Source organism: Leishmania major, chromosome 34 (genome assembly GCF_000002725.2).
Source record: "Leishmania major strain Friedlin complete genome, chromosome 34".
Taxonomy (NCBI): Eukaryota; Euglenozoa; class Kinetoplastea; order Trypanosomatida; family Trypanosomatidae; genus Leishmania; species Leishmania major.
The window spans coordinates 118,643-254,444 of NC_007286.2; the positions used below are offsets into that span (position 1 = coordinate 118,643).

Genomic DNA, 135,802 nt, shown 5'->3' on the forward strand with positions numbered 1-135,802 from the left:
GCAGCTCATGCGCCATGGCAGCGAAATGCGCGCGTTGCCGAAGACGTTTCACGAGAGCTGCTAAAGCGGCACTTTTTCGTCCCCAGCGCCTCTTCCCTTCCAATGGAACGCAGAGCGCAAGCAGAAGGCACGAACAAAACGATATAAAAAAAAATTGGAAACCGCACATAGACGGACTGCAGCTGAGCAGACAGAGCGAGGCCTGCCCGTCGTCTATCTTACCACGCTTCAGTTGCCCTCCGCGGGTGCGTCGTGTCACGACGGTGCTTAAGAGTTGGGGAGGGGTGGTGGTTGCTAGTGCTAGTGCCTCACCTCCGTCTGCTATACTTCCAGCCTCTCCCTCGTCGACGTTGCCAGGGAGCCACCAGAGTACACTGGATAGGCTGAGAGAAGGAGCGTTGTCGTTGCCTCATCGACTGGCCACCTTTTTCGTTTGTTTCTTTCGTTTCAGTGGCACCTCCGTTTTCGGGTCGTGATGCGCGACGTCATGGGTGACGTGTAGTGGGAGGGGGGCGGCGCGCATGCGATACAGGCAGCAGCGACGGTGGTCGCCTCGGTGTCTCTGCTTGCCTAACCCCACCTTGCATCTTCCACATTCATTTTGTGCTCCGCCGCCTTCCTCTTCTGCTGCTTCGTCTGATGTCCGATCCGTCGCCCCTCCCTCCCTCCCTCCCTCCCTCTTCAGCGCGCAGACACGCCCCACCGCGGCAGCGTCATACCCGTGCCTCTCGCAAGCAGAGGCGCACTCGACACGCTCACACGCACGCAGCGAGGAGGCGAGGCAGAGACAAGCAGCCGTAAAGCAAAAAGGGAAAATACTTAGATGTGACGCATGGCGAATATTGCGGAGTCTGCCGTGCTTGTGTCCTCGGCCTCCTCGGCGCAGGCGGTCGCGAAGCTGACACAAGTTCAGGGCCCCACGTCGGGCTTCGACAAGGCCCAACACATCATCGGTTCCTACTCAACAATGGGATTCCAGGCGACAAACTACGGTCTCGCCCGCTCCATCGCCCAGCGCATGATTCGAAAGCAGCCCCCTTCGAAGGTCTATCAAATAAAGGATGGCAAGTACGTACTGGTGCCGCCCGATGTCGGCGAGGACGGGAGGACGTTGCAACAAGAGCATGTCTACCCGAACCTGTTCATGGGTGTGTCTGCCAACCTCATGGGCACTGGTTGTCGCGAGGCGGTTCGGTTTCTTGTGCAGGAGGGTGTTGCCCATCGCTCGCCCGAAGCGTCTGCTGCCGCGTCAGCAGACGGAACAGACGACCAGCTAATGTTTGCGCGACTCAAGAGGGAGTACGTCGAGACGTACGGTGGCCCTCCACACCCGGACGAGGAGGTACCTCGTGCTCACAGCTTCCTGTGCGCCATCGTCGTGAGCGGCGGTGGTGTGGAGCACGACCTGCGCCGCGCCTGCACGGCTTACACACTGCACTACTACGCCAGCGAAGCACAAGGACATGTAAGCAGCACCATCTCCTCCGAGGCCACAGCGCCGTTGGAAGGCCTACAGCAGCGGGCGGAAACGCCTCTCGGCACTGGCGCGGCGGCCGGCGCAGCGAAGCCAGCGCGCTTCGGCAACGTCGAGTACCCACCGCAGGGCAGCCCCGGCTCTGCGCTATTCGACCGCCTCATGCGCACATTTGCTCAGCGCCTCTGCGCCCGCCAGGCACGGTTGCGTGCGGCTGCTATGGCGAAGCCGATTCCTGACAAGTACGACGACGTTTGTAGCTGGTCCGTCACTCCCAGCGAGGTGTGGGCGCTGTGCGGGTTGTGGCTGGTCGACATGCTCGCGGAGGCGCTGAGGGCTGTGCAGAGCTGTCCGTCTCACTTGACGAGCGGTTCTGGGGTGGGCACTGCAGAATCCGTCACCGCGAACGGGAAGGGGCAGGAAGCAGATCGAGATGCACACATTGCTACATCGGCGTTGTATCGTGCGGAAGCACTCGCCAGGGCACGCACAACTGTCGTCTACTGGGCAGCCGTGCAGCAGGTCTCTCTGTTCAGCCCTTCCTTCGTCGACGGCGACATCACGAGCTACCTGTTGCCCACGCCCGTCCCTGCAGCCCGTCCTGCGCACCGAAAAGGCGGTTCAGTTGCGGACGAGAGCGCTGCCAATTCGAAGGAGTTGAAGAGACGTCGAAAAGCCTCCTCGTCTTCGCCCACGGCGGCCACCGCGGTGGAGGACGAACCTCCGGTGGTGGAGCGCCTGCAGATCGATCTCGTCCGTGACGTGTACTCGATCAACAAGCTCGCCATGCTCAGCAAGAAGACCGGCATGCTCATCTGTGGTGGTGGTGTCGTGAAGCATCACGTATGTAACGCCAACCTCATGCGCAACGGCGCGGACTTCACCATCATCCTGAACAACGGGCAGGAGTTCGACGGCTCTGACGCCGGTGCCAAACCCGAGGAGGCACTTTCGTGGGGGAAGGTACGGATGGAAGGGGCGTTCGTGAAGGTGTATGGAGAGGTCAGCACGTACCTCCCGCTCCTGGTGGCGGACGTTTTCGTGCCGGCGGTGCGGCAGCGTAGGGCTACGGACGACGCGCAGCCGCGCAGGAGGCAATCCTCGCGAGGCGCGCGTCTGCCGCAAGACGTCTCCGGGCACTCTCACCTGTGTCGTGGAGAATGATGTCGAGACGCGAAAGGGCGGAGTGGGCTGGTGGCGCACGCGTGTGATGTCTGGTCTCGCGTACGTGCGCGTTCAGAGAAAAGAAGGGGGAAGTGTGTTGAATGGGGTGCATGCGGCGCGGGGCCATGTTGCGCTCCATCACTCCACGCCTTCCCGCCTTCCTACGTGCCTCCGTTGGTCCGCCGTTGCCACCGCCATCTCCGTCCTTTGGCGCTCTAGCGCAGAGCCATTCCTCCATCACTGGTGCACACAAGGGCACACGCAGGGCAGCAGCACCCATACCCGGAAGCATGGAGGGGAATCGGCAGTGCATCAAGCCAGTGCGCGCGTGCTCAGTAGCGCGCATCACGAGAAGGCTTGCGGCACTCTTTCTCTTCGTGTGCAACAAGAGGGCTCATCCGCCTTGTTGGTCTTTTCCTTGTCTCGAATCTAAGCCTGCCATCGATGCGGGCCGTCATGCAAGTCGCACCGGTGGGAGGGGCGAATCGCATCGCGCGAGCATAAACAGCGACAGCAGGTAAAGCGAAGGAAAGGCACACAGGAAGGGCACGGTTGATCCGATAGCAGATGCAAGGCGCACCATTTTTTTACGATGTTGCGGCGCACGCATAGTTGCCCCTCGCACACACACACACACACACCCTCTCCTGTGCGCGCCAGCGGAATTCGTAAGGAGATGGCTCGGTGGGGAGTGGCTCTTGGGCTGTGAAAAACGTAGGGCAGGGGGTGGGGGGGGGCGGAATATGGGCGAAAGAGTATTATTGTCCACTGGAAGGGTATCGGTGCGTGCAGAGCGCTGAAAGAGCAGCCGCCTACACACACACACATACATACATACACCTCCTTGCTCTCTTCGCCCTCCCCCTCCCCCCATCCCTACCCCCTGTTCTTGGTTATTGCTCTGAGGTGCTCCTCGAAGCTCGAGTCTCGCACTCGCCACGCCCGCTGCGGCGTACCATGCGCTCCCCCCCCCTCACCCTCCTTCTTTCCCCTCGTTGTTTTCCGTCTCACCATCACTGTCGTTCTCTGCCGCCAGGAAGTGGTCTGCGAAGTTCTCGTCGCTGCCCTTCTCCCTCTCTAATCGAATACACATGCCCCCGCATCCGCGGCGAGCACCAACACACACTCGCAAGCGCAAAAATCTATCCACAAGCACATGCGTTGCACGCTGAGCGGACCTCCTCGATCAAATGGATGTCCCTTTCTCCCCGGGGAGCGGCAACTCTCTCATGAGCCTGCTCCTCGCCGCCGTTGTGCCGTTCCTGTGCCTGCGGGCCTTCACCTTCCTTTTCCACGCCTGGCCCAACTTTTTTTATCGGTGGCTCACCTCGTACTTTGATAGGCAAGTTGCCATGGTCATGGCGCGAGTGAACCCCAATCGCGTTATCCAGGACGATGTGATGATTCGCAGCATTATGGGATACGTCTCCTACTGCTACGCGCGCGGCGTGCAGCGCGGCGCCGACGCGTGCGATGCCGTCGCCACGGCGGACTACGAGTACAGCTTTCTCTTTGACAAGTCGGACATGTTCGAAGAGGACTGGGTGCCCTACTCGCCACGCTTCCGCTCGCTCTTCGGACGCGTGATTGCCTCTTGCATGCAACTTTCCGTTGTCCCCAGCCACGGGCATTCCATCCAAGTGGAGCCCGGGCTCTTCGTGCGCTTTCTTCCGAACAGGTACGCCCGAGGTGGCGGCAGAGACGAAGATGGGCGGTGGTCGGAGGAGAGCCAGCAGAGCTCGGAGTGCCCTAACCGTGGTAAACGGCCTGGTGCCGCGGCAGGCGAGCTGAACCAGGTTGACAAGCTGAACATGTACATGTTCTACAGCATGCGCAGGTACGCGCAAAACATGGATGATCATCCGGAGCCGTGCGTGGATGGCAGAGCAGATGCGCTCATCTCCGAGGAGCGCCCCTTTGACCCCGGGGCGCAGAGCAATGCAGACCAAGGCAGGGGCGGCGGTGGCGGCAGCAGCAACAGCAGCACGCAGTCGGAGTCGACCTTTTTTGAGGACCCCAAACAGCCACCTGAAGAGCACATCGTCGTGCTCGAGTATCGTCGACCGCTCCCACACGAGCATTCACAGGCTCTATGCAACAGCAGCGACACCCATGGCGGCGCTAGCAAGTACGACGCATCGCAGTCGGCGGAAGACATGATTGAAGGCTTTCTGGGGCGTGTCCACAGGTGGTACCTGGGGCACGTGGCGCAGAGGAAGCGAGCAGCGCCCTTGGTGATCTATCCGTCGCTGTTGATGGCACAACTCAAGAAGATGGGCACCGTGGCACCAAAAATGCACTATATAGATCCACATGCCGAGTTCTCCGGAAAGTACTATGTGCTAGAAAGTGCGGCACTGGGGAGCGAGGAAAGCATGGGCGCGGCGGCTGCCAGCTCCGCATCATTTTCTGTGAAGGCGGGAACGAAAGCAGGCGACAGCACCATCGTCACCGCCGCGCGGAAACTGGCAACGACGCCGACGGGAGGTCACGTGGGCCTTCGCGGCGCCGAACTGTCAAGCGAGTCGCGAGGCAAAACATTCAACTCGCTCTTCTTTCCTGGAAAGACACGCGTCCTGTCGATGATTGACGACTTTGTGGAGGAGCGTGGCCGCTTCGGTGTGCCGGGAGTCGTACCTCGGCTTACCTTCTTCCTGTACGGAGCACCTGGCACGGGCAAGACGTCGTTTGTGAAGGCTCTGGCGCGGCATCTGCGGCGCAACCTCGTGGTGGTCTCCATGAGCGAGATCATCACGGTGAACGAGTTGCAGAGAGTTCTGCAGCCCTTCGACATGGAGCTGAGAGAGGGTGGGGAAAGCCGCAGCAGGGATGCAGGGTCTCTAAGCGTCTGCCCGCATCAGTCCGTGTACGTCTTCGAAGACTTCGATGCGATCGGTGACGCCTGGGAGGCGTTGATAAAGATGCAAGCGCGGCAGAGGAAACTGGCGGAGGAGCGACAGCTGGGGAAGTCGACGAAGTCCTCTGGCGGCAAGGTGAGAGGCAGCGATGACGGTGATGGTGGCAAGTCGCAGGCAGCTTCACCTTCCTCGTCTGCGGGCTCAAGATCTGGCGAGTCTTTCGACAGTCACGAGGACGACGGCAGCGACAGCGACGACGGCGACTCGGAGTGCAGGGACACGTTTCTATTGAGAGATAGCTTGCCAGAGGAGCTCACCCGCGACCATCTCACGGTAGAGCGCTTCATTGACCTCTTCAACGGCTTGAACCTGCCCGACTCCTTCATCGCCGTCTTCACCACGAATCATCCAGAGAGGATCAACCCGCTCATCGCGTCCTCGTCCGTGATGGATGTGACGTTGAACATGGGGATGCTCGACGAGGAATGTGCGACGCAGATGGTCGAGCACTACTATGCTGCCGAGCTCGACGATCAAACGGTGGACGGCGGCGGCCGACGGCACCTCTCCATCTCACAGCTTGAGGCTCTGCGTGCGGCACTGCGGGTGTTTAATGTCGGCTCCACTGGACTAAGTGGGGCGCTGTTGGAGAAGATGTGCGTCGAGTGCGACACAGTCGCGGCCTTGACGGCACGGCTGCGCTCAGTGGACTCTTCTGACTCGGTGGACGTGTTTTAGGGGGCACCTCTCTAAAGTTACACGTCTGCGCAATCTGGCGCAATGGGCGGGCGCGGCAGCTCGCCAATGCTGCTGTAGTCGCCTCTTTAAACTGTTACCCGCGCCGGCATGTCGGCGTCTCCCTCTCCCTCTTCCTCTATGTGCCTGTGCGCGTGCGTGTGTTGGGTGCATCCTCTGCTCCGCTGCGGCCTTTCGCCCCCCCCCCTGATCGGCTCGGTGCGACGTGGCCATTTTCGTCTTCGCTCGGCCGTTGTGGACTTTGCGTAAAACTCCCGCCCTGCCCCCTTTGGCCGCGTGTGAGCGCGGAACGCGTCCCCGTGCTGCAGGGGCCTTCTCGGTGCGTGTTGGGTGAAGAAAAACCCGGCGTGCTCCGTGGGCGGGCGTGTGGTGCGGCTGTATCGCCTTCGACGCTTCTGTGACTTGCATGGTTTCGTGTTACATCGTCTCTGGCTTATGTTGCGCGCACAGCCCCGCGCCAGCCCCGCTGGTCCGCTCCTTCTCGTCGTCTTCCACCATCACCTTCACCACCACCACCAGAACCCACTGACACCCCCTTCTCCTCCAGTGTTGTTGCTGCCGCTGCGGATGCTGGTGCCGGGGCCGAGGACAGAGACATGTGTGGAGGCAGGGCGAGAGAAGCGCAAGCAATCACATGCACACGTCTGCTAGCACGCGTAACCCACCCCCTTCACCCAGCCAACCATACACCGGCCCGCCCAACATGGACGAAAGAAGGCACGCGACCTGATCAACGCACATGCCGACCTTCAGGCGAGCACGCCATAAGCGACCCTACTTCCGCAAGTCTGCGAGCGCTCACTTCTCGTGTGCACCCGTGATGAGCGCACGTCTGCGTCGCGCGAAACATGCCGGACAGCCGCAACGACAAGTTCTCTCTCTCTCTTACCTCTTTACGCGACTGGTGCGCCATCTTTGCTGCCCCCCCCCGCCCCTGCCCATCTCCCTCCTTGTGTCATCGACGTCTTGGCATCCCACCCCACCCATCCTCTCCTCCCCTGTGCACTGATATCTGCATGCACACACACACACGCATATGTATATCGATAACTATACACGAATGTGCAACGCAGCATAACGTCATCGCTACGCCTGCCATCCCCTGTAAGCTAACTCGCAAAGGTCTTGCTCCGAGCCCTACCGCCCCGCCCCCACCCCCAGCACCATCACCACTACCACCACCTTATTTTCTTTTCTTGCATCGTGTGCTGCTGCTTGCGTGCTCTTCCGGGTCTTAGGAGGAGCAAGCGCACGTCTTGTCATCTGCCCAGCCTGCACGCGCACACATACACCATTGTCGAGCTCGCGTGGTACTTGTCAGGGTACCTTCGATCGCTGCTATTCGTATTGCACTCCTCGCACGCTTCCCGAAGCGTCCGCTCCTCGCAGCCAAGATGGCGGCTCAGATGGTGCCGATCGACCCGGACAAGAAGGATGATGTCTACTACCGTTACAAGATGCCCGCCGTGCAGACCAAGGTGGAGGGTAGCGGCAACGGTATCAAGACGGTGCTGCCGAACATTCACGACATCTGTCTGGTGATCAACCGCCCGGAGGAAGTACTCATGAAGTACTTTCAGTTCGAACTCGGGGCGCAGCGTACGGTGTCGACGAAGGACGACAAGTTCCTGCTGATGGGTGCCCACCCCACGGAGCGCATGCAGGACAAGCTGTACGACTTCATTCGAAAGTTCGTGTTGTGCAAGTACTGCCGCAACCCGGAGACGGCCATTCACCTCGACGCTGGCAAGAAGGGCTCCGCCTCCATCAGTATGGTGTGCGGTGCGTGCGGTAAGCGGTCCAGCTTCGATGAGCACCGTACCAAGACCTTCATGGCGCAGTACTACGAGAAGCATCCGGTGGAGGCGAAGGCGGCCAAGGGTGCTGCAGAGGCGCGCAAGAAGGACGACGCCCCGGCGGCCGACGAAGTGGCTGCGCCGACCAAGCCGGAGAAGGAGTCGGGCAAGTCAGTCGGCAAGTCGGATCTCACGGACGACCGCGAGGACCCCAAGGTCGTTTTCGCGCGTGTGCTGAAGGAGTCCTGGGGCAAGAACGACGAGCTTGTTGGGCGCACCGTGCGTCTGCTGAGCCAGTACAACCTGCCGGAGCACTACGGACCGCCGATGGCGCTGTCTGCGATGCTGCTGGAGCACCGTGATGACCTGCTGTCAACCATGAAGACGCACGCGCGTCTGCTGAAGCGGCTCTGCACGGTGCCGGAGCTGTTCTCCCGCTCGGAGGGCTACGACGAGAAGGAGTTGACGGAGTTCTACAAGCGCGAGAAGAAGATCCAGAAGACATTCCTGCGCGAGTGCGCCAAGGAGTTCGCCACCAACTTCACCCCCGACAAGTTCGCCGTTCTCATCTTTATGTTGTTTGTGGAAGGTGTCCTTCGTGACCGCAGCATCGCCGATTGGGCGAAGGACACGAAGCCCTTCAGCGACGCTGACCCGAAGGTGCAGGAAGAGATGCGACAGAAGGTAGCACCGGTCGTCTCCTGGCTCGGCATGGACGCCAATGCAGACCCGTAGCAAGTGCACAAGTGTCAGGATAAAAGCAGAAGAAAGGCGTATGTATGTGCCTCTATGTGAGGATGTGTGCCCGTAAGCATGTGTCTGTGTGTGTGTGTGTGTGTGTGTGTGTGTGTGTGTGCCCCCGTGGGCCCGTCTGTGTGTTGTGAAGACCTAATGCTGCACGTAAGGTGTTGGTAACAACAAGGCAAACGAAAAAAAAAGTGAAGAAAGGAAAAACAAGTCGGTGGTGTGTGGTGTGCGCCAGAGGTGCGGGGGGCTTGTGCGCGTACAAAACCAATGCGCGCGCGCATGTGGGCGAGGCGAGCGGGTAAAGCGCACGACTTTTGTGCTGTTTTCGCGCGATCAGCGCTGGCGATTGCGGGCATCCCCACGCGCTGCTCCTGCCGTCCTCTTGCGCAGCTCTCCACCTCCAACACGCACACACGCGCCTCCCATGCAGCAGTATGCCGAATGTCACCCACATGCATACACGCGCGCGCACACCTTTGCGAACGGCGAACGGTGTGTCTGTGTGTGTGTGTGTGTGTGTGTGGCACCATCACCTCGTCTCTGCTACCGCGCACTTCGCATGTTTGGTCTCGCGCACTCCTCTCGCTGTCTCCGTCTCCTTCTCTTTTCTCGCCGCTAACCGTCCCTGCGGACGCTCATGCTCGCTCTTTCTTTCCTTAGGCCCTGTCGCCGTCTCCACTCCTCACTGGCCGCGTTACTGTCGTTACAGCCTTGCCGCTCTCCCGTAAGGTACCGTTGTGCACATGTGCGGGTCTGTGCGCAGGTTTACGCGTCGCTGAAAGTAAACAACGAATCATTAAAACGAGAAGAGACGTCAGCTCGGCGACTTGCGAAGGTCTTCGGGAGACCAGATCAGCAGGCGTTAAGGCAATCGGAAAAGGGAGGGCGGCACCCCCCAGCCACTTTCCTGCTCTCTTCGGTCTGTGTGTGTGTGTGCGTGCGTGTGTGTGTGTCTGTCTGTCTGTCTGTCTGTCTGCTCCCCCTCTACGCGTTAGACGGCCGTGCTGACAGTGCGCCGTCGTGTGTAGCCCGCCTCGTTGCTCGCTCCTCACCTCCTGCGGCCTTGTCTCCTTGCGGGCGCGTACCGCTCCGTTTCACGTGCATCTCCTCGTGACCACCCTCCCCCTCCTTCCCAGCTCAGCGGCCCTCACGCAAAAGATAACGCGCGTACGCATACGCACACGACGGCACACGCAATGTCTCAGACGGCCACCACGGCTGCGCAGTTTGTGCAGCCGCTGCTTGATAAGCCGGTGGAGGTGACCTCGATCAAGTACAGTCTCCTCTCTGAAGACACGATCCACCGCCTCTCGGTCCTGCCCTGCCACCGCGTGATTGGGACCGAAAAGAACTTCGGCGTCAACGATGGCCGCCTTGGCCCGAGTGACCGCTTGTCGGTGTGCAACACCTGTGGTCAGCGCAGCATCGAGTGCACTGGCCACGCCGGCCACATCGACCTCGAGGTGCCCGTCTTCCACCTCGGCTACTTCTCTGCAGTCATTCGAGTGTGCCGCACAATCTGCAAGCGCTGCTCCAACGTACTCCTCACACGAGAGGAGATGGAGTACTACCTGCACCGGTTGAGGTCCACGACACATGAGCCGCAGCAGCGCGCCGCCATCATCAAGGGTATCCAGGAGGACGCCTACAAGACGCGCGTGTGCCTCATGTGCGGTGGGCTGAACGGCACGGTGCGGCGGGTGCGGCCAATGCGTATCGTCCACGAAAAGTACCTCGTCGATTTGCGCCGCGGTGAGCAGGCGAACGAGGACCCGACGGCGTTTTTCCAGGAGGAGCTGCGGTCCGCTGTGATGCACAACTCGGAGGTGGGCGCGCACAAGGAGTTCGTACACGAGTTCCTGCATCCGCAGCGTGTGAAGAAGCTTTTCGAAGCGATTCCGCAGGAGCAGGTGCCGTTGCTAGGCCTGCAACCTGGCACCAGTCCATGCAGCCTCCTCATCAGCACCTTGCTCGTCCCACCCGTGTGCGTGCGGCCGCGCGGCATGTCGACGACGAGCCACATCCGCGAGGATGACTTGACGACGCAGTACAACGAGATTCTTATCTGCTCTGACATGATGAGCGACGGCACAAACGACGCCGCGCGCAGCGTAGAGACGTGGGAGCTGCTGCAGACGCGTGTGGCGCGGCTGCTGGATGCGGCGCTGCCAGGGTTTCCTTCGCACTTGCGCACCGTCGAGTGCAAGTCCTACGCGCAGCGCATGAAAGGCAAGCAGGGCCGTTTCCGGGGCAACCTCAGCGGCAAACGCGTCGACTTCTCTGGACGGTCTGTCATTTCACCCGACCCAAACCTTCGCATCGACGAGCTCGCCGTGCCGCTGCGCGTCGCGCGTGTGCTGACGTACCCGCAGCGCGTCTTTGCTGGCAACATCCAGCTCATGCGTCGACTCGTGCGTAACGGCCCGCACGTGCACCCGGGCGCCCTCACCGTTTACCTTTCGAAGGAGTGCTCGCGCAAGTCGCTGCGCAACGCCCGCGACCGTGAGGCCATCGCGGCGCGCCTCAGCATAGGCGACGTCGTGGAGCGGCACGTGATGAACGGTGACTACATCCTCTTCAACCGCCAGCCGTCGCTCCACCGCATATCGCTCATGGCGCACCGCGCACGCGTGCTGCCCTTCCGTACATTTCGGTTCAATGAGTGCTGCTGCGCACCGTACAACGCCGACTTCGACGGAGACGAGATGAACATCCACGTTGTGCAGACGGAGGAAGCCCGCGCAGAGGCGAAGGAGCTGATGCTGACGTCGCACAACATCATCACTGCCAAGAACGGTGAGCCCATCATCGCATGCACGCAGGACTTTCTGACCGCCGCCTACCTGGTGACCTCCCGCGACGCCCTTTTCGACCGTGCCTCCTTCACGCAGATGGTGTCCCACTGGCTTGGCAACGAGACACAGTACGCGCTACCAATTCCAGCCATCCTGAAGCCAGCGGAGCTGTGGACCGGCAAGCAGCTCTTCGAGCTCATCCTTCGGCCAACACCAGAGACGCAGCTGCTGCTCAACTTGGAGGCGAAGGCTCGCTTCTACTCTGGTGCTGGCCGGCACGACGACCCGGCGGAAGGGTATGTGGCGTTCCTCGACTCCGTCTTTCTCTCCGGCCGCCTCGACAAGAAGCTGCTGGGTGGCGGCGCCAAGGACGGACTCTTTGCCCGCCTCTACGCCCTGGGCGGAGGGGAGCAGACGGCGACGTGCATGTCGCGCATCGCGCAGTTCACCGCCCGCTACCTTCAGAACTATGGCTTCTCCCTTGGTCTCGGTGATGTGTCGCCAACGCCGTCGCTCAACGAGAAGAAGGCGGCCGTGCTGGCCGTGTCCTTCGATAAGTGCGATCGTCTCATCTCTCTCGCCAAGACGGGCCGGCTCATCCCCAAGCCTGGGATGAGCGTGAAGCAGAGCCTGGAGGCGATGCTGAACGCGGAGCTGTCGCAGGTGCGTGACGCGTGTGGTTCGGCCGCCGTGCAAGCGTTGGATGCCAAGTCGAACGCACCCCTTATCATGGTGAACTCGGGGAGCAAAGGCAGCGCCCTCAACACTGCACAGATGATGGCGTGCGTGGGGCAGCAGACGGTCAGCGGCAAACGCATCATGAACGCCTTCCAGGACCGCGCCCTGCCGCACTTCCCGCGCTTCGCCGAAGACCCCGCGTCGCGCGGCTTCGTGGCCAGCTCCTTCTACTCTGGCCTGTCGCCGACGGAGTTCTTTTTCCATGGCATGGCCGGCCGCGAGGGTATTGTCGATACAGCCGTCAAAACCGCAGAGACGGGCTACATCTACCGCCGCCTCAGCAAGGCCATGGAGAACCTGAGCGTTGGCTACGACGCCTCGGTGCGTAGCGTGCAGGGAAACATTGTGCAGCTGCGGTACGGCGAGGATGGCATGGACCCGTGGCTGATGGAGGGGGCGCACGGCACGCCACTTAACCTCGATCAGGAGTGGCTCAGCAACCGTGCCGCCTACGCCCGCTTTCGAAAGCACATCGACAGTGTCATCAGTGAGGGATGGGGCAGTGGTGGGCTGGCCGCATCAGCGGATCCGCTCCTCCAAACGTACCGCAGGCTCTACGATGAATGGCACGCCGTGTCCATGCTCCCTGGTGAGCTGGACACCTTCGTGCATCATCTGCTGCACGCGGATGAGGCGACGCTCGCCTCCTGCGCACGCCTGATGGAAGTGGAGGCGGCGATACGCGGTGCGACACCGTCGTCTGCGGCCGCCAGTCAGCAGTTGTTACAGCAGCTCGCGCAGCAGCACGGCAGCGACCGCCTGCGCAGCGACATTCAGGCGTTCTTCCGCAAGAAGCGCGACGAGCTGGTGCAGCTGCGGCAGAAGCTGAAGCTGCCCTTGGACGCCCATGCGCCTGCAGCGGCGAGCGCCAAGGCAGTTCGCGGCGGAGAAAAACGGAAGCCAGGTCCACACGGTGACGTGCCGCCATCCGTCACAGCCGATGCGTCAACCAGCGCAGCTGCAGTGCAGGCGTTTGCAGAGTCGCTGCAGGCCGAGCTGCTGCCACTTACCAAAGGCATGCTGCTTCACTTCCTCGAGGCGTCAGCGCGCAAGGTGCACCGCAAGCTGTGCGAGCCCGGCACGCCGTGCGGCGCCATCGCCGCTCAGTCTGTGGGCGAGCCGAGCACACAGATGACGCTCCGCACGTTCCACTTTGCAGGTGTGGCCAGCATGAGCATTACGCAGGGTGTGCCACGCCTCGTGGAGATCATCAACGCCAACAAGAGCATCGCCACTCCGGTTATCACGGCTCCCATTGTGTTAGAGGACGAATTCACGTCGATAGACCTCGCGTCGGCGAGCCGTACGCAGTACCAAGCCGCGCGCGCGGTGAAGGGCCTGATGGAACGGGTGCTGCTGAAGGAGATCACACGCGAAATGGTGGAGGTCGTGACGCCGCGGGCGTATTACATTCACATCTTCCTCAACATGGAGCTCATCGAGCGCCTCCTGCTGCCAATCGATGCGGCGGTGGTGTGCCAGCGACTCTACGCGGCGGCCGCGCGGCCCATGTCGCCGCTGCGCCATCTCTCCGAGGCGTGTGCCGACGTGGTGAGCCGTGACTCCCTCGTCATCAAGTCCTACGAGAAGGACCCGGCGCGGGTGCACTTTAACGTTCAGCACCTGCTCACCCTCCTGCCCGATCTCGTGGTCGGTGGCGTCCCAGGCGTCAACCGAGTCATGATTGCCGACCGCTCGGAGAAGCTGCTGGCGGAGGGAGCGGAGCTGTTGTCGGTGATGTCGCTGCCGTACGTTGATGGTGTGCGTACCACGTGCAACCACGTCGCCGTCATAGAGCGCGCGCTCGGCATCGAGGCCGCCCGCGAGACCATCGTGAAGGAAATTACAAGCATCTTGCAAGCCTATTCGCTCAACATCGACATCCGGCACATCTACCTCCTGGCCGACGTGATGACGAGTCGCGGCGTGGTCCTTGGCATCACTCGATACGGCATCCAAAAGATGAACAACAACGTCCTCACCATGGCGTCCTTCGAGCGCACCACGGAGCACTTGTACAATGCGGCGATGACGGAGAGGGAGGACGTCAACCTCAGCGTCTCCGAAAGCATTATCATTGGCAAGCCGATCCCCCTCGGCACCAGCAGCTTCAACATCCTGCTCAACAAGGGCAGCGTTGCGCCACCCGGCTCCAACACGGGTCGAATGCCGTCGCCCCAGCGCAGCGCCCACGCAGCAGCCGCGGCCTTGAAGTCGTCTGGCAAGGCTGCGGCGGTCGGCAAGCACAGCAAGAAGGTGGAGCCGACGCCGAAGGAGGTGTTCCTGCGCAGCTCTTTCATGGCATACGCCGCCGCGCACGGGGCGGCGACGCATCGAGGCCTGCGTGGCTGCTTTTCAAGTCGGTCGCTCTCCGCCGAGGGGGTCTTCCGGTTGGACCTCTTCGCGTCGTGACATCTCCAGAAAGCTTCGCTACTGCTCCATCACCGCCGCCGTGCCTTCAAGTCACTGACCTCTCCCCTCCCCTCCCCCTATACACACACACACACGCTCACACACCCATGAGCGCCTGGTGTCGTTGTCGTTGTCTAAATTTTTGAATCGAGCAAAAAGGTGAAGGGCGTTGCTTTCCCTGGCGCCTGCGTGCACTCCTCTGCGACGGCACGTGTTTACGTCGACTCGCGCCCTGCCCCCACCCCGGCGCCCAGCTTCGCATGCGTGGATGCGGCGTGATTTCACTCTTTTGCGGTGCTGGCCAACGGCTCGCCCCCTCCCCCTACCCACCCCATCAACCGGCACCGGCGTGAGTGTAGGCGTGCTCACCAAGTGCAAGCACCTGCACTGGATGCCACCACACACCCTCTCCTTGTCATTGTCCAGGTAGTGGCGGCGGCAGCGGTAAGAAGAGTATGTATGCGGCGGAGGACATCCGCCAATGCGCGCTCTCACCCCGTCCCCCCTCCCTTCGCAGACGAAGCTCCCAACGCCTTCTTCGCCGCTCTTCTTCTTCGTGTGCACCGCATCTCCCACTGTCCAGCTGGGTGCGTCTTTACGTCCGTCACGCACCGCAGGTCTCCCACCCACCACTTCCCCTTTCCCTCTCCCGTGCCTCCTCTCGGGCTGAGTGCGTCAGCCGCACCTTTTTAAAAAATCCAAGCCAATGAGTGCGCATAGGGGGGGTGCGGGTGCAGCGATGCCGCTCTCGGTGCCGTCGTCCTGGGGCGGCTCATTCCCTTCGCCGCAGGAAGCCGCCAATGTACGACCCTCGCTTGCTGCACCAGAGAAGCAGCCCGCGGCGGCAGGAGTCACGGATGGCGTTGCGCCAGCGGCAGCGGCAAGGACCTCGCACGCCCCTCCGTCACTCCCTACACCCTCCGCGCTTGCCCAGCCACAACCACCCTCTGCAGCAGCCCGTCCCACAGACGCAGAGCCGCCATCGTCCGCTGCACCCGCGTCAGCCTTTTCGACGTCGGCGAAGAGCAACGCAACGCAACGGAAGGTGGCAAGGCTGCTGGACATCACGACGAGCAGCGAAATCAAGGATCTGGCGAGCTACGTGGACAACATCCTGCCGGGCTACTTCTACTCCCTGGGCGACAGTGCAAAGGATGAGTCCAGCAGCGCCGACGTCGCGGCCGCCAGCGGCCACAGATCTACACCGGCCCCGTCGAGTGCGGCATCCAGTCACAGCAATAACAACAAGACCATCACATCAACCGCACTTCGCAGCGCCCTCGACCATCGTACCATCGACGTGCACAAGAGTTTCCTGCAAGAGTTCAAGGCCGTCTACCAGAGCTACCAGCGCGTGGCCGCACAGGTCAACGAGCTGCAGTCCAAGTGCTCCAGCTTGGAAGACACGCTGAACACCACCGCGGGCTGCCCCAGCAGAGAAGTGGAAGACTTCTTTTACCAGATTCAGGCCTACCAAGCGGAGCTGCAACTGGTGCAAAGCCACGACAAGGAGGTGGACGAGTTCCGCAAGCAGCACCACTTCGGCGCCGCTGAGCAGAAGGTGCTAGAGGAGGGGGCAGTGGATATGAACTTCCTCAACGCGCTGGAGCGGGCGCGGCAGGTGCACCAGCGCAGCAGCGAACTCATGCAGTCGCAGGAATACCACCAAGGTGCACTGGCAGTGATGGAGTCCACCTACGGGGCCATCACACGCGCAACGGAGAAGATCGCGCGCCATCTTCTCTCCACCGCCGGAAGCGGCGAGGGCCGCAGGGCTGGCGTCGTCGCGTCCGCTGCAGCAGGCAGTGCGAGGTCGATTGCGGCCGATGTGCCGGAGGTCACGGGCTTCCAGCTGCGGTGTGTGCGCCTCCTCTACGAGGAGAGTCCGTCGCTGCACGACAAGTTTCTTGATGAGGTGGCGCGGCTGCGTCGGGCGTCGGTGCTGCGGCGCTACTTCCACCTCCTCACCACCGGCTCGGCGAACACGTCCACTGGCCTCTACCAGTCCGGAGTTCAGCCCTCCGCGCATGACGGCGGCGTTGGCAGAAGGCACGATAGCAGCGAGGCAGGGATGGGGGCCCGCCCCCTCGAGGTGGAACTGAACAACCCCACTTATTTCTTCAGTTCTCTTTGCGCGTGGCTACACCAGACCATCGCCGAGGAGCAGGACTTTATTCACAACTTCTTTGGAAGCGATGAACCGGAGGTGGGGCGACGAGGGCGGCGCAGCCACGCGGCCACCGCGGCGCCGTCGCCGTCTTGTCTGCAATCAGGAAGCGACGCTGCACGAACTGCGCACGACAAGACACGGCAGCAGGCGTTGCTCGACGGCGTGTTTGGAGGAGTGTGCAAGCACATCCGGGCGGCGCTCGACAGCGTTCTGGAGCGGCTGGAGCGAACAGCGGCCGTGCTCGGTGCGGCCACAGGTGGCTTGGAGGGTGAAGGCAGAGCTGGCGGGTGCGGCAGCATCGCCATTGCGGGCAGCGCAGATGCCCTCGCTCCGCGCAAGGGCCCACGTGGCCTGACTGGCGGCTTGACACGCTTGTTCATGGCCGCCACTGGTCGCTCGCCCATCGCGGCCTTCCGTGGCGCTGGGCAAGACGAGTCCAACGCGCTCCTTCAGCGATACGCCGGCGTCACGACGCGCGCGCAGCAAGAAGCCGTAGCCTCATCGATGCTGCGCCCCCTGTTGCAGGGTATTCAGACCTGCGTGACGCTAGTGCAGCTGTTCGAGTACTACACTGCCACAACGTTTGCGCCACTGTTGGGGGAAGCCTCCGCGCTCACCCAGCTGATTCACAAAGCCGCTCCTGAGAAAACGCGAGAGCTCTTCCAGCGCTTGCTGCACGTCTTAGCCGTGCATCTGCTGGACAGCACGGCGGGCATCATTGGCCGCACCGCGACACTGAGGAGGTTGGCGTCGTCTCACGCGCTGAAGCAGGCTGCTGATGGTGACGACGCACAAGGTGTCTCGCCGCTTGCAACAGAGCACCGCGCCGTCACCAAGACTGGCCCCTCGACGTTTGTGCTCGACTTCCTCGTCGCCTTCACGTACGGCATCGACGCGAACGGCCTCGGTGGCGCGCCCAATGGGTCGGAGAGCGCACTGCTGAACGACACCGAGAGCGGCGTTCACATGTCCTTCCCCTCCCACTCCGCTGCTGCCACCACGACTCGATTTCGACAGGCAAACGATGGCCAGCTGCTGCACCACAGCGCGCACGACCTCCGGCGCGTTCTATCGCAGCTCATCCTGCCCCCGTCCCCAGAGGTGGCGGCGTACTGCGCCGTCGTGCATTCGGTGCTTCAGGACACCGCGCGTCAAGTCGAGCTGCTGGGTGCGATCGCCGAGCAGCAGCGCGCTGCAGTGGCGCAGGGGCACCGCTCGAGTGGCCCGACCGCAGCCTCAGACCCCGGTGCGGCGGCGCTCGCTACACACACTGAGGTAACGTTTTTTGTGCAGGAGATGCTACAGTCGCTGCTGAAGGCCGCGCGCTCGGTGGAGACAGACGGGCCGTTGCGGACGAACCTCGACGACCCGTGTCGCGCGATCGTGGAGTACAATGTGCTTTACAAACTGCGCGACGTGCTCGAACAGCACGCGGCAGTGCTTAGTGTACTCTTCAAGGGTTCAGACGCACAGGGCCCAGAGGCGGAGCAAACTTTGGACTCTATTCGGATGGAGTGTGCCGCTACCATGACCACTCTGCGTCGGCGCCTTGTGTCCGCGTGGACGACCGCCGTCAAACTCTTCTACTTTCCTGTGTCGGCGGAGGCCGTTGTCGCGGCGATGTCGAGCGCCGCGGCCGCGGAAGCCAATGAAAAACAGCTCATCACCGTCAAGAAGGATGTGCGGCGGGTGCTGAAGCAGTTCGTAAACGTGTACAACACCATCGCCTCCTTGGGCCACTTGCCGGAGCCCGTGCCCCTTCTTTCGGCCCTCGCCGGCAGCGACGACGTGTGCGAAGAAGTGCGCCGGAAAGTCACGCTGAGCATCGTGGAAGATGTGTACACGGCGGAGTTCAAGATGTTATCCGCTGTGCCGCCCACCGAGGAGCTCGTAGCGGTGCAAACCGAAATGGCGCCGCAGAATTTGCTCAAGCTGGTCGACTTCAGCTCCCCCGCACCCGCCGCAACGTTGCAGCCCCTTTCCTCGTGAAGCAGCAATTTTCAGCGACGCAGAGGTCAGTGCGGCGGCGGCGGACGGGAGAGTTGTGTGTGTATGTGGGTATGTGTGTGTGTGTGGGGGGGGGGGGGGGGGGGCATCCGTCTGTCATAGTGGCAGCGGGAAACAGCGGGCAACCACGCAAGCATCGATATCGCTTGTTGTTGACAGCTGGATGTTGTGGTGATGTGCATCCTGTGCCTGCTTGCAGTCCTCTCGGGTGCTGCCTCAAGAACGCTGTGCGTATGTGGCTCTCTGCAGCAGACATCCGTCCCGCTGCCTCTCTTGGCGTCTCCAATCCCTCACATCTTTCGTCCTCTACCACGTCTCATCCTCGGGTCGGCGGGCCCCCCGTCTCGACTTCGTCCTCGCACCACTCGCGTCCGTGTCTGTGTGTGTATGTGTGTATGTGTGTGTGTGTGCGCTTTGGTCATGTGCTCCGTCTGAGAAACCGTCAGCACATGCGAACAACATCAGAACGACAGAAGACTGCGGCACGCGCTCCGGCGCGCGAAGTGGACTTCAGGCACGGGCTCATTGCCCCCGCCCATGTGTGTGTGTGTGTCGCCACACACTTGCGACTGTGAAAGAGGGAAAGCGTGTGCGCTCAGATCTGTTGTGCGTTCTGCCGCTCCTCAAAGGACCGTTGCGCATCACACGCACGGTGGATCAATGCTGGTCAACGGTCTGCCGCCAGTAGCGACCGGTGCGCGCGTCACTCGCTCTTCCGTTTCTCTCTCCCGACCTCCGTCAACTTCACTCCACCACGGCCCTCGCCATCGCCGCCTTCCTTCTGCCCCCGCCCCCTTTACCGCCGTGGCGGTGTCACGGCGGTTGTTTGCGCATCGAATCACGAAACACCTCACCATTTGAGGAGGGGGTCTTGTTCGACGTCTAGCAGCGCTCACCGCCCCTACACCACCAACGGTCGACTCGACTGCATGAGCAGGTAAGATACACAGGACAACAATCACGCCAAGGCGCACACGCATCGAACCCGGCCAGACTTCCTGCCCACGTCCATCTGCTCAGCTTCCAATCACCAGCTCCTTTTTGCGGTGTTGCCCTCCCCCCTCCCTCCCTCCCCGTGTGCTCTCGCGCCCACTCGCTTCGCCATCCACCTTTTACCCCTTCTCTCACCCACGCTGCCCCACTGCACGAGTCACGATGTGCCGGTCCCCGTCGCGGCCGGTGCGGCTCGCACCGCTTTCGTTGATGATGCTGATCCTGCTCGCGTGTGCGTCGGTGCTGCCGCGCGCGATTGCCCAGTCCGTCGTCGACCCCGACGCGGGCGCCGATGCTAACGGCAGGAACAATCCGGCTTCGGCAAGCGCGGTGGCAGGAGAGCACGTGACAGTGTTCATGTGCGCCGACAGCGGCGACTTCTCCGGCGCGCACGAGCTCGGCAGTCTCATGAGGGCCATGGAGGAGACACAGGTGCTGTCGCTCAAGTACTGCCAGACGGCTCACCTGGGCTACATCCGCCGTGCCGACGGGCACGCAGTTCGCAGCCTCGTTGTCACAACGGGCATCAACTACATCAGCTCCACGCTCTGCACGCGAAGCGTTTTGAAGCTGCGCCGCCAACGCGGCTACGCCTACGACGCCATGGTATTCATCGGCACCTCCAGCTTCTCACCGATGGTGGGCGGCTGGGACCCGACCAACACGTCGTCGTACGCTGCCTCCAAAGCGAGCGAACAGGAGGCCATGATGAAGGGCGAGGCCGCCACCGCCGGTGTGAACGCGGCGCCGCCCGCACTGCTGTTCAAGACGCTGCAACAGGTGCGCGAGGAGCAGGCGGAGGAGGCGCGACTTCGGCAGGCGGCTGTGGACGGCGGCCAGCTCTTCGCGCTCTCCACTGCGTCGCAGCTCAACTTTGAGAACGCGCGCACCGGTGAGCAGGTGGACTGGGACGGTTGCTCGCCACGCGTGCCCACCGCGATCACTCCACTCTCTCTGGGCAGCGTCTGCGTGACATCGACGGCGTACCTGATGGAAACGGGAAGCTGCACGGAGCGCGTGCGTCACTCGCAGTGCAGCCGGCCGCACTGCACCAGCTTCCGTAGTGAGCTCGGCAGTGTGACGAAGGTGTTCTTCGCCAGTGATGCGCTCGCCAGGAAGATCGAGGCGGCATCGCATCACAAGGCATGGCCGGAGATGCCGGAGATCGTCAAGAAGGGCCAAATGCGCTTCTGGGCCGCCAACGAGGCGGTAGAGCCAGTCGGCGAAGGAGCGGAGCGCCACCGCGCCGCCCCGTCTGGTCCGTCGTTCGTCACCTGCGCCGAGGCCACCGGTAACACGATCAACACCGGCGCCGAACGTGACTACCTTTGCCGGGAGCACACTACGCAAGCCCTCGACATGGCGCAGCACCGTCTTGCAGAGCGCCAAGACGGCAAGGAAGCCCCGCAGGAGCCGCCTCTCACCACGCAGAATGTGACGTGTGTGCGGGCCATGGAGTCGATGGGCTTCTTGCATTCCGTGGCGGAAGACAGCACCGCCCGTGACATCCCTGTGGCTGTGGTGCGCGGTGCCTCCGACTACAACATGTACCCCATGAAAAAGGTGTACGTGCCGCCGGCGGTGTGGCGGTCGGCGCTCGCCGCGGGCCAACTGAAAGTGAGCCCGCGCGTGGTCGCCGCGCTGAAGGCGGAGGAGGCCGCCGCAGCGGACGGTGAAGACGCGCTACGCAAGAGCGCCATCGCCGCGTACACGTGGCACCAGGACGCGCACTTCATGTCCGAGGCCGAGCACCAGGCCTTCGTCAACGCATCCTTCCACTACGCCGTGGAGACGGCAACTTTTGTGCTCTCCAACTACTTCTTTGGCGGCCGCAGCTTTGCCTCCGCGAGCGGGGCACGTCATGCCAGATCAACAGAGTGAATGGAGCGAGGGGCCGCGCATGAGGTGACCGCCAGCCCAGCAGTTGATGCTCGGGGGGGGGGGGCGGTCGATAGCAGCTGCGCATGGGCTCTCACCTCACCCTTTCTACGTTCCTTATGGCAGCTCCGTGCTGCCCTAACGCACACGCCCACAGACGCTCGGTCCTGTGACGCTAACCTCCCTAAGCAACAGCACAAATCAACAAAGCCATCACGGCACGCGGCTGTCGCAGCTGCCCGGTAGCAACAGCCGGTCCACCTCGTGGGTGAGGTGGACAGCCCGCCCCCTTCCTCCTCCCCTCCCCCCGCCCACTTCCCCACTGCTGCCCATCTGTGCGGCCACCACCATCACCCTCCGCCTGTGCCGCCGTCTCTCCTGCCCGTCCCTTCACTCGTCACCGTCCATGAAGGCCACCCCGCGTACGTCGGCCCCACGAGCGCAGGCAAACAAGTAGAGCTAACTCAAATTCGGTTAGCGCGCGCAACCCCCTAGTCTCTCTTCCCCCACCCACCACTCCACCCCACCATGCCCGCGCAGAGCCTGTTGAAAGCGGTGGGCGCTCTCCTCGTTGCCTACCTTCTCTTTGTGTACACCAACCGTGACGGCATCGAGCCGCCGCGCCGCGCGAAGGGCTACTACTATGTGACCAATGAGACACAGCAGCTGCTGGACGAGGCACGAAAAGAGGCGGCGCGCGTGATGGCGGCGCAGCGGACGGGCGGGCAGGCGGCCGCCGGCGCGCTCCTGCGGTACGGCGTGGCCCTGAAGGACGGCGACGAGGGTCTTGCGTCCACCATCGAGTATGTGCATCAGTACCAGCACCTGGCTGCTGCGAGCCAGCTGCAGGGCGACGCGCATGCGGCACCGGCGCAGCCCGAGGCCACGGAGCACCCGCCAGTGCGCGTGCACGTCTTCCTGGCCGCGGACAACGGCACCTATTCGGGCATGCACGAGCTGTTCTACATCACGGCGGCCATGCGCTACAGCACCCGCCTGCACATCGAGGGGTGCCGTTCCGCCCTTTTCGGATTTCTGGAGAAACCTGTACGCGACCCACTGACGCATGGCGTGCGCGACCAGCAGCGCACGGCGAATGAGAGCGTAGCGCGTGAAGTGCACATGGTGCCGGTGCTGGCCGTCACCACCGGCATCTACGTGACGAGATCCGCCACGTGCACGGCCGCCGTGATGGAGCTGCCCATGTTCAGCATACAGAGCGTGACACTGATCGGCACGGCGGGCGTGTCGCCGGTGGTGGGCGGCGGCGGCTGGAACCCGCACGTGCCGCCGGCAGAGCTCGCGGGCGAGTCTGTCGAAGCGACCGAGGCGGTCGCCAACCCCGCGTGCCAGCGTCACTGGGCGCCGGAGTCGGAGAAGGTGGCTATCGGCTCCGTGTGTGTCACGTACGCGTCGCTGGTGCAGGAGTGCGGGTTTTGCGTCGAGGACAACGACCTCCCTTCGCTTTGCTCGCGGCCACGCTGCCGGATGCAGAACGCCACCGCCTTCTTCGGACCCTGCGCCTTCCGTCACCCCGTGTCGTCCTTCGCGGAGCAGATGAAGAGCGCCATGCGTGGCAAGCCCTTCCCCAGCCCCTCGGCTACGGTGCGCGAGGCAATGCAGGTGTTCTGGGAAGCCAACGAGGCGGCCACCGACTACGTCGCGGTCGCCGAGGACACAAAGACGCACCAGGGCAAACATGCGCACGCGAGCCCCCCCCGCAGCGACTCGCCAACGACCGCCTCGGAGGTAGTGCTGTCGTACAACCGCCTGGCGCCCACCACACCCATCCTGCTGAACTGCGCAGAGGTGACGACAAGCCAGATTCTCGCCGGGCCGCGCTCTGACGTTCTGTGCCGGCAGTACACCGAGGAAGTGTTCCAGGGTTTGTACGCTGCCAAGGACCTGTCGTGCGTGCAAGCGATGGAGGGGATGGGGGTGCTGCACGTGCTCACGAGCGAGTACCCCACCATGCCGGTCGCCATCGTGCGCGGCAGCTCCAACTACGACATGTTCCCCCTCTCGCGTCATGTCTACCGCCTCAACAGCACGGACACCCGCAGGCGGCGGGAGGAGGGCGACTGGTACGTTGCCTGGGACCAGAAGGAGCACTACGTCAGCGAGGACGAGTTCCACCGCTACACGAAGGCGTCGTACCGGTACTCCATTGAGACGGCGAGCGCGGTAGTGCTCAACTACTTCCTCAGCGCGGAGACCGTGCTGCCTGGCATGTGATGACAAGCTCGTTATGCACGTGGCATCGAAGCGCATCAGCACAGGCACGGCTCGCCGCACGTTGGCCGCGGTGACTCGCCTCGTTTGCGTGCCCCTGTGCACTGGCACGCGCGTGTATGCGTGCGTGTGCGTGTGAGGGTGGCGGCGCGTCTTCTTCCTTACCTCTTTACTTCCTTAATTGTCAGCTAACGTTTTGATCGCGTTCGTCACTGTATGGCCTACGCGCGCCTCGCAGGCACGCTGGGCTGACCTCTAACAGCGACTGCCTCCGCAGGAGCGTCTATGACTCCCACCCACCCACCCATTCACGAAGTCGCTTGCAGGAGACGCAGCAATGAACCGGGCGGCATGCGTCGCACTCGGCATCCGCCACTGACGCCTCCCACACCTCCCTCTGTGCTGAGGTGCACCCGAACCCCCTTCACCATCCCCGGATCTCTCTCTCTCTCTCTCCAAAATCCCTTTCACGCCTTCCCTGTCTCGCCACCTCCCTCCCGCCATGAACCTCGCGCGTGGGTAGTCCGCGTAAAGCAAGCCGTCCGCGGCATCCACCTCTCCTTGCTTCGCTGTTCGCCGGCGGTTGGGCCAAGGTACCAGGCGCACAAGAACCGATTCGCGTTTTGCAAGGGAGCAGCGCCGCGGGCGAGCACAATGGTCTTCTACTCCCTCGTGCTGGTAATGAAGCCGCGGCCGCGGAAGTACACGTCGCAGGCGCTGCGCGAGATCGCCGTGAACATCTACAACCATGGCGGGCTAATTCGCAAGCTCTCCAACGAGGGCATCCTGCGCCCCTACAGCCGCTTCCGCGACGCCGACAACACCGCCATCACGTACGCGCGCTACGTCACGCTGCAGTTGGACATGGGCGAGGAGCAGATGAACAAAGTGGAGAAGATCATCCGCGAGCATGCCGACGTGAACATCACGCTGCGGCTTAACAACCTGGAGCGGCCGACTGGCGTGAAGCACAACCAGCAGAGTGCCGCGGCCTACTTCCCACTGGATACCTTCACGAGGCTGGAGGAGGAAATCAACTGGCCGCCGCAGGTGTCCGGCGACGTGTACGAGCAACTGGACATGAACTGGAAGGAGTTCTCTCGCACGCGCTGGTCCAACTACCTGCGCAACTAGCGGCCGCTGTCCCTCTGACAGCACTATGGTGCCGCTCGCGTTTCTTGTGCCGTGCCGTAAGTGTGCGTTGTGCGAGTACCTCTACGCTGATTTGCTGATTGACGCGTTGAAGGCATCACCGGTGTCTCCCGTTTTTCTGTTGTCCGCGTCACACTCAAAGATCAATGCAGTCGCTGGAACTGCGGCGGCTAAGTGCCGAATCCCATGCCACAGAGGCTCTTCCCACCGACAGCCCCTCTGGTCATCGGGGCGAATGAGCATGGCAGCCCCCCCCCCCCTACACACACACACACACAGAGTGTGGACACACTGGGCCCTGTGATACCATGCACTGAGAAGTGTCCCCCCCCCCTCCCCCTCTCCCTCCTCTGTGATGAAGGTCATGGTGTCGGACTCTACGCCGCGCATGCCACTCCCCTTCCGCTCTCTCTCTCTCTCTCTGCATCACCGCTTCATCGTTGTTCCTTTCGGGCCTTGCCTGGGACACTGGGGAGGGCACATCGCTGCCGCACACACGCGCACAGCCGTTCCTTCTCTTTGGCCTCTCTCTCGGCTCTGCTAGCCCGACTCCGCGAAGGGGCCAGAGGCACACACACACACACACACAGGCACAGGCGCGCGGCGCAAGAAGGCTTTGCACGAGCCACGTCAAACATGTCGGCTCGGCCATCCGATGAGCTTGCACGCCTCCACGAAGAGCTGGAGCAAGAAGAGAAGGATCTAGCCGAGCTGGAGGACAACGTCGAGGCCCACGCGGCCCAGCTTGGGTACCTGCACACAGAGTACACGCTCAACAAGACACGTGTCTGCCAGCACTACGAGCCGCGCCTCGAGCCGCTGCGCGTCATCACGTACGCGGCTGCTCAGAAGGAGTCGCTCATCGCTTTCCAGATCGAATGGCTAGAGCGCAAGATAGTGGAACAGGAGCGCCGCTCTCAAGGTGGGCAGTTTATCGAGACCCGCGACATGAAGCCGGCAGCGGTGGAGTACCAGAAGAAGGCGCACCAGTCGCTTCTACACTGCTACGAGCACATCTCCAACTGCCCAGACGAAGCGCTGCACATCATCAGCCAGTACGTGTGTCCCCCGGAGGAGGCGATCGCAACGATGGAGCTGGTGATGAAGGTGCGCGGCGAGCCCCCCGAGGCCTGCACGTGGGAGGCATCGCAAGTTCTCTTCAGCCACACATACTTCCACGAATTCTTCGCTACGCGTAGCGAGGCTTTGTTGAAGACGTGCGACCTCCTCAGTGATGCGCTCATGACCGAAGTGGAGCGCTTCTGCGCCGATCCCCACCACAGCGTATCCGCGCTGTATCGCATCAGCATCCCGATCGGGTGCATGGGAGAGTGGCTACACTCCGTTCGGAACTACTACCGTGTAAAGCTAGTGACGGCGCCGGTATTGCTGTCACAGAGCGCTGACACGGCTCGCATGGCGAAGCAGGCGCAGGCATGGCTGGCTGTGGTAACGCTCGGTGAGGTAAGCAATGAAACGCCGCCGCAGCAGCAGACCACTGCCGCCAAGCATGCCGTCACGGGGGATGCTGAGCTTGGTGCCCTCGTTGCAGCGTACGAGGCAAGCAAAGAAAACCTGCAGCTCTCGACGGAGCCGGTCTCGGTAACGGCAGCCACGGTGCAGAAGTTGCTCCACCGTCTCCACAAACTCCGCGAGAGCGTGCGCGCTGCAGAGGAGGAGCGCATCGCCATAGAGGGCGAGCTGCAGGAGAAGCTCGCGGAGGTTCGAGGCAACTACGATGAGACAATGGTGCCGCTGGAGGACCAGCTCGAAGAGATGACGGAGTGTTTTGTGCAGCGCGCTACACGAAAAGTGGACGTTGCCGCCGCTCCTCCGTCCCCCGTTACCACGGCGGCAAACATCGCTGATAACGCTGCCGCGGTGGCAGCAGCTGGGTAGTCGTGTGTGCTGCACGGTATCCTCTGCTGTGTGCAGGTGTGGCTGTGGTGGTGAGATCGTGTTAACTATATGTTTCGTGAACCTCGGGTGTCGCACCCATCGTCGAATCGCCATGGATGCCTTGCGGCGCGCGCCGACGCCACTGCGCGTGTATGCGGAAGGCTCAGCTGGGGTGCTGTGAAAACCCCAAGCGAAAGTCCAGAATCAGCGAAGGTGTGAGCACCTTGAGTAGACACGGTCGGTCTCTCCGTAAGTACGGGGTGGGGCATCGTCTCTCCCAGCGCATCCTTGCTTCTCCTGCGTTACCGTGTCGCGTTCACGTGGATCTTCACATCGTCCAGCAGCGCCAACGAAGAACACGAGAGGCGGCAAAGACAAAAGGCGGAGGCGCACGAGGCGTTTCTATGTATCCTGTATGTGTGTGCGGGGAGAGAGACGTGCAGGAGGGGTCGGGGTGTGCGGTACACATGAAAGGAAGGCCAGATCGAGCGAGCGCCATCCCTCTCTGCTGCCGTTCCTCCGACACTCTCGTGCCCACGTCGAGTCGCGCGTGCTGGAGAAGACGCGGACAGGGGCACTCAACGATGTACAGCAGCTGTTTTCCGTTTTTCTCTTACTTTTCAGTGGTGGTGTTGGTGATGCTGGGAGTGGGAGCGTTGAGTGTGTGCGCGCGTATACAGCGCCTCTTCAACCATGTTTATTAACTGACCTCTTCCGTCGCTTGCACGTGCCGACTGTGTGCGCGTCGTGCGCCCGCAGCCGAGTTCCATGCTTTTTCTTATTGGAAAAAATCAAACTTGGCATTCCGTCTGTGCTGTAAGAAAGAGCGAATTGCGAGAAAAGGAAGTGTCGGCACCTTCGAACACGACCAGCGGTGGTGGCCATGCTTGCGAGTGTGTTTGATGAGGTGAAGAGGGGGAGGTGCGGTCTTCGGCACCGCAGCCCGCTTCTCCTGCGTCGCCGTCACCGACGAGCTCCCTCTCTCTCACACACACGCACATCGCCGGTGATGTGCCCCGCGGCCCACACGCGTGCGCCTGGAGCGAGAGAGAGAGAGAGAGAGAATGTGGGGGAGGGGGTGCAGGCGTGTCGATCTGCCCGCCCCCTGCAGCCCCGCATGACCATTCACGTTTGCTGCCTCTCGTTGGTCCTTCTTTTTGAGCAAGGGGTCGGCATTCCACGATGCAGCCTGCCGTGCGGCATGCGCACACACGCACAGACAAGCGCCAACGACCGAGCCAGACCTCTCCCTTCTCCACCCCCTTTGCATGAGCATCTCACTTACGCCGATGCGCCCCCGGGCTCACCATCCCTTCGCCCCATAGACGCACGCACGCAACCCTACTCACACACGATAGAGGACAGCGCGGGCAGCGGATGCGACGGCTCGCTGCTGTTCTGCTCTGCCTTTCGTTTTTCTGGTCCTCCTTTTCCGGCCGGCAGTCAACATGCGGGCAGCGCCGCCACCACCACCACCCCAGCGCCCCCCCTTCCACACCATTGTCCTGGTCTGTAGTGTCATCTCTGGCGCTTGCGAATCTCTGCTGCCATCCTTCCTGTTTCTTCAGCGGCCTGCCTACTCCTCAAGATGCACACAGGTGTGTGCACGTACGCTGAGTTCTCGTGTCACCTCTCCGCCATCTTGGGTCGTCACCCACACGTGACTGACCTGCGGCTGCAGCTTCTACCACCCGCGAGAGGTCCTCGTCCGCCACGAGAGTGCCGCGATGTGCAGGGCAGTGGAGCAGCTGTGGAGTGGCGCCCACCTGTGGAAGACAGCGGGTTGGATTTCATAACCCTCTACGCTGTTCTTCTTGCTCGGCGAGACGACGGCGGCGGCACCGGCGAAACCGTTGCCGTCTACACGGTGGTGGGGCACGTATCCCACATCTCGCTCAACTGGTGTGCGCAGCTTCAGCGCTCGTTGAGCGTCACCGCTCTTCTCGCAGCGCCGACGCGAAGCCTCGTATGGCACGCCAACGGCTTTCATGAGAGCGAGGTCGGCACCACCCCGGGTCGGGAATGCATGGCGGGAGTCTCGTCGTTCGAGGTGCGGCTCTCCCCGTACGTGCCGCCACTGCAGTGGTGCCGCGCAGTGGACGGCGTCTTCGGCTCGCATCACTTCGTTTGTAGCTCCTATACCTGTGGCATCGGTGAACCGCGCGATAACGACGACGACAGTACCGATGCAGCGCACACACGCGAGGCGTGGGAAGAGAGGGATACCCTCCGTACACCACCCGAGGCGGCGGCCGATGCTGCCGCCACCAACGTGGCGCCACACACGCCCAGTGCCGGTCCGCCGGTGCGGATGCCGCGTCGAGAAGGCGCGCTCACAGCCGTGTGGGCCGGCACTCCAGCAGCAGAGGAGACGCCATGCTGCTCTTTCCCTCTCAGCAGCGGACACCTTCCCCTTCGTGTGGCAGGCGTGCTGAACGGCAATGTGCCTTTAGACAGCGCCACCAGCTCGGTACCGGGCACGCGTGTGCTGTGCTTGGTTGCGCTTGATGGCTCGCTTCTCACGGGACGCACGTGTCCCGATTCGCCGTCGCCGTCATGGTCACGAGATCTCTTTGATACTGTCTGTGACTTTATCTCTCGCGACGTCATGCCACGTGTCTCGCTCCGACTCATCGACGGCACATGGGCCCGCGCAGAGGCGTCAGAGCACCTGCTCGATGATGTCTGCCAGGTGCGGCAAGTGCTAGGAACGAGCTACGTTGTGCAGTACCCCTCGGACGCCGCAGCCCCTTCCGCGGCACGTGCGCGCAGCATCGTCATGGTGCTGGATCTTTCTGTTCCTCTCCAAAAACTCCTATCCACCCTTCGCTCGATACGCACATCCTCGCCATCGCCAGCAACGGATGCCAAGTCGGAGCGGCGGCGCCGCTTGGCGGCCCAATTGGCGGAAGCGGTGCAGGACACTATCGGTCAGCTTGTCTCGCAGCACCCCGACGTGTTTGCCTTCACGCGCGAGGCCGCACGGGCGACGGAGAGCGCGCTGGCGGCGCAGCTGTCGCGCGGACCCACGCACTTCACCCGCGAAATGCTTTGCCGTAGCATCGCGGCGAGCGTTTCTCAGATCGTATCCCTCTCCTCGAACACCGCCTTTGTAGAGGAAGTGGTGCGGTTGCTGTGGGGATGTGAGACAGACGTCGAGGTCACCGACGTCACCACTACCGCAGAGCGCAGTCGTGAGAGTCTGCGTATCTCACAGCAGCAGCCAGTGCAGATCCAGCGCCGCATTGAAGAGCGGTTGATGAGTGCCATACCTCCTTGACAGGGCTTGCTGTCGAGTCAAGTACGCGCGCGTGGACGGTTGCCTGTCCCGATTCTGCTCCGCATCCCTCACCTATGCTGGTTGGAGGTGAAGCGAGCGCTGCTTTCGTTGCGTGCCCTCGTACGTTTTGTTTAGCTGTGATGCACACTGCGCCGCCTACCCCCTTTCCTCCCCCTCCCCCCCCCACCACCACCACACTTTTCTCTGCTCCGTGCGCTTCGCTTGCTGCCCATGACGTCAGGCTGTTGTCGTGGTGGGTGCCAACACGGACGCAGTGCTGCTGGTCATGTTGCTCGCTTCTTTTGCTTTTTCGTCCTTCTGCTGCTGCCGCCCTACCCCCCCCCCCTCCTCCTCCCACCTTCCTCCCCGTTACTCTCGAACCCGATTCATATGGGCAGCGTTGCCATGGATTAGCAGCAGCCGTCGAGCGGCAATGAGCGGTGGGCAGCAGAGGGGAACCCATGCACTCGCCGCCGCGCCCCGTCAGGCATGAGCAGCCCCCCCCCCTTTCCCAGCTCCACAACACGTTGTTTCGAGTGCAGAATGCTACTGGTCGCCATGCACGTCCTTCCCTCTCCCCACACCCCTCCCCCTCCACTTGCTTCTCACCCATTTTCACCCCGCAGAGTCTTCAGCGCCATCGCAGACACGCACGCAAAACTGAGCAAGAGAGGGCCCAATACATGGATGCATGGTGCGCCTCTACGTGGAGGTCCCTCTCCCTACAGTCCCTCTCGCCTCCCGTATCATAACCACGCAGCGCCGATCCCATTTCTAGCCAGGAGGTGTGCCAGTGGGCGGGCGTGCAATGCAGTCACGCGTGCGCTTGCTGTACCTGGAGTTCATGTATCTCCTCCCTCAGCTCAAGGGCTTCTACAGCCCACAGGGCGCTGCGGTGGCTCCAAAGGCGCCCGCATCTGGTATGGCGACCTCGAAGCCCTTCTACCTCCGTTTACCGGCTGACCACCCCGCGTGTGAGTCACTGCGCAGTGGGCACGTTACGGAACTGAGCAGTCATCGCCAGGGCAAGCGGCCCGCTGGTGCATCGCCAGCGCACACCACTGCCACAGACGCCGAGGCACCGCCGCCTCTGGTTGATGTGAGTACGGCTGTAAACTCTGAATCGTGCGTCGTCTTCAAGCTGCAGGGAGACAGCGAGCGGGCCCTCGTGGCACCCTTCATGCCCGCAAACTGGGACAACAGCATTGCAAGGAAGCCATCCCCATCACCGGCAGGGCAACGCGCGCCTGCGGCGGAGCGCGCTGCCGAGGCCGAATACCGTGCGCGTGTGCAGCGTCTGTTCTATGCAAATGCGCTCGTGCCTGCGGGCAGCCCGGAGTGGAAGCGCTGTCTCGCTCGTGGCCGCTATGAGGTGCGCAGCGTCCACAACGTACTGCACGTGCGCAAGTACCGTGCGCTGCACAAGCGGTACAGCTGGGCGTCGCAGCTCTCGCGCACGGAGTTGGAGGCGGCGTGGGGCGGCAATGTGGAGGACGTGGAACAGGCGCTACTGGGGTTGTCCAATAGGGATGTGTACGGCTATTCAGGCAGCGAGGCCGAAGCATCAGAGGAGGCAAAGGACAACGAGAAACAAGAAGAACATGCGGGACGGCCGTAGATGGCACGTGGAAGATGCTGCGCATCGAACGTTGTCTGCGGCTTCGCGCTGTTTCGCAAGTTGTTGTTGCGTCTTCCTCTCTTCTTGGTCCCTGCATGGTTTCTCGCTTACAGACGGCCGTGCGAACGGCACCGTGGCCACGCTGCTCCCGTGCATTTAGGCGATTGTCTGTTGGAGTGCTTGTGCACGTGCCGCATCTTTTAGAACAGTTACCTTTCTCCGCTCAGCTCTGGCGCCGCCAATATGCTTCGTTTTTTTTTTAGGCAGCGTGTGTGTGGGTGTGGGTGGGTGGGTGTGTGTGTGTGTGTGTGGGTGTGGGTGTGGGTGTGTGCGGAGGTGGGGAGAGGGGTCGCCATTGTCTGTGTTCTCTCTGTGTATTTGTCTTCCGCTCTCTCTCTCCCCCCCCCACTCCCACGCCATCCTCTACCCACGCTCGCGCCTGCATGCAACACTGTGCAGTGCTTCCTTTTTCGTTTTCTCGATCGCTGACTGGCGGTGGCGGCATCAGCTGGTCGGCGCCCTCACTTGCGTCTGCACGGCAGCGTCCGCCTCGCGCGCCTGGCGCTGCTCAACTCACTTATGACCTTTGAACGCATGTCTCCTCGCTGTCCGCGCGCATTGTGGCCGCCGCCTTGCAATGCGCCCCTTTTTCACACACACGCACACGTGCACAGAGGCACTTGCGCGCGTGCTTGTGACCTCTCGAACCTCCCCCCCCCCCCACACACACACACCACCACCACCACCCCATCCACCCACCCTTCTTCTTCTCCCTGCTTCCTTTCAAGGGTGTGCTGGCCACGACGCACCGGAAAAGACACAGCCTGTGAATGTTGTGCATGTGGCCCACTCGCACCTTGAGCGTCGCTGCGTACCCAATACTATCGATCTCTCTTCGCTCTTCCAACGAAGCTCCTCAGCTGCCGCCACCGCGCAAGGTCCGCGGACACTTCCTTATCCTCCCAGTCCTTGCGCGCTTCTTTCGTGGCACGTTTCATGGCATCGTCATCTTTCTCCCCTGCACCGCGACACACCACCTGCTGGACACGGATCACCTCCCCCCTACTGACTGCACTCTGCACTCAAGTCACTTCTTCTCCCTGCACCTTCTTCTCTGCCCCTCTGCCATCGCGCCTGTACAACGCCGCGCACCTCAACCCGTCATTTTGCCCACACCCAATTAACCATCCGCACAGAGAGTTCACGCGAACCTCCCTCTCCTTCAAGTCCATCTCCCACCCACCCACCCACCGCAATCATGCCGCCGAAGGCTGGTCAGACGAAGAAGGCCAAGATGGAGGCCGCCAACAAGGGCGCGAAGAAGACCACAAAGAAGTGGAGCAAGGGCCAGTCCCGCGAGGCTCTGCAGAACGCCGTGATGTTCGACAAGGAGACGTACGACAAGCTCCGCAGCGAGGTGCCCAAGTACAAGCTCATCACCCCGTCGATCATCTCCGACCGCCTCAAGATCGCCGTCTCCATCGCCGCCGCTGGCCTCAAGCAGTTGTGCCGCGAAAAGCTCATCCGCCTGGTGTCGTGCTCCAGCAAGACCCGCGTGTACACGCGCATCGTGCAGGCCGCCCCGACTGAGGCGGCTGCTGCTGCTGCTCCGGCTGCCGAGTAGGCAAACAAGAAAGCGAGCGAGTCAGCGAGCGCGATCGGGCATGAGTAGTGGAGGTGCATAGGTGTGGAACGAAGGCGTAGGATGGGCAGAGGTGGAGAAGGAGGGAGGTGCGTGATGGGGTAGACCGCCGCCACGGCGCCAGTCCGCCTCAGCACCAACACCAACACGTCTCCATCCTCCCTCACATTTTCCCTCTGCCACGGACCGCCGCCATGCATGAGGACGTGCGCGTCTGAGGTTCTTCTCTCGCTCTCCGTGAGCGCCCTCTCTCCCCCCCTCCATTCCCGCGCTTCTCTCGAGCTGCGGACAGCGCGCGTGCAACGCGCGCACATGTAGCGAGTCGGTTCGGGGATGGGGGGAGGGCAAAGCAAGCGTGTCCTTTCCTCAATGTGATTTTTTCGTTTTTTAATGTTTTTTAATGATCATCTGCGTCTTGTCGAGGTGCACCGCCGTGCCCTGGTCGTTGTCCTCTCCATCCCTCTCTCTCTCTCTCTCTCGCCCACTGCGATCGTCGGAGTGGGGAGGAGGGGAGTGCGTGAGGGGCGTCGAAGGCATGTGCAAGACTCACGCCCACGTCAGGAGATGAGCCACACAAACTCCAGAATAACATGATATACGCACTCGCAGGCATGTCGACTGCCGAGTATGGCATTATCCCTCCAGCCCTACCTCTGTCTGCAGCTCGCGCCACCGCGATCCAGGCGTGCATGCAGGGCAAAGGCGCGCACGTTGGATGGCCGTCGTCCGCATCGCAAGCGTGGCCCTGATGACATCACCTGCGCATGCCCCAAACGAGAGAGGACGCATTGCTGACCGTCTTCCACGCTGCTCAGCCGCATGCGTCTCGTGCGCACGGCGAACAGCATCGCTGATGGCCCATCTATGGTTGCCCATTTGCCTTCTCCTCTTCCCATCTCCACCCCCTCCTTCTCCGTCTCGACCCCTCACTTTTCTCACGAGTTCAGGAGAGCTGTAGCGCACAAGCCCCGGGGGCGGACAGCGACGAGTCGAACACTGTGGCGCTCGGCAGCACAGAAACATCGGTGTGTTTCGCTTTGTCTCCGCTGCCTGCTGCGTCGCACACGCATGCGTCAGCAAGCAAGGTGAGCAGTCATTCTTTCATGTAGACTAGGTGTCGTTTGGCGGCCGCCACCACAGCCCACGTCTCCTTTCTCCTTTCTCCTCCTCCTCCTGCACACCACAGAAGGCGAACAGCGGAACGCACAGCGCACACGTGGACATCGGCGTGAATACAAGGGACTGAAAAGAAAGATAGCAGCGTGAGGAAGTCGTGCGCACACGTCCTTTCTCTGCACGTGCCGTTGCTCTTCTCTGCGTGCTTGCGTTTTCTTTCCTCTCGCTCGCTCGCCGACGCTCTCTCTCTCTCGGTGTGTGTGTGTGTGTGTGCACAGCGCATTGTGCACATTAGTTTGCCTGCTCCTCTTCTCCTTTCTTTATATTGTCCTTTATAGCTTTCTTCCGGCAGCGGTGGCGGAGTTGTGTGGTTCTGTGATGTCCGGTGTGTGCCTGACGAGCACAGCAAGTGTTGTTTGACGCATTGATTTCTTGACACGCCGTGTCTCTCTGTCTATCTATCTCTCTGTTTGTTTTCCGTTCTTCTCACCTCAGTGCGCTCTGCCAACTCTGCAGTGGCAAGCAGCGTCGGCATTGGTCCCCTGCTCCTTCTTTTCCTTGACCTTTTTACTCCGTCCCTCGCGCGTGTGCAGTGGAGTGTGTGGGTGTGTATGGGGGGAGGAGCGTGACTTGACGGACACACCGACGCCAGACACACAGCACTTCACGCCACCATCGTATATATATATATATATATATATTTGTTTATTTATTTATTTTATAGGTGCATCTGCCCATTGTCTTCCTCCGACGTGCAACGTAGTGTAGACCAATCTTTTCCTTCTCCTCGCGTTGGCTGCCGCTGCCGTTGTCCTCATCCGCTTGCTGACTCTGTCTTCCTCCCATTCGATGTGCACTCGATTTTGTTGTTTGGGCTTCCCTACTTGAGTGGTCCTTCCGCGTGTGTCTCCGGGTCGGCACGTTCTTTGGGAAGCACCTTCCTTGAGCTTCTCTGTGCCCTCTGCTCTCGCATCGCCCTCCCCACCCTTCCCTCCTTCCTTCCTGCTAACCTCTGGGCAATCTGTGGAAGGCGGCGAGACGGCCATCACTCTATCTATATCTCGGTGATCACCTCTCAGAGGGAGGAGGGGCAGGGCTACCGCCGTCGTCCTCACGCGCAGCGTCCGTCTGCCCCGCTTGTGCGTGCATGTGTATACTTGATCCCCTTTACAGAACGGGTCTTTCGCATCATCTGCTGAGGGTACTTCGTTGTTGTTCTTAATGAGCGCCGCCACGGATGTGCTGACGATACCGTCGTCACCGTCGCACACAGAGTCACTTGCGCGCGCTGCAGCCACCATGGCAGGCGACTCTTGCTCCTCCCCCGTGGTGACAGCGACCGCCGTCACCACCACGGCATCCTTTGTTTCCCCACGCACCCCGACGAGTACGCCGCCGCCCACGACAAGCCGCTGTTTTGTTCGACCGCTCTTAGTGCAGCGGCTCCATAGCAGATCCGACGGGCCGCAGCAGCAGCAACAGCAGTCCAACTGTGCCTCGAACCTGTCCTTGGCGAATCTGTGCGAGAGTGAGCGAGAAGGGGCCGGCGGCGTAGAGATACTCCTCGCGAAACAGCACCGGCCCATGCGCGCCATCGCGTCCAGTCGATACCCCGGCACCGCTGCAGGTCAGCAAGAGCGGCGGCAACGGCAAGAGGACGCGGCGGAGACAGCCATGGACGGCGACGCCGCCGTGGAGAAGCTCGCGAGCGTTGCGGCAAAGGAGAATGACGGAGCGGGTCACAGCAGCAGCAGCACCACCGCCACCATCACTGGTGGCACCGCCGGGGGGGCTCGATGTATAACCATACAACCCCGCTCAGACCACCACACCGCGGCAGCCCCCAACGGCGCTTCACGTGGCCAAGAAGACAAGAGGCAGGTCGCCACCTGCTCCATACCAATCAACTCCGCGTGCCCCTGCGGCAACGCCTTGGTGGCGCCGTCGCCCGCTTCCTACCCCTCTAACCTGTCTGCGAGCACGGCGCGCAGCAGCAGCGCATCGAGCAGCTTCTACAACGCACCAGCAAGCGGCCCTCGAGCAGCCGGCGCTGGTAAAGGGCACGCAGCGGTTGCATCACTTTCCCCGCCTGCACTCCCCGATGGCGCTCCCACATGCAATGGTGACGGAAACCCCAGCGGCAGCAGCACCGAGGCCAAGGTTGTCCCCCTGCTGCTGCGCACGTGGCTTTCCGCCCACACTATCGGCGAGGAGCTCGGCTCCCCGGCCACCTCGCGCTCCACCCCGCAAAACCTCGTGAGCGGGCCGTCCCTCACGATGCCGCAGGCTCCTCTCGCGACGCTGCCTCCCAGCGGTGCCACAAGCATGGGCAGCGTCACCCCACTCAGCAGCAACCGGAGCAGTACCCATCCTTCGTTCATGCGGCCGCCAAGCGTAGCCTACGCCGGCGGCGAGCAAGGCAGCATCAAAGTCCCTGGAGGGCTGCGGCAGATAAGCGGCGGCGGCAAAAGCAAAGGCAGCCCAACGGACGGCATCGCGCATGCCGTCAACGGCCGAGTTTTATGCTCGCCGCACGGCGCGCGGCGGCCAGATCGTGGTGCCCGCCGCACCACCTTTCAGCGCAGCACCTCCAACCTCTCACTGCCTGAGACCTGCTCAAGCGGCGGCGCGCCGCCGCCGAGTGATCTCGGTGAGTGGCCCAGCGGTGCGGCGGTGAGAAAGAGCACCGCCTCGGCGCGGCCGCCGCCTTCGTCAATGCCGAAAGAGATGCACAGCTTCATCCTCAGTCAGTATCGCACCTTTCAGCGCGACGTCCTCTCTCTCCCCCCTCCACCGCAGTCCGTCGACGCTGACGCGACGTTGGTGGACTTCCAGCACGTCAAGAGGGCGACCTGTTCGAAGCACTCCAAGGCGGCCAAGAAGGTGCTCAAGGCACAGGAGGAGGTGCGGCTGCGTGCCCTTCAGCAGCAGCACCACGACATGGAGGTGATTCGAAACGGCGGCCGCGAGCATGTTGGGCAGAACATGAAGAGCAGCGTGGTGCTGGCCGGCTCTCTGTCGAAGCTTCGAGCGCGCACCCGCTCTAGCCTCGGCATAAGCGGCGCCACGGCGCTCGGTGCGAGCCCGGCGACGTCCCTCATTATAGGCTCACCAGAGGAGTGCAGCGTCACCGCCCTGTACCCCGGAGACGGCTCCGGTAGCGCAACCCCGGAAAAGCATGACGCGGCGCAGTCGCAGACACCAGAGCCGGAGCGGGAAGCCTGGCACGCGTCCAAGGCCTTCATGGCATCGAACGCCCCTGCTGACGCACAGCGGCACGGGCGCCAGTCGCGCAGCGTCAACAAGAATCGCATGAAAGGCGAGGAGATTGTGGTGGCAATCGCCCTCGACAGCGAAGACGAGGAGGATGTCGATGCAAGCACCACGTCGAACGCGGAAACATGGAGGCGATCGCGCGTCGACCAGCCGCACCGGAGCGCACACGTCAGTCCCACGGGCCTGCGCACGTTGTCCAGCGACACGGCGGCAAAGTGCGCTGGCGAGCGGCTTGTCTCTCAGCCGCAGCGCCGCAGAGGTGCAGCAGCCTCTAAGGGATGTGCAGAGCGCCGCGCGCACAGCAGCAGCAGCAGCAGCAATAATGAAGAGGGCGGCTTCCCATGTAATCAGCAACGCGGCAGCCGCGTGCGTGGCGCGTCGTCCCCGTCCTCCGCGCTGCCGCCGGGGCTCTGCTCACCGTCGGTCGCCTCGAGGTCGGGGTCGCAGGCATCCTTGTCCACACACGCACTTGATAGCTCGCACCACCACTCCAATGCCACCATGGCTTTGCTGGCGCACAGCTCTTCAGAAAGCGACGACGAAGAAGACGCGGCGGAGGCGTGCTGCCACTGCTGCCCTTGCAAGCGCCCGAAGAACTTCTTCGCCCTCTGCCGCACGAGCAGCCAGAGCGCCGCCTCGCTCGTGTGGCGAGGGGAGAAGCGCAACGTGGCGGCCAGTGCCATTCAAGAGGAGAAGCCGTCGAGCACGGCCATATCATGCACCAACCCTGACGGCAGCCAATTTGTGGTGGAGGACTTGGAGGACAGCGACGAGGATGAGCCGACGCTCTCCATGCAGAGCTTCCGCCGCGCTAACATACAACGCATACGATGAAAGGGCACGTCCCGTCCACATGGCCCCACGTGCGTGTATCACTTTAGCCATCTGGCGTCACCTCCTGCGTATGTGTTTCTGTGTAGGAGGAGGGGAGGGGCATGCGCCTATGCACGCGCACATAGGACTCCTTTAGTAGGCATGCGTGCTGACGACGGATGTGCACGCGCGCACCTTCGCTCCACCACGCCCCTTCCCTCCCTTCGTCTCCTCTCGTGGTGCTTCTTCGCGGTACTCCGGCTGGTGTCTGTGGTGCCATCGCTTTGGGCGCTTCGTGGAACTTCCTTCTTCTGCCCTGTTGTTTTACTCAGTGCACAATGGACGTGCGTACGTGCGTCCATGTTTGTGTGTATGCATGGTGGGGAGAGGGGAGGGGCCGGCAATGTGGATGCGTCTGTGGTCTGAGCCCCTCTCTCTCTCTCTCTGCTCTACCTCCCTCAGTCAGTGTGGTACGTTGTGGTCATGCTCTCACTCCACACACAGGCCCGCGCCTCGAGCTCCGTCTCGCTTGATTTCTCATTAGCTTCTCGCAGTGGTCGTTGCGACGACTCTTCTGTGATCATAGTCACGCTCCGCGTGTGTGTGTGTAAGTTTTCTCTCCCACTTGGGTCTGCGTAGTTGTCTGCAGCGACCGTCCGTCCTTCTCCCCCCTCCCCCTCTCCCTACGGGCCGCATGACGTCGTGGTGAGCCGAGCGCCGTTTTCCGTGGTGGTGGTGTGCTGCTCTCGCCGCGCTGTTGGTTGGCTGGTTGGTGGGTGGGAGGCGGGGGCAACGTAAGATTTTGTAGAAGACCAGCGTGAAGCTGCTCCTGCTGCCCCTGTAGCGTTGGACGCGCGCCGACATGTATTGCGTGGAAGGGTACGTCTGCGTAGATGTGGTCGTGCTTCGTAGCAGCCTTGCTAACGCGAACGGAAGAGGTGCGCAAGCGTGGGGAGGCGCACACCGGCGCGGTCGCGTCTCTCTCTCTCTCTCACAGCGTCCCCGTTTTCTTGCACGGCAGCAGACAGCTTACGCCGAAGGAGGCAATCCCTGTGGCTGAGGTTCAGACGCCACGAAACATGATCGAACGAAAACGTCGATCAAGAGCACGGCACGCGTAGCACAGATGACGCTCATGCACACTCCCACATGCATCCGCCGCGGCGAGTCGACGCACGCAGCGCGTCAACGAACCCGCGCCACTTTCCGTTGTCTCTCCCTAGTAGTCACGCACCCCGTCCCTGAGCAGCGGCCCATGATGGTGTTGAAACGCGAAAGAGACTCTTTCAGGCGGGTCATCATGGCATCACCAGCAGTCAAGCCTCGTTCAAGCAGCTGTCTCGGAGGAGTACTCAGCGAGAGGGAAAGAGAGGCTCCTGGCGATGCCCATGTTGCCCCTCATCCCGTCTCCCCCCCCCAATCACCGACGAGCGCAACGGCCCTGTGCTAGAACAGCCGCGGCATCCCTCACGCTCGCCTACTCACCGCCCTCTCCACCTCCCTCTTCCTCTTCTCCACACCCTATGCACACTCACATGCACCGCCGCTGCAGCTAACGAGACATCATAACGTCCGCGAGGCGAGGGGAGGCACGCACACCGACACGCACACACATACAACGCGCATCAAACGTGCCAGGTCTCATTCTTCCTGCCACCCCCTCCTCCTCCTCCTTCTCCATCCACCTCTCTATCGCTGCTCAGTCCCTCTTGTCTTCCGTCCTCCACACCACCCCTCTCTACACCTTTGGCGGCCCGCTGCGCAACAGTACCCCTCTGCCAACCTGTGTCAGGGGAGGGTGCAGCACCGTGCTCCCACTTCTCCGACCTCAACCCCGCTCCACATACAGACCTTCGCGATGCGTGGCGCACACGTGCGCACGTGTGCGCGCCTCGCAGCGCTGGTGGGTGTCGCCGCCCTCTTCCTTCTCGCCACTCAAGGGCCTGTGGCAGCCGCTGTCAGTGTAACGACCAATCCGGTGCAGCCGCTGCTCAACGTGCCATTCTTCGCTACTAGCACGGACCTGAGCATGGGCAGCAGACTGTTCGCCTCCTCGGATGCGCGCTGCACGAAGAGTGTCACGACTACGTGCTCAGTGAAGAGCGAGGTGAGCGGCAGCAGCTTCAGGAATGGGACATGCGTCTTCACGGTGAGCAGTGCGGCGCTGGGAGTGACGCTAGACACCCCTCGGGCCTCTGTGCCACTTGCCCACTGGTGCGTCGGGAACCCCGGCTCCGCGCAGCCGGTGGCCACGCTGCAGATGCACAAGATGGAGGTAACGCCCGAATACGTCCTCAACGGCGAAGAATCCGCTCTGGTCTTTAGCAGCGCTGTGCCGGTGGGAACCATGTTGGGATTTTACGCTGACAGCCAATGCCAGCTTCTGCTGACGGGTGCCGGCCCGTTTGTGATAACCAACGAGCGCATGGTGAGGCTCACGGTAAAGCCTTCCTCAACTCCCCTTTTCATGTGCGCCTCCACCATCACTGTGAACGGATCCAAAACCCCAATACAGCTGGTCAATGCAGTGGTGCTTGCAACACCCTACACGGTCGATCCCGCCACAGGTGTGCGTCACCAAACCGTCGTCGTCTCGAGCTCGACAAAGCCCTACCCACAGTTTTACCTCTCCACGATGGCACACTGCACGGACTCGCATCCAGAATACCAAAGCACGGCTGCCAGCGAAATGGCTATGAAAATCAGTGTGCCTCGTGGTACGTACTTCTTCTGCGGCTCACGCGATTTTGGTGAGAACGGACTTTACATCCCCGCCAGCAACACTTTCACCGTCTTGGAGTACAACGTGGTGCCGCACACGCTGTACGTGGACAAGGCGACCGTCATGTCCTTCGCCCTCGACGCAGCTTCGGTGCAGAGTACACTTGAAGCAGTCCTCTCCACGTCCGATGACTGCAGCGCCGCGAGCAGCTGGCAAAGCAGCTGGAGCAACCCGATGCGGTGGACAGCAAAGCAGTTGGGTGTTCACCACGCCTGCGTGCGCAGGAAGTACAGCGCCGCCACCGTCGGCTACGCAAACATCATCATCGCGACGAATCTGCCCACCACAACGTTCTCCCCCGCAGCCCCCGTGCGCGGCGTATCCATGCGCGCCACCCTCAACCACGTCAATGCGACCAACGCCTTCTTCGTGGTCGGGCTTTTCGACTCGCAGGATTGCACAACGCTGCTCGTGCGGGGCCTCGCCAGCCCGTCCACCAGCGCCACCGCCAGCCTTGCCGTGCCGCTCAGCGCCCAAGATATGCTGTACTTCTGTGTGTCGAACCCGCTGGACGCCGAGCCCACCGCGCAGGACCTATCCGTGCGCTTCCACAAGCTGCGTGCGCTCACCCCGCAGCCGTTTGCACTGGAGTACGCGCCGCTGCGCGTCGGCGCGCTGTCGACCATCACGCTGGACGGCACGGTATTCCTGGCCAAGGGCACGACGGTGGCGCTGGTCCGCGCAGACGCCCGCAAGGAACAGTGCGGCGTCACCGACATCCCGACGTTCGACGTCCTCGGCGCCGCGTTCGCGCTAGGCCCCGTCACCTTCCCCGAGGCAGGCGACTGGGACGTGTGCGTGCGCGAGCCCGGCGCCAACTACGTCGCCGTGCACCGCGTCACCGTGTACGGCAAAGCGACCGTGGAGCCACCGGGCATCGTCGCCGGCGTCGAGGGCACCATCGCCGTGAGCGGCCTCCCCCCTAACGCTGTCGTGTTCGTCACGAACGCCGCTGAGTGCGGCGATGAAGCGGCTGTTCTGGGCAGAGCCACCGCCAGCGGCGAGGGCGCGGCCAAAATCACGCTCATGTATGACAGCGTTGGCACGCTGCTGCTGTGCTCCTACTACCCGGCCACGGCGCCGCAGCCGGTGTTGCAGGCCGCGGGGAGCGTGCGCACCGCCAACCCGCGCGTCGCGCCGGCAGTCGTGGCGCTCACAGCGCAGACAGACGGCACACAGGCGCTCCACTTCGTGGCGCCTGGCGCGGCAGTGCTGAAGGGCCACGCCGCCTACCTCCTGCCCGGTGAGTCGGCGTGCCCCAGCGGCTCTCACGTCCCGGGCGCCGCCACCGCGCTGCCCGCGCTGCAGGTCGCCGCCGGCAGCGACACGCCGCACGCGACCCTCGAGCTCCGCGCCGCCATGGTCGGCAAGCGCTACCTCGCCTGCGTTAACACCAACGGCCGCTTCGTCGCCGCCGGCGACGTCACCGTCGTGTTGTCCGCGCCATGGCTCGTGTCCGACCCCGCGCCGCTCGCCGCCGGGCTGCCCGCCAGCATCCGCCTCCCCAGCACCTACACAAGCGCCGCGCACGTGGACACTTACGCCATCGTCGGCGGCGACGCCGACTGCACTGCCGACTTCAGCACGCTCTCCGTGCTCGCCCGCGGCACCATCGACTCTCGCACCGGCGCCGCCACGCCCTTCCTCGTGCCACGAGACGCCGCGTCGCCCGGCCGTCTGCGCGTATGCGTTGCGCCGCGGTACAGCCTCCTCGACGGCGCCGGCGAAATCGGCTACGCCGCAGCCGGCGAGCTCGACGTGGCCGCCTTCACACCCCTCAGCACCTATGCGCAGCTCCGGCGGCCCGCCAGCGGCGTCGCCGGCCGGCCCGTGCACACTGCCGCCGTGCAGTACCTTGTGCGTTGCGGGACAGCCCCGGACGACTGCAAGGCCAGCACCGCGTGCGTGGCAGCCAGCAAGCGCTACAGCGTCGGCGGCGTCACGCAGGGCGACCTGGACGCGCCGCGCGGCAACTACCTGCTGTGCCAAAGCGTCACCGTTGACGGCGTCACAGGCACCGTTGCAGCCAACGCCATCGTGAGCGTCGTGGATGCCTTCGTCATGTCCGTAGACGCCGACGTCGCGCAGATACGCGCCTACGTGCCCTTCGGCGCCACCATCAAAGGCGGCCCCGTGGGCACCTCCTTCTACTCAGTTGCCGTACAGCCCGCTACCGTTCCCTGCACCGTTGCGGTCAGCGAGTCGCAGACCTTCGTCTCGAGCGAGGGCTCCGTCGTCATCAACATCAGTGCCACCGAGCCGCAGACAGACGTCCACTTCTGCGTCGGACCCACCACCACAAGCAGCCGCACAGAGGTGACGCGCGCCACGCTGCACCACTACATGAGCCCGGCCTGCATCTTCGCGGACACGCCCACCACTATCATCCTGCCCACGCGCAGCGCAGGCACCTCCGCGCTTCTCTCGTCCTCACGCAGCGCTCCCGTCGCCGTGAAGGGCGGAGAGAAGAAGCCCTTGAGCGGCAGCCGGGTCACCTTCACCATCGACGGCTGCGGCGACAACGAGGCCGTCACGGAGCTCTTCTACCACGAGTTCAACGACGGCTGGTCGGTGGTGCGCGGGCGCATGCTGCTGATACGCAACGGCACCTGCAAAGGCGGCGCGAGTCCGCCCAGCATCCGCACCGTGTACGCAGCGCCGGGTGCGCCCATCAGCGACGCCGGCGTCGACACGCGATTCCTGGCCGTGGCCGGCGTCGGCACCAGCTCCGGAGACATGTCGCTGCCGGGCATCGACGTGCTGGCCACGGGCTACGTGCCGGCCGTGGAGGAGGCTGCCGCCTTCCGCGTGTGGGCGCACCCCATCGGCGACCCGGACTCCCTCTTCACAACTGCCGCGGCGACGCTGCGGGTGCGCAACTGGGTTGTCACGCCGACACACGCGCTCAGCCGCTACAACGCCACCATTGGCGCGGTGCCGCTCACGCTGCTGCGCATCAGCGACGCGACACCGTCCAAGGACACCTTCTTCAGCCAGTCGCAGCGCTGTGACGGCAGCCTCGGCGACGCCGCGGACATGGGCACGCCGACGCAGGCCGCCATCTACAGTGCCACGGGCGTGAGCGGGAAGGTGTATGTGTGCACTCTCCACCCGCAGACCGGCGCGCCGCTGGCCGTGGCGAAGTTCACTTCGCTGCTGCTGCCGCAGGTGCTGCACGCGTCGCCCGCCGTCGTGCGGGGTGCCACCTACGCCGCCACGCTGCAGACCGAGGGCTACGCGCTGCAGCAGACCAGCACGTTCCTCTCCAGCAACCTCTGTGCCGGGCCGTTACCGCTGCAGTCGAATGCGGTGTCGACGGCCAGCGTCCTATGGGTGTCCTTCGTCGCGGAAAACATTGCACAGGACGTGAAGAGTGTGAGCTTGTGCGTGTTGACGCCGGCCGGCACCGGCGCCGCAATCGCCGACGTGCCGGTGGCGCCTGGCACCATGTGGCCCACGCAGTTCGCGGTCGGCGCCGCCGCGGCCACCATCTTCGTGCCATTGTCGCCGCACACCACCTTCCAGCTGAGCGCCACTGCCACCACCTGCACCGACGTCGGCGGCATGCCCACCTTCACCACTGACGCCGACGGCTACGCCGCGCTATCGCTGCTGCGCGCCAGCGGCGACGCCCTGCCGCTGGGCCGCTACGCCGTGTGCGCTGTCCCGCCTACGCGGGCGGCGGTGGCGGCGGCGTCGCCTCTCGAGACCATCGAGGTGGTGCCGGCGGCGCACTTCAGTGTGCACGGCACCGTCTTCGTCGTCGACGTGCCCAGTCGCATGGAGCTGCAGCAGGACCTGCGCGCCACCGACCTCATCGCCGGCTTCAGCACAACCACTGCCTGTAGCCCCGTCACCACGGACCACGGCACCTGGGCGGCGCTGTCCAGCACCGCGATCGAGGTGCGCGCGACAGTGGCGAGGAAAAGTGGCGTGTTCCTGTGTGCGCAGGTGCCCGGGAACGGCTCCGTCGTCGCGCTGCCGCACGCGCTGGCGTCGCCGAGCCGCATCGAGTTCCTGCAGCTGGCCATGAAGCTGCCGGCCGGCAGCTGGGACACGTGCACCGACTACTTGGTGGACCAGTGCCACCCGCCCGGCAGCGCTGGCAGCGCGGCGGCGGACATGCTAACCGTGGTGCACGGCGACTGCTGCAGCTACGCGGCGCAGGCGCAGGCCGTGGGCAGCGCCAGCATGGCCAGCGGCACGTGCCGGCTGCGGCTGGACGCGGCAAAGGTGGCTGCGTACGCCGCTGGCACGAAATTCAGCGTGTGCGCCTGGAACCCCGACAACAGCTCCACCTGCGCGACGCTGCACAGGGTGACAGTGACTAATAACTGCAAGCCGACCAACGTCGGCGGTGGCTCCAGGCTGAGCAGCGGCACGGTGGCCGGCATCGCGGTGGGGTGCATGATATGTGGTGCAGCGCTGCTGGTGCTTGTCGTGTGGCTCGTGTGGTGCCAGCGCTATGCATGCGCGAAGAGCAGCAGCGTGCAGAGCGACGAGGAGAGGCCTTCCTTTAGTGAATTGGCCGACACGGATAGTGCCAGGGAGGAACGGCAGCGGCATGAGCTGCTGTGGAAGCTCCTTGAGAACACGGCAAAGGATGCGATGCTCTCGGCGCAGGGCGGTGGCGAAGAAGTGGCGCCGGCAAAGGGGCACACGGCGACATCGCTACTCCTGAGCTCGGCGATGAGTACCCAGGGCATGGAAGTGTTTCAGGATTGGACGCCAAACTGCATGGACGGGTGGCCGGACGTCATCAGCAAGTATTACAGCTTCCTGGACGGCTCCGACTTCGACTACGAGACGGTGTCGCAAATCCCTGGCGAGGGCGAGCCCAGTGGAATGGACGAGGAGCTGGAGGCGATGCTGGCTGTGCCGCGCGCGAGTGCTCTGTCGGAGGAGCTCGAGGCGAAGCGGCAGGCAGAGCTGCGCGCCGTGGTGGACCGAAACGCGAAGTTGTTGGCGGTGTGGGAGGAGAGGCACCGTATGAAGGAGGAGGACCCCATCAAGCTGAAGATGGTTGTCCTGCAAGAGCGGGAGGAGTGGACGAGGACGGCGTTGGAGGGCCGCCGCCGTCGCGCACACTACAACCTCACGGTGCTGTTCAAATCCAGCCTGGATTACTACAACGCGCTGTCGAAGAAGAGGCGAAGCGAGCGTTCAGAGTCGCCGACCGATGAAAGCGAGCTGCTGTCAGTGGGGTCGTGGGACGTGGCGCCGCTGGAGCCGCTAGACTATAGGTTTGACAGCTGCGTTGGCGCTCCATTTGTGTCAACAGAGCTGTCTGCCTCCGTCTTCTCTCTCACTGCGGGCGGTGAGCGCAGCGTCGGCGTCAGCTCCGCCCTCCGGCGGCCGCGACCTCCCCCGACGGAGACGCAGGCACTCGCTTGTTTGCGCGATGACCTGTATCGCAGGCGGCGCTTCCTGGAGTTTCCGTTCGTCACCAACTCGCCCGAGACGCTCATCGCGTACGACAAGAACGTTCCAGTGCCTGCATTTGTGCGGGGTCTGACGCTGGTAGACCTCCAGGCCTTCCACCCAGCACATCGCTGGCTTGTCGACCCGCCCAAGCCCTCCAGCAGCGCCGACCACTTGCACGACAAGAAGGGAACGTGGGCGTTCATGGCGCCCGACTCCACCATGCCCTTTGTGCGCCGCTACTTGATACTGTTCAAGAAGGAGTTTGGTGCGCGGGAATGGATATTGGAGGCAGACGCGGCTTTCTGGTCGCACCTGTTCTGGGAGAAGCGGAATGTGCCAGTCTTCTCCGCCGTGGAGGAGGTGGAGCCGGTGTACGACTCCGACAGCTCTCGCTCCTTCTGCACCTCCTCCCTCGAGCACCGCAATCTCAGCAGCTACGAGAGCGACAGCGATCACGGCGGCGTCGCGGACCACGGTAAGCGGCGCCTGCAACCAGCCGAAGACTTTTGGGCGAAGGAGCAGGCGGCGCCCGAGTCTATTGTGGAGCGGCGCCGCGTGGAGCAGGAGTTGGCGGCCCTGACCGCAGCCAAAGACATGAGCAAGGAAGAGAAGAAGAAGATTGCAGCCGTGCAGGCGGCCCTTCAGGCGGCGCAATCAGCAGAGAGGAAAGCCCGTGCCGCGCAGGAGAAGGCGGAGGCGGCACGTCGGAAGGCAGAAGCGGCGAACCGGGATGCCAAGGCTGCCAAAGCGGGCTTCGAGAGTCGGAGCCTATCGAGGACGCGACCGACCAGCTCGACCACGGTCGAGGAGGTGATGGGGCAGGAGTTACAGCACATTGAGGAGCTCCGGAGGCTAGGGCTACTGTAGGCGCGGAGTCTGTGGACAGCAATGGCAGGAATGCTGCCACTGCAGTCAAACTTCAGGTAGCCGTCACTGGTGACGGTGACCGGAAAGCCGGCTCCTGTGATGTCGCTATCCGCAAAACTCGTGCACCCCCGCCCCTCCTTTGCGTTCACGCAGGTTCGTGTCTTCCCCAGGAGTTGTGTGCCGCGCAAGTCGGCCTCCCCCTCCTCCAACGGCCTGCTTCTACTCTTTCCTTCTTGTATTTGTTTTTGCTCTCGCGCACCAGCGCCGACTTTTCGATCATGATGCGGTGTCAGATTCTCATGCATGTGCGCGGTGTGTCCAGTCGTGTCCTGACTTGGTGCTCTCTGTGGTCCTTTTATTTGGTTGGTTGGTCGGTTGGTTGATTATGTGATGCGCGCTGCGTCTCCTTTACTTGTCTCGTGCATGCGTACCTGCGTGTGTTTTGTGTTCGCTGCTCACTGTGGTTTGCTGTCCTGTTTCGCTTCTCTTGGATGTCCTCCTCTCACCCATGCGCGCCCTGACGCACAAGAGCGCTCGCTCTTCTTCTTCCTTGGTCGCTGTTTTGTTTGTTTCTGCACCATCTCTCACGTCCATCCCGCAGACCTCGCGCTTCCTCTCTTCATCATCCGCCACTATTTTTTCTTGCTTGTCTGTCTGTCTCTTTTCCTCTCCTCTCCGAGTCGCACCTGCGAGACAGCGCCGAGCCACTCCGCATCCTTTTTCTTTCGTTGTTGCTGTGTGACGAGTCCGTCTGCTGATGCCACGTGTGAGACGACGCCAAGGCTAGAAGTACGCGCTCCTGTTATCTCGTCCGCACGGGCACGCACCTCATCACACGCTCTGCCCTTTTGCAGAACTCTACCTCACCTCTCCCTCCGTCACGCGTCACGCGTTCGAGCTCCGTTCGCAGACGCTTGTAGGATGGGGAGGGGAGTCGATGCTGCAGCAGCCCACCACCCCCATCTGCCTGCAAAAGCGTTCAAGCACGTTTTGGACGCCTGGCGTTTGCTATTCATTGCCATTGTACCGCCCTCGTACGACGCATGCATGTGTCCTCGTGAATGTGTGTGTGTGTGTGCCTGTTGTCTTCTTCAGATTATTATTCTTGCTCGGTCGCTTACGCCTCGTTCTTCTTGCCTCCGCCGCCGCCGCCGCTGCTGCTGCTGCTGCTGTTGCTCGTGTGAATGGTGCCTGGTCGGCGTTCGATGTCTGTCTGTTTGCCTGCGCGTGCTGGCGTGCCTGGCCTCTCACTCTTTCTCTGATGCCCTTTTCTTAATCGTCCCCTTCCTCACGCGGCACTCCATCCTTCTTTCATTCTTGTTTTTGCTCTCAGTCTGGCTGTTGCACACCTCCTCATCACCCTCCCCCTCTCCCTCCCTATCGGTTTGCTTTCAGTGCTTCTTTCTTGTCTGTATGTGTCTACGTGCCCGTGAGTGCGTGTATACATTCCTTTCTCGGGTTTCCGTTTTACGTGCCACCCTCCCATCCACCCATCCATCCGCAGTGCCCACTCGCACACAGCCCCTTCCCCCCTCTCCCTCCCTCCCTCCCTCCCTCCCTTCCCACCTCGTCTCTTCTCGCTTTCTTTTTTCCCCCGCCGCTCTTTGCTTCCTCCGCCCTTTCTCGCCCTCCTCTGCCGTCGTCGTCTTGGCTTGGTGACTCTCCTTGTTTTGTGGTCCATCCTCGTCTTCCCTGTCACGCTGCGCGGGCGCGTCGCCACATAAAGGCAGTGTCGCGAAGGCCGCACTTATCTGCTCGCATGGTTCGACCGGCAAGGGCACAGGGCTGCGGAGGAGCTGGGTAGCGCGCTGCAGCACCTTGAATCCCTCCCTTGCTAGACCAGCATCAACGCCGTACCCAGCTGCTTACGTGAGCTCCGTCGCTCTCCTTCTACTCTGTCTGTTGATTCTCTTCGCATCCTTCGTTGTTACTGTTGGTGTCAAGGATCGCATGTTCGCTTTCGGTTTGAATCACGCGCGCGCATCCGTTTCTCTCTGTCTTTGTGAGTGTGTGTGTGTGTGTGTGTGTCGGAGAAGGAGGAGGTCGGCGCTGACAGTATGCGCGTGTGGAGAGGGTGGGCGGAGAGTGGGATGGGCTTCATGTCTTGTGTCACATTCGTTGATGTTGTTCCTTGGCCCACATTGTACCGTTAGCCCATCCGATTACTTTCGCCCGACGCACCTCTCCCGCACACGTTCGCGTACATGCGCATGCAAGGAGGCCTGCTGATGGCTGGCGTTTCTGTTTTCTTGTTTTGTTCTATCTTGATCACGTGCTTTCTCTGTTCCTGCTTCATTCGTTCTTTTCTGGCATGCCTTCTCTCTATCCCTGCCCCACCTCACTCCCACTCCCACTCCCACTCCTCTCTATCGATTCCAGCGACGTCATCTCTTGTGTAGATGCGCGAGCGTGTACGCGCGCCTACGCAAAGGTGATTGTGCACCCCTGTCGGTGGTCGTGATGGTGGGGAGGAGGAGGGGGGGCGTGTGCCTCTTCCCGTTGTCTGTTCCCTTTTGCCATGGGCGTTGCCTGCCCCCTTTTTTTGCTCATTTTTGTCTGTTGCCCTTTTTTTCGTTTCTGGGGTGTTGCCGCCTGCAGCGGCTATGTGGATGTGTGACGGCGGCAGCGGCGGGGAGTTTTGCAGTTGGATACGCACAGGCTCATGCATCCGCCCTCCCTCGTCATAGCCCTTCTCAGTCGTTGTTACAACCTCCTCTCCCTCTCCCTCTCCCTCTCCCTCTCCCTCTCCCTCCCCCCTCCCCTACTGTCTGCCTCTCGCCAACGGTGGCTGTTTGTCGGCACCTCTGTATGTGCCTACATGTACATATATATATGTGAATATCCATCTCTCCTCATCGAGACTATGCCTCGCATACACCTGGGCAACACCGCTGTGACGACGGTGTTTGCATCTGCATGGGCAACCACGTTTATGCGTGTGTGCCTGTGTGGCTTCGCGCAGCCTGTGGAGCCGCAGGTCAAGCTTGAAAGAGGAGTCATCGAGGAGGCAGGAGGGGCGATGGGAGTGTCACACTCGGAGCAACAGCAGAACCGGCGGCCGCCGTGGAGCAGGTGAGCGAAGAGATGGAGAGGCGGGGATAAAGTGAGTGGTAGGGGGACCCCTGTGTCTGCTAGCAATGACGTTCACGGGTGTCGTGCCTTTTTCTGTGGAGACCGGCAGTGATATGTGCCTCCCTACATCTGGCCCTCTCGGAGCACTTTTTAGACCCCTGCGCCGCTGGCACGGCGTGGTAACTATGCTACAAGCACGGCCGGCAACGACAGAAAGACAGAGAGAGAGAGACGAACGCATGTGCATCCCCATGCACGCATCTGCTTTGCATGCATACCCTATCGTCTATTTTTTTTTTTTTGAGAGCTCATCCGCATGTATTGATGCGTGTTCTCTAGCGCCGTAAAACGAATGCCCCCCCACCCTCTCTCTCTCTCTCTCCTTCCTCCCTCCTCCCTCCTCCCTCCTCACGTGTACGCGTATGTGTGTACGTGTTTGCGGAGGAGGAGGGGGGAAGAAGAGAAAGAGAGAGGGGGGTTCTTCCGCGCTGTTGCCTTTGCCTGCTTTGTGTTGTGTTCGTCTTTGTTCTCGTCTGGCCTCCGCACGTGTGTGCGTGATGTCTGAAGTCGCGTTTTGTTTTGTTTTTTGTGGGTTGGTGTCCGTGCCGGCGCACCAGCACGCTGCCTTCCTGCGTCTGTCCATCTCTCGCCTCCTCGTTACTGGCCCTGTGCGAGTGTGGCTTCTCCTCCTCTCTCGTGGATGGATGGATGGCGATTGGAGACAGTGATGATTTTGTTTGGGTGTTTTTCTCGCTTGGATGGGTTGGATCAGTTCAGAACACCAACGAAGGGAACGGAGCACACACAAAAAAGAATCGAGCAAGCGGTAGAGAAGTGGAAGCCACTTACTCACTCCTCCGCCGACCACATTTGTGAAAGGCTGTGAGTGCCCTGGAGCCGCACGCATACGCATGACTTTGCTCAAAATCTAGCTGTCTGTGGCAGAGTCTGTACGTTTCACGGAAGCCGTGGAGGCGAAGTGCAGGAGAGCTGGTAGCTCGAAAGAAAAACACACATACACACACACGGCCTTCCACCTCTGCCGCTGCTAGCCTCTTTTCACCCGTCTCTCTCTGGCTCTTGTGCACACCGCTCCTCCCGTTTCTCTGCCCTTGTCTACGTTGCGTGTGCCTGTGTGTTTGTCTGTCGCATCGCAATGCATGCCGCGAAGGTACATTTTCGTGACGTCTCGAAAAGCGTTTGCGTGTGTGCACACGACGCGTTGCAGCTGCGGCAAGCCACGGAACACATAGAGGCAAGGTCAGCGAGCACAGAAAAACAAAGGCCACGGCGGTAGTGATCGCACGCGCGGAGACACGCCACGACCCCCTGTTCCCCCATCCCCCCCCCGCACACACACACTCCTGCCCGCCATCTGTGCGGCACATACGCAGAGGAAGCGAGCAATCGTGCGCTGCGCGTCCGGCTTGTCGTAGAACGCCACGAGACAAGCGCACACACCACTCCCACCACCACTACCGCTCGTCTCCTCACATACACGAGCACCTCTCTTGAGCTCCCTCTTGATCACCAGTCCACCACCGGTGCGGCAGTGCCCCTCGTACGACGTTTGGAGGCTGAACAGCCTAGATCTTAGACGTCGGCACCGCGTGAGGTTTGTCCTCCAGATACCCAATGTCGTACAGCGCGTATCAAGTGGCGGGCCCTGCCGACCCGTTCCGTCCCACGCTGGAGATGTGCTTCCGCGGACATCGTCAAGGCGTGTGCAGTGTCGACTTCCAACCCACGCTGTCGCCGTCTCCGCTCATTCCCAAGGTCGTGTCCGGCGGTGCCGACGGGGCGGTCATGTTGTGGGACGCAAAGGCCACCACCCGCACAATGCGATTCATGGGGCATCGCGGGCCCGTGCTTGATGTTGCCTGCAGCCCGCGCGCAAATCTGCTGGCGAGCGGCGGCCATGATGGATACGTGCGACTCTGGATCCCCAACACGCGACGGACAACAGCGACGTACGGCCTCCACGCCGAGTTGGCAGACGACCGCAACTCGTGCGGCTGGCGCGGTCACACCGGCGCCACCCGCGCCGTCGTCTTTGCCCAAGACGGCTCTGACTACCTGTACACCGCGGGCAATGACAAGACGGTGAAGTGCTGGGACCTCAACTACGCCTCGAGCAGCCAGCACATCGGCGCTGGCCCGGGCAACAAATTCGTTGGAAGCTTCGCGGCACTATCGTCTACAGGGCAGCACGGCACTGGGCACATGAACTGGGTGCGCACGGTGGCTGTGCAGAGCGCCTACACATCCTCTAGCTTCTTTCACTACATCGCCAGTGGTGGTGACGATCACGCCATTTGCGTCTGGGACACGCGCACTCGCGCCCCGGTGCACGCCCTGTTCGACTGCAGCGCCAGCGTGCATTCCCTGAGCTTTCACCCCGACGGCTACGTGTTGGCGAGCGGCGATGCCAGCGGCGCCGTGAATCTCTTTGACCTCCGACACACCTCCTCCTCGTTATCCGCCGCCAACGGCTGGGACGGTGCACCAGCGCCGCGGCGCTTCTCCAGCCTCCTTCAGCACTACACAGGCGCGCACGCGGGCGGGGTACAGTGCGTCGACTTTGCCCCCAACGGCGGCTGGCTCTTCTCGGCCGGCAACGACAGCACTGCGAAGCTGTGGGATGTGAAGCAGGTGTACCTCTACTGCACCCTCCAAGGGCATGAGGGACCCGTCAAGTCGTGCAACTTCTCGGAAGATGGCCGCTGGCTCGCCACAGGCGGCGGCACTGACAAAACGATCCTCGTATGGCGCAGCGGCTTGGCTGAGCGAGCGGCAACGCGCGGCTCGACTGCGGAGACCACACTCACTACTGTTGGGAACGAGGACGCGGCACTGCCCGAGATGACCCCTCCACCCAAGGTGTCCATCAGTGCAGAAGCTCCTGCGGTGCGGTTCTCTTCGCCGATGGCGCAAGCCTCTCGCAACGTGGCCCCACGATGCAAGCTGCGAGACAACTCGTTCCGCATGCAGAATGGTGCAGAACACTCTTCAAAGACGTCGGCGTCTCAAGCTGTGAGTAGCGGCACCACCAACGGCTGCAGAGGCAGCAGTAGCGACCCCCACGTGAGCAACAGAGCCGCCGCTGGTGCGGCGAACGTCAGTGCCGGTGTCGCAGCCGCCGCATCGCTGGGCCGCCCGCCTCTCTCCTCCCCAACGAGGAAGGAGCAGGCCGGCACGCCCTCCGCGTCTTCCTCGCGCGACGTGGCGTACGTTGCCGATGCGAAGGTGTGGAACCGCGAAGATGCGGGAAAAAGCTCTGTCGCCGCTCATGAGCGCAGCTTCGAGCGAAGCGAGGAGCGGCTCGACTACCTCGTCGCGTCGGTCGCCGGCAGCCGCGGCGAAGTGGGCAACGGCCACTCACGGCAGCAGCCGGTCGTTGAGGGCGACACAGCACGCGGCGGCACGAACACCCCGCATGAACAGGAATCGCCGCTGGATAGCGTAGATAGCAGTGCTCGAAGCGCCGTTGTTGCGGCAGAAGAGCGAGAGCAAGAGGCGTTGGTGGCGCAGGAACGAGCCTACCAGCGGCTGCAGGAGGACCGCATCACCCAACAGCGTCTCGCGAATCTGGAAGAGGCGCTGGCGTCTCTGGCGGCGTACATGCAAACCCAATACCTGCAGCAGGCAAAGGAGATGCGCGAGACGCGGGTGAAAAGTAGGGTGCAGGCCGACAAGTACGATGCCGATCTAGAAGACCTGAAGCGCTTGATGGCGCGGATCGCTGCCCCTGCTGCCGACCAGGCTTCTGCGAAAGGCATAGCCTGAATACGTCAATGAAAGAAGGCAGGGCACAGGGGGCAGGGGTGCGACTGCTCCCTTTTAACGCCATCGTGGGCGGCCGACGTCACTGCTTGCATTTTTTGGCTTTGACATCGATAGCCGCTTGTCTTCGCTGCGGCGACAGCAACGCTTTCATCCATTTTCAGAGCTTTGCCTCTTCCAGGGCGGGGCCCAGTGTGTAAGGGCTCTTAGAGCAAGCACTTGATCGTGCGTGCGCGGCCTTGCGCAAGTGGGTCGCGCGCCTTTGTGTTCCGCCCCCCCCCGTCTTCCCTTTTCTTCTCACCCTTCGTCATCGTCGACTCGGTGGGTTTGGCGCGGGTTCGCATGTGCGCCGAGGCGTTCTTTTCCCTCGGCTCGCGCCGCTCCCCTCAGTCCGTTGCTCGCCGCTCTCCGGCACCCCCTGGTGCCGCTGTGGCATCACCGTTTGAGCAGAAGAAAAGATGTAGTTTTCTATATATGTATGCGGCCGATGTCGTGTGTGCGTCTCGCTGCCACTGGCGGCTCCTCCATCAGCGCACGACGGCAGGAGGGCTGCAATGGGGAGAGGCACGCATCCGAGCAGCGGGAAGAAGATGCCAGGGAGATCTCGCGCCAGTCACCTGCGCATCTCGTCCGCCTTCGCTCTCCCCCCCCCAATCATTCCAACGCCCTCTCCCAACCCCGGACGTGCGCTGAGGCAAGCTCGAGCATGCAAGCCTGCCGTGGTGGGTTCTATGCCCTCTTTCCTCAACCTTTTTGTTTTGTTCTCTTCCCTCTTTCTGCAGCGCATGTATATGAGCAAATCTGAAGTTTAAAAGGCAGTGGCCGAGAGCGAGGCCCCGATGCCGCGGGCTGGTACCTCTTCAGGGACTGGGCCAGCAGGACCTTCACTGACTTCGCCACGCAGCTGCAGTCTCTCAGGGCCGTGTTTGACCAGTTGCACATGAAAAGCAGCGCCTTCGTCCTGGACAAGTCTCTCCAGGCCAAGTGCGTCGACCACTGGAATGGAAAAGGTGCGCCGCGAGGCGGTCTCTCGCACAGGCGCGCGTCGACGATGCCGACGGGGACCCAGCGCTGTCGAGACGGGCCCAGGATAGCTCCGCCCGACTGCAGCGCTGCTCAGACGCCGCGCCTGCAGCGCAATCTACTGCGCATCCTGAAAAGCAGCACCGGTGTGAGCGGCAGCGGACTTGCTATCCACGTCGCGCACGCTACTGTGATTATGTCCAGTGGGTGCAGCGCGGCCCGGCCACAGAAGCGCCAGTTTCCAGGTCCATTCTCGATGGCCTCTTTGGAGGTGCAAGCACTGCAGGAACGACGGGAACATCGGTGGCCCGCATCCAAGCATCGAAGGTGTGTCTTTGAACAAGCTGCGACCCCGCCGCCATGGCCGAACTGAGGTGAGGCCATCACGGAACGGTAGCTGATGCCACGCGCTCAGTCAGGGAGGGAGGTGATAGAAAGCACTGCTGTAGGCACCTTCAGCGCTCACCGTCACCAGAGCCGCTCATCGGCGCTCACAGACGGGCAGCGCACAAATCACGCCTTCGCGGATGTCGAGGCGTCGATGAAGCTTCAGATGGATATGCAAACGAGGAGGAGGAGAAATGCCTGCCATCTCGCGAATAGCTGGGTGCCAGTGTCAGGAAGAGAGACCGGGACTTGCATGGCTGGGCGAGGTGAACCATGCGTGCGTGTCCCTTACGTGGTTGGCATCGAGCACCACACCTTACCACCGCACCACCACCACCATTACCCCCCCCCCTCCTCCTCCTCCGTTCGCTGGCCTTTGTCATATGCGCACAAGCGCGTGCTTCTAGATGGACAAAAGAGGACATCTTTTTTGTTCGGGGGAGGGGGCGGCATCGATCCCCCGAACAGCTACCTGAGTGAAGGGCAACATGAAGGCACGCCAGACACTTCAGCGCGTTCTCACCCTCCGCAACGCGGACGACGCAGGCGCGATGCTCTTCTCCGACTGCCACCAGCCCGGCCCTCTTCTCTCCTGCCCGCCATCGCAAATGGAGTACAGTGCAAAACGTGAGAGACGACGTCTGTGACTGATTCCCATTCTCTCTTCCCTCCTAGTGCACCCCAACCTCCCTTGCTCTCACTCTTCCTGCGTTTTCTGCTGAGGCTTTTCATCGTAAACACACACAAACACGAACACACACACACACAACAACAACAACAACACGCTCTATCACAGCAACAGGGGTGGCACAATCACTTGCACTTGTAGATCTATTTTCTTTCGTTCTGTTTTTCTTCTTGGAAGAGAAGGTGTGTTGTTGTGTGAGTGCACGGATCACACCGTCCTCGTCTTCGTCCGAGTGCCCTCCCCGCACCTCTCCCTTACCACCTTAGGACAGTGCTCCGGCTGTCTTGCCTTCGCTCACTTGACTTCTTGTTCAGTGTGGTTTGGATTCACCGGTGTTTCGCTCGTGCGCGTGTGAGTGGGTGAGTCTGTTGTTGTTGTTGTGCTTCCCGTTACGGGCTGCTGGTTGCTGCCCAGATCACCACCTCTGCTCCGTTTCCGTGCTACTCTGTTGCGCCTAATCTCGTCTTCCCGGGTCCTTTCCTTCCCCTCCGGCAGATCGATTTCGCCATAACCCCCGGACTGGCAGTGCTTCCACGTTGCTCGATGAGTCAGTCGGCTCACTCAACCGCTCTGCTGCTTCCCTCGGCTCGCGTTTTTTTTTTGCGGTGAACTCCAGAGTTGGGGAGGTCTGACGTGAAGGGCACACACGCCAAACGACGGAAGCGAAGGCCACAACGCCCAGTCCCGCACACGCCACCACTTGGGAGGAACCGTTAGAAGGAGGGGGGAGTGACTCAGAGCAAGCACGTGCGCGCGCACACACACACATATATATATATATACCTGCGGAGCAGCATCAACTACGGAGCCGTCGAAACCTCGTATTCTCTCTTGGCTCGCCACTCCTGACCTCTTCTTTCCTCCCCCATCTTCTTTTCTCGGTGAAGGGGCCCCTTCTCCTTGGACGGAGTGGCTTTCTCTACGACGGCGTACATTATCGTGAGCCCGTGTGTGGTGGTGTGCGTGCTGGCGCACGCATCTCCCGTTCTTGCTGCCCTGTTGTCATTCGCTTTATTGTTTTTCGTGCTCGCTTCCTCTTAGAATCATCCGCACCCTGTTTTAGGCCTTGTCACTGTTGTTGCCCGTTTCGTGTTTGCGTCTGTTGTTGTTTTCGGCCGGACACCACGCCTTCTTCACCGCGCCACTCCTCCCTCCTCCCACCACCACCACCAAGCCTACGGTACGTTGTTGTCTACCTGGGTATGGTAGTAAAAGCACAGGGCTATATCGTGCCTGGCATTAGCGTTGCTACATTCGGTGCATCATTGAGTCTTCTCGTGGGTGAGTGTGTGTAAAGCGGACGATATCCCCCCCCCCTTCCTCCTCCCCTCTCCCTCCAACGTGTCGTTCTCCCATTAGGCCAGACGGCAGCTGTGGAAGGGCGGACTCCACGTGCACGTTCGTACACAGACGCACGCACGGCAAGCACGAAACGAAGGGAAAACGAAGCGCCGCTCTCAAGCTCCTTTTGGGGGCGTGTTTCTCAAATCGGTGTTCTTCTTTTGGCCCTCTTCTCCCTCCCCCCTCCCCTTTATCAGTCATTGTATGGTCGTGGTGCCTCATACGGTCCTTCCTTCCTCCCTCGCTCGGCCCTCGGGCTTCCTGGCCTTCGCGTGAGCGCGTGCTAAGAGATCGTGTCGGTTGCCTGCTCGCTGCTTGTGTTTCTTTTTGTTTGTGAACATCTTTCCTCCTTCCCCCCCCCCTTCTCCCCACCCCACCCCACTCGCACGCACCTTTCGGCCTACGCCACCGGCGCGCCTCCCCTGTCAGTGTGGTCCACTGGTAGGAGCAGCGGCAGCGGAAGAGAGAGCACGGCATCTCCTTCAGTTCGCATTTTTGCTGCTCAAAGGTGTACACGCAGATGAGCTCGCTCAACAACAGTCGAGGGCAGCTGAACCCTCCTCATCAAAAATCCACGCCAACCGTCAAGACACCAGCGACTCGCCGCGCCGACCCCCATGACGACAGTGCGATGCCGCTGAGTGGCACCATTCAAGGCTCTTACCCGCGACCAGCGCTGCCGCCGCCCCTACCACCGGTGCAACGCGGCTCTGCAGCCGCAACCGCAGCCGAGGACCCGGTTGCACTCCCTCAGCCGAGCGCAACAGCCCTCAGCGGCGACCTTCCCGCTCTGCCGTCCCTATCTCGCACAAGTCGCCCTTCGTCGACGAACGGCGGTCGGCAGCAGCAACCGGAACAGCGGTCGGCGATGCCGATAGTGGCCCCCCGGGGTGCCACTCCGGAGCTGCAGAGCACAACCATGAACGCCTCTGCCACCGCACGGCGCCCGCCAACAAACCTCCAGAGCCGCAGCACAGCCAGCACGCCAGCACCACGTCCATCCCCGTCTCTCCGAGCGAAGGGCGTGGCGGCGGAAGTGTCTCCGTCGCGAGGGAGGTCCGGCGCCGAGGGGCTGTCCCGAAAGACATCCTCTGGTGCGCGCAGCAACAGCAGCCCTGGCGCCTCCACACGCGCGAGCAAGCGGGATGACGGTGTCGAGGAGCTGATGGAGATTCCGCTGGCCCGCACGCAGCCCATCGAGAAGTTCTTTGTAGAATACAACAGCGCCGCTGCAGAGCGGGAGGACGATGGGCAGCCGCGCAATGATAATGAGGTGCTGCTGATGCAGTTTGCCGAGTACACCGATGACGATTCCTTTTTTTCTTCGAGCGACACGGTCATCGAGTGTGACCCGCAGCGCCTGCGCAGCGACCCACTTCGTCGGCGCGCGGTCGTGTCGGTGCACAACACACTGCAGCTGCGCGCGCTCACCAACGGCCGGGTGCCGGAGGACATGGTGTGGAACAACGTCACGCGCACCTCATGGCTGTATCAGATCCACAATCGCGCGATCGCGCTGCAGCACAGCTCTTTCTTTATCTTCCCTGCTCGCTGGACGCCGCGCGTGATAGTGTACAATGTCATGCATCACTGGCTGATGGAGATGTTCATCTTCCTCATGATCCTCAGTTACGCCATCTTCCAGGCGACGTGGGGCCGTCACACCGCCCCTCCTGGAGGCATGCACAAGCCGGACCACATTATCTGGGCTGACGTGTTCTACACGTGCCTACTGGGCTTCGAGATCATCGCGCGCCTCTTCGCAAGCGGCGGCATTCTGCACAAGCGTGCTTTCTTCCGCTCCCCGTGGCGCTGGCTGGACACGGCGGTGCTCGTGCTGAGCATCATGGAGTGCACGTGGTGGCAGGACCTCTGGAACTTCACGGCATGGCGACTCATCCGCACCATCAAGTGCCTCACATACGTTCCCGCCCCTGTGCGCATGAAGCTGCTCGCCAAGTCGCTGCTGCGCTCCACGAACCGGCTCATCTACGTGACCATTCTGCTCACATACTTCATCTTCTTCTTTGGCCTGCTGGGGCTGCAGCTGTTCGCTGGCACGCTGCACAGCCGCTGCGTCAACACGCTCACCGGCGCCGTCACATCGCAGGTGTGCCGGAGCGTGTCGACCGGGGAATACGGCTTCTACTGGGGCCATCATTGTGGTGTATTCTACACCTGCCAGGCGGACGCCTTCCCGAATCCGCACTACGATTTCCGCAGCTTCGATGACATTGGCCATGCGATGCTGTCGGTGTTTCAGATCATGACGTTTCAGGGCTGGAGCGGGCTGCTGCAGGAAACAAACGACGGGCTGGCGATGATGGCGTTCCTTTATTACTTCTTCACCATTCTCGTTTGCACGTGGATTGTGCCGTCCTTGTACCTCGGCGTCTTCCTCGAGAAGATGGACAAGACGAGCCGGCTGTTCGTGCTGAAGCAGCTGGACTTCTTCGATCATATGCTGACAGAGCAGCGCCAGCGCATGTCGTCCATGGTGCGCCTGAACGACTATGTCGAGCGCGATGAGAACGGTTTTGTGTCCCACTACCCAGCCTACACGCTCCAGCAGCAGGATGACAAGCGCCTCACCAGCGACGACACCGCCAGCGGCAGCGCAGACGACAAGAACATGAACGCGCACAGGATAAAGAGTCACCACCGCGCGATTCAGGCGACGAAGTGGACAGACGAGCAGCGCATTCAGTTGCAACTGGCGCTGACGCGTCAGCGCCACGTCGCCGAGGAGGCGGAGCGCAAGCGCCAGCTGCAGCAGACAGCCCTCGGCGACCTCATCGTCGAAGAGGGCGGCGCAGGAAAACGGCAGGGCACGGTGAGGCAGGGCGCCTGTCCAGCCGGGGCAGCGTCCGGGTGGGCAACCCAGACCGAGGCGTCACCGCACTCCACGAAGGAGCGCAGTGACTTTGCCCTCGGAGGTCGAGTTGGTGCCGTGCAGCACCACCCTGCCGCCTACGCCATTGGCGACTCTCACCAGTCGGACCTCCCCTTTGCGGTTCGGCAAGAGGTGCAGGCGGAGCAGCTGCGCTTTCTGGACCCGTACACCAACGGTGCGAGCACCGCCAAGAACGACATGTACAACGCCGCCGCCGCCGCCGCCTTGCACACCAGCATGGACAAGTCGCGCGCCGCCGTACCCGGTGGCGGCGCGGAGAGCGCTACCGTCCTGCATAGTCGCCCAGCGAGCAATGCGCGGCCCTCCACCAGGGCACCGTCGGCGCCGTCGACGAGTGTCATGGTGGCCCGCGAGGCCGCCGGCGTGGTGCCGCACCGCCGCTCAATGTCGGTGCGCGGCGGAACGCTGTCGCGCGCGTCGAGCATGAACGGTCGTAGCTCGTTGAGCCGCCTGCACGCATCAATGACGCAGGTGCAGCAGGCGCCGACGCAGCAGGAGCAGACGGCGTACGTCATCAACGACCCCGAAGGCGGCGACTTCGACTACGCCAAGACGCTGGGGCAGAAGATCGACATCATTCGCAACATCGCCCATATGTTCACGGAAGGCTATCCGCGCATCATCTCGCAGTACCTTTGGGAGCACCGCATGATGCAGCATCGCTACGGGCTCACGCCCCTGTCCTACACGAATAAGTACGAGGAAGAGGCCCTGCGCCGGCTGCGTCAGCGGCGCGCGCAGGAGCGCCGCGAGGAGCGGGAGGAGCTGCGCCGCAGCGGCATGGGGCACCTCATCGATGACGACGACGACGACGATGACGATTCGGTGGCGGAGAAGCCGTGGATGCGCCAGGAGGGGCTGGTACCTGGGAGCATGTCACCCATCCGCATGGCGCGCAACATCCGCGAGAACGCGCCGATCACCGTCTTCAACTACATCATGTACTCTTTCATCATCGCCAACGCCGTCTTCAACGCGTCGCGCTTCGACACGATGCCGGACTACTGGGAGACGGGCACATTCATCGCGGGTGTCTGCTTCTCTGTGCTGTTCATGCTGGAGCTGCTCATCCGCCTGCTCGCCCTTGGCCCCGGTCCTTTCTTCACGGACATACTCATCCTGATCGAAGCGACGTTCATGGTCACGTCGCTCTTCCAGCTTGGATACAGCAGGACAAACACGACGTCGCTGTTCAACTGGGTGCGCTTCCTGCGGCTCTTCCGCGTCATACCGTGCCGCCCGCTGCGCCGCGTCTCACGAGTGCTCATCCACGGCTTCCCTGACATGGTCTACGCCCTTGTGCTCTTTACCCTGTACATGTTTATGTGGCTGTTGCTGGGCATGAGCTTCTTTGGCAGTCGCATAGGCTGGATCGACTATAACACAAGCGACTACACCACCCGTGGCACATTCGAGACCTTCTCGCATGCAGCCTACGCCGTGGCGCAGGCCTTCTCGGTGAACAGAGATCAGTGGCTCTACCTCTCGTGGTCTGGTATGCGGGTGCGCGGGGGCTACACCGTTTTGTACTTCATCGCCACTGTCTGCGTCGCCTTCGTTTTCCGCTTCTTCTTCATTGCGGTCATGACGTACGCGTGGCAGGCGCAGCAGGAGAAGGAGGACTACTACTTTATGTCAGGCAGCAGTCACGGCCGTCGCAGTCGCTTCGCGCGGCTGCCATTCTTCGATTTCAGCGTGTGGCGCTCCTTCAAGCACATTCACGGCGGCTTCGACCGGCGTGACGTGGCGCCTGACGAGATCTACTTCCTGAACGAAGACATGGCGCGCCAGCTGCGCCTCGTGGAGGCCAAGGACCGATACTACCGCGAGAACTATGGTCAGGAAAGGAGCGAGTGGGGCGACATAGGCGAGGGCAGCCAGATGGGTGACTCGGACGTGTACAGGTCAGATGGTGCGCTCGTCAACGGCCCGCAGTACGTCAACATCGGCGGCCGTCTGTACCGCCAGCCGAGCCTGCCAGCGACGGAGATGGGCTTCTCGGTGGGCGGAACGCCGCAGCACCGTGGGCAACTACGCTTTGCACGACACTACCGCGCCGTGCCAGCCACCACCTACGCCGCCGCGCAGCAGCAGAGGCTGGCGGGCGCACACGACGCATTACCGGACGAGGTCGAGGGCAGTCGCTCGCTCTCGCGACACAGCCGCCGGAGCATGGTGAACCCGCTGCTGGCCGATCGCCACAGCCTCTCCCCTGCGCACCAAGGCACGAGCGTCGGCGGCCCCAGTGTGGCTCGCGTGTCGGACTCCCTCGCAGAGGAACGGGCGAAGAACGCGAATATCGGCCTCGTACCGCGGCTAACAAAGCTGGGCAATGCCCGCGCCGTTGTCGCCGGCGACAACGACGAGGCGACCGCCGACTACAGCACCCCCGAGGGCGGCGTGTCGGATGAAGACTTGGAGCATCTGCTCCTTCCCGGTCCCCGCCTACGCTACAAGAGCACCATGGATGAGGGACGTCGCGTATTCGAGACTTGTCTGGACTGCAACACGCACATGCAGATGCCGCTGCGCGCGCCGCCAGGTGTGGCGCAGCGCACCGCCGAGGAGCTGCATGCGGAGCACTGCCACATGGCGGCGGTGCGTAGCTCGCAGCAGCTAGTGCTGAACGCGCTGATCGGATACGCCAGGATGCAGGCCGACCACGACGTGACTCCCACCAAGCGGATGGTGGAGGTAGTGCTGGGACAGGCCTGGAGCTGCGGCATGCTGCTGTTCGACACGATTGAGAACCTGTCTTGCATGGACTTGCCAGAGCAGGAGCGGACGTGGGACCGCATGCTGGAGGCACTGGAGATGCAACAGTGGCTACTAGGACTGCACGTCGGCGAGGAGCAGGTCGGCCGTGCCACGCTGGCCTACATCCTGGCGAACCAGCAGAGGCAGGAGGCGCAGGTGCGGGAAAAGAGCTACAAGAACACCTGGGAGGACCGCGTCTTCTTCGTGCTCTCGCCCTCGAACCCGGTTCGGCGGGTGGTGTCGGCTGTGGTTGGCTCGATGTGGTTTGAGATTGCCGTCCTGTGCGTCGTCTATGCCGCCTCCATCTTCTTGGCTGTCTATGCGCCAGACGAGGGTAATCGCGACTTTGGCGGCAGCTACAACAGCGCCAAGTACAAGGCGCTGCACATCCTCGACGACATTTTCTCTATCATCTTCGCAGTGGAGATGCTTCTGAAGTGGATCAGCATGGGGGTCGTGCTGCCGGTCGGCCGTGCGTACTTCTGGCACCGATGGAACATCTTCGATTTCTTCATCGTGATCATCTCTCTCGTCTCGTGGGGCAAGCCGGACATCTTTCTGCGCTACCTGAAGGTGATGCGCTGCTTCCGCATTTTAGGGCCGCTGCGGTACTGGAAGTGGGGCAGCAGCAGCATGTCGCACGTGGCGCGCACCATCTGGGACAGCATTCCGACCCTGGCGAACGTGTGCCTGCTCATGCTCATGAACTACATTGTGTGGGCCATCATCTTCGTCTCCTTGTTCATGGACAAGTTCAACTACTGCAGCAACGCCAGCATCGTGAACGGCACGCAGTGCGTCGAGGAGGGGTACACGTGGGCGCCAACTCAGCGCAACTTCCGCAACTTCTACGAGAGCCTGTTGACGACCTTCGAAATCAGCACCGGGGCGGAGTGGATAGACGTCATATACAGCGCCGTCGACTCCCGCTCAGCGCTGCTGTCGCCGCTGCGGAACCAGCGCCCGTACCTTGGCCTGGTCTTCATCGCATACTACTACGTGTCGCACTTCATCTTCTTCACGCTGTTCATCTCAGCAGTGATTTACTGCTACATGCTCGCCAAGAGCGCCACGGAGGACGCGACGGGGACAACGATCGAGCACCAGGTCTGGCTGCGTATGCAGGGCATGATTTTTCGGCTGAAACCCAAGGTGCAGCTTCTGCCCCTGAACACACGAGTCTCCCGCCTGGTCCACTTCCTGATTTCGAATCGCTGGTTCGAGGCGTTCATGGGGCTCATTCTTGTCTTCAACATGCTGACCATGTCGCTCGAGTGGTACCAGATGAGCAGCACGCAGAAGACCACGCTCGACGCATTCCAGTACATCTGGGTCGTCATTTTCACCCTCGAGGTCGTTCTACGTTTCGTCGCGCACGGCCTGCGCTTCTTCACGCGCCGGGCCTACTGCTGGGACCTTCTAATCGTTGTCCTCTCCTACATTCAGATCGGCCTCAGCACCACGGCCACCAACCACGTGCCGTTCAACGTGAATGTGCTGCGCATGCTGCGAGTGGGGCGGGTGTTGCACCTCGTGCACCTTGCGCTGCCCTTCTCCACCCATCTGACACTCTTCCACGAGGTTCTGAAGGCGTCGGTGCCGGGGCTCATCAGCGTCACGTTCGTGTACATGATCGCCGTGTACGTCTTCGCGATATTGGGCCTGCACTTCCTGGGCTACATCGTACCCTTCAGCGGCTACATCGATGATAAGTACAATAACTTCGGCACCTTTGTGAACGCGCTCATCATGGTGTTTCGACTATCCACCCTACAGAACTGGGCGACGATGCTGCGAGGCAGCTTGGACCGCGGTTACTACTGCACCCGCGCCAGCAAGCGATGCGGGCCAACGGACTGGGCGCCGGTGTACTACATCCCCATTGTCATCTGTTTCTTCCTTCTGCTAAGCACCCTGTACATGGCAGTCGTGCTGGACAAGTACGTCACAGCCGTGCGCATCTACTCCGCCGTCACCCGGCTCGACGAGCTGCGCCGCTTCTGCCGCCTGTGGTCGACGAGGGATCCGAACGGCACCATGTGGCTGCCAAGCGCCGTGCTACCGGAGCTGCTGGAGGAGCTGCGTCTGCCGCTGGGTGTCAGTGACCGCCGCAACCGCGTAGAGGTAATGCAGCTGCTGCGGGAGTACAACATTCCTGACCACAACGGCCGTGTTTACTACTATGAGGTGCTGCTGCCGCTAGCGCGGCGCGTGATGGCCATCGCATTTCTCGAGACGGCCGACGCGCACACGGCCGGCAGCCAGGCTCCGAGAGACGTTGCCTGGTACCTGTCGGAGCGCTCGCTCGGAGCCCTGCCGGCGTCCTATGGAACGGTCCAGCCAAGTGGCGTCACGGTAGCTGAACATTATGCAGCCGCCCTCCTACAGGCCGCTTTCCGCCGGGACCGCGCGATGCGCAACTATTACATTGCCAAGTCTGAGCTGTGGCGCCGCGGCAGGGCGGTCTGCGCTGAGCGCGGGCTGCCGTACGACAACTTCGGGTTTGGCAAGACACCGCTGGCGGGCCCAGACCCGCGCGAGGAGGGCATGCGCCGTGGCTTCGACATTCCGAAGGATGCCACCCTCGCCAACGCGGCCGGCGGCCGTATCTACCTCGACCCCGTGGCGGCCCGCATCGCCGCGATGCGCGAGGCCATGGGGTCCCAGAAGCGCACCACGGATCAGGAGCCGCCAACGCTGCTGCCGGCGGTCTACCGCTCTGCGATTTACCCCGAAGAGAAGCGCTTTGGCCCCAACGCCCCTGGCGCCATCCGCCGCCACGAGCGTCGCGACGAAAAGCTGGAGCGGAAGCGGGTGCAGGAGGAATACGAGAGACAGATGTACGAGCGCAGCACCCGGAGTTGTCCGGCACGCGCGGCTGGCGAGCACAAAGATAATGAAACCGTCACGGCCGAGAGTGCAGGCGACGTGGACGCGGGCTTAGCTTACAGCAGGGGCACCATGGAGCCGCATGCCGCAGCCCGCGGAAATCAATACAACTTAGATCCGATGGACGTTAACTACCAGCCTCCTCTCGGCACAAGTCCGGAGGAGCTGCGACAGGAAAAGGTGGACCGTCGCCTTAACGCAGCCGCCACTGCCGCAACGGTCTCGGCGACGCTCGGTGGCATCTCGCCTTCCACCACTCCCGAGCAGTACTAAGCCTCTCTCATGACCTCAGGCGCCATCCTTCCAGGACGCAATGCATGGCGCACGCATACTCTTCTCTGCTCACAGCACTCTGGAAGCTCACCGAGAGGGCTGGCCTCGCTGTTGTTGGATCGCCTGTTGCTGTTGTGCTGGTGCTGGTTGAGGCCGCTGTTTATTTTTCGTTTCGTCCAGGCGTTACCTCTCGCCTCAGTTCAACGCTTCCCTGTAGCACAAAGCACAGAGCATCTCCCTGCTCTCTCTCTCTCTCCTTCTTTTCGTCTAGCCTCCCACCCAGAGACGTGTCAGCGAGTGTTGCGTCTCGTTCTCCCTCGACTTTTCCCCTCTCCTGCCATTGTGTGTCTGCGCTTCTTCGATCGCGTCTGCAGGTCGCCGCACGCACACACGCACACATAGCAGACGGCGAAGGTGGTGCCGGTGTGTGCTGTTCGTATGTATGTGTGTGCGCGTCTCGTCTTGATGCGACAGGGTCCTTCAACCCTGCCAGTGTGTGTGTGTGTGTCTTGCTTTTATGTTGCTATGTACTGATTTAGGCTCATGGATGATGGCGTTGGTTGTTGTTGTCGTTGTAGAAGCCGTGCCCCAGCTGTGGAGTATGCATGTACAAGAACATCGCGCACACATACAGATGCGCGTACAAGCCGCGCATGCCTTATTTGTGCGTGTGCGTGTGTGTGTGTGTGTGTGTGTGTGTGTGTGTGTCTGTCTGTCTGTCTGTCTGTCTGTACCACACACACACGCACACCGACACAGCAGAAGCTGGAGAGGAGCCATTCGTGAGGAGGGGGGAGATCATGCTCGCGCGGTTCGGTACGTATGCAGGCAGTAAATGAGGGCGTTGGCTTCGGAGCAGGAGGTGCAGCGGAAGTGCTGGATGCCAGCAGAACGTCCCTGGCCGCCACCTTTGCTCCACCACGCTTGTTGCTGCTCGGAAAGGCTCGCTTGCCCGCCAAAGTGCGCTTAAGGGTCGTCTTGCTGGAGCGTGAATCCAGGGTGAGCACGTTGGTGTCTGTGAGTTGCCGCCACCAAGCGCGTTCGGCACGTGCTCCGCTGATTGGTGGCAAGCAAGCCTCAAGAAGTCGCCTGAAGTTTTCTCTCTCCCGCCCCGCACTGGCTGCGCATGCCCACACACGCGCAGATATGCGAAATACATCATATTGCCGCAACAACATTGTCCCTCTCCTCTGCTGCTCTCCCTTCACCTCTCTGCCTCTGGTTGCTTCTCTATCCACAAACTGCATCGCTTGATCGTGTGTGTGTGTGTGTGTGCGTGCGTCCTCGCATCGATGGCGCGTCCATGGCCCACACGAACGCACACACATCCACATGCTCGAAACCTTGAAAGAAACCACAATAAGTAGACTGCAGCGCCTCACTTGCACAGACCAATACTCAGACGAACATAGTGATCTCTCTCTATATATATTTATGCACAAGCGCACACACGCTCGCGTACCAAGCAGTCCGGCACAGTGTACTCCGCGCCAACCTCTATCTGTACGAGTGTCCACATCTACGCCTCGTACAATAGGGAGTGGGGTAGGGCGAAAAGCAGAAACGCAGAAGGCACGCACGCGTCTTATCAGGAACGGTTTGAGTTGTCTGTGGGGCTGCTCAGGCGCTGCAGAAGCAACGTTCGCGAGGGGAGTACTGCGGTGTGGGTTTATCGGTGCTTGGGACGCACACGCTTTCCTCAGAGAGCTCTGTAACGCATAGTTGCTCTCTCCCACCCCCTACAGAAGTGTGCGTCACCTCTACTGTGCGTGCGCGGGCTCGAATTCATTTCTGTCGCTGTGTTGCGCTCTGCTGTTGAAGAGGCAAATCCATAAATAGGAAACGAAGAAAGTCAGTCGTGATGGCGAACATTACGGACCTTCTCATGGCTCTGGGCAACCCAGAGCCATCGATCCGGGTGCCCGCAGAGACAGCTGTGAACAATGCCAAGGAGACCGACCTCGCCACCTTCATGACGACAATGCTGCAGGAGTTCCGTGACGAAAGCAAGCCGACCTTTGCCCGAAACATGGCGGGCACGCTGCTAAAGAATGCCGTAGCGCCATCCTTCCGAGAAGTGGCGGCACGGCACGCGCTGGAGGAACGTTGGCGCGCTCTACCTGCGGATGTGCGGCTGCACGTCAAGAATGAGGTTCTGAGCACTCTCGGCAGCCCCAATCGCGATGTGCGCACAGTCGCCGCCAACATCGTTGGCAGCCTGGCGCGTAGCGAGCTGCCTTCTGGGGAGTGGCCGCAGCTGATGGGCATTCTTGTCGGCGCAGCGCAGTCTGCCTCGGAGCAGCACCAGGAGGCAGCCCTCACCGCCATCGGCTACATTTGCGAGGAGGGCAAGGATCACGAGGAGGTGGAGGAAGCGCTGAAACCGAGCACGACAGACGTGCTCTCCGTGATTGTGCAGTGCATGGCAAGCACCAACGAGGATGTCAAGCTCAGCGCCACGAATGCCTTATGCAATGCGATGGAGTACATCCACGACAACATGGACGTCCCGGAGCAGCGCAGCTACCTCGTGACGGCGCTGTGTGAGACGGCGAAGTCGTGCACGACGGCGCGTACTCGAGAGCGCGCCATGGAGAGCTTGGTCAAGGTGGCGGAGCTCTACTACTCGACGCTGCCGGACTACATCGCGCGTCTCCACGAAATCACCACAAACGCAATTTTTCACGACGAGGAGGCGGTGGGCCTGCAGGCTATCCAGTTTTGGATCTCGATCTGCGAGCTGGAGCGGGACATGAAGGAGGGCGGCGACGTGCAATCGAGCCTGAACTACAGCGCGCAGGGGCTCACGTTCCTTGTCGACATCTGCAAGCAGCTCCTCGTCCGACAAGAAGAGGACCAGACGGAGGATGACTGGAACCTCTCCGTGGCCGGTGGTAAGCTGCTGCAGAGCCTCGCCGAGGCCGTCGGTATCCCCGTCCAGAGGCCCGTGATGGATTTCGTGTACGCCAACATTAACAGCACAGAGTGGCGCAAACGTGAGGCGTCCGTGATGGCGTTTGGGTGTATCATTGGAATCCAGGAAACGGCGGCGCAGGAAGCCATTCAGGACACTGTGGCGCAGGCGGTCCCCGGCCTCATGGAGTACCTCCGCGACTCGAACGAGATGGTGGCGGACACGAGCGCGTGGGTGCTGGCGCTTGTGTGCGAGAACTTCGTCGACATCTTCCTGCAGACGCCCGATCTGCTGCAGCGCTTAATGAACGATGTCGGTCCGATGATCGGCGGCGACAACGCGCGCATGGGCGTTCGTGCGTGCCACATCATCAACAATATCGCGCTGGCGTACGAGGAAGAGGAGGATCAGCAGACAAACGAGATTTCGCGCTACTATGGCGACCTCGTCGTCGTTCTTCTGCACGCCATCGACCACGGCGCCACAAACGACTTTAAGAGTGCTGCTCAAGAGACGCTGAATGCCCTCGTAGACGCGGCCGCGACTGACTGCTGCAGCGCCTACCTAATTCAATTGCCTCAGGAACTGCTAGCACGCATGGGCCCGCAGCTCAACGCGCTGCGACAATCCAGCGGCGACAACATTGAAGCTGAGGCGATGATGGGCCTGCTCTGCGGTGCACTTTCAGCCCTTGCGCGCAAGCTGGGGCAGAGCTTTATGCCATTCCTAGACGCTTCCATGCAAGCCCTCATTCAGGTGATCGAGCTCCCCACCGACTACGTGCAGCAGGAGGCGCTGGTGGCCATTGGCAGTATAGCCTACGTCGCCAAGGAGCAACTGGCACCCTACCTGGCGAAGGTCATTCCGCACGTGCTGAAGTACTTGCAGGCTTTCGACGAACCGGACAGCATCTACGGCGTGGTGGCTGCGGTGGGCGACCTCAGTCTCTCCTGCCGCCTCTCGCTGCTGCCCTTCGAGTCCGATATCATGAACACCCTGTACGTCAACCTCATGAACACCGAGGTGAATCGCGAGCTCAAGTGCTCCTTTCTCAGCTGCTTTAGCGACTTTATTCTCAACGTGCTGGGCAGCGAGCGTTTTAAGCCGTACATGGCCGCGCTGCTGCCGCTGGTGGACCGACTCTTCCGCGCCAGCTGCGAGATCGACATCCGCGGCGACCCAGAAGGCGAGGAGTACGTGATGAGCCTCTGGGAGACGACCGCCTCCTTTTACTCCTCTGTCACCCAGTGCTTCAAGAGCAGTGACGTCGACGCCCTGGCGCCGTACCTGGCAAACATTTTGGGCTTTGCCCTTCACGCCGCCACGAACGCTGGCGAGTTCGAGGAGACGCAGATGGCGGCACTCATGGTCATTGGCGACATGGCATCGGTGCTACGCCACGTACCCGATCCGCAGATGCGGGCGCAGGCGAAGCAGGCGCTGCTGGCAGACGCCGTGAACGGGGCCCTGAATCAAGCGCTGTGCAGCAGTACCTCCGAGGACAACAAGAAGCAGGTCAAGTGGATCCGGAATCAGCTGAGTCACCTCCAGCGCTCATGATCGCCCCAGGAGCGGGGTGAAGCGGCGCTGCTCTCAGCACACATGACTGTGTTGGTGTGTGCATATCTTCGGGCCCTTGCCTCGGACGCGCACGCGGGCCGGAAGGTGGGCATCCGTGTTGTCCATTGCCATCCTCATAGAAGGGAGTCCTGTGTGGGCAAGCGGCCGCCGACACGCTTTGTGCGCACATTCGGCAGTGGGCATGCGTGCATGTGTGCGCATGTTACACGTATTCAAGGCATTACTGCTCGTGCGGCTTCTGAGAGCGTGCTTGCCTGCTCGTCGTCGTATCCCTCTCGCTCGCTCCCCGTGTATGCCTGAGTGGCTGACGTCTTCGTCTCAGAAGGTGAGGCGCCGCGCCCCCCCCCCGCTCACTCCCTTAACATGGGCGGCCCAACACCGCTAATAAGCTAAGAGGGTCTGAAAGGCCCCTTAAGTCACTGGTGCTCGCTTGCGTGAGTATGCATGTGTGTCTGTGTGTGTGTGTGTGTGTGTGTGTGTGTGTGTGTGTGTGTGTGTGTGCCAGTGATCGTTTTTGTCGTTGTTGTTTTCTGCGCCCCGTGAGCATGGCGCCGCACCACCCAACGTGGAACCAAAGTGGAGAGGGGCGACGCTCGCGCACCCGCGGCTTCTTGGCCGTGCGCGCCATGTTGCTGTTGGGTGTGTTTTTTCCGTTGCGTGTGGTGGTGATGTTGGTGGAAGGCGTCTATGATGGCCCGCTGAGCACTGTGTGTGTGTGTGTGTGTGTGTATGTGTGTGTCGTCTCTGTCTCATAGCATATGCAGCAGCCTTGCTCACCAGCATTCGCGACACCGTCTGCGTGCTTGAGGGATCATACAACACGCAGCCTCAGTCAACAGAAATGAACGTCGCCCCATCGTCGGGCTCTTTCAGTGCCGCCGCCCTCAGCTACGCCGCTGCACGTGCTCCCACTCGGCCGCTCCCCAGAATCTTTACCAAACCGATTATCATACAGGGCACATGGCACAGCTCTGGGGGGGGGTGACATGAGGGTGCGGCATTGCGCTCCTCCTCCTCACCCCTTTCACACCTCGCACTCTCCTTCGCTTCATTCCCTCATTCCACCCGAAGGAAAATCGTCATCGCCTGCGCATCCTCATCTCCCTCTCCCCCGCTCTTCCCGGCACCCCGCTCTCTCTCTCTCTCTCTCTCTCCGTGTGTGTGGCAACATATACGCGGGAGAAGGCACCTGTCCTCGCCTGTTTGCCCCCGCGTTCCTCCCACCTTCGTTGTTGTTGTTGTCATCGTTGTCGTTGTTGCCGATCTTTCATCTCCTTGCCCGAGTCCCTCAGCACAAACACACAAACACATACAGCCGAAAATGAGCAGCCAACGTCGCCTATAGTCGCCTGTCATTTAGTCAAGAGGCGCTTGCGGCGCGGGGGCGGATGCAAGCGAGTCTCAGCGATGGTCCTCATGCTCACTGTCGTTGCTATCTTGGTCCTCACAGAGTTCTTCGCGCGGAGGGCTGAAAGCAGCCCGCCGCGCCTTCTTCAGTGCCGAACTGGCTCCCCACAAAAGGTTGCAACCCACGCGCGCGCCACCGGGCTCCCTCGGCCCGTCTAGACTGCCTCGCCGCTCTCATCAGCGTGGACCGCGACAACGGAACGAAGCGTCCCCTTCCTCGAATGCGACACCGCCGTTCCTTACATAGTTCTGCCCGTCACGGTGGGGGAGACCCTGATAGCGCTGCTCATGTGCATCATCACCGTGCACATCCGCCACGCTGTGCACGTGCAAAACGGCGCCGTGCCCAGCATGATGCCTTCCTGGACGCCGTCGCCGCTGCCCTCCACTTGGCACAGCGCGTGCGTGTGATGCGCAAGCCCGGCCACGGTGGCTACGCCACCGCGCTGGGCATGGCGGTGAGCAACTTCCCGGTGTCGCCCTTCAACGAGGCACCCCTTGTTCCTCATGGCGTCGGTCAGCAACTGGAAGTGGTCACCAACCGTGAAGGCGGCAATGGCAGCAGCCCGACGCTTCGTGCGGGAGAGCGTCGCGGAACCCCCGTCCCCAGCTACATAGGAGAAGGATGGCGCACAGGCGCATACGCCTCGAGGGAGGGACCCAGCGGGCCGGCTGTTTCTCGGACTGGTGTGGGTGTTTGCAGCTCGCCTACGGTCTTGTCTACACGAAGCATCCGCTTCACAACAAAAGATCCTCGCTTCCCTCACCCACCCACCCCCACAAAGCGGGACAGGAACAGGAGGACGTGGAAACACGCCGGGCGGCCCGTGATGGCGCTGTCTTCTGACGACTCAGGGCGGCTAGGTGTTTGTATCGGTGGCCCGCACTCGGTGCCGTCAGCCCCACCCCGGCAACACGCCGTCGTGCTCACTCGAATTTTGCACGAGCGACGACGCACGCAGCGCGCTGTTCGCACGTCCCACGGTGGTCTGCGATATGATGCGTGCGTCGCCGCGGCAGGAGAACGTGGCAGCGATGCTGCCGTCGGTGCGGGAGGGCTGCCATTACGGTGTACGGTGGCTCGTGGCGTCCCGGAATAGGAACTCATGATTCGGTCGAGGCACAAGCAAGCCGACAGGCTCGTCATATACCTGGGCTATGGCCTCCAACTCGCAAGGGGAGAGGAAAGCCGCATTGTGTGCGCAGCTTGCGCGTAATACGTGGGCTCGTATTGAGAACTTTAGCCCGCGCGCACAAGCGTGAGTGCCGCATGGCACAGCGCTCGGCACACGTCGAGCCACGCGCTGCGTACACTCGTCCGGGACAGGCTTCCCGATTGGGGCAAAGGTCGCCTTGGTGGCGAACCATCACACACACACACACACACACACACACACACACACACACACCTCCCCATCCTGCATGTGCAGAAAGCAGCTGAATGGGTGTTAGCGGCAGTGGGTGTCGATCTGGCGCTGAACACGCTGGGCGTTTTGTTCGCCCTTCGGCTCCACTCACTCCCCCTCCTCCCCCCCCCTTCCCTGCATCCGTCCCAAACTCTTCCCTTTTGTTGTATCGGTCATTGATGAGCCCATTACCATCGCCGCCTCGCTTCTCTCGCCCCCCTTCCGCAATCCCTTGAACCTTCTTCGACTGGGTGCTCGTCTAGCACCATCTTGCTGCGCCAACATATCTGCTCTCCAGCAGCGCGACAGGCTGTATGAATGCGGATGCATGCATGATCCTCTCATGTAAGTCCGACGCACGCAAGCACACATGGTTTTTTGTCTTGATGGTTCTGGGTGTGTATGTGTGTGTGTGTGTGTGTAAGTGTGCGGGCGCGGGTATGAGGAGAGGTGCTCCTCGATCTTTTTGAGGTTGTAATCGTGGCATGTCTTTCCTTCTCCCCTCTGTCGCCTCGACGCCCCCGCCCCTTCCCCCTGTCTCTCTCTCCCTCTCTCTGCGACCCCTTCGCAGTCTTACTCCATGTTGATGGGGAAATGTTCTACTGGAGCAGGAGGACGAAGGCGTACAGGGGGGCGGGGCAGCGCACGGTAACGCGGTTAAGGACCCAACGAACAGATAGCTTCGTTTGTTGATCAGTCGTCGCCGCTGTGAAGTGTCACTGGAACGACTTTTTGGCGCTCATAGTTTCTGGCTGCTCTCCTTGCCCCGCTCCCTCTTTGGACCACTCCAGTACCTCCTCCCAACCCCCTCACGTGGTGATGGTGCCACGCTTGTGTGGGGGAGGGGCAGGTTTGCTTGCACCCCAGGGGAGGGAGAGCCTGTGCTGCCTTTCTTGACTTGCGTCTTGGTGTGGCTGCGGTGGCGTTATATGTCTGTTACTGTGTGGTTGGCCCAGTGCAAATTGGGGTGAAGAGGCCTCAAATCGTTACACGGGCCCCTTCCATCCTCTCTTTCACTGTGTCACGCATCCAGGCAAGAGTAGGGGGTCCATCTCACTGCGGTACTCCATGTGAAATAAACAAAGGCATGAATGCGCACGTGGCTTAGAGTTGTCTGCTGTGTTGTTGCTTAGGTAGCCTTGGCGGACATCGTCATGGCATCGGTGCTCGCTCATAAACAGGAGAGACAGACCGGCACTGTGTGTACACACTTGTGGTTGGCCCACCTCTCCATCCATCTGCCTCTCTCGTTGAGAAATACCGCTACCTTATGCAGAGCCCCTTTTGGTGCTTCACGGCACGTTGGTGCACGGCTCTGCTCCCCTGAGCGCCCAACGCGTCGCACCTTCTCCACTCTCTCGCAAAGGCAGCCATGGATTCTGTCTCTCTCTCTCTCTCTCGTTACTTCCGCCTTCGTCCGCAATCATCGCCCTCTGTCAGTGTGTGGATTAATGGCGTGTATCGACTGCCAGTAACCACCGGTGCGAGCGCTCTTTTCTCTTGCGTTAGGGATTCGTTGTAGGTTTGTGCTACGGCCGTTGCGGTCACGACAACAGCCTACGCACGGCTACCGCGGCTCTCGCCCGCTTACTCATCCTCCTCTCTCGGTGCATGAGCGGTGCGCCTGTGTGCACTGCAATCGATTCCGTGTGTGAGACTCTTCCTTGTGTCGCGAGCTCCTCTCTCGCTTCCTTTTTGCCCAGACTGTGCTGCAGCGTTGAAGCGTGCTCGTGTGGTGTACTGCTTGCTTGTTTGCTTCCCTGAACTGGAGCCGTCTACCACGTCTCCATCGTGATCGGTAACGTGTGCACGCACACGTGAACACAGGCAGTTAGCCGCAACACGGACCTCTCGGTTTGCCCACCACAGCCACAAAAATGGATGTGATTCCGCCCGAGTACGATCCGGTGACTCGAGAGCGCGTGTATCGGCAGGAGTGGCTCGAATACTTTCACTACATCGGCTTTGAAACAGCGATACGTGATTACCCGGCTGAGTACCGCGCCCTCTTCCCTCGTGGACATCACAAGCCGCCAGTCATGCCGCCTCCGCTGCCTGTCGGGGGTACGAAGTCTCAGACGGCATCCACCTCCGCGACGGCCGCAAACATGTTCATTGCCGATGATGATGACAAGGAGGTCGGAAAGGGCGGTGACACCGAAGATGACTGGTCCTCGCTCATCTCTTCATCGTTGTCTTCCGCAGCCTCAACGCCGCGCGATGCACCCCGTGAGGACGCGCGAGCCGAAAATGTCGAGCGGACGGCTCGCGACGAGCGCAGCAGTCGCCGGCAGACTTCGAGCCGCCACGATGACCGCCACCATTCAAGCCGACGCCACTGCGACCGAGACAGTGATGAGCGTCGGCGGAGACACCATAGCGACGATGAGGAGCGGCGGCATCGGCACCGGCACCACAGTTCTCGAGGAAGCGATTATCATCACAGCACCAGCAGCGGCATGAGCCGCCGCCGCAGACGCTCTGATGACCGAGATAACCGTGACGAGCGACGATCGTCACGCGTGCACAGCAGCGAGGAAAGTAGTCGCCGGTATCGCCGAGAGACGACCAGCGGTAGCTCGCGTACTCATGCCTACGAGGACCGTCGTGAGGATGCGCTACGCCGTCGCAATAACACATACAGGCGCTAGCGATACCAGTTTCTCATGTGTTTGTTTGTTTCTCTTGTGCTTCTACGCGAGAAGTCCCGTCATAACCGAGAAGATCGCAGCATGGGCGGATAACCACGCGAGCAGCGAGTGCGCTCTTCTCTGCCCCCCCCCTCCCCTCTCGCGCTTTGGATTTGCTTACTTGTCACACACAAACACACACACACACATTCCGCGCCCGACTAATCCTCCGGGAAGACACGGGTGGACTTTTTTTTTTGCCATGATAGTTTCTGTTACGCACGATGGGCGCGTGCGTGTGTGGCATGTGGCGCCTCCTTGAAAAAGAAGAGGAGGCGGAGACAGCGTTGGAGGTAAGCTGGTGTGGCGCATGCATTCCCCTGTTCTGCAGTGAAGAGCGTGAAATATGCTTACAAGTATCGATACCTGTCAACCTTCTGAGCAGCTTTTCGTAATGCGCAAACTGGAGCCGACGCGCCAGTAAGCAGACCACTACCGAGATCGTTTCTGATGAAGGGGCATGCACCATGCGCGCTGCACAGGAATGCCGCTACACTATTCCATCGTCATGGTTACCTTCTTGCCATCCATGAGGATGATCCGCCTTCCTACTCGGCGAGCAACCGGCAGTCCTCTTTGAAAACCGCGTGAGCGCACGTCTCTTTTCGGCGCGCGCAGCTGAGAAAAGCTCATCGTCCTCAGCCTTCTTGCCCTTGCTGCTCCCTCCGCCCTCCGTCATCGTCTATGCGCCCGTCTTCATGTCTAGCGACACCGCATCGTCCTCTTAGCAACGTGCTCGTGCCTTCTTTGTGTGTGTGTGTGTGTGTGTGTGTGTGCCTGAAATGTCTCTCTGCTGTGCCAAAGACGTGCCTTGGACAGAGAACGCTGACGACCAACCCTCGCTCGCTCCTCCTCCGTGCCTCCTTGTCTTCCTCCACAAACTAGCAGGTGGGTGCTCCAGCACCTGCGGAACGTTTTGGACGCCCACGAGTCCGTCATTATCACATTCCACTGATCCCACCCCCATAACGATCCCTCACTCATGCGATAGGACCTATGTCGGAGAGGGATATGGTGTGTGTGTGTGTGTGTGTGTGTGTGGCTGCGGTCTTCACGGTGCAGAGGGGGGCGCCGCTTCCGCTGAGTTCCGATGGGTTGGTGCCGGCGCGGCCGCTGAGCAGGGGCTTTTCGTGTATGGCCAAACCCTCGCGCCGTCTCACCTTTGCGGCGCTCCAGACGGGCTACGCCGGCTACCGCTTACACACCATGAGCTTCAACGATTGGGGAAAAGGCGGATGTCCAGCGCACGTGGAGATTCTGATCGCGGATGGTTCCAACCATCACGCTGCTGAGGGAGGGGGTGCAGGTGTCGGAGGAGTGCATCCATCGCCTCGAGGGCACCACCTGCGCCCGCTGCCGGGAGACGAGGCGGATGCTGGCATGGGGCGAGTGGCGGCGGCTCTGGGATGACATGGATGCTGCTGTCTATGAGGAGCTCCATCGCGGACGGACACACCCACGGAGGAGGATCCGCGGGCGCTCTTCCGCCTCTCCTCTTCCGTGTTCGACCAGTGGCATGCGCGCAAGGCGTCGCTGCAGGGCAGACACAACGTGCGCCGGCTCATTCTGGTAGCGGCATTGAAGGCCGAGCGGGCGGGTGCGCCGCAGGCACGCTTCTGGAGGTGTGATTGCGCTGCTCGGCAGACACCTCCCGCTGTTTGCGCTACTTCGGTGGCCTGATTGTCCGCCCGGACGGCGAGCACCTGCAGGTGCCACCCCATCTAGGCACTGACTCGTTGGCGTGCCTCGTGCAGCGGACGAGCCATTACCGGCACCGCGCCATGCGGCTGTGGAAACTGCTGCGCACGTGTGTGCGCGGCGTACGGGGCCCCGCAGAGCCCGGCGACCGTGTCGGAGGAAGGTGGCGCAGCGCTCGGGGCGGCCGATATGATGGAGCGCTGCGGCTGCCGCAGCTGCGTGGCCAGCTGCGACCTCTCCGTGGTGGGTGAGGAACAGGGTCTGATGAGGGGACGGTTCATGCTGTGAACGCGGAGGGATAGATGGCCGGTGTCTGGGTGGACTGCTCGCCGTGGCTCTGCGTGCTGTGCAACGCTAGTGGAGTGGCAGACCGGAAGGTATCGCTTTCCCTGGGACTCACGCCGGAAGGGCTAGCGCCCCCGGCCGTGTTGGGCACCGCTGGCGCGAGGGCCTATCGGCCGGGAGCTGTGCCGGTGGGGTGAAGCATTACGCCCTGAAGCGATGCAGGTGGTGGCAGCACGATTGGCTGGTGGCCCCTGCAACGCCGCGCGACGTGCTAGGCATGTGCGAGTCGATGTGCGGACAGGCCGCATGCAGATCGCAGGCACGTGTCGAGCCGTGAGGCAGGCAGCGGGGTCGGTGATTCGGGCGGCATGCCGGTTGAAGGCCACTGTCAATCGGGACGAAGCTGGCGTCGCTCTCCCCCAAGTGTTGCATAGATGATGTGCCGGCGCAATGCGAAGGTCGTCTACCTTAGAAGAAAAACTGTCGGGAAGCGGCGCGCGGCGTCAGCTGGGCACGTGACGATGGAATAGCCCGAGTGTTCTTGCGATGACTGTGGCTGAGGGCCGGAGTCGTGATGGTTCTCGCTCATGCTTTTGGGGGGTTCTTGCAGGGGCGGGGCGGCTGCCCTCCAACGGGTCGCGTTTTGTTGCATGGTGGCCCTTCGCTGGCCGCTGTCCCGGGAGCGCCCAGGGTGAGTTGGACAAGCGGCACAGGTGGGCCGCAGCGAGCACGCGACGGTGCAGCAGGCCGTCGACGACGAACGGAGCGGTGCACGGCCTCTGCACCGACGCAACAATGGGCGAACGGGAAGCTGCGTGCACGAAGTGGGCAGCAGAGCAAGCGGGCTTCACGGGCATGCGATGGGGTCACGGCCCCGCCGACCGTGTACTTGCAGCAGAGCACTGAGCAGCGCCTTCGCGCTCTTTGTGTGGAACTGCAAGGGCACCTGAAACATCGGCGCACGGAAGCGAGGTGCTCTCCGTCAAGCTGGTGGTAGGTGTGCCGCGACGCTGTGGCGCTGGCGTGTGCGACCGTCCTCTGTGCCATCTCGTCATGGAGAAGTGACCACTGCGTCCTTCAGCATTTCAACCGCTGGAGTGCGGTGCCTCGGTTTGCGCATGATTGCCCTGCACCGCCGCCAGCAGGCGTTCGCGTAGACGCAGCACACCATCGACGCTGCTAGCCTCCACCGCTTGTTCGGCATCTCACGGCAACGACGTAGGCGAGCTCTTTACAGTGGTGTATGAATGCCGCGTCTCGGCGGGATGGCGCACAGATGAGAAGCTGTCGAGGTCGTTGCCGTAGCTGCCGGCGAAGATGCGGCGGCGTTGCGGAGTGCAGCGCTAGAGGGCGTTGTGCGGCGCGGTCCCGCAAAGGATGTGCGGCTGTTCGGCGGCACGCATTTCCGCGCGGCCTCCCGGTGCTGGTGGCGGTGGACGCGCGGTGAGGTGAGGGTGCGGGCAGCGATGGAGCGGCGCCCTCACGTGCTCCGACCTGCGCCGCCGCCCTCCTCGGCGAGCCACACACACGCGCGGCCGCTGCGGCCGATACCTGCTGCTCATTTCGATTCCGTTTTGTGGCGCAGAGCTGCTGCGGTGCAGTCTCTGTGTGCTTGCGTTGTGTGCGTATCTGCCGTGTCTATCCCTGCCGCCTGCACTGGACGTGGTGAGCCGTGACGGCGCGGCGCAGGTGGTGTCGACGGTGGTGTGCCGCGCGTGAGGGCCGCTGTGCCCTCTCCCGCTACCGTCATCGATGCGCCTTCTGCTCTATGGACTTTTTGGTGGGGGGATGTGCGAGCGGCGGCGGCTGTGCAGTGTGGGCGGTGCTGCTGCCCTCCTGCACACACGTACACAGCGGCCCCTCGGCCCCCCTCCACTGCACACGCCGCTCGAAAGGCCTCACACAGGTGCACCTACGACAACGCGGAAGGGGGAGAGCGGCGCCGAGAATCAGCGGCCGGCAGGCCCTGCAGCTGCGGCTCTCTGCACACTCGCTTCCTCGCACGTCGACCTCGCTGTGTGCGGCGCGGTTGCTTGGCTGCCGCGGCCACACGAAGGAGGCGGCGCAAGGCCGAGGGCAGAGGTGTGCGGTGGCTGTGCGCGGGCTGTGTGCGGCGCGAGATGCCTGCGCAGTACAGCAGAGGCGACGCAGGACGGGAAGGGCGTGGGAGAGAGGGGGGCAAGGCTTGCCAGGAGGGTGGCAGGCAGTGCCCTCCGTCCTCTCCGCTTGGACGCCTTCAGCGGTGCTTCCGTCTCGCCCTCGCTGCCGTTGCGGCGCGTCTCGCGTCCGCCGGCCGCTTCACCGTATGTGTGTGCCTTGCGTGCATGCCGGCAGGTGGCCCATGTGCTCCCCCTGTGCGCGCCTCGCAGCGCCACGTGCCCGTGTCCTCGCCACTCTCCCCCGCATTTCTCTCTCTGTCCCTCCCTCTCTCCTCCCCCGCTTTCACTCCTGCCCACACCCCACATCTCTCCCCCTCTCACAACACACACACGTGCACACATGAACGGCACCGTGTGCGTGCACGTACAACAACAACGACAACAGACATCTCCTTGCCAAGCCTTGACTCACTTCCGCTCTCGCCTCACTCCTCGTCAGCTCTGTCGCGCAGTCTCGACCGCCCTGCCGCTCTTTCTCCCGTGCACCTCCGCGTTGCCCTTGCCCGCTGTCGGCGTTGTGGATTTGCCGAAAATGGCGTTGAGGATCAGCATGATAGTATATGTAGTCCTCCAGTTCATCGCGTTCTTTTTCGTGCTGGTGGGTACGCCGCTCGACATGTTTCGGGGGAATGATCCAGTTGCTGCCTACAGGAGTGTTTGCATCACCCTATGGGGCTGGAAATCGCGTTGCACATCTAGCGTGTACGAAGCTGGTGTGGACGAACTATGGCGGGATTGTGGGGGCCGCCGCAAGCGTTTCCGCGCTGCTCAGGTGTTGGCTGTCATCTCCATCTTCGTGTACGGCGCGGCGTTCGTCTTGGGCGTCCTTCTGCTGTGCTGCTGCTCGATCTTCCGCTTGTTGTGCCTGGCTCTCAACATCGTGGGCGTCTTCACTTTAAGCGTCGTCTGGGTGGTCATGGTGGTGACCTACTACAAGCATGAGGCTCTTACTTGCCCGAATCTCAAGGGTTTCTTCAACTATGGAGCCGGGTTCGCTCTCTTCTTGGTGGCCTGGTGCCTGGACATCATCAACATCGCCGTCTTGCTCCTCCCGTGCCAGAACAGAGGGCTTTCTGTGAGTGAAAAGCTTGAGGAGGAGGATGAGCTTCAGCCTGCGCCGGAAGCGGAGCCGATGCAGGAGTCTGCACAGCATGGAGAGAAGGTGCAGTAAAAGAGATGTCGGGCAAGCTACTTCGGCTCCGCCGGCTTCTCGGCACAGCCGCCATCGTGGAGGAGCCGGCGGAGCTGATGCCTGCGCGAGAGAGGGGAGGGGAGTAAAGACGCGGACTCTCGTCGCTGCCGTCTCTCGCGTGTGTGCGTCCTCCCACGCGCGTATGCTCGGGGGGCTTTTCGGCTTCCTCGCGTGCTCTTCCCCCTTCTCACGTGCGGGGCAACCTGCGCTGTGTGGTGGGCAGCGCACGCGTGGCCCCGACAGGCCCTCCATGCCCCGCCCCCCCCCCTGAGCCCCTCGCCCTCGCTGCCGTCTCGGAGCTGCCCGTCTGACGCTCGCCCGGCGCACCGTTGGCGAGGTGAGGGAGCGAAGGAGAGGCGGGTGCCCGAGGTGGACACGGAGGGCAAACGCGGCGGTGCGGAGAAACGGACGCCCTCGCACGGAGGACGGGAGGCGCCACGCCACGCCGCATCGGTCGCCCGCCCCCGAACCCCTCCAGTCGCGATGGCGCGTCTTCCTGGTGTCTCTCCCTCGCGCCCCGTTTGGACCTCGTCACTGCCGCTTCCCCTCGTACACGCCTTACGGACTACCTGAGCGGCGAAGGGCGAGGAGGAGGAGAGGGAGGGAGGGGGCGAGGTGCCACAGGAGAGGGGGTGGCGGGGAGGTGTGGGAATGAGGCGGGCTGATAGGCAGGCGCTCCGGGCAGGGAGAGGACGGCGTCTGTGCGCAGGCACACCCACGCGCGTGCAGGCACATGCGCCGCCGCGGCCCTCCTCCCCCGTCCTCCGTGGATCTCCCCGCCACTTCGCCCTTCTGCTGCTGCGACTCTTCCGCGCCCCTGGCACTCCGGCGAATGGAAGAGGCACCACAGCGGCACGAAGCCGCAGGCCGAGCACAGTCTCCCCTGCACCCCTCCACACACACACACACACGTATGCTGCCGGTGTTTTCGTTTCTCTTTTCGTGTTGTCGCTCGATTTGACGCTAGCAGGTTTCGAGTTCTCTCGTTCTCGTCTCTCCCCCTACACAGAGAAGAGTCGCATGGACGTGCGCGTTTGCGTGCCCCTCTGCCCTCTGCCCGTTGTACCTCTGTGCCGCTGCCCTGCTCTTCTTCTTCCCCTGCCTGTGCGCGTGCGTGTGCGGGCGAGGGCGGCTGATCGAGGAGACGACGGGGTGGAGAGCAGCCACAGCTCCGCAGCGCTGGGGATACATGGGGAGTGCGCAGAAGGAGCGGGAGAGGCACGCACACGCGCTGTGGCAAGGGAGTAGTGGTGCGGAGGCGCAGGGGGGGGAATACGCAGCGGAGCGAGTGGGTACGGGAGCGGAGCGGAGGCGAGGCAGCGCTGCTTCTCTGTTCGCCCCGCTTGCGTTCGACTCGAGTGTGTCTGCGTGTGCGCCCCCTGCGGCCTTCGGCCCCCTCGCCCCTCTTGCGCGTCTCGCTTTGTTTTCGTTGCTGTGGCTGTCTAACTACACCATCGAGTCGTCCAGAGTCCCCTGCGCGGGGGAGTACTTACACGGTGCTGCGCCATACCGCGGCTTGAAGCGACTGAGGGGAGGGGCACGGCATGCAGGCGGAGGACAGGGTCTCAGAAGGCCCTGGTCTGCGGCTGGCCAACCTCCTCGCTGAGCCCATGCGGCACGCACCTACACCCAGCCCCTGCGGCCTGCACGGCAGACGCCGCCGCCTCCGCCCTCGAGCAGGACCCTGCACCGAGGTCCGTGTGGCGCCGGTCGCGCCGCACGTGTGCGACGGCGATACGCGGAAAGACAAGGCGAGCCTGTAAGACGCATGGGCCGGCTCGACGGCAGAACGGCTCGTCGTGGACGACCCGGCCGCGGCTGCCGTGCGACAGCGGGGTGGGTGGGCTGTGGCTATGTGCGTGCACGTGCGGACTCGGCCGTGGTGGGTTGAGACGCTGGTAATGCAGCTCTTCGTTTTCCCTGGTAAGCACGTGAAGGAGGAGGTAACCACGGCAACCACAAAACGACAGGCGTGTGTATATATATATATATATATATATGTCTTCATCTGAGTCAGTGTGCACCATCAAAACACCCCACACTTTGCTTTTCCCCGCCGACCGCCGCCCCTTGGCCTCGCCCGAGCGGGCAGGGCGCGTGCGTCCTTCTCTCCTCGTGCTTCTCCTTTTCTTGCTTTGCCCTTTCTGTCTTTCATTATGGTCTCCGTTCCTCGACTGACTCACCCCAGCAGTGCCACCGCCGCCATTGCTGTCGCCCTCCTCTGCGAGAGGGGAGGGGCAGGAGGAGCGCCGAGCTCTTTGCTGCTGCCAAGTGGTAGGGCTGCGTTATGCGCGTGTGCGTTCTCGCATGTCGGTGCATGCCCGTGCATCTCCCCATGCATGCATATGCATGCGTGCATGTGCTTCGACACGTGTGCGCATGCGTGCATGTCTATGCGTGCACACACGTGTATGCCCGTGCACATGAGTATGTGTGAATGCGTGCGCATGCGTGTGTACCTGTGTGCGCGTGCGCCTTGTGGCCACGCAGGCCCTCTTTGTATGGATGCCTCTTCATCTGCCCCTCTCTTCTCTCTCTGCTGCACCTTCGCGCCTGCCTCACGGGTGCCTGTCGGAGACACGGTGATAGAGGGGGCGTTAATGTTTTCTGGGGACGCTTCCTATATATGTGTGTTTCCGCACGAACGAAGGTGCGGCGAAGCTGTGCAGCCCTGTCGTCTCGCCACACACGCTAGCAACTGAAACCGCATTGCAGAGATGCACCTGTATTATTTCTTGTGAAAACAGTTTTTTTATGCCAGTGCTTCAGCATGTCCGTCAACGGCACGGACCAGAGGAGTCCATTACGAAGTGCATTCCTACCCTGCAGCAGCTTAACGAGGAGGGCATCATTGGCAAGGACACATTCCACGAGAAGGTGTACCCGGGTTTCCACAGGTGCGGAAAAAGTAGTCTTCGAGACAACTGGGAAGCAGGGCTGCAAGAAGTGACAGCGATCAAGGCATGCGCGACTTTGTGCCGTTCGAGGTCGACAGCATGCATCCTTGGAAAGCGATAGCGCAACCTGCGAAACGGTCGAGGTCGTCACTCTTTCGCCAACGGGAAACGGAAGAAAGATAGTTCAGCTCCGAAAAGGGCTCATTTCGCATGCGAAGCTCCTTAAGCTCACCCCAGTGGACAGGTTAGCTGCGGCGCGCACCATCTTTACGGACGATGCTGAGGAGTCCGCGATGAAACTTGCTACAGTGACAGGGAGTGTGCTCCAGCCGCTGAGCAGCCCGTCAGCCACCAACTGCCCTTTGGCGCAACGGTTGTGCGGCGAGTGCGCAGCAAAGTACCGTGCCAGCATCGTGCAACGGGAATATCCACCTCTTCCCAGAGGGGTACTTGGTCAGCTGCGCTACTCAACACCACGAGGAGGCGGCACCAAGCATGAACGGCAGCAACGACCCACATGGAGAGACGTTTATGCGTCTAATATCAAAGCTCTTCCGCACCAGGAACACACCACCCATGCTCGGGGGTGGGTTCACCGCCCTCTACGGGAGCACACACACCTGTCATCGGCCAAGAAATGGCTCAGATCACGACGGACATGAAAGGAGTTGCTAGGCACTTCTGCCACCACAGAGGTGCACCGCGAAGACAGCACAACGACGGCCGTCCAAGCGGAACTGGGCGGACCACAATGGTGAGAGGAAGGGGCAACGCCAGCAGCAACAGCACCCTCCTGTTCCTGCGCGGCACACTCCACGCGTCGACCTGCCGCAGTACCTCGGTGCAAAGGCCGGGTGCTCCACATCGGGGGGGGGGGGGGGCTAAATTCATGGTTGACAGTGCCAATCATACTAGGAGCGCAGGAGAGGGTCACATCACAAGTGGTTGCGAAACCGCCAGAGGCTACGGTGTGAAGGTGGGGTGCACACTGTCGCAGCTCAGCGGACAACCCGAACGGAAGCGCAGGATGACGCCCTGAGAACCACGGCGGCTCAACTGCAAGGCCGAAGAGCGGCGGAGGTCAGCCGCCAGCAAGGGCTCTGGACCCGCTGCCTAACGACGAACACGTCATAGCAAAGCACTCGACATACTGAGAGCCTCAGACGGCGATGTTGCGTTTGCACTCCCTGATTTCACAAGGTCTGGCTGCGAGTAGAGGCCTGATTAGGCGCCGCACACTGATTAAGGAGCACTTCGCAACCGTAGCAGCGCAGGGGAAGCACAGCGGTGTTACCGGAATCGGTGGAGGCCACTACCTGAACCGGTTGCACGCGTACACAGCAAACCTGTCCTTCTCAGAGAGAGCTCATGGTGGTGTCTTTTCACAGCACAGGACAACACAACCCGGCGGGTGGCCTGTCGCGCAACGTCACAGATGACTGCGGCACCACGGGTGTCACGCGCCGCGCCGCAGACAACTTGGCATTGTCTTTGCTCAGAAGTACATGTTCCCCGTTGTGCGAGCGTGTGCGCGAAAGGCCGCCCACGCGATTGCCGCAGCGCGGCCTGGGCGGTGGCAAACCTCCCTCATTGCTCGTTTTTCCCCTTCAGCGCTGGCCGCAGGATGAGCAGCTCCAAGCGCCGCTATGAAAGGACCACTGCATGGACTGCAGCCCGATGCTAGGCCATGTCCCGCTAAGCATCCCACGCATGGCGATCTTACGGACTCCGCAGCAATCGTCTATGCAACTAACCTCAAGCAGCGCATAGGCGACCGCTCAGGTTGTTTCCTCCAGCCTCCTTGCTCATCCCGATGCTGAGAGGACCGCAGCCGGTGTGCCGTGCATACAAACACACACGCAGGCCCAAGCGAAATGCAGAGCGTATATGCCCCCAGAGATGAGCACGACTATGGGGAGACGAGGTGTGGCCCTAGCCACACGCCTGCGTAACGGGCGGATGCGGTCAGCCGGGTGCGCCAGCAATCGGTGAGCCTCACAGTCTCTTCATCCTTTCACATCCTCTCTCTCTCTCTCTCTATTCAGTCGCGCGGCGATATACGCTTGTAAGTTTAGGTGTGTCGTCATGCAGGGAAGGCCAGTAGTTCGACAGCAGCCAAAGCCATCTAGGCGCTGAGCGTAAAGGCGGCATATGTGCAGCGCCGGCAGACCCTCATGCGAGAGGCTCGTTCGGGCTGAAGTCAGTCATGATTTCCAATCGACCACAGAAACAAAACGATAGAGACGTGAGCGATGCACATCGGTGAACGGCAAGAAACGCCTCCGATCGCCGTGCAAGCGCATGTGCGCATGGCGGAAAGGAGATGACAGGTGATGGTAAAGGCTCTCCTCTCTCCTCTCTCTTGCCGACTCTTGTGTGCTGTCCTCGCTCTCGTGTGTGTGTGTGCGCGCGCGCTGCGTCGTGATGTAAATCGAGGTGTCTTGATGCCCTCCATTCCTTTTCTAGGGATTCACAAAGCTCTTTACCGCCACACAGATACCTCAGCGCACGCACGCATGCACTGCCCCTGCACGTGTCGCGACTTTAGATGCATGTCTCTCTGCTTTGTTTCGTGCGTGTCCACCCCACCCACCCACCTCTACTTTTCTCTCCTGCCTTTCGCACAGCCGTCCCGTCACGATCCTGCTCGCCTCGGCTCCTTGTGACCTTCCTCTTTCCTCGCGCCCTCCCCATCACCACCACCACCACCAGACACTGGATGCAGTGAAGCATCCAATCAGGTGATATTGTTTGCAAGCATAAGTTAGCAGCGCTCGCGGTACCCGTATATACGCACGTCTCCCACCCCCGCTCCGGGGTCGACTTCTCTCCCCCCCCCTCTGTTTTTTTGGTTATTTTCCTTTGCTTATCATCTTCGCTTTTCGTAGGGGAGTGAGAGAGTGGGGTTTCTGGGGGTGTGTGTTTTGTCTGACAGCCTCCGTCCTCCCGCCCACCTCCTTCTTTTCCTTCGCTTCACGCGCCATTATTGGTCACGCATCATCATGCAGGACATCGCTTCAACCCTTCCCCACCACCGTACGCCGGCGAAGTATCAAGCCGGCTTGCATTATCATCAGGCCAACGGACGCGAAAGTGCGGCGCCGCTGCTTACCTCGTCGGCTGGGAATGGTGCCAACGATAAGCGGCCCAATCACTGGGGCCGCAGCCTGTTGCGTGGCTTTTGTCATGTGAAATGGCATCAGCGCACGCAGTGGGCTGTTGTGGCGTCGTTGCTGTCGTTCCTCGTCCTTTTTGTGCTTCTGCACGAACTTCTTCAGGTGTCGGGTCTGTCGCAGTCGATTTATGCGGTTTTCTCGAGGCCGGCTTCCGAGCGGCAAACATTGCTGGAGGACGAGCTCGTGATACGTGGCCCTGTTGTGCCGCCGAATGGAGCATTTTGTGGTCTGTGTACAGAGGGCCTCGTTGTCTTCCGTCCAGCTAGTGCCGCCACATCTCTGACGACGGCGCCTGCACAGACCGAGGTGGTAGTGTGCATGGAAACGATGGAAGAAGCCCGGCTGGCAGCGAGCAAGTCGGAGCCTCTCAGCACTGTACGAGACTGTGTAGCAAGGCTCTATAACCTGGGTCTCCTGCAGCCTCCCCGTACTACCATAACCGCGGTGAATGACACATGTGCAGCGGTGCGCGTGACAGCGCAGGTGCTCTCAGGCGAGGCAGAAGAGGCAGATCGGAGCAAGTGCAGCAGCGGGTTCGTGGCGGAGCTGCAGGTGTCATCGACAGAACGGGAGAAGGTGAAGGTGCACACTCAGCGGTTCCCGTCGTGGCCGCTCTGCCCTGCCGCGTCACGGGACGCTATTGATGCCGAGGATGGACACCAAGATGGTAGTGGCAGTAATGATTACATCGTGCCCGCGTACTTTGCGACAGCAGCCGTTCGAGACACAGACGTAGACTGCGATGTTCCACCGCCGTGGAGAATTGACACCATCGAGGACCTTGATGGGGTGGTAATGCGTTTCGCCAGGGACGCGGCTCAGACCACAGAGTCATCGCTGCCGCTGACAAGTGACCTGCGCTGCCCAACCTACTTCCTCACGGTAAACATTGGCCGCTTTGGCCGCCATCACAATCAGCTGCAGGAGATCTTGAACGGCATCTCGCTGGCCAGGAGATCGAACCGCACGTTTATTTTGCCATCCTTCGTGCCGGCGCTGTACATGACGTACTTGAAGCTAAATCCAGAGCTTCTGTACGGATGGAATTCGCTACGCAGAAACGGCCGCTACTGTGTTCTGTCGTATGCCGAGGCGCGGCCAATACTGCAGCATCTGCGTGAGCGCGATGGGGTAGTGAGTATGGAACGGGTTAGCTTTGCAGCCACTGCAGACCTGCACGTGCTATTCAACACCACAGAAGAGCACGACAGTTATGCATGGGGATCCATGCCTCGCATGCCGGCCACGGATGGCGCGTTTGTGTACGATGCGGATGAATGGCTCTCGATGGGGCTGCAGCGAAGGGATATGACAGCGCACACCGCAAGCAATACCTCATCAGTGCCATCCCCGCTAACGTTCCATGAGGCAAGGCCGCCTAGCGCGGAGGAGTGTAGCGGCTTCGCCGGCCCCGCTTTGAACAAGAACCGAACGCAGTGGGAAAGGATTCGCAGTTGCACCACTGCGTTTCTGCGCACCTACGGCGATGGTGACGGGAGGCGCGGGTCGTCGTTAGCCTCACGGCGACAGCCACGCGTCGTGGTGATTTCGAGCGTCACAGCGTTTCATCTGCGGCCGACGCTGACGGAAATGACCACGCTGCTTGGCCTCCTGCGGCCGTCGCCGACCCTCACCGTGGAGATCGGCCGGTACTACCGACTCTATGCGACGCAGCTCCAGTGGCCAGCCAACACCGATCCGAAGCGCTCTTTTTTAAACGTGCTGCAGCCATGTCGATACAAGAGCACCATTGGTGTTCACGTACGCCGTCGCGAGTTTACGTGTCGCGAGGAGGCCGAGCACCCCAGCGCCACCATCGTCGCTATGTCGGAGGCGCGCTACCAGTTTGACGGGACGGGCGAAAACGATAGAACCGCTGCCGGTCGTCCCCTCACCACCGTTGAGCGACTGGCGAGCGACTGCGGATGGAATGCGCAGTCGCTATTGCATATCTACGACACCTACGCGGGCTGGACGCGATCGCGACGGGCGCGGGGGCTAAGGCGGTCGCGTTGCTTTGCGCCTGTGCAACCTTCAAGCAAACAGGTGCTGCGGAGCTACGTCGCCTTTGACGAGCAGGTCGGTCCCATCGGCTCTCAGCTGCAAGCTGCACTGCAGCAGCGGTACAACCCACTAAAGAAGCAGCGCGCCGCCAACGGATACCCACCCATCTACGCCGCATTCTACGACCGCAGGCCCCGCAAAGACCTTTTCCAGATGTATCGAGAAATCCTGGCGAAATGGGAGCACTCATCCACGGACAAGCAACATGCCGACGGGGGAGCCGTCTTCAACGTCTCTGATGTACCGCGGACAACGGAAAGTCTTGTCGAGATATTGTACCCCATCGCGGAGCAGGAGGCGCTAGCCCTGGGGCTCGACTTCTTTTTGCTCGGTAACACAGGCGTATTCCGCGGCAATATTATTTCGTCTGTGTCGATCAACGTGTGCTTGCGCCGCTTGGGCAGAGGGCTGCCGTGTCACGGCGTCCTCGCTGGGTACTACGAAATGCTGTACAAGGGTTACATGTGAGCTTCGCGACCCAGCCTCGAGCCCTCACCTCCCCGTCACCCCACTCCCACCCCCACCTCTCCACTTCCGGCCACTGGTTGGGACCGTACTCCATCGTCCCCACTGGGCGGCATCGGCACCTCTTTGAAGATACCGTTGGTGCAAGAGTTTTTTTTGTTGTTTGCTTGTTTCCTCTCCCCCTCCCACCGCCACCGGTGAGCGCTTTCTTATTTACAGCCCTGTTTACCGAACCCCCTCCTGGACACACGCGCAGTGCTCTGTTGTACATGTCATGCTCCCGCCGCAGGCAACCAGCTGCACTGGTAACTATTTACGTTTTTTCCGCTTTCTCTTGGATCTCGCGGCAAAGAAACTTGGCTATATTTGGTTTTTTTTGTGTGTGCTCTCGTACTCTCATGCTCTCCCTCTCCGTTCGTGTTCCCGATGTCGATCGATTATGTGTTAGTGCTTTATCTCATGTAACTGTTTGTGTCTGTGTATCGCCGCATATACGTAGGTGTCGGGCGTGCGCAATTGTGTGTAAGGAATGCAGCAAAGAAAGAGACAAGGAGACGCCGAGCTCACAGCTTGCAGCGCCTCAGCTGACAAGAGCGCAGCGCGGTGTCGTTCTTGATGTAAAGAGCATGTACCGCCAAGCCGGCAAGAGGGAGAAGGCTCTGTGTTGATGTCCTTTTCGCCACGGGCCCTTCAGTGCGGCGGATGCACGATAGGCGGTCTCTCGAGCGAATGCAAGTCCAACCATGTGTTATGAACATAGAGACACACACATACTCATGCATCTCCCCGTCCTCCCCGCTCCCTCTCCACCTTCCTGGACATGACTTCTCACCTCTCCCCCTCATCCACACACCATTTTTCCGCTCACCTCACCGAGCTGCTGAGGGCATCTGCACCCGTTGAGTATGTGCATGTCCATGTGTACGTGCCCCTGCTACTGCTCTCAGAGCAGAAACGTTGTCCGTCTACGCGAAGTGGCGCGTCACGCATGACGCATTAGGCTGTTAGTAGTGTGTGTGTGTGTGTGCGCGCGCGTGTGTTTCCTCCTTCATTTTCTTCGCCAGTTTTTCGCTTTTTTGCGGAAACCCTTTGACCCCGCCGGCGCTCCACCCTCCACCACCACCACCACCCCTCGACAACACTTGAGCTGGAGCATCACTGCGCAACCCTTTCTGTTTGTTGTTTGTTTTTTCATCGTCGTTGACCTCTCACCTTCCTTACCACTTCCCAACCCCCCCACCACCCTCCCTCCATCGGCATCGCATTCTTCCTCGCCTTCCACTCGATCAGCTTCGTTGGCTAGTTGGTTGGTGGTATTTCCTCATCGATAGAGCACACTTCTTTTCTCCTCCTCACACGTCTCCGTCGGAACTGTGGATCATGCGGCGCTATCGACATCTTCGTGATGTGTATCCGAGGCCCTACAGTAATGGCCACGAGAGAGGGCACGAGGTGTGCCTAGCGAGAGGGTGCCAGCGCGATGGAGAGCACCTGTGTAACGGCAGCGCACGAAGTAGCTGTAGGAGTAGCGGCGGTAGCGAGGATGAAGCAGAAAGCTGGTGCGGCGCTGCGATGGTCACGGCTACCCCTACACCCCGTCGCACCCTGAACACCTCGAAGAGAGCTGAAAATCCTCGTGGGGCCACCGGTACTGTTCTCTCACCCCATGTGAGTTTCTCCCCGATCTCCTTCCATTCTGCGCAGGCCTCCGCGATTACATATGGAGCCGCAGAGACGACCAAGCCAACTGTGTCGTCTGCCTCGGCGCCTAAAGCCTTCTACGACGGGCCCTCCTTGCGCGACAGCATCCCGGCGCTGTTGGCGCGGCTTGCCAACCCGGTAACGCTGTTGCCGTCGTGTGCCCCCAAAAGCACGCGCTTGTTCGAGCCGGCAGCGAAAGAAAACACGTTGCAGCGAGACGCCTCATCCCTGTCGGCGCACCCGATAGTTATACCACAGTCGAGTGGCTCCAGGCATTCCGGCGTGCTGAGTGGTGCCGTTGCCACTGCCGGGCAAAGGAGAGCGAGGAAAGCCGAGGCATCAAATCGCTCCTTGGGGTCGTCGTCAGATGAATTCCTACAGGGCGCCACACCCCCGGAGCGGACTCAAGGGGGTCGCTACAAAGTGCGACAACCGAACGCGAAGAGCATGATGAATCGGGGCATGATGGCCCGCCCCGAGGCGCAGAGCGCTTACACAGATGCGCTGCCGTCAGCGGCGACCGTGTTTTCGGAAAACACGCAGCAGCGTCGCGTGGAAACGCCCCCGACGAGATACGTAGTAGTGCATCGGCCCGCCACCACCCACGTTTTACCGCATGCATCAGAGGCGTCAACACGGATGGATGCGACCACTGTAGCTCCCGAATCAGCAGCTCGGCATTCGGTTGAGTTGACGTCACGCTGTTGCTCTGCTACCTCCTCCCATGGCAATGCAGAAGGGATGTTTGATGTGTGCAGCGCCAGTGTAGCCAGTAACAACACCAGTTTGAGTCGCCCTGCGAGTCGAGGACCGCGCGCCTCGCCTCGCCGAAGGAGGCCAAGCGGCTCCGATAGTGCCGAAGCTGTCGCTGGGCGGAAACAGGCGGTCGGCCCCGTTGCCGCTCCAGTCGCCGCCACACGCAAGTCCCTTGTTGAAGCCAGCAAGGAGGCCCCGAGCACTGCGTCTGAACAGCCACCGCCGCCGCGAATCATGCCATCGTCCTCGATGAACTCGACAAGCGACGTCACCCAGCAGCGCGCATCACCGTCCCGAATGCGGGGCCTCTTTGACTTCGTCCTAAGCAGCAGCGGTAACAGCGGCGCCGGAGTCGAGCACACCTCACTCGACGCTTCCTGTGAGTGGGCAAAGACGTCTCCCGGGTGCGTGGAAGGAGTGCCCGCCCGGGTTGCAGACCTTCCTCCTCCCGAGCAGAAGCGCTCGCATACTATCACGTCACCGTTTTTACTGCTGAAGCCGATGGGGGGTGTTTTCGAGCCTTCGCATGGCGCCTTGTCCCGGGATGAGAGCGTCGCGCCTGCGGACCCTTTTGCAGCCGCCGTTCAAGAGGCAGGGGGCCCGTTGGTGTTGCGGCATACCATCGACTACCTCCTCTCGAAGGCTCGCCGCCTGGAGAGGGAAAACCAGCACTTGTGGTGGCAGGCGCACAGCTGGGATCCACATAGGGCCGTTGAACCTCACGAGGCTCACCCTGTCGCTGTTCCTCCGGCCCACAGGCGTGTGCGCAAGTCCTTCTCGCCGGCAGAAGCGGTGACTCGTACCCCGTGCGACATCCCTTCCCCAACAGCAGCCTTCACTCAGACCCAGCACCCACCCGAGTCACAGCCGCGCGTGTTTGTGAAGCGGCAGCCACGCCTTTCGCAAGCGACTGGTCGCTCCGCGTCCTGCACCTCAACGTCCTTCCTGTCTCGAGAAAGCCCCCGACGCAGCGGCAGTGGCACAGGTGCCGACGCAGCAGAAGAACACGTGAGGGCAAATCCAGGCGCTCACCTGTGCACTGCAGCAGCAGACACACCAATCCCACCGAGCACCGAGTCAACTGAAACAGCGGCGACATCGGCCGTGTCGCGCACCGAAGTGGGAACTCAGTGCCGCCCAGCCGCGCGAGATGCAGCGACAGACGCAAGAGAGCATCGATCGCCAGTGCACTTCGGGCTAGCCAGCATGGCAGAGGCGTCCGGTGCCTCGACGGCAGCGCTACAACGTGGGCCCTCCTCGTCACATGCAGACGCAAGCGCGCAGACAGAGCTCGTAATACCGTCGCAGTCAGCACTTCTCCGGACGCCGGAAGCGCGCTGTCAAGCGCTGCATCACAGGCTACAAGGAACGGCCAGTGCGGACGGCAGGGGCGTCGCTGCGGGCACCCCGATAGCATCGACCGTGCGCAGCCGTCACAGCATGTGCAGTGAGCGTTCGCTGGACGTGATGTCAACAGACGCCACGCCGCTGCTGTCATTCCCGGTTCAGAAGCAGCAGGCTCGAAGCCTCAGCAGCTGTAGCAGTCAAGCGCACCTGAGAGGAACAAGTCAGGCAAGCGGATCTTCCGTGCCACGTGGTCATTATCCGACCTGCAGTAAACAGGTCCAGACAGCGAGCATGCAATCGCCCTCTTTAGGCGAGGTCGAGGATGCGGGAGGAGGGGGCGGTGGCGGTGATGCCTTGATGCTCTCGACAACGGATGGCACTACGTCGACGCTGTCCCCGGAGAGGACCGCGGTGATTGAACTGCACACGTCGGCCTCCTACGCACGGGACACCGTGCACCGTTTGCGAGAGTACTGCAACTCTCTGGAGGCGACCCGCCAGCAGCTGCGCCGGCGCCTATCAAGTGTGCCTAACAGCCACAATGTCTCGGCCGTAGCACTGTCACGCGCGCGATCACCGTCAAGCCTTTCACACTTGCACGGCCAGGCTCCGCTGCCCCCGCTAGCTGCCGCGGCCCCCACCCTCAGCCGTCCCTTCTTCACTTCTGAGTACATCGACCCGGAGGTCGACGCCACCCTGCAGGACGTTGACGAAACGACTGCCCTGGAGACTATGATCGTGTTGCATGAGGATGGCGCCGGCACCATCACAAAGCGCATGATCGACGGTTCCCAGTCGTGCATCTCGAGCCTCGCGGTGCACTCCTCTTCGCCTCAATCGCAGCGCCCGGCAGCCACAACGGCATCCTTGCTGGCCATCCATTCTCCAACCCCGGTCGCGGAGAATGGCACATCGTGGGCTCGCCAGTACTCGCCACTGGCTCTGCGTCGCATGAAGCCTCAGCAGCTCCTTTCGCACTACCTGCGGGACACTCATAATGCCATGGTCATCGCGGACGAGCCGCGCGCGCACCGGCACAGCTCCTCTCTGTGTACCAACGCCAGCAGCTCCTGTTGTGTGCCGGTGGTGCGTTTGGGCAAACCCATGCGATCCGCCTCCGCCAGTTTATGGAACGCCTCCGACGTCAACATGCACTTCCCGCACGCCGTGCCGCTCGCCCCGTCTCTCTCCGAGTCGCCACCGAAGCAAGCTCCGTCCACCGGACGCTTTGTCGTGCCGCCCGCCACGCCGCTCGATGAGAGTGATGCAGAGCAGCTGCCACCACAGTCACTGCCACCGCGGCCGAACAATCACAAGACTACGGCAGGTGCATCGGTGTTCGTCTCCCTAGCAGGCTGCACTGCACCTGGGCAGTTTGCCGGGCTGCAGACTGGCGTCACCAGCAGCACAATGGGAGCGAGCAGCAGAGTCAACTCTCAGCGTTTCGCAATGAAGGGACTCCGCGAGTCCGTGTCGCCGAAGGAGCACGGCACGCGTAGCCGAAGCAAGAGCAGCCGCAGCAGTGCCGGCTCTGAGGCACTTGTATCAGGAAAGCAGACTACTTCTTCGGCTTCGGCCGCCGCAGCCTCAGCACCTCTGTGGGATCCCACGCGCCACTCATTGCAAAGCCCAAGCCCGGTCATGCTCTCGACTTCTACCGAAACATCCGCAGCCTCTGCACTGGTGGTAAGCGACCGCCTCGGCACGCCCGTCACTACGTCGGGCTGCGAGGTGGGAGTGCCTGGCGCATCGAATGACAGCGTGCACAGGCCACGACCCATAGGCACATCCCTCATCACCGCTGTAGCCAGCACAAGCTTTTCTCCTCTGAGTGCACCAGCGCCGGACAGCGAGGAGCCCCAGCCACCGGCTGAGACCGCAGTGCAGCCGCACATCCGTAGCCCCCTGCGCCGCCTACACCTCGAAGCGCACGCTGTCCGCTGCGATCACGCCAGCAGCGGCAACCGACGCGATCTTTACACAGACAGCCTCCACGTCAGCGGGTCTGCCTCGCCGGCGCCGAGCACACCGCGAAACTCTGAGGAAAACAGCGGTGACCGATGCAAGCGGAGCAACACTACGGCATTCCTGGACGAGGAGAAACGAGAAGCATCAGCAGTGTCGACTGCGGGGGCGTGTCGCGTGTCGGCGCAACTACCAGTGCTTGAGAGCGACGTGGTGTCACCGGATGGGGCCGACAGCTTCCATTCCAAAGATGCTGCGGTGTCGCCCCGTCGCAGCTCCGAGAGGACCGTGAACTTCCTTTCGCCAGACCAGGTGGAGGGGTCGCTACTACCGCAGCCGCAACGCCCCACCTCCCAACGGCTTATCTCACCCTCTCCTCCTCGAGGGGTAGCCGCGGATAGCAATGAGCAAAATCCTCGTGATGGCAATACAGACCTGAAGGCGGTCTCTGCGGAATCAATACCGAAGGATGCGGACATCGACTCTACGTCGCCGCGACGCCACCTTGTGTTACCGCAGCACCGCTCACCGGTCGCCCCGCCTCGCGTTGTCATCATCTCAAAGGACGACGAGTCTCCTTCTCCCGCTCGCAGCAGTCTGTCACGCAGCCTGCACTCCCTTCCCTCAACCCTCTCAGATGGGCATTGCGATGATGCTTCTGACGATGGAGATGACGAAGACGGGTCACTCTGGTACTCGGAACAGTTTTGAGTGGAAAGGCGGTAGAAGGAGGAGAGGGGGCTGCGGGCCGCTGTGTGTTTCCCCTACGTTCGGTCACGATACAGAGAAGTGGCGATGAGGATACCGAGAGGGATGTAAAACGGCGGTTTTCAATTTTGCCAACCACCGTCTTTCCGGCACCCGCGCTGTGCATGTGTGTGCATGTGTGTGTGTGTGTGTGTGTGTGTATGTGTGTACTCAGCCTTTCTCTGGGCTCTTCACCAACGTGCAGCTGCCAGTTGCTCTGTGCTCTTTTGCCTTGCCTCACTGCTTTAGAGAGTCGAGGACGAAATCGGCAGCTGGGCTTTCTACACAACTCAGACACACACACACACACCAGCACGCTCCTACTGGTCTCTCTGTATCTCCAGCTCTGAGGTCGAGATGGTGAAGCGTCAAGTCAGAGAGGCGTTGAGCCCAGGTATGCGCCCACGCAAGCGCTGTGCAGGTGCATACCTGTGCGTTCAACGGCGCACATGTGTGCGTTGTGGACACGAAATGAAAAAAGATGAAGCGCCGCTGTCCATGGCGCACCACTTCCTTGTGCAAGCTCGTCGGCCGCACAAGAGGGGACTCAAAAGGCTCAGCAACCAATACGCTGATGCTGCACGCATAGCGCCGCATTTCCCCATGAGCTCCTCCGCGCGCGCACGACCAGCCCGCTCAGCACGAACCGCTCTCAACTTCCTTTTCGGCCAAGATCTATTCCCACTCTCCCTGATGCAGCTCGGTCGGTATCACCACCGCCAGGAACGGCCATTTCGTCGGTGTTTTTCGTAGAGTAGCCAGTGTGTGGGCCGGTGTGAGGAATGATAGCCGTGATGTATATCACGTGGTATACACCTGCGCAACTCCCATCTCTCGCTCCCTCTCTTGCTTGCCCCACAGTGTATCCTTCTGTTTCTTCTCCAGTGTGCTCTACGTCACTGCACCACCATCGCCCTGAGGCTTCCTCGCCGCTGTCGCGCCACGCACCATATCCGCGTAAGCCAATATATGTATATATCTACATGTAAAAGGAGAGAACGAAGAGGATTGTTGCGCGCCAGTCGTTTCTCCCAACAGCGTCTTTCACCTATAGACCGCGTAGCCTATCCGGATACTCGCTTTTCTGTTAGGGGTGCCTCCTCTGCGTGCCTCCGTCCGTCCGTCCATATATATATATATACATATGTATGTATATGGGTAGGTGAGTGGGTGGTTGTGCATCTTACTTGCGACTCTGTGAGTCGCGCTACACATACAATCGCATGTATTCTCTCTACCACTCCTACATTACAGTAGTAAAGGGGTGCGATGGGCTCGTGTTGCAGCGCGAGTGACACCGCCGACGACACAGCGTCGGCCGCACCGCCCGCCCCGAGCAAGGCCAAGACTACAGTAAAGCCGGCAATCCCTGTTTACCCTTTCCCCAGAAGGTCGATTGTGGACCTGACCCCGCCAGACTCCCCCAGGGATGTTCAGCCCAGCGTCTCCGCAAACTCTGTTCCGTGTATGTATGGCGCAAAGGAAGCGCCAACGACTGCCGCTCCGGCTGTCGGCCCGCCTGCTGCGCAGACAGACCGCAGGATCATCACCTCGTCTCCATCGCGGCCCTTTCCGACGCTGCTCGCGGCGGAAGAGAATGAGTCAAGTGGCGGCTTAGACGCGGACTTCTCCATTGGGCTGAAGCCGTTGCCAGCCACGAAGAACGTCACCGGCACTGCAGCTGAGGTCCAAAGCATCGCACCCGCACAGCAGCGATCAGAGGGTGAATTGGCGAAGCAACAGCTGGCTGCCGCCGCCGCGCCGACATTCTCCTCTGCAGATGTGACTCCTGAACGTGTCACGGCGCCGATGGTGACACAGAGCGAGGAGGGTCGTACTCGCTGTCCAAGCACGGCGCAGGTGGATGAAGTTCCACCAACCCCAAAGGATGAGAGCGGCAAGACACTACCAGCCGATGACGCTCGAGTGCTGCAGCGTGTACCACCACCTCCGCCGCCACCGGCCGCCTCCACTGACTCCGTTACTCGCAAGGAACCGAATCTGAAGAGCGAGCAGCGCGGCGTCGACGAGGCGCATCAAGCCCAACACGAGGCGCCGGACAACGTGGAGCAGAAGGGCTCTGTGGCAGCGGCAAACGAAGACGAGGCGGCTGAGGAGGAGAAAGAGCCCAGCCTGCTAGTTGACATTCTAGGCAGCCAGCAGGAAGACCAGCAGCGCTATCCCACCGCGCTTTCCATTGATGCCGCCAAGGATGCACCCATGGAGATCGGCATGGACAAGGATGGGTCACCGTCGGCCGCGGCAGCCGAGACGCACACCAACGAGAGGCCAAAGAGCTCCTCGCCACCGCCGCCGGAGGTCTTCACTGACATGAACGGAAAGGCCGACGACGTCGACGAGGCCAGCTCAGCGCCGAAGATGCCCATGGTCACCACCGTTGCCCCAGAGCAGGTGGACGGCCCCGTGTCTAGCTCAGTGTACAAGACTCCGCAGCATCATACATCGCAGGCTGTCCATACGACAGAGGCGCTGCATGGCATCTCATCGGCAGAAGCCGATGGTTTCATTAGCCTGATCAAACCCGAGCAGCAGCCCCAGGAAGCACAGGAGATGGATTCCAATCGCATTCAATTATCGCCGCTGGTGTGCCCCGTCCAGGAGCTCTCGCAGGTGGAACCCATCAGCTGGAGTAAGGCGAGCCTGCTGGAAGGCTCACCGCTGCACTGGGAGACTTCGCATGGGGCCGACGTGTCACCGCGCCTGTACCGCCCACTGCGCCTGGGCACAGATGTGCTACGGCAAAAAGAGCGCGCAAACGCGTCTAACGTTGCCGACACGATCGGTGCCGCCGCCGCACTCTCTGAGTTCGCCTCAGAAGAGGCAGAAGTGGAGGAGCAGGGCGTAGCGTGCGGCCTCGGGGACGACGCGGAGAAGCCGATCGCCTTCACCGCTACCAGCGAGGTCGAGCTGGAACCTGAGGCGGCGGAGGAGAGCAACGCTGAAGAAAGCACGCTCTCCATGGACAAGGACCGCGTGTATACAATGGGCAACACAGATGCGGAGGATAGGTCGCAGCCTAGGAAGAGCGTGGAGTCGTCCGTTGCGCCGGTAGCACCGATAGAAGCCGCTGACAAGCACATAGCCAGTTCAGAGCAGCACGCGACCTTTGCAATGCTGACTGCTGAGAAGTCCGCCTGGACCGGCTCTGAGGCTCCTCGTCGCATGCCCCCACCGCCTCCATACCACCATAGCGACGAAGCTCATGACACACCGCTGCCCTCACGGTCTGCGCCGCCAAGCATCTTGTTCCCTCCGCCTGCATGATAGACTTCTGCTTTGCCGAAGCAAGACGAAGAAAAGAGAACAGCGACTCGTGCATGTGTGAATGTATGTGCGTATGTGTGCGACCTTCTTGGGCTCACGTGGTGATCATGTGAAGCGGAGTGTTCCAAGAACGGGGGGGAGGGGGGGAGGGGGCACGCTCCACGCACGTTTCCACGAGCGTTGGCGCTGATTTTTGGAGGTTTGCTCGAAGCCTCCACAGACCGCAGAATTAGTGGCGCTAGTCTACGTCATACAGCGTCACTGCCATGCACACCCATACACACACGTGGACGGTGCCAATCGCCGTTTCCTCTCTTCTCTGTATGTTCTTCAAGGTAGTCTCGGCCGCCGCGTCTGCCATTCCTCTGTCCGTTCGTCCTCCAATCAATTTCTTTCATTTCTATTTCGCGTTTCGGTTTCTCGGCACGGCTAGCACAGTGCTGGGATTGCCTAGCGCACAGCCAAGAGGCCACAAAAAAATACATAGGGGGTGAGGGGTGACGCGCTGCGGCGACGGTGTTTTCTCCTCCCTCTCCTTGCTGTTATGTGGATGCGAATGTGCGTGTCATGATGTCAGCGTACGCTGTAGCACGCACTTTCTCTCGCCGCTGCCGTATTGCCATCGCCATGGTGGCGCCTTGTGGCGGCGGCAATTCTCCGTCAGCCTGTCATATTCTCTATCTGTTTGCGAGCGTATTACACGCAGCGGGTGACGGGCATACATGTCGCTGCGGTTGCCGGCCTGACAGGGATGGAACGCCGCCGCCGCCCTTTGTGCGTATCGCCGCTGCCCTGTTCAACCTGTATCTTTTTTGTTCTGCCCTTTTTTTTCGGCTTCGCTTTGACTTGACTCCTTTGTTTTTTCTCCCTCTCTGCGTTTCCCTGATGATGGTCGGCCACCTCACCGTGGTAGCATGGACCCGTGGCCCACCCTTTCTGGAGAGGCCAAGAGCCTGCAGCCTGCCCGCGGGCGCTGTTTCAGACTCGTGGTGTCGGCGGAGAAGTCTGGGCTGGCGGTGTGCCGGAGAGACTCACGGTCATGATCATGCTTGCACGAACTAACTACCCCTCGCGTCGAGGACTCAACGACCATTGGCACACGCGGGCAAGCCGTCCTGGAGCAGGCCCCATGATGCGAGAACGCGAGCACTGCGCGCACGCTGCCAGCGGTGGTTGGCATGGCGGAACGCATTTAGGCAAGACACCCAGCGGTCAGAGGAGCGCAAGTGATGGACAGTAAACGATGAGAGAAGTTCGTATGGATCAGCCCCAAAGTGCATGTGTGCGAGGCATGTGGCACCTCCTCCAGCCGACCGGGTGGGGCCGATGATGTGCAGATGCCGAAAGCATCACGAGAGCACCCCAAACGGCACCATCGAGTCATCCAGAGTCCCCTGCGCGGGGGAGTACTTACACGGTGCTGCGGCAGACCGCGGCTTGAAGCGACCGAGGGGAGGGGCACGGCATGCAGGCGGAGGACAGGGTCTCAGAAGGCCCTGGTCTGCAGCTGGCCAACCTCCTCGCTGAGCCCATGCGGCACGCACCTACACCCAGCCCCTGCGGCCTGCACGGCAGACGCCGCCGCCTCCGCCCTCGAGCAGGACCCTGCACCGAGGTCCGTGTGGCGCCGGTCGCGCCGCACGTGTGCGACAGCGATACGTGGAAAGACAAGGCGAGCCTGTAAGACGCATGGGCCGGCTCGACGGCAGAACGGCTCGTCGTGGACGACCCGGCCGCGGCTGCCGTGCGACAGCGGGGTGGGTGGGCTGTGGCTATGTGCGTGCACGTGCGGACTCGATCGTGATGGGACGGCATGTCGCAGAAAGGAATCACTCCCCGCTTACATGCAGATTTGCTTATGTTTGGCAGTGCGGTGCTGCGTTTCGCGCTGCCTTGCCCCCTTTGGAAGCACGGATATAGATGATTTTGTCGGAGAGACAGACAACGACAAGTGTATTAGCAGTGCAAACGCCGTCGCTATGCTCGCGTGACACCCCGAATGGCCAGCTGTTTTCCAGTTGCCTGCTGACTAACTCCTTCATTCTCCCCATCCCTGCTCTCTCGCTTCCCGTAGTCGCTCAAGGAGCTTTCCACTCACGCTGATTGTGCATGTGAGGGGGAGCGGCATCTCGACTGTGGATATGTATGTGCTTCCTCCAATCTCAGAGACTCAGTCGCCCCTCGTGGTGTCTAAGACTCGCTGCCGCTGACACTAGTGTAGCGCTGAGTCCTTTCTCTTCTGCTCGCGTGTGTTTACTTTTTTATGTTTGGTTTCCATTCGTCTTCCCGTATCTCTCCCTCCTTTTGTTTTATTCGTCGTCTACACTGCTCACCTCTTGGTCCTCTGCTCACTTCAGTGCTGCACGCATGTTTTCCATGTCGAGCGCAGCTGCGCATCACGACGCCGCCGTCTTCTCGGGTGCGCCGCTCACTCGACGAGGGGTGGAAAATGCTGCAAGAACACCTTCACTGTGATGTGTGCACACAGCGCGATATATGTGCCCTGCGCCACTCTGTTAACTTAAAGATGTCGCAGCGTGTTGGAAGCGGGCAGAGCCCTATGCGCAGTTCTGCCCCCCTCCCCCTCCAGCCTCCCCTCCTCACACACCCGTTCCTCTCTGGCCGGCTTGTTGTTGGCGAGGGGGCACGTTGCACTGCTTTCTAAAGGCCCCGTGTCCTCTCTTGCTCAGAGCAGCGCATATGTTGGTTCACCGGCCTCTTTCGTGTCCCGCCCATCCCGCCCGTTTCGGTTGCTCTCCTGTGGACCACAGACACCCTCACGTGAAGTGGAAACAGGAGAGCACGTTCGTGGGTACGCGATGTACATGGGCGTGTGTCCGTCACGTATGCGACTCCTCCGAGACGTTCGTTCGACTACTCTTCACCTTCCTCTACCTTGTCTCCCTGCACCCCCCTCTTCTCCTGCGCGTGCGCACACCCCTGCGCGTGTTCTCTCTTCCTCTTGCAACACGGATACGCAACAAGCGACCACACCGCCCCCTCTGTGACTACAACGAATTGAAAGGATCGCCTCCTCATCCCACCGATATAGTCATCATGCACTCTACGCCGGCCAAGGAGGCCGAGGCAGAGGGCTACATGAGGAGCGGCAAGAAGCACCTGCAGAAGAAGCTGCTTCAATTCAAGGCAAATTACGGCGGCGCCGCCGAAGACTTCGACAAGGCCGCGCGCATCTACACAAACTTGAGAAACTATCCCAAGGCGCGTGAGGCCTGGACACAAGCCTGTGAGGCTCACAGTAAAGCCCATAACGACTTCAACGCCGCGAACTCGATGGAGAAGCTGGGCGACCTTGCTTCCCAGTGTATATGTGAGTCCCAGAGCACCATGTCAAGTGGCAGCACTGCCGGCATGACAGCGCAGCTCAGCGAGCATCTCTTTCAGGACGCGATTCACGCCTACGAGGAGGCATCCAAGCTGTATGGTGTGGCCACGAATGGGTCGAAGCAGGCGGCGGTGCTTAAGAAGGCCGCAGACCTGATCTCGCGCTCGCTTGCGACAGTGCACTACCGGCGCCCCGGCACCAGCGGCGCCACCACCGTCGACACGGCGTACCTGCAAAAAGAGTACAAGCGCATCATTCCAGAGCTCATTGAGCTGATGGAGCGCAACTGGGCAGCGACGGAGTCGAAGCCGTTCGGCTTGCCGGACATCTACCGATCCCACGTACTCCTCCACCTCCGCTCCGGCGACGTCGAGGGCGCCGTGCACGCTGAAAAGCGCATGATTGGCATTGTTTCCACCAGCCCAGCCGACGGCACATACGACGACAGCAAGAACCTCTTCCGTATTCTCAACCAACCCAGCAACGCCGCAAAGGTCGGGCTGGAGATTGTAGTGCTCTGCCTCAGCACGTCCGTTGATGACGGGTACACGTGGGCCAACATCGAGATGGGTCGTCTCGGGGCTGTGTTCGGCTTCTGCGGCTCGTCAGAGGAGCGAGCGGCGGCGGCGCTGTTGGCCGCCTACGCCGAGCGCGACGAGGATGCCTTGCAAGAAGCACTGAAGACGAACACGTGCTTCAACTTCCTCGCAGCAGACGTGTCTCGAATTGCCAAGAAGCTGACGCTCGGGAGCAAGGGGCACTCCAAGGAGACGGGGGCATCAGTGGCAGCTGCCGGCGGTCCGGAACGCTCGGCTGCGCCGCCGTCCTCGTCACAAGCGCCAGTGGACGCATCCGAGACGGACTCCGAGGACCTGCGATAGACGGTGAAGCAATCGGAACGTTATTGTTGCAGTGTCTTTTTCGTATCCGCGTATGTGGCCTTGCACGTGCATGGTGCTGAATAATACTTGTCGCACTACTGCAGTTGCGCAGGCAAGCCCTTCGTTTGTTGCTGCATGGGGATCCCTGTCGGTTTTGGGAGAGGTTTTCTCTGCCTCTCTTCATCTTTCTGCTGAAGGTGGCCTTGAGCTTGCGTCTTGAACACAGACACACGAACACCAGCGGGTGTGTATGTGTGCATGTGAGATACTGAGAGGTCGGGTCTATCAGTCAGCCTGTGAGTGTGTGTGTGAGAGGCTGCCAACGCCTTCGACATTTTCTTCTGCGTTCCCGTTCTCCCTGTGTTGGCGATGTGCTTCTTATTTACATTTTTAGCTGTTTTTCTCGCGCTGATCTCCCCCGCCCATGCGCTCTCGTCGCCATCACGAGAGACGAGCTCAAGAAGAAGCTGGATACACACTAAACCAAAAGAACGAGCTCTGCTTTCGCGCAACCAATACAAGAGTGAGTGCGGCAGCAACCCCAGCATCTCCTCGCCTTCTACCACTCTGCACGCATCGCTCGCCGCTGCACTGATTCGTCGAAGAGTAAAAGAGCTAAAAGTGAAGAAAAAGAAGGCAGCGGACCACACGCACAACGCACGCACACGTACCACCTCGCGCTCTTCTCCCTGTGCACGGTATGTCCATGCACTGCGTTTCTGCCCACGATGTTCTTCCTTTCACTCCCACTCTCGCTCTGTCGCTGTCTTCCTCCTCGTTGTCTCTCATGCGGCGCTGTCCTTTAGTCTTTGTTTTCCACGACATCCTCCGCGTCACTCATCATAATTTCCACACGTCTATTCGTGGGTGCTCGCTCCATCCCTACCATCTGTGCTGTTTTATAAAGCGTGTTTGGCACTTGATTTGCTTTTCCCCTTGCTCTGTCTTTCTCCTTTTCCTTCCCCTCCCCCCCCTGCGCCCTCAACACAGCGCGCAACAAACAGCAAAAGAAAGAAAAAAAAACGAGAAGGGAGATTCAAAGTCCACACACACACACACAGGCACACACAAGGTTAAGTGCACATATATAACACACAAACCACCACCACCACCACCATCACTGCACGCACGCACACATACACACCCCCTCGCCACTTTCCTCGTGCGTATCTCTGTGTCTGTGCCTGTGTCGGCGTGTGTTATCTTTGGCTTGCTCGTTTGCTCGAATTTTGTTTTGTTGTTTTAGTTCTCAACTTTCAATTCTCCCCGCCTGGTTTGAAAGGAAACTCTATATATATATATATATATATATATACGTATAGGTAGATATTGTATATATATATATATATATACGTGTATGTACACACAGCAAACCGCACAAAGTGGGGAAAAAAAAACAAAAAACGAAAGCAGACAAGCATTTTTTTGTTGTTGTGTGTATATATATATATATATATATGTGTGTGTGTTTGTGTGTTTTTGGTTGATACCACTTAGAGAGAAAAACACACAAGAAAAAAAAACAAATCAAAAGACAAAACGCATCTCGACTTATTATTATTCTGACGAAACGCATACACACGTGCGCTCACGCGAGTATCTAATCCTAAATCCTTGCGCACGTTACACAGCTTCTTGAAACTTTTTCTGTCTTTCTTTCGTTCTCTCGTCTTCTTTGCTTGTGAGTGTGTGCATGCGGGGTGCGTTCTTCTCCGTGAGCATTTCTTTTCGTTTCGGCTCATTTTTTTTACGTGTTTAGTACGTCGTAGCGTTGGCTAGTGAGTGGACTGCACCTGTTCCTGCGCCTTCTCCGCTGCTTGCTCACTGCGTGTGTGTGTGTGTGTGTGTGTGTGTGTGTGTGTTATTCCCTCTTCTTCTGCGGAAAGAGCTACGAGCAAGTGGCACAAGGTCCCTACTTCCTCGCCTCTCACATTCCATCCTCTCCCCTTCCCCCTCCCCCTCTCTTACCCCCTCATCTGCACAGAAGCACACGGTCGTCGTCTTGGTTCTTTTCCCTCGATCTCTCTCTTTCTCTACGCCATAGTTCTCTTTTGCTGTTGGTGTTCGTGTCGTCGTTTTTTGTTGTTGTTGTTTTGTCTTGTTCGTTTCGTGGACATCTACGCCTTGAAGAAACGCCGACAAACCAGAAAAAAAAAGGAACGCAACCATTTGTGTGTGTGTGTGTGTGTAAATAAGAGTGAACAAAATGGCGGACCCTGCGCACACCCGCGATGGCTTCTGGGAGCAGCAGCAGCAGTCCGTTCAAATGACCCAGGGTGTCTTTGAGGCCATGAACAACAACAGCATGCAGTTGCTGCAGATGCGCGTCGACACCTTGGAAAGGCAGGTGGCAATGCTATCTGCGCAGGTCATGGCAGCCGCGCTGCCCGCATCGTTTCAGGCTTACCCAGGCGTCACGTACGGAATGTCGCCCGCCACCTCCAACATCACCCCGATGTCCGCCATGCCGACACAGATGCCCGCGAATATGTATTTCTACCAGCCGCCTGGCATGCCCGCCGCTGCTCCAGCTAACGGTGCCGCTGCGGACGACGGCAAGGCGTCGAAGCAGCTGGAAGATGAACTCCAGCGCATGGGTGTGTTGGCCTACGGTGGCGCTGCTGCTGGCAGCGCCACGAACCCGGAGGCCGCAGCAGCGGCAGCGACCATGACTTTGATGCAGAACAGCTTCGTGGTATCCCCGACCAGCGGCATCCCCACCTTCCCGGGTGTGATTGCTGGTGTCGGCAACTCCAACGGCGCCGGCCCCGGTATACCCTTCATGCCCGGGGCTCACGAGGTCACTTTGGCGTCCTCGATGATGCCGGGCCCGCCAGCCTCCCCCTCCTCCACCAAGATGAGCAACGCGCTTTTTCAGAAGGCGTTCGGTTTCTCGGACCCGGCCATGAACGGGGCCGGCGGCGACGGCATGAACGCGAACATGAGCAGCCTTCAGCGCAGTTGTGCTGTGACGCTGGACCCGCTGCAGAGCACCAACGAGAAGCTTGAGCAGATCTGCCAACAGACCAAGATTCGCGTTCTTTGCCTGAAGGGCTGCAAAGGAATCACCAGCCTGAACGCTATCTCACGCCTGCAGAACCTATGGCTCCTGAACCTGCAGGGGTGCTCACCCTGTGTCGACGACAATGCGGTGCGCATGATCGCTACGCACAACACGCGCCTCAGTCGGCTGAACCTCTGCGGGTGTGACCGCGTGACGGACGCGCAGCCACTTGCGCAGCTCTCCCTCATGTTTGACCTCAACCTGTCCGGCACGATGATCGGCACCGCTTCGCTGGAGGCGATCTCGCACGGGTGCAGCCAGCTCAGCCGCCTTGCCATCAACAGCTGCCAGCAGTTGACGGATGTGTCGAGCTTGAAGAACCTGTCGGAGCTGAAGCTGCTCTACTGCCGCTACTCCGAAAACATAGACCCAGCCACCATCGCCAACGTGCTCGCCGGCATCGGTCAGAATCTGCTCACGCTGAACGTGGACGGCATCCGCTTCCGTCAGCTTGACCTTTCTAACTTGCCGCACGTAACCGCCTTGAAAAACTTCAACTGCAAAGACAATACTCAACTTAGGGATCTGGACTGGCTGCTGAGCATTCCCAACGCGGCAAGGGCCTTCGAGTCGCTGGAGATGCTGGACGTGGAAGGGTGCGGGGCGCTCGTGAGCTTCGGGCTGCATATCACCTCGCTGAAGCGGCTTAAGACGATGCGTCTCACGAACACGGGCATCACCAACGAAGAGCTTTCTCGCATTTCGGCCTGCCCGGCGCTAGCCGCCATTCACCTTGAAGACTGCGCTAACATCACGAATGTGGAATGCCTTGCGAATGTGCCCGGTCTCACAAAGGTGGTGCTGAGCATGCGGATGCAGCATGAGGACACCAAGGCGAACGGCGTCGCTGCCCTGCGCAAGACTGGTGCCGAGATCATCTTCGCGGCCGCCAGCAACCATCACGGACAAGGTGGTTCTGCCCACTATATGAGTATGACGCCGACGAGCCGCTTCGCCCCGTCGATCCCAACCACCAGCCCGAACACTGCAGCTGAGGCACACGCCTTTCCGTAAGAAGATCGTACGTGTTTCAATGGCCAACGAACGAAAAAAAAAATGAAGGCGCTGCCGGACAGCCCACTCCGCCTCTGCACAGGCCAAAACCCTCCGCAACCCCCCCCCCTCCCTCCCGTTTCTCTGGCGCGTCTGTGCGTGTCCCCCTTGGGAGTGAGTGCGCTTGATGACAACGATGTAACTTTTCTTCGTTTCTTTTATTTCTCTGTTTTGTATGCGCATGTCCGTGTTTGAGAGGGCTTCGCCAAGGAACAGGGGATCTGGCTGTTTGCTATGGCACGTACCGAAAAAAAAAAATAAATAAACATACACATGGGGCACATGCACTCTTTTATGTGGTGTATGTGCGTTGTGGCGTTGCTGTTTTTCTTGTGCTCTTTCTTCCCTGCTGTTTTCCAGTGCGCCCTCCCCCTCCTCCTTTCGCTCCCTCGCACACGTCGTCTATCCGTTTTTCTCGTCCCACCCACCCTCGCCCGTGTCCCCTTGTCTCTCTTCTCAGCATCGTACTGGTCCTGTGGTGGTGATGGCGGTGGCGGCGGCCGTGGTGGCGGTGTTTTTTCCCTGGCTGTTTTTGTTCACTTTTGGAGGAAGGCGTGGGTGCTCTCGCGTTTTTGTGCGAAATGGAAATGCTTTTCTGTTTCGCTTTCGTTTTTTTGTTGTTGTTGTTTTTTGTTGTTGTTGGGAGAGGGGGAGGGTATAAGTTTTGTCTCCTATTTCTTCCGCCCTTTGCCTTTCCCACATGCGCCGCGTGGATGTATGTCTGTGTGTGTGTGTGTGTGTGTATGTGTGTGGCTGCGTAGCTGTGCCCGCCGTTGTGCATTAACGCTTCTTCTCACTTGTCCATGCGCTACGTGTCGCGACAACCCGACTCGGGGAGAAGGGGAAGGAAACCGCACAAATGGTATGCACCGCGGGGGCGCACCAGCACGCACACGAACGCCTTCAGCGGAGAGGGAAGTGTGGGGAGGTGCATACGTGTGTGAACGCAGCGACACAAAACGAAACTCGAAGGGAGTGAACCTTCTCTCTCCCTCTCGTCCTCAAACCCCCTCCCTCCCTCTTTTTTTCCAGAAGGGCATTTCTCTTGATCGGTCCCTCACTGTCTCTCTCTCTCTCTCTCTCTCTTTCGTTTTTGTTTTCTCGTCGCTCGTTCTCTTTGAGGTGATTTGGCTATTCTGTCTGCGGCTTGGTTATTGGACATGCCCCAGTGTGTGTGTATATGTGTGTGTATGCGGTTTCTTTCCTTTGTGTATTTCCTTCCTTTCGTATTTCGGCCTGTTCCAAGCAGTGTGCCAAAACCACACACACACACACACACACACCGAAGAACAGAATAAGGGTCTTACGCACACAGACACATGCAAAGACATACGCGACACGTGGGTCCGCGTACCTGTCCCTTCTTTCCTCTTCCTTCCTCGACTGCTAGTCCTCTCGACCCCTTCACGCTTTTGCTAAGAGTTGTTGTACATGGCCCGCCGCTATTTTGCCCTTCTCTTTCCGTTCGTTCTTCGTGTTTTACCTCTTCTCGATGCTTTGTTGTTATCTTCTTTCGCTTCTCCACTCTTCCCTGATTAGTCTGGCCTCATCATCTCCTATGTTTTTTTTTTTGTAGCTTTCTGTCTGCTTGTCGGTGTCTTGCTTAATGGTTGATCCCTCGTTCTGTGCTCATTTCGACGCCGTGTTCCTCGGTGTTTTGCCTGTCTTTCCCGTGAGAATGCGAGTACGTCTGTATATATGTCTCTGCTCTGTATCTTGTCTTCTCTTTCACTTCTTCTATCCCTTCCCATTTCGCATGCCCACCTCCCTTTACTGATACTGTCTGCCTTTTCAGTGCCTTTCCGTTACCCGGAAAGAAAACAAAGTCTTTCGTTCGGCTTCACCCTCTCACCCACTCACTCTCCCGTTTTTTGTTGTTTTGCTGTTGCTTGCTTGTGCTGTTCAAATCCTGCTTCGTGCGTTCATGTTTCTCTTCGGTTTCCTTCTGGGGAATGGGCTTCCCTGTGATGGATGCGCTGTTCTGTCTGCCGGTCTGATGGTATGACCCCCTCCCGCCCTTTCTCCGGTGCTGTATGGCCATGTCCGTGTGTCTGCGCGAGTGTGCCCCTGACACGGTGCGTGCGTATTTCTAAATGATAACTCGATCAGCGAAAACGCAAAAAAAAAGTGACGCACGAGCCCGAGGCGCAGCAGTGCCGACAGAAGCACTGCGGTGGAGGGAGGGGGGAGGCGGCGGAGGGAGTGAGCACGACGATTCGCATGTCTCACAGCCCTGCTCATCATGTGTCTTTTCTGTTCGAAATGCCCCGTCCGATTAACGCAAGTCTCTGGAGCGAACAAGCAGGGTGTGTATATGCGTGTGCGTGCGACAGCGTAGCCAAGGGGGTGGGGGGAAAGGAAAAGGGGCTCTGTGGATGTTGTGAGAGAGAGCGGCGCATTCGATGAAGAAGAGAAGACAGACAGGGAGCACGCAGGCCGGTGATACGAGGCATGTGAGTAACCTTGGGATGTCTTTCTGCCCGTTACCCGGTCACCGCTGCCCCATTCCTTCTACTGCGACCTTCTCACCTCACATCCCCCCTATCCCTAGGTCTGCGCCTCTGGTGCAGAGTCAACAAGCTCTCCCTCCAGCACAACCCCGTCATTCCCTCACTGTCAGGCAGCAACGCGTCCGTGTAATGCCGCTCTTTCCTCTGACACGAACTGTCTTCTGTCACACCTGCACGGTGGCCCTGCGCTCTTTTTTTGGGCGAGAAAAAAAAGGGGGCTTGCTTTTGGTGCGTGTAGTCCCTGATAACGGGAGACATACCTCCGTGTATGGTATCACAGGGTCCAGTACTCCCACTCGCTGTATTTGGGGAGCCGAGCAGCTTCTATCCCTCCTAATGCCAAGCCACCTCTGGTGGTCACGGGGTCAGGCACCTATGAAGTGGTGTGTGTCAGAGCGATGCATCGCTACTGATGTCAGCGGTCAGGTCCTGCCTGACGTGGCGTGGAAGCGAGCTGTGACAGTGAGCACGCTGGTGTCATCCATATCATAGGCGGAGAGCGCCCGCGTGACTCGAGCGTACCTCACCCGGCCCTAGCTGCCTACCGTTGGAGAGCCTGAGACGCCGCCAGGGGTACACCATGTGGCTGACGGCACAATGGGAGCGGCTGTGAAGCGACCTGCGAGGCAGAGTTTGAGGCAGAGGCGGTTTTCAGATGGCTAAGGCGGCATCGCTGTAAGACGTGCCTACGGCTGCTTCGCACCACGCAACGGAGTCTGTGTTGGGCCAGGTAGAGTGGAGAATGACTCCTCTTCTACAGCGGAGAATGGACACATCGAAAAGAGAACATCTGTGGTGAACCGGCTTAGTGTGCTTTGGTGCTTGCATGTATACATACGTACACACGCAGAACATGTCATGGATAGAAACGCCGGTTCACGCATTTGGAAGGCAATCCAAAGAACAAAAAAGAGAGAAAGAGGAACACCTGGACAATGCTTTTTGTTGTTGTTCGAGGAGGAAGAGGAGGAGAGCTTCTTTGTTGTAGCCGCAGCAAAGTGCCTGTGATGTGTGTGTGTTCGAGGGAGCGTGTGGGTGTGGACCCTTGTGCGCTTCGTTGTTCTTCTTTACGGTTGGCTTCTACCTTTGGTTTTTTTTTTCGGCTTCTTATCAAGTGCCTCATGGAAGCGCACAGAAAACCGTCTCCAAAGTGCGTGTGTCAACAAAGTGTGAACCACCATGTGGCATACGATACGTTCGTTCCACGCCATCCCCCATCCCTTTCTCTCCCTCTCTCTCTCTCCTGTTGGTGCCGTCCTCCTCCTGCTCTGTGCTCACCAAAGTCAACTGCCTTCCCCTCTGTCTGCCAGTCTGTCCACATTCTGTTTGTTTTGTTCTTTTTTTTTTTACTTTTTTCTGGGAGTGGGGAAGAGCTCGTCGACCATGGAAGCGAAGCGACTCAAAGGTGGCAGAGAACAGGGAAGTGATAGCAAGTTTCCAGCGCGAGCGCCAAGGCACCGGCAGGCGCACGAGTGACAACAAACGCCGATCGATCAGGCGCACGCGCACAGAGCTATGGAGGCGGTACAGCCACGTGGCGGTACGCCACCGAATGCTCTCGAGGTAAGTCCTCACGTGGGCTCGGAGAGGATGTGCGGATGAAAGCAGTGAAGGGGAAGGTGCAGATTTTGCGTGCTCTTGCCCCTCTCTCCTGCCTGCCTCGTTCTCCACTGGAATTGCACAGCACCAAACGATAACAACTCCAGATGGCGAGACAACCACAAAGACAGACATAGACACAGACGTGCACATGCCGAAAAGCGATACGCACAATTTCGATCTATTTTTTTTTTTTCATGCTCCGTATGCAAGTCAACTACCAAGCAAAAAAAAAAAGGAAATGGAAACAGCCAGTACGAACGTATAGGGAAGGCAGCATAGCTCAGACACATGATACGTGCCAGCACTCTATCACACATCACCCCTCGCACGTACACTCTCACTTGCGGGAGTTCCGGGCTTTGTTTTTTTTTTCGGTGCTTTATGTTGTTTTTTTCTACTTTTTGCATTTTCCAAAGCAGGTGAAGAGAGAGAGAGAGATGGAATTTTTGGCACACAGATTTGCGTTTGCATATCAGATAGTGTTCTTGCGGCGCTCTTGCCTTTTCGCCTTTGCAGACAAGCTGCACTGCAGCGTCCCCATCCTTTCCTGTGCACTCCCGTGCCCCCCCCCTCCTTTACTCCGCGTGCGTACCTTTTCCCTCTATTCAGTGCTTCATCTCTCTCTATCATACACTCCCTCCCTCGCTCCTCCTCTGAGAAGGAAAAAGGACATGTGGTGCTTTGGTTTCTCTTTTTCGTCCTGCTCCTCTCTTTGTGGTGTGAGCCGTGACGCTGGCCTCTGCCGATGTACGGTGTTAAAAAGACAACGACGCAGGCGCAGAGGGAGAGAACGGGCGAAAGCGAAGCGCGGTGGAGAAAGGGATGGCGATATGGCCTAGGGCCCAGTAGGTGTGCAGCTTCACCACAAAGCGTGTTGCTGTTACCTCGATGCTTGTTGGCTGCCAATAAAAAAAAACGCCGGTTACGCCTGTCGTGGGTTTTGCGTGAGGCTTTCGTCGCCGTCATCTCTCCTTCTCCTTCTATCGATCGACTTTTACTCTTTTTTCTATCTCTCTTTTCTGAGATGGCGAGAGACGGCGGAGCGGCGGCGGCATCGGCGGATATGATGTTGCACGGCAGCCACCGGTGGTTGTCTCTCCGTTCTCTATTCCTTTGTTTCCTTGGTGTGATTCACCACCACCACCATCAACAAACCACCCCCGTTCCCCAACGATCCCCACATAACAGGGTTCTGTGGGTGGAGGAAGGGGTTGTCTATATGCCGTCTTCCCCTTCTTTGCGTTGCTGCTTAAGAGTGTGCATACCTCTGAGTGTGTGCGTGCGTGTGTTTTCACGGACACGTGCCCATCTCTTTCTCTCGGTGCCACCGATTATTTCGTCTCTACTACTACCCCGCCCCCGCCCCTCTTTGTTTTTGTTGTTTGTTTGTTTCTTTGGATGTCGCTCCCTCTCCCACGCCCTCTTTTTCGTTGTTGTTGTGTTATTTCTGGCTTCTTTAATGTCGTTGTTTGCACCGTTGTTCTCTGCATCCGTCGGCCTGCCTGTCGCCTTCACTGGTTTCCCTGTGCAGTTGTTGTTGCTTATATATATATATATATATTGGCGCTCCTTTGCTTCCGTTCTTCTCCTTCCTTCCCCACCCCTTTCTCTTTTTTGTTGTCGTTCGCCCAGGACAGCGTCATGCGCGGCCGCGTCGGATGTGTCGTAGTTCGCCGTGGCTCGCACACACGTCGCGTAGCCAAAACGAAAAGGGAGACAAACAAAAGACACGCATACATGCATACATGCATACATGCACACAAAACCACCAAAAGCCATACGAGGAGAGAGAAAGAGAGAAAAGAACAAGACAATGAAAAGGAAACGGACGAAACAAAAACCTGTAAGAGGTGAAGGCCCGTGTGTTTGTGCTGCTCACTGCCATTCCCCTCTCTGCCTCCTCTCTGAGCACGCGGGAGTGGGCACCTTCATGCTGTTGCCTCGCTTTCATTTCTCTTTTTTTTTGGCAGAAAAGTAGAGGAAGGAATGCGTGAGAATGATTTGTGCATTCACGCACATCATCCATGCGTGCAACACTCGGACACGCACAAGGTGCAAGTACATCGCTCACACGCGCGCACATCCAGGCATGTCGGTTTCTGTATTGATCTCTCATGAGCAAACGCTAAAATGAATGAAAAGGGAAGACGAAAGAGGCGGGCGGGCGGGGGGATCCGTTTGCTCACAGCAGCGGCGCGCCGCGGCCTGCAAAGCCGCTACGTCGCATGGAATGGTCCACCGCTGTCAACGGCGAGTTCGTGGGCGAGAGAACAAACAAACGTGGCTTAGGACAGTCTCGGTGGCTTCGCGAGGACCCGGTGAGCGTACAACTCAGCTGCCCTTTCTCTTTCGTCAACGTTTTTTGTTTGTTGTTTGTTTGTTTTCTTGTAGCTGGCCCGCTGTCTCTTCTCCAGCATACACATGCGCCTTCCCTTCTTATAAACATGCGTATATATTGCCTTTTTTTGTCTTCTCTTCCGCGCTCCCACTCGTAGACCCTCGCCGCCTGTTACCGCGGCACTTCGGTGCGATGCCATCACATGCTGGCCAGCTGTATCACACCACATAACGAATATGAAAAGAGATGGCGTGGGTGTTTTGTGCATGTGGTTTTTCGCATATTATGGTGAAGGCGCGTCTTGGACAGTGAACGCCGGCGGACAACTCTCCCTCGCGTCCGCGCTCTCCTCCTCCTCTCCTCTCTACGCCAGCAGGTAAGTACACCAGGCCCTGCGGAGATTCTTTTTCGTTTTCGTTTGCATGGTCATTTTTATTGTTTTCATTTGTTGGTCTTTGTACGCTTTCCTCAATGCATAACAGTGCGCCGATATCGAGGACATGATCGAGTTTGTTCTTCCCGCCCAGTGGGAAGATAGTGCGTTATTCTACCTGGAAAGTAGCTGTTCCACCTGTCATCTTCGCTAAAGGGCTCCAGTCACCTTTTGGTTCCTTCTCCCTCGTTGTTTTCACTGTCCGTGTCCTCCAGAGTGAATCTTCTCCACAAGACCCCCCCCCTTCCCACACACGCGCACACGCCTTTTCTGTCGCCACCTGGCGAAACAGGCAGCTGGAAAGACAGCCGGCTCCCCACGCTCGTGAGTGCTCACAAGCACAGGCATATATGCACACGTCTGTGCTCATGTGTGAAAAGACACGTTCGACTCCTGCCGGTGTGGCCTCGGTGTGGGCGGCCCGGTGGGAGGGGGGGGGCCACCGCCCCCAGAAGCTGGATCGATGGTAGCGAATGTGCCGACTCACCCAATGGCCTCCGTGTAGCTCCCTCTCCTCTTTCGCATCTCTTTCCCTTTTTCCATCTCTCTCTCTCTCTCGCACGCGCGCTGGCGAAGGAACAGATGTATTCATCAACGCTTAGAGGTTTTTCGCTGTTGCTGTTGTCCTGCCTTCCTCACCTCTTCGTCCTGCCGAGACGCTCATCAAGTCGCGGTGTGTTACAGCTTACAGGGGGGAAGGTGGTGGTGCGCGCAAGGTCGGTGCTGCTCTCTCTGAATTCAATATCCTTGTCGGGCTCATCTTGTAGGGAGCACATGTGAATATCCATCCTGCACCTGTAATCCTATTGTAAAGGGGTGTGGTGCAGCTCAACTTCTCGCCTCTGCATCTCCTCCCCCCCCCCTCTAGCACTTAAACATCATCATCATTCTCCCCACTCCCACCCCCAATCGATACCCGCTCTCACTTGTCTCGCTGCCTCGTCGTACGGGGACCCCCAGAAGCGACTTGGTGACGCTGCACCTCTATTAGCTTTGCAAGTCCACGTACGCGCCAGTGCACGTATCACACATGTGGACCTCAGCCACAGCCCGAACCGCTGGCAAAGGTGTCGACTCTCAGCATGGCTTGGTAGCGGCAAAGAGGAAAGTGCCGAGGGACGTGTTCGCCGGCGGTGTAGCGGGGCAGTCGACGCAGACGCGGAGCAGGCGAGCGGAGGCTGTCGTGCGACACGTTGCTCAGCTACCGGCTTTTGTGGCCTGGGCACCCGGCAACGCTGCAACGACACCCAGTCTCGTGGGGCAGTATTTGGAGTTTCAAGTGGCGGAGGTGGCCGCGCAACTCAACCTGATCCAGCAAGCGCGCAACTATGAGCGGCTTACACTGCTGCTCACTGAACTCCTCCAGAGGGACCTGGTGGCTGGTGTCACGCCGCGCGCTGTGCAGTGTGGCGTCCTTGATCTCATGCACGCCTGCGTCGCTGCGATCGCCATGGGAGAAGTTGGCGTTTACGATGATCAGCGGAGCAGTGGACAAGAAATCAGTCTAGCGGCGGCGGCAGCAGCAGGCGTACAGTACGCGCGCAGCTCCAGGACGGCGTTTAGCTGCACTTCGAAGTCGGCCCGACAAGGCGGCGGTGGTGCGGTACCGATCGAAAACCTTCTCCCTCCCCTCATAGAGCAGCCGGAAAAGTCGCTGAGAGCTGCACGCGGAGATACCGGGGCTGCCATCACGGAGGACGAGCGCGCTGCCATCGCAATGGAGACGTGGGAGCATTACATGGCCACGGCCCGAGAAGCCACATCGGCGGAGGGTGCGTCGATGATGCCGAGCGCCACGGCCGCCGCGACCATGATGTCCAGTGCCTCTTGCGCGAACGCCGCGCATTCCTGCACTTCAGCCGTCGCCGCTGAAGCACCGCTAGTGCCGATTCGTTCATTTCCCGACGCGCTTTGTGCCCTAATCGAGCGCTGCACCGCTACACCGCTTGTGTGTCTCACTCTAAGTGACCAGCAGTGTCAGACGACCGCCGTGAGGGACCTGCTGCGCGCGCTGCTGACGATCATGCAGCGTATCGAAGACAGCGCGGTTGCTGCCATCGACTGCGAGATCGCCCTCGCCTCCCACAGCTCCTCATCCGGTCACCACACACCAGTCGCCGCGACGGCGGCACTTGACCTTCAGGCGGTGCGTCTGGCCGCTGTGAAGGGCATCTCACGGGTGCTGACCACCTACCTGGACGGCGCTGACGGCAGCGCGCAACCACCGACAAAAGCGTCGGAAACGTTCACGGCGGGACTTGGCCACCTGGATATCTTATCTGTCTTTGAGGATGTTGTGCACCAGTGGGCACACGTGCTCACAGTGCTTGAAAGGGGGAAGGAGCTCATCGGTGCCTCGGCAGGGGTCGGAAAGGGTTCGGATGTCAAGGCAGAGGACGATCTCTCTGGTGTACCAGAGTCTCCCCAAGGACATCGCAGCGGCAAAGATGGAACTGGCGCTGCTGCGCAGCTTCATTGGGTGCTACGCATCGCCTATCAAATCATCGCCGCTGAGCAGCGGGAGGCAAGCCGCGGTAGCGCAGAGGCCGCGCCTCGTGTGCGACTGCTCCCCCCGCTGCTCGTCCCCGTGGCACTTCGTACGTTGTCGCTCATCACCACAGTCATTCCTCTTGTCTGCCGCCCTGCGTCATATGTGCAGCTGTGTGTGGATGTGCTGTGGGGCGCATCGCTTCTGACGCCAAGCGAATCGTCACGCCAGCTCATGTACGGCTCAATGGGCGTCGCTGGCCTCGCCGGCGCCTCGAACGGCAGCTGCGAAGGTGAGGCGGACGTCAGCAGGGGAGCAGAGGCGAGCCCCCCAGCCATGGATCTCTTCCTTGCCCTTCTCCACCAGTTCAACGAGGGCCACAGTGCTGCGCACTGTGAGCTGCGCGACGATCTCGTGTGTCTCTTCGCGTTCCTCCTCCGCTGCGACATACAATACGTGGAAGACGAGCTCGTCGCACATCGTGTCGCGCAGAATGGAGCCCCACTAACGTCTTCGGAGTCACTCAGCTGTCTCTCCGCCTCCCCGCCTTCGCTCGAAGCTCACGCCACGCCGCTCAATCTCAGCGTCGCCACTGTGGAGGCGATCAACGCTGTGGCGGCGCTGCTGTTCGAGACAACGTGCGGGGCCGAACTCACAACGACGGTGTACTCGGCCACAGCCACAGCCCCAGCGGCGTTTCAGTCCACCGACGTCGATCGAGGCGAATCTGCTCCGGTGACGCTGCTTTCCCTCGACGCCGCGTGTCGGCACGCGCTGCGCTTCCAATCCATCGCCAGCTCTGTGGCACGTCGTCGTGAGTTGCTCGACTTCAAGATCTACGGCTGGCAGCTGCTCGATGCTCACTACTGCTGGCAGCTTGCACACCTCACCTATCGCGAGTACGTTCACTACCACGCCACCACCGGCCCCGTCAAGCAGGTCACAGGGACCGACGGCGGCGACAGAGCCGTCACGGCGGCCCTCTGGGGAATCCAACTCTCGCGCCTGGGCTTCCTGGATGTTCTGCTTTTGTACGTCGACACGCGCACCGACGAGGCGGCCGTGGTGGCGTGGACACAAGAGGAGCTTCTGAAGCTGGAGGTGGAGGCCTGGCAGCTTCTCACATCCATGATCCTCTTCACGCAGCACCTAGGCGCGAAATTGGATGGGCTGCAGGTGCGCTGCCACAGCCCGTGCAGCGAGAAGCCGTCCGCGGCACAGTATCAGCAGCAAGGAGAGGATAGTCCACTGCTGAGCGTGTCGGTGGAAGCTGTCGACAAGCACCACTTCGGCGAAGAAGCCGAGTACCGTGACAGTGACATGGACAGCACAGACAACAAGCCAGGCATGCGGTACGGGGCCGACGTGCACTTCATTGCTGCCGGTGGTGTCGAGGTGGCGCTCCACTACTTGCGCACCGCGCCACCCGAGGCGGAGGCTGTGAAGCGGTGTGCCCTCGTCACCGTTGCTGCCATCGCGCGGGCGAGCAGAAGCAGCGAGGCGCACGGACGCTCAGTCAGCTACACGGATGAGGAAGTCGCTCTCGTGCAGACGGCCCTGACGCAGCACGCTCCGTCGCTCGTCCCGTTCCTAGTGCAGCTCATCCAGGAGATCGACTTGTACGTCGACGCCTCCGGTGTCCCAGCAGCGTTGCCGCCTCTCATCTCCTCCGTCACCGCGTCGGTGGCTGCGACGTCTCCGCAGCGCGTGTGGGGGCACCGTGCCGCTCGAGAGGACAGCGGCATTGAGTTGACGGCGGCAATGCCGACCCAGCGTGGGGTACGCTGGAATTGGTTGCCACAATCAGCCGCCCACGCGGCTTTTGTCGCTTGGGGCCTGCTGCGGTGCATCGGGGATGTCCCGCTGGCAGAGGTGGGTACGGTGCGAGAGCTGGCTCTACCGATGATGAGCGCGAATGGTATCGAAGAGGACGACCACGACGACGAGGCCAAAGCGACAAAAACGCGCCAGTCGCACTCCAACGTGAGCGTAGCCACAGCCGAGATCACTGCCGGCGCGAGCAGGCGTAAAAGCGTCGGGCGCGACAGAGCCCCGCTTCAGAGTTTCGAGTCAGCGGACTGTCAGCCGCACGAGGAGGTGGATTTATCCTTTTCGAACATGTCGTTCTCTGGATCCTCAATGGGTCCACTGGAGGTGGATGATGACGACGCCGCCGTGAGTGACCACCGTCGCCCGGCTGCATCGTCGAGGGCGGCAGGTGATGGTGAGTCGGCAGCGCGCTCGATCAACTGTGTCTCAGCCCCGTCGCATACGCGCGTGCTCCTGAGAAGCGTGCACTCGCAGGTTTTGCGCATTCCCGATCTTTTTGCGGAACACGGCGGAGTGCATCTGCTCACGTCGTGGATGCGACATGTCATGCGCCTGTGTTTGTCTGCGCGTCCGGAGCAGCAGCAGCTGCTGCAGCGCCGCAGCAGCGAAGGAGCCTCGCCACAACTCACAACGGAGGAGATGGCGAACCTGGAGCACTATGGCGACGTATTTCTGCTCTTACTGGACGTTCTCCGCGCCATTGTGATGGGCTGCAAAGCAAGCGAGATGCAGTTCGTCGAATCCGGCGGGGTGCGCGGAATGCTGGACCTCATGGAGGCCTACGCGCTGGCGCACGGCCTCATTGACCAAGCCGCCCGGCACGTGCGCCTGACGGCGGGGGAGAGCTGCGGCAGCGCTGCCGCCGGCACGGAAGACTATAAGGAGCAGGAGGGTGTGCTGACGTACGCTGCAACACTGCTGTCGGACCTTCTGGAAAGCTGCCCTCGTGCCATCGATGCTTTCGCCACGTGGCGCAGCTGCCGCATTGCCTTCTCACCGCTCACGCCGGACGTGCGCGAGTGTCGGATGCCCAGCGACGACGGAATTGAGGCGGTGCAGCTGCTGCTGTGTCTCTGGGCATCAGAGATGCCAGCACGAAAGGGCGGCGGTGCGGCCCAAGCGACCCCTTCTGGTTTAAGGCTCCTCCGTCTGCACCTGCGACCAGCTCTACGCACAGCGTTGAGGGAGGAGTACGTGTGCCGCCTCTTGCACCGACGCGCCAAGCTGGGGGTACTGGAGGCGGAAGCCGTTCGCAACTATTACCACTACCTGCACTCGGAAGCTGTGCCAGCCACAACGTCGCAAACGCCGGAGGAGGGAGTACCTGACTCCGTCGTGCTCGCGTACATGGAAAAGCTCATGTCCCTCAGCAGCAGGCGCCCCGCCGTGGAGCCGGAGCAGCAAATCGCACTTCTCATCTACGGCGCTCTGGGGCTGTGCATGAAAGTGTACGGATGCCTGTCTACCGTCGGGTTCGACTTGCTTCGCACCGCAGAGACAGAGGCACTTGGAGTGCCGTCGATTGGGGCGCGCCTCTCCTCGCTGGAGCGATCGTTACTGGTTCAGATTGCCGCGCTGCCGGCGTTGTGCGTGGACGAAATCAGCTTGGCCATGGCCGAGGTCGCTCTCGAGTACGACTCGCTTCCGGCCGGAGCGGACTCCGAGAGTAGTGACGCCAGTTGCCGTGCTAGCGACGACGCGGCGACGTGGCGGCCCACGTCGCCGGACCGGCGATTGCTGTGCGCTGCGGCGCAAGAAGCCGCTGTTCGTGCTGGGGAGCTCAATCAGCTTATTGAGGTTGGGGAGCAGGTACAGCAGGCGCGAGAGTCGCAGCTGTACAGCCGCTTCCTTGTTACACAGCTGCGGCAGCCGGTGGGGCGGCTGGCGGACGGTCGGCCAGGCGCCGTCAAAGGTTCGTGGAAAACGCAGCGGTGCCTCTCCACCACCCGTGAAAGCTTTTTGGCTCGCCACCGCAGCGCGTGCGCGCTCTCTGCAGCAGAGCTGGCCGCGCGCCTCTCGACTCGCCTGGCAGCCGAACAGCTGCAGCGACAGCAGTGCAACGGCACACAAACCGGTGCTTCGGTGGGTGAGGAGCAAAGCTGGGCGGGTCCGCCCAGTACAGCCCCATCGGTGCTGGGCAGAAGCCGCACTCCGTACGCCGCACTCATGGACTCTGTCAACGCCGCCACCCACGAGCGGCTTTCCGCCACTTTGTTCAGCATTGTGGGGCCACCGCAGCGTCCCTCTGTGCCCTTGACGCAGCGGCACCAACAGCGGCAAGCAATGATCGCGCGAAGCCTGCGTAAGCTGCCGTTGGATCAGTCCACACCGAAGGGTCCTCACAAACCGTAGTGCACGTGCTTCACTTTACACACAGAGATGTGACGTGGCTGCAGCCCCGCCCGCGTCGGCTCACTGGTGCGACCCATGAGGGGACAATCGGTGTATGCCGAGTAGGTGAGAGGGCTCGCCGCGAGGTGTGTGTAATACCCGTGGAAGGGGGTCCTACGTTGCCGCCTCTGCTGGAGCCAAGAGAGCGGAAGAGCGCAGTGTGGTGGTGGTGGGTTCTTCTTGGCCCCGCTCGCCACCCTTGCCCCTTTCGCGTGCATCCCTCGCATCGCGCCCTCACCCTGGCGATGCTGCAGCCCGCACATGTTTTATTTCGTTGCTGTTGTCGCGCTTTTGTTTGCCTGAACTGCAACGCCCGTTTAGATGTAACCACCCTTCTCTGATTCTCTGCCTGTTGACGTCCTCGTGCTACGGTTGTTCCCCCTCCATCCATGTATATACAAGTGAGAGGGGCTGGGAAGGCTTTGCCTGGCCGTCTTTTCGTCTCCTGGAACACACACACACATACACACACACACACGCCTCTTTTCCTCACGTCCACCCCCGCCCTCCCCCCCCCCACACACACACATAGTTGCGGTTCTTGTATGCGTCGTTATGTGGCGATGGTGCCGATGCTATGAAATACCGTTGTTGTTGTGTGTGATGGGTGCAAGTGTATGGAGGCGTGGTGCCTGTGCCCGGCAAACGTGCGTCCGTGTGTGTATGTGTGGGTGGGAGTTGCGGGGGAGGAGGAGGGCGGGGCCCGTCGCTCGACAGATGAGCAAGATGTTGAAAGCACAGCCGCGCACACGCGCGCGCAACAAGGAAAAACAAATAAACAACGATGAACGCAAGAACAAGAAAGGCAGGCCTTCGACATCCTACATTGCCCATGTGCGTTCGCCTGCTGCGCATCTGATGTATGGTGTTTGGGGGACGCAAAAAAGGGACGGCGTAGCTTCATCCCCTCTCCCTCCCTCCCTCCCTCCCCCCACACACACACCTCTCGTCTACCTTCAGCAGCATACAGAAAAGCATGCGGCGGCCACGCTGACGCGAGAGGGTCACACTTCAATGTACTGCTCCGCCACCGCAGAGTCCAGGCGGCGCATGACGCGCTCATGCGAGCTTCCTTGTGACCCTCATCTCCCACTCCTGTCTCTCTCTCTTTTTCTTTGTGAGGCTCGTACCCTCTTCCGTAAACGTATCCCGTGTGCACCTGCATGTGTGCGTGTCTCTGAAAAGACCTCACAGCGCGCTTCTGTGAGTCCCCACTGAGGACACTCCGCGCAGGACAAGCGATAATAAAGGAAGGAAGAGGACGCGCTCGCGTCCCTCTGGGTGTCCTTAAATATCCTCGTTTCTGTTTTTCACTCCAGGGCATCGTTGTCGCCGAGTGGAGAACAGCTGCTGCCTCACCGACGTCGAGCACCACCGAGGGGCAAGAAAATACTGTACACGCACGAGCCTCATCGCACTCAGTCCTCTACTTCAACTGGGACCACACAGTGGAAGAACGACGAGCTCACGCGCTGCGCCCATGTGCGTGTGTTGGTGCGTGTAGCGCTTCTTCGCCTGGTATTCACGGCGGCCTATCCTCCACTGGAGCGTCTGCAGAAGGGCAGCACGCCGTGCACCAACAAAGGCGCGGTTCGACGAACGCCATGAAGTTGTGCGGCGTGCGCGGCAGCGGTGTCTCGCTCATGCGGTCTTCCAATTTTCCGTGTTTTCGGGCTGCCCACAATGGTGGCGCGCCCACGGCAACGCGACATCAAAGTCTCTGTGGACGGTGCCTCGACTCCCACATGGGCGCTGGCAAACGATGGTGCTTTAGGCCCCTGCTTGCGGAGCCCCGAAGGTACGGCAGCGCTTCTTCCGCTTCCACAACCGACGCTGCCACCGCACCGGTGCACGGGGAGGACCTATACGTGTCTCACTATGCCATTCCAGAAGACGCACGTCGCCTTGTCGGCACACCGCAGTTGCTGCCACGGAATCCCGCAGAGGAAGTTGCCTTCAAGAAAAACCTAATCAGGAGCTTCCCGCAGGCATGCATCCGCAACGTGAGTGTAGTGGCGCACGTGGACCACGGCAAGACGACGCTCTCCGACGCCATGCTTCGTTTCTCGAATCTGCTGCCGGCAGACGGGGCCACCGGCACCTTTACCGATCGCCTCAAGGTGGAGAAAGAGCGTGGCATCACCATCAAAGCACAGACATGCAGCGTGCTCCTCACGGTGCGTGAGACGGGCACACAGTACCTCGTGAACCTGATCGACACTCCCGGGCACGTGGACTTTCAGTACGAAGTATCGCGTAGCCTCTGCGCCTCCGAGGGTGCAGCGCTGCTGGTGGACGTCCGGCAAGGGGTGGAGGCACAGACCATGGCACAGTTTTACGCGGCACTTGAACAAAACCTCACCATCTTGCCGGTGCTGACGAAGATGGACAACGTAATGAGCGACGCTGAGGTGGAGAAGACGCTACTGCAGCTGGAGGATAGCACCGGGCTGCTCAGCCGCGAAGTTATTCTGACGAGCGCGAAGAGTAAGCAGGGTATCGAGCAGCTCTTCCAGCAGATCATTGACAAAGTACCGCCCCCACGTGGTCGTGAAGGCTTCTCTGACATGAAGCAGCTTCCAGCCATGCACCCCGACAGTGCTGATCGGAAGAAGGTGGAGAAAGAGCTGGTGCCGCTGCGCGCTCTGCTCTTCGACTGCTGGACTTCCGAGAGCAGTGGCATGACTGATGGTGCTGCATCAGCGCCGGTGAGCACGGTTTCGTCGGTCTCTTCGGGAACGACCGCCGCCTCCGGTGGCCAATCTGTGGCGAAGGACGGCATCTACGGCCTCATTCGTGTCATGGATGGCACCGTCACCCCAGGCACTACCGTCACCTTCTTCCACTCGGGAAAGAAGCACGAGGTGCGCGAGGTAGGCATCATCCATCCCACTCTCCACCCGACCGCGGCCCTCACGGCTGGCATGGTCGGCTTCGTGTTCTTCCCTGGCCTGCTCAAGAAAGACGTTTTCATCGGCGACACCCTCTGTACACTGCCGACGCGAAAGCACACGATGCGAGTGGTGGCGACAGGGCCCCCCGAGACCGCGTCGCGCACGAAACCCGCCACGGCAGCAGAGACAGCGAGCAGCGACGACGCGAGCGGCAGTAGCGGCTCATCTGTAGTAGAGCCGATCCCTGGCTTCAAGACGGTGCAGCCCGTCGTCTTCGCTGGCTTCTACCCCGACGAAGGCGTCTACATCACACAACTGCGCGAGGCAGTGGATCTCCTGTGCGTCAATGACCCCTCCGTCACAGTGGAGCAGCTTCAGTGCCCAGCGCTCGGCCCCGGGCTGCAGCTGGGCTTTCTCGGCTTCCTCCACATGCAAGTCTTCAAGGAGCGGCTGCTCATGGAGTTTGGACAGACAGTGCTCGTCACGCCGCCGCAGGTGCAGTACATGTACGTGGAGCAGCACGGCGATCCCGACGACCCGGCGCAGCGGAAGCCTGTCTCCGTCAGCAACTGGCGGTGGCCGCACGAAGGCGTCGGGGCGTACCTCGAGCCATTCATCACAGCAACGGTCCTGACGCCAAGCGAGTACCTCAACGAGATCAACAGCGCTGCGCTCAGCGCCTTTCGAGGCGAGATGCAGGAGATGCGTGTGATCGATGGCGCCCGCACTCTGGTGCGGTATCGTATGCCATTGGCAGACCTCGCCCGCGGCTTCTTCTCGACGGTGAAGAGCAGCTCGCACGGGTACGCGACGCTGGAGTACGACGATCCCACCTACATGACCGCCGACCTGGTGAAGATGGACATTGTCATCAACAAGGCACACATCTCCGCGCTGTCGACGATTTGCCTGCGCCACGAAGCCACCACGCACGCCCGGCGCATCATCGGCTCCCTCAAGGAGAACCTGCTCCGCTCCTCCGTCGACCTGCCACTGCAGGCACTGGTGGGGAGCAAGATCATTGCCCGAGAGACCGTCAAGGCGTACCGCAAGGACGTCACCGCAAAGATACACGCCGGTGACATTTCACGCAAGCAGAAGAAGTGGAATGACCAGAAAAAGGGCAAGGAACGTATGGCTCGCCGGAGTGTCGGCACCGTAACGCTGGACCAAAGCGTGCTTGCGGCTGCCCTGGGGGCAACCACTGCACGGTAGGGGGTGGATAAGGACATGAAAGAGGCAACTGCGTGGCGCCTTTGTGTATGCCTGCTTCCTCCGTTCTCTTGGCTTCTGCACACGAGTGCCGCATCTCCCTCCCGCCCTTCCATTTGTTGTTGTTGTTGTTTGTCTTGTCCGTCCTCACGAAAACGCCCACAAAAGAATACGACGACACCGTAGTTGGTGCCGCGCTGTGCTCTGAGCTGAAGAGGGCAGCCACGCACCAGGCAGATGCGGAGCGAAGGCTGGTCACCCAAGGTGGACCGCACCGAAAAGGAAACGCATGCGAACGGACTCTGCATGGCTGCACGTGTCTCTCTTTCTCCCTTTCGCTTTACCCATTCTCTGCGCACGCCACAACGACGTCCAACTGGCCATGTACGGCATACGACACACACGCATGCATACACAAATACATATGTAGATGTCGTTTCTGTCCTTTCCACCGCACTTCGAAGCATTTCTTCCGTTTCACGAGGAACAGCAGCCAGCTCTCACGGCACCTGTCTCTCAGTGACCAAACAACAATCAAAAACAAACAGAACCTTCTCATCCCCTCCCCGTCCTTCGTCACTTCTCTCTCTCTCTCCCCCCCCCACACGCACGCACCTTCCCACACCTTTGTGTGTGCGTGTGCGTGTGTGTGTGTGCATTTTTGTTCTTGTTCTTATTGTCGTTTACGTTTTCTTTTTGCGCTCTCCTTTTCTGTTGTTTGTTTTTTGGGGGAGTGGGGGTTGTTCCGCTCTTGCACCACTGCCACCACCACTACATTGCCTCTCCAGCTCTCCATCTCTTTCTCTATATCGATATCTATATAGATATCGATATCGATACCCTCACCCTTTGCCCCACTTACTTCCCTGACTTTACCCTCAGCCATGCAGCGCCTCGCCTGCGTCCGCTTTGTGCGCCGCATGGCGACCGCCTCCCTCGTCTCCGCCGCGGCGTGTGAGGCACCCGTCCGGTTCAGCTCCGACTACGTGAATAAAGCCGCCAAGAAGAAGCTCGAGGAGGGAGATGACGAGCGGTGGCTCGAGGCCGAGATGGATAAGAACATCAGCACACCAGAAGAGCGCTACGCCCATGCTCGCGAGATCGAGGCGCTCAAGCGCATGGTCTCTCAGCTCAAGGAAGAGCACAAGGACAACCTTGAGGAGGTGAAGCGTGATCGAAGCAATGAGCTTGACAGCCTCAAGAAGGAGATGAGCGCGCTACAGCAGAAGATCTCAAAGCTGACGGAGAAGTAAGCTGAAGAAGGGAAAAGGAAACAGCGGCGCAACCTCGCAGCACGTCCGTGTTATGTGACACCGCACCAGTGTGTGTCAGCGCGGAAGTCAGGGGATTTATATATTCACAGGGATGAACCTGAGAGTGTGTGCATGTGTAAAGTCAGGTTTGCGTCTTTCACTTGCGTCCATCACCACCACCTAGCACGAACACACACACACACGCGCACACGCACACGCACACGCACACGCACACGCAGGGAGACACTGTCATGCCTGTGGGCGCAGGCATGACAGTGTCTCCCTCCCTCCCTCTCCTCTGCCCCGAGTGTGTACTCCTTGCTTGGCTCTCTTTTCTTTCGTTTCTTTCTATACAAGTCTTTCCCTCCCTCACTCGTCATGGTGCTGGTGGCACGCCCTTCCCGCGCACCCCTTCGAGCCCGCGCACGCGCGTGATGAACGAGCAGCAAAAACGAACGCAAACATTTTTGAAAAAGCCGTCCTTGTGTGCATTTCTCGCAAGGAGGGGAGGGGGCATCGCCCGCGCAAACCGGCAGAAGATGGCGAGAGCAGAGAAGAGACATGCTGGGTGAGGGTCCGTCACTGCCTTGGTGCTTCACCGCTCACCAAGTGGACAAGAACTTCACGCCATCGCTGCGTGACTCTCACACGTCTGTGCGCTCTCCCCCTCTTCTCGTACCTCGGTGGTAAAGTGCACCACACCCGACAATGAGCTGTCGAGCCGTACGCCCGGCTCGTTGTCCTTCTGGCGCTCCCTCGCGTCCTCCGCCACGGAGAGGAGCCTCGACGCGTTCTCATTCTTCTCTCCGCGTCTCCGCCTTTCCCTTCCCTTGCGCGGCTTCTCCCTCCTCCGAGTGGCCCCCTCAGGCACATCCCGTGCTGGCAGCGCCGTGTTTTCTCAAAGCCCATCTCCTCCTCTCTCCCTTCGGTTCTGGTCAATGCGCAGCCCCTCTCGCGAAGCTCCCATCCCTCGACTAAGCGCGGCTCTCTCTTAGGTTTTTTGCTGCTTGTGTGTGCATTTTCTTCTCCAGCCTGTCGCCCCGCCCCCCCCCCGATACACAACCGCACGCATTGGCTTGCACGCTGGCACAGATCTCAAGAGCTCGATTCAGCAGCGTAATCGGCGTGTTGCGGCAATGTCATCGCATAATAGTTTCCATGACGCCGACGGTGGATATGAGCACTCCCTCCTCCTAGTATTGCAAGCCACGGTGAAGAATTCACTGTGGCACTTGGCCTTCTTCCCCGCGCTGCGGCCCAGCTCGCACACTGTGTCAGCTGTCAAGGCAAATTCCTCGACGTCGTCAACAGCGGCAGATAACAGCGTGGTTGTAAGTGCTCTTCACAGCCTGGCGCTGTTGGAGGCGGTGGGCTACACGGAGGCTGGCCACACGGCTCGCCGGCTGTGGCGAACGCACGCCTTCGGCTCAACGTTTTCTCTATCTCAACACCTCGTGTCCGCGGAGCAGTGGAGCTGGGTCGACAAGCTGCGCGTCACGGCGCTTCGTCATGCAGAGGCTCTCTCCTCCACACTCGGCAGCGGAGGAGGTGTGTTGGCCACTGTGCTGGCAGAGACGCAGCAGTTGAATAAGCAGGATAAACAGACGACGGCGTCCGACGCACTCTTTTCGGAGCTGGCTCATGACTACCTCGAGCACATCGCAACCGCGACCTCGGCGGCGAGCACGGCAGACGCATCTAAGCCTGCTGCTTCAACAGAGTCGAAACTTGGAGTCCCGCGGCGCCGCACAACTTCGATCTTCCAGTACGAAGCTCTGCCCCCACCGGCAGCTGCGCTGGCGCCATCGGAGCTGTCGGCGGCTGCGGCGCGGCAGCAACGGCAGTGGTACGAAGCACGCCTGTACGCCGCTGTTGCGTGTAGCACAAGCATCTCGACCCCTGGACCGCTAGCACGACTCCTTGTCGCCTACGCCCATCAAGGCGATCGTCGACTGCAAGTTGCAGCAGGCACTAACCTTGAGTGCTATATCGGCGAAGATCATAATGGCGAAAAGACGAAGGAGGGGGGCAAGGCAGCCTCAGTCACGAGCGTGGTCACCGATACTGCGGCTGCAGCCCTTGCTCGGGTGCGTCTCAGCGGCGTGGTGGCTGGTGTCGTGGAGTATGCACTGTGCGCGGCTCGGGTGCGCACCGCCGTCGCGGTGGCCGAGCTTCGCGCCTCCGCCTCGTCTGTGAACGCGTCACCGGAGCAGCCTCCGCCGTGCACGGCGACGGCGTCGTGTACCGTCGCCCATGTGCCTCACAGCGCTGCCCTGCTACTCAGCCTCCTAGCGGAAGAGTGCAGCTACTATCAGCAAACAGCGCCGGACGGCACCGGCTGCGGGGAGGTGGGAGTCACCGCAGCGGTGCTGCACGCCGTGCAAGAGCTGCTCTTCACGGTTGTTCTTGGGAGCGGCACGCAGCACATGCGCAACAGGCCTGAGCCGCCAGCCCCGCCGAAGAGGCCAGGCGCAGATGGCGGCGGTGGCGCCAGCTTGACGCCGGTGGTGATGGCAGTGTCAACCACCCGCGGCGTGACACTGCCGGAGGCGGATGCCATTGCGCAGGAGTTTTTCCCTGCCCTCGTGCAGCAGCTCGGTATGGAGTGGGTGTGGTCGCCGCTGCTGCGGCACTTGTCGAGCCTAGACAAGTCCCAGGTGTCCACAGAAGCAGTCGACGCGCGAGCAGGCTCGACGCCCGCGTCGTCTCTGAGCGTGCGGTGGAGCAGCCACGTGCTCATGGACACCATTCTTCTGTCCCTCTCCCGAAAGACGTATCCGCAGCGTCTCCTAAACGTTCTTCCCGGTAGCTACGAGCGTCTCCTCAGCAACTTGGATCTACTGCCCCGAATGCCCCCGCAGGGCGACGACGCTGACGATGCCGGCAAGGACGACGCGGCGCACCGTGCGAATGGTCCGTTGTTGTTCGACATGCCCGCCTACTACGCTGAGCCGGCATCTGCGCTGGTTGCGTACTTTCAGCGCGCCGGCGTGTCTGGGTTGCGAATAGAAGAAACGGAGCGCATCCTAACGACTGCCACGAGTATACATGCCATGATCGTGCGACTCCGAGCACAGGCGCCTTCGAAGCATGACGCGGACGGGCGAGAGGACGGCGCCGATGATCGAAGTGGCGAAGAGCTGGACGGCAACGGTAACAGTCGCGTTGCCTCTCTTTACTGCCATAATGAAACGAGGGCCACGCCGCACGCCTACGCGCTGACACGCGAGCGTGTCGAGCATCTTATCACGCGCTATCAGGGTGAGGTGCTCCTTGCCGCTGTTGTTGTGCACACCCAGTTGCGCGTGCCAAGCCAGGTGCAGCAGCTCATGCGCGTGCTTGCGCCGCTATTCTTGAAGATACACCTGGCATGGCGCACCCATCACGACGGCAGCAGTGCCTCCTGGCTACTTCAGCCTCGCACGGTCCCCAGCGTGACGGGTACGACACCCAGCGCCGCACGCTTCAGCGCAGAAGCGGCGGTGCTGCTGGATGAAGTGGGGTACGAGTTTTATCCCCTCGAGTGGCTGCCCGCTGCGTTGGCCGCAAGCACCGCGGCAAACGACTCATCTGTCGAACGCCTCGCCTTCCCCTACTCTCTCTTGACCGCTGTAGGTCACCAGTTTCAGCTGCAACTGCGCGGCACCCCACTAGGGAACAGCGGCGACGTCACCCTTCGCCACCCCGCTGGTCCTCGGACGTCCGCCGTGATGCCGTCGGTGGGCGAAGCGGCTCTCATTGCCAGCTGCAGGGGTGGGGACAAGGAGGAGACCAAGGCCACTGCCGCAGCGTGGCGCAGGACCGAGCGCCTTGTGACGGGGCTCATGCAACTCTGCTATCTCGACCCCAAAACATCCTCTACAGAGCTAGAGGGGACGCTGGCGGTGTCGTCTACCAGGCGCGTCTTGACAACGAGCGTCGGAAATGCCACGCTGCGCTCTAGCGGCGGTGGTAACTCAGCCCTTGGCGCTCGTGGCAGTCGGGCGAACGTGATTGCAGCGGCCGATGTTGCATCGCACCGCCTACGCTCCCTGCTGCTGCAGCCGGCGGTGATGGACGCCATGTGGGGCTCAATGGAGAACACTGCTATCGCCAGGGGCAACGGGGCGTCGCAACGTTACGGCGAGCGGCATGAGAAGCGGTCGCAGTCGGCTGCCGCCTCAGCAGAGGCACAAGAGCACCTTCGATCGATGCAGCAGCTGCTGCAAGAGTATGGTGCCGCCTCCTTCGACACAACGGTGGAAGCCGCAGACTTTGCCCTCATGATTGCACAAGCCTTCCTGCCTCTTTCTGTCGGCACAAGTGCCTCGCTTTCCTCCGCATCAGGCAAATCCGGCCCGGCCGCCTCGGCAGGGAAGAAGAGCGAGGCGCTTCTGCACGCTGGACTGGGGTGGGGTAGTGCGGTGGTGGGGCACGCTGCCACCAAGGCGAGGGTGCACATGCAGCTTCAGCAGCAGCAGAAGGGAGGTGTCTCGTCGTTTTCGGCGGCGCTTGCGCATGTGTACAACAGCGCCACGGTAGACACAGCGTGGCTCGCGCGGAGTGCACTGCGGTACGTCCCACAGCGCATCTGGGAGAAAATGTGCGCCCATCGAGCCGAGAGGCTTGCCCTGGTTCATCGGCACAGCAAGTGGGTCTCACGCCTCCTCGGAAATTCGCCCACCGCTTCGGAAGCGAAGCAATGCGACCTTGGCAATGCGCACCGCGTCGACCCGCTGCTGGTGGCGCAGTGGACGCAGTGGGAACGTGTGTTGGAGCAGCTAGGGCTATCTGAGCACCTTGAAGGCGGTTCAGCCGCGGCGGCAAGCGCGATGCCTCACCTATCATCTTTCTCAGCAGAGGATATCACATGTGCGCAGTGGTTGTGGTACTCGCCGTACTTCGCGGCAGAGATGGGGCCCTAAGCGCTGCGGGTGTCGAGGCAGCCCTGGCTGGCCTAGTCGGGTTGTTTCTGCAGTGGCATTGAGTGGTGATGTTCTTCTTGCTCCTATGGGAGGGTGGCTCATAACGTTCCAGGCTGCCGTCCCCCGCCCGCACCGCTTATCAGAAACGAGCCGCTCCCTATCGTAACCGTGCGCTTCGTACCTGAGAACACTGTGAAGGAGCTTAGGAGGGAGGTGAAGTCTGGAATGAGGCGATGGTATGCCTCTCCACTGCCTCCTGCTCCGCCTCACTCACCGTGCGTGAGAAGGCGAACGCAAGTCTAGCGCCGCACAAACAAAAAGAAGGGCGAGAAAACATGCTCCGTCCGTGTCGGTGAATGCGCCCGCCTCCAAGCGCGTGTGCTCGGCGCCGCGTCGCGATGCTCCCTTCACCCAATCGATCTCTTCGGCTACTCCGTCACTTGCACTTCTGTCTCGCCGCTCGCCCACCCCTCCCCTGCTTCCTGCTCGCTCTCGCTCTCTCTCTCTCTCTGGAGGCATGGACCATCTTGTGGCCATCTTTCGTCTCCGTCTTCTCTTCTATGTAGGTGCCGCACTTGCTTGCGGTGCCCCGTTGCGCTCTGCACTCACTCAAGGAAAAGCAAAAACGCGGCGGCGGCGTCCAGCCCAAGTAACACTGTGCGGGGGCATCGCCGTAAATGAATATATATATATATATTTATTTATTTATTTTTGCATTTATTTATATATTGTGACTTGGGGTACACATAGAAACGTGTGAAGGAACGGCGGTGTTCCTCAGTTTCGCATTCATTCTCATCTAGTCAACCATCATAGACAAACAAGCGCGTGCGTTCTCGCCGCTCGCGAACACACGGAAGGGGGTGGTGAGGGAGGTGTGCCATAGACGCAGCAGCGCAATATCCTCGGTGCCTTCCTCCAAACACACACGCACACACACACACACATACACCCGCAGAAGCCTCTGCTGTCTCATCCACTTCACCAACCATCTCTTTCCGTGCCTTGTTCGCTTTCTGATAGAAGGGTGTACATATATACATTTTCACACACACTGTACCCATGTCTTCGTCCCACACAGAGATAGTAGTATCCCGAACGCAAGGGATGCAGGGCTCCACGCCGACGAATGCCAGAAGTAGCAAGCTGGGCACGCTCTCCGTCAGCGAGCTCCGCACGGCCATGCAGCAGCACCTCCGCTCCACAGGGGCTCTGCGTGAGCTCAAAATGCAGCTACGTGGCATGGTGCTCGCCGAGTTGCTACAGCAGCCCAAGACGGCCAGGATGCTTGTTCACGGGACATCGCAGTCCGTCCCACCGTCACTAGGAGAAGGGCAGAGGAAGCTGGATGACAGTAAGGCTTCCGCTACCGGGTCACCTGGCACTCCAGCCATCGCCATCGTCTCGGGCCGGACAGACCACACCTTGCAGACCTGGTCGTGCGGCTTGGCCGACGCCCTCGTCGAGAATCACCTGCGTCGCACGAGGCGCGCCATGTCGCTCTCCATCTTCAGCACAGAGGCCGAAGTACCACCTTTCAGTGTGAGCGGCGCCCCATCGGAGGAGGAGCAGTACCTCGCCCACCTCTTCCGGCAGATCGACGCTGGTGCCTCCGCCAACCCCGAGGACGACATACTCGCCCCCTCCCCGTCCCGCTCTATGAAGAGTGTGTTGCAACGACTTGTGGAGGACTACGTGATGCGGCAGGGCCCCGCGAGCACCGCGGAGGCGGCACGGCACCTGCACAGTTGCAGCACCCAGACTGAAGCGGCCGATAGCGCCGATAGTGCGATGAACCCTCTCAACTCACTTGAGTGCCGCCTTGCCGCCGTCGATGCCAAGTATGCGCTCACCTTTGCTCAACTCAAGCGGACCGGTGGCTCGGGGGAGCAGCCTTTCTTTCTCCGCTCCGAGGTGGAACGTCGCCTGCAGCAGCACAAGAACGACATGCACGCGCAGCTGCGCAGCGAGTACGAGCAGAAGTACAACAGCTTCACTCGAGTCAAGCTGCAAGAAGCACGCGACGAGGCGGAAGGGCGGTACCGCCTCCTTGCGCAGAACAAGACAGAGGAGCTGGCTGAGATGGAGCGCAGCCTGCTCGTCAAGCTGGAGCAGGAGCGGCTGCGGCTGAAGATGGCGTGGGAGGACGTTCACCAGCAGCGCGCAGAGCTGGAGAGGCGCCAGCGCGACACCATAAAGCAGCTGGCGGACTACGATGCGGCGAAGCAGCAGAGTGACGCGGAGCTGCACTCATGGAAGGAGAAGACACGCGCACTGCAGCTGCAGTGTACCAAGTGGGAAGAGCTCTGCGGGACACGGCTTATGGAGCTGGACGGCGCTCGCAGTCGTGAGGAGCGGCGTGTGGAGGATATCCGCCGCCTGCAGGCTGAGCACGCTGCAGAGTTGCAGCTGAAGGAGGAGGAGATTGGTCGTCTGCGCTACCGCCTCCGCCTCGTCTCGCGCGAGAGCGACTACTCTCACTCTGCCGCCGCCGCAGCAGCAACAGCCTCAACGAACCGAAGTGGAAAAATGGACACCAGCACCGTACCGCAGGCACCGCCCCGCACTTCAACTGCGCCGGTCGACACACAGCAGCTCTACGGCCTTCTCCTCCGCACGGAGGAGATGCACCGGAATGCAGCGGTGCAGCAGCAGCAGCAGCAGCAGAAGCGGTGGGACGCAGCGTGGGTCGCCGCTGCTGCTGCCGCCGCCGTATCTCCTGCGCCAGCCACGGCGGCAGCGGCGGCGGCAACCCCAGAACGCGTCTTTGCGGTGTGCAGCAGCTCGCCGCCGGCGCCGGCGCCACAGGCAGCAGTGTATCCGTCGCCATCAAGTGAAGGGCAAGTCGCTCA

The 135,802-nt window shown here is 60.8% G+C and overlaps 29 protein-coding genes across 29 annotated transcripts in view; all 29 read left to right on the forward strand.

The window, feature by feature from the left end:
- Positions 1–832: 832 nt before the first annotated feature.
- DHS34 (deoxyhypusine synthase) lies at positions 833–2,638 on the forward strand (the record flags this gene model as incomplete). The annotated part of the gene is made up of 1 exon (XM_001686071.1): positions 833–2,638. One exon carries the CDS (start codon positions 833–835, stop codon positions 2,636–2,638), a length of 1,806 nt encoding a protein of 601 aa, XP_001686123.1.
- A 1,190-nt stretch (positions 2,639–3,828) lies between these two features.
- On the forward strand, positions 3,829–6,234 carry LMJF_34_0340 (conserved hypothetical protein; the record flags this gene model as incomplete). Its single annotated transcript, XM_001686072.1, has 1 exon — positions 3,829–6,234. The coding sequence occupies one exon, from the start codon at positions 3,829–3,831 to the stop codon at positions 6,232–6,234; it is 2,406 nt and encodes an 801-aa protein (XP_001686124.1).
- A 1,412-nt stretch (positions 6,235–7,646) lies between these two features.
- LMJF_34_0350 (putative eukaryotic translation initiation factor 5) lies at positions 7,647–8,783 on the forward strand (the record flags this gene model as incomplete). The annotated part of the gene is made up of 1 exon (XM_001686073.1): positions 7,647–8,783. One exon carries the CDS (start codon positions 7,647–7,649, stop codon positions 8,781–8,783), a length of 1,137 nt encoding a protein of 378 aa, XP_001686125.1.
- A 1,208-nt stretch (positions 8,784–9,991) lies between these two features.
- Positions 9,992–14,740, forward strand: LMJF_34_0360 (putative DNA-directed RNA polymerase III largest subunit; the record flags this gene model as incomplete). The annotated part of the gene is made up of 1 exon (XM_001686074.1): positions 9,992–14,740. One exon carries the CDS (start codon positions 9,992–9,994, stop codon positions 14,738–14,740), a length of 4,749 nt encoding a protein of 1,582 aa, XP_001686126.1.
- A 739-nt stretch (positions 14,741–15,479) lies between these two features.
- On the forward strand, positions 15,480–18,899 carry LMJF_34_0370 (conserved hypothetical protein; the record flags this gene model as incomplete). The annotated part of the gene is made up of 1 exon (XM_001686075.1): positions 15,480–18,899. The coding sequence occupies one exon, from the start codon at positions 15,480–15,482 to the stop codon at positions 18,897–18,899; it is 3,420 nt and encodes a 1,139-aa protein (XP_001686127.1).
- A 1,173-nt stretch (positions 18,900–20,072) lies between these two features.
- Positions 20,073–21,791, forward strand: LMJF_34_0380 (hypothetical protein; the record flags this gene model as incomplete). The annotated part of the gene is made up of 1 exon (XM_001686076.1): positions 20,073–21,791. One exon carries the CDS (start codon positions 20,073–20,075, stop codon positions 21,789–21,791), a length of 1,719 nt encoding a protein of 572 aa, XP_001686128.1.
- Positions 21,792–22,316: 525 nt separating this feature from the next.
- Positions 22,317–24,023, forward strand: LMJF_34_0390 (hypothetical protein; the record flags this gene model as incomplete). The annotated part of the gene is made up of 1 exon (XM_001686077.1): positions 22,317–24,023. The coding sequence occupies one exon, from the start codon at positions 22,317–22,319 to the stop codon at positions 24,021–24,023; it is 1,707 nt and encodes a 568-aa protein (XP_001686129.1).
- Positions 24,024–24,674: 651 nt separating this feature from the next.
- Positions 24,675–25,154, forward strand: LMJF_34_0400 (conserved hypothetical protein; the record flags this gene model as incomplete). The annotated part of the gene is made up of 1 exon (XM_001686078.1): positions 24,675–25,154. One exon carries the CDS (start codon positions 24,675–24,677, stop codon positions 25,152–25,154), a length of 480 nt encoding a protein of 159 aa, XP_001686130.1.
- A 654-nt stretch (positions 25,155–25,808) lies between these two features.
- Positions 25,809–27,071, forward strand: LMJF_34_0410 (conserved hypothetical protein; the record flags this gene model as incomplete). The annotated part of the gene is made up of 1 exon (XM_001686079.1): positions 25,809–27,071. The coding sequence occupies one exon, from the start codon at positions 25,809–25,811 to the stop codon at positions 27,069–27,071; it is 1,263 nt and encodes a 420-aa protein (XP_001686131.1).
- Positions 27,072–29,097: 2,026 nt separating this feature from the next.
- LMJF_34_0420 (conserved hypothetical protein) lies at positions 29,098–30,351 on the forward strand (the record flags this gene model as incomplete). The annotated part of the gene is made up of 1 exon (XM_001686080.1): positions 29,098–30,351. The coding sequence occupies one exon, from the start codon at positions 29,098–29,100 to the stop codon at positions 30,349–30,351; it is 1,254 nt and encodes a 417-aa protein (XP_001686132.1).
- Positions 30,352–31,159: 808 nt separating this feature from the next.
- On the forward strand, positions 31,160–31,969 carry LMJF_34_0430 (conserved hypothetical protein; the record flags this gene model as incomplete). Its single annotated transcript, XM_001686081.1, has 1 exon — positions 31,160–31,969. One exon carries the CDS (start codon positions 31,160–31,162, stop codon positions 31,967–31,969), a length of 810 nt encoding a protein of 269 aa, XP_001686133.1.
- A 1,258-nt stretch (positions 31,970–33,227) lies between these two features.
- S25 (ribosomal protein S25) lies at positions 33,228–33,593 on the forward strand (the record flags this gene model as incomplete). The annotated part of the gene is made up of 1 exon (XM_001686082.1): positions 33,228–33,593. The coding sequence occupies one exon, from the start codon at positions 33,228–33,230 to the stop codon at positions 33,591–33,593; it is 366 nt and encodes a 121-aa protein (XP_001686134.1).
- A 2,433-nt stretch (positions 33,594–36,026) lies between these two features.
- Positions 36,027–38,837, forward strand: LMJF_34_0450 (hypothetical protein; the record flags this gene model as incomplete). Its single annotated transcript, XM_001686083.1, has 1 exon — positions 36,027–38,837. The coding sequence occupies one exon, from the start codon at positions 36,027–36,029 to the stop codon at positions 38,835–38,837; it is 2,811 nt and encodes a 936-aa protein (XP_001686135.1).
- Positions 38,838–40,845: 2,008 nt separating this feature from the next.
- Positions 40,846–47,889, forward strand: LMJF_34_0460 (hypothetical protein; the record flags this gene model as incomplete). Its single annotated transcript, XM_001686084.1, has 1 exon — positions 40,846–47,889. The coding sequence occupies one exon, from the start codon at positions 40,846–40,848 to the stop codon at positions 47,887–47,889; it is 7,044 nt and encodes a 2,347-aa protein (XP_001686136.1).
- A 4,707-nt stretch (positions 47,890–52,596) lies between these two features.
- On the forward strand, positions 52,597–54,747 carry LMJF_34_0470 (conserved hypothetical protein; the record flags this gene model as incomplete). Its single annotated transcript, XM_001686085.1, has 1 exon — positions 52,597–54,747. The coding sequence occupies one exon, from the start codon at positions 52,597–52,599 to the stop codon at positions 54,745–54,747; it is 2,151 nt and encodes a 716-aa protein (XP_001686137.1).
- A 4,601-nt stretch (positions 54,748–59,348) lies between these two features.
- On the forward strand, positions 59,349–67,016 carry LMJF_34_0480 (putative calcium channel protein; the record flags this gene model as incomplete). Its single annotated transcript, XM_001686086.1, has 1 exon — positions 59,349–67,016. The coding sequence occupies one exon, from the start codon at positions 59,349–59,351 to the stop codon at positions 67,014–67,016; it is 7,668 nt and encodes a 2,555-aa protein (XP_001686138.1).
- Positions 67,017–68,877: 1,861 nt separating this feature from the next.
- LMJF_34_0490 (putative importin beta-1 subunit) lies at positions 68,878–71,490 on the forward strand (the record flags this gene model as incomplete). The annotated part of the gene is made up of 1 exon (XM_001686087.1): positions 68,878–71,490. One exon carries the CDS (start codon positions 68,878–68,880, stop codon positions 71,488–71,490), a length of 2,613 nt encoding a protein of 870 aa, XP_001686139.1.
- Positions 71,491–76,201: 4,711 nt separating this feature from the next.
- LMJF_34_0495 (putative splicing factor ptsr1 interacting protein) lies at positions 76,202–76,975 on the forward strand (the record flags this gene model as incomplete). Its single annotated transcript, XM_001686088.1, has 1 exon — positions 76,202–76,975. One exon carries the CDS (start codon positions 76,202–76,204, stop codon positions 76,973–76,975), a length of 774 nt encoding a protein of 257 aa, XP_001686140.1.
- Positions 76,976–81,688: 4,713 nt separating this feature from the next.
- On the forward strand, positions 81,689–82,327 carry LMJF_34_0500 (amastin-like protein; the record flags this gene model as incomplete). The annotated part of the gene is made up of 1 exon (XM_001686089.1): positions 81,689–82,327. One exon carries the CDS (start codon positions 81,689–81,691, stop codon positions 82,325–82,327), a length of 639 nt encoding a protein of 212 aa, XP_001686141.1.
- A 5,920-nt stretch (positions 82,328–88,247) lies between these two features.
- SCAL (phosphoglycan beta 1,2 arabinosyltransferase,(SCA like)) lies at positions 88,248–90,953 on the forward strand (the record flags this gene model as incomplete). The annotated part of the gene is made up of 1 exon (XM_001686090.1): positions 88,248–90,953. One exon carries the CDS (start codon positions 88,248–88,250, stop codon positions 90,951–90,953), a length of 2,706 nt encoding a protein of 901 aa, XP_001686142.1.
- Positions 90,954–93,098: 2,145 nt separating this feature from the next.
- On the forward strand, positions 93,099–97,430 carry LMJF_34_0520 (hypothetical protein; the record flags this gene model as incomplete). The annotated part of the gene is made up of 1 exon (XM_001686091.1): positions 93,099–97,430. One exon carries the CDS (start codon positions 93,099–93,101, stop codon positions 97,428–97,430), a length of 4,332 nt encoding a protein of 1,443 aa, XP_001686143.1.
- A 1,845-nt stretch (positions 97,431–99,275) lies between these two features.
- Positions 99,276–100,751, forward strand: LMJF_34_0530 (hypothetical protein; the record flags this gene model as incomplete). The annotated part of the gene is made up of 1 exon (XM_001686092.1): positions 99,276–100,751. The coding sequence occupies one exon, from the start codon at positions 99,276–99,278 to the stop codon at positions 100,749–100,751; it is 1,476 nt and encodes a 491-aa protein (XP_001686144.1).
- A 3,057-nt stretch (positions 100,752–103,808) lies between these two features.
- Positions 103,809–104,978, forward strand: LMJF_34_0540 (putative Gamma-soluble NSF attachment protein (SNAP-gamma) (N-ethylmaleimide-sensitive factor attachment protein, gamma); the record flags this gene model as incomplete). Its single annotated transcript, XM_001686093.1, has 1 exon — positions 103,809–104,978. The coding sequence occupies one exon, from the start codon at positions 103,809–103,811 to the stop codon at positions 104,976–104,978; it is 1,170 nt and encodes a 389-aa protein (XP_001686145.1).
- A 2,206-nt stretch (positions 104,979–107,184) lies between these two features.
- Positions 107,185–109,056, forward strand: LMJF_34_0550 (putative leucine-rich repeat protein; the record flags this gene model as incomplete). The annotated part of the gene is made up of 1 exon (XM_001686094.1): positions 107,185–109,056. The coding sequence occupies one exon, from the start codon at positions 107,185–107,187 to the stop codon at positions 109,054–109,056; it is 1,872 nt and encodes a 623-aa protein (XP_001686146.1).
- An 8,345-nt stretch (positions 109,057–117,401) lies between these two features.
- LMJF_34_0560 (conserved hypothetical protein) lies at positions 117,402–122,648 on the forward strand (the record flags this gene model as incomplete). The annotated part of the gene is made up of 1 exon (XM_001686095.1): positions 117,402–122,648. The coding sequence occupies one exon, from the start codon at positions 117,402–117,404 to the stop codon at positions 122,646–122,648; it is 5,247 nt and encodes a 1,748-aa protein (XP_001686147.1).
- A 1,643-nt stretch (positions 122,649–124,291) lies between these two features.
- Positions 124,292–126,796, forward strand: LMJF_34_0570 (putative GTP-binding protein; the record flags this gene model as incomplete). The annotated part of the gene is made up of 1 exon (XM_001686096.1): positions 124,292–126,796. One exon carries the CDS (start codon positions 124,292–124,294, stop codon positions 126,794–126,796), a length of 2,505 nt encoding a protein of 834 aa, XP_001686148.1.
- Positions 126,797–127,677: 881 nt separating this feature from the next.
- LMJF_34_0580 (conserved hypothetical protein) lies at positions 127,678–128,046 on the forward strand (the record flags this gene model as incomplete). Its single annotated transcript, XM_001686097.1, has 1 exon — positions 127,678–128,046. One exon carries the CDS (start codon positions 127,678–127,680, stop codon positions 128,044–128,046), a length of 369 nt encoding a protein of 122 aa, XP_001686149.1.
- A 1,136-nt stretch (positions 128,047–129,182) lies between these two features.
- LMJF_34_0590 (conserved hypothetical protein) lies at positions 129,183–132,950 on the forward strand (the record flags this gene model as incomplete). Its single annotated transcript, XM_001686098.1, has 1 exon — positions 129,183–132,950. The coding sequence occupies one exon, from the start codon at positions 129,183–129,185 to the stop codon at positions 132,948–132,950; it is 3,768 nt and encodes a 1,255-aa protein (XP_001686150.1).
- A 1,062-nt stretch (positions 132,951–134,012) lies between these two features.
- LMJF_34_0600 (conserved hypothetical protein) overlaps positions 134,013–135,802 on the forward strand; it is a gene marked incomplete at both ends in the record, with an annotated part of 2,562 nt that continues 772 nt past the window's right edge. The window contains one exon of the mRNA XM_001686099.1: positions 134,013–135,802. This exon is cut by the window's right edge and continues 772 nt beyond it. Within this exon, the coding sequence (XP_001686151.1) occupies positions 134,013–135,802 (1,790 nt within the window).